The sequence below is a fragment of the Pleuronectes platessa genome, chromosome 1, assembly GCF_947347685.1.
Source record: "Pleuronectes platessa chromosome 1, fPlePla1.1, whole genome shotgun sequence".
Lineage (NCBI taxonomy): Eukaryota > Metazoa > Chordata > Actinopteri > Pleuronectiformes > Pleuronectidae > Pleuronectes > Pleuronectes platessa.
Window position 1 is genome coordinate 7,324,656 of NC_070626.1, and position 144,179 is coordinate 7,468,834.

Consider the following 144,179-nt stretch of genomic DNA (forward strand, 5'->3'; position numbering starts at 1 on the left):
CTGTTTTTTGCTCTTATGTTTTTACCCTTTTGGTCCCTGTTTTTTCGAAATAAAGTTTTTGCATCATTGATCTGCAATTGAGTCCTTAACCTGAGAAAGCCTAACACATCGGACATTACACAGCGTTTGTACTTGGGACCTGCCAGGAAAAGTCTGTTTTAATGTCTAGTTCAACTGATGCCAGCATCTGACTTTACATACAAAGCTACTCTGGTTTATGTCTCGAAGTCTCAGGTTTGCACTAAATGTGTGAAAGCAGCTTTAGACTGGAATGGCAGTCAGCAGAGTGCACATCTTCACCAAGGCCCAACAGTCCTCTTTAATCCAATCAAGCTGCACTAAATTTCACACACTCACAAATATCAGTTTCCTAAATATGTAGTATTTTTTTTCTCATTTTGAACAATTAATCCCTGGGTGAATGGTTAAACTGGATAAGCAACAACATTTACTGGGTTCTGCCCTGACCTATACATCATCCCTCCACCAAGTTCCATGGAAATCTGCTCAGTTGTTTTAGTCTAACCTCGCTTGCAAACAAAGCAACAAGGGAAGGGGTGAAAACAGAACCTTTCAGCAAAGGTATTAAAAAAAAGACCAACGATGACTATTGATCAGGAACAGTCTATTCTCCTGCTAACATGAACTTTGTTTCTCTAAGCACCTGGGTTGTACCACGGGTCATGATGAGCTGTCACAGATGACCTATGGGCTTAATTTTTACAGAAGCAGCTTTCAGTACTAGCAGTGTGCACAACAGGGATCAATGCAGCTGGGGTCAAAGTTCAACAAATTTGAACTTCCAGTGCGCCCATTTAGGTCATGCTCTTATTGTGGCTAACAAAATGAAGCCTCCAACAGTAGAACCATTTCTGTGATTCTGTCTTAAATCTTGAATTGTTTTTTAAATGACATGTGGACTGCCTATTACTCTTGTTTGAATTCAGTCGGCGTCACGTAATTGTCAAAGAAAGAAAAAAGGCCTTTTTTTTTTATTTGCTTTTCCTTACAGTCAAAACCTTCTCTCTATGGAAGGGTTGGCCTACATAGCAAACTGCACCCATCTGTCACATAAGTAAGTTAAACTGAAAGCAAAAGGCAGTTCTGAGGAGCTCTCTGGCAAAGAGCGTTGCACAAACAGACACTACAAACAGTTTGGAGTGACACTGCCGGTCTAAGTCATTCTGGCCTCGCCATAGTTCTTCCATCGATTTTTGTCTTTTCTTCTTTCAGATGCTACTTTAACAATGACACATGGTTTATATAGGACTTTAGGAGGCATTAAACACATTGGATTCTGAATACAATTTAAATGATGCTGAAGAGCACACTTCTACACACTTAGTTAATGAGCCAGTGTCTAGTTATTAGTTCCTAGTATCTGTGCATTACTGTACATGCTGACCACTAGCGAATCCTTCCCGATTACCTCAGAATCTGCTGCTCAATGGCACACAACCAATAACTAATCATTACTTGCTTATTATGTACAGATTAGTTACTTTTCTGTGTTCCCTCCAGTAGAGTGCTGCATCATACCGAGCCGTACGGGGGAACGCATCATTACCTCATGATTTCTCTTATTTCCATTACTTACAGTGTTTTTTTTGCCTCCCCCAAAAGGAGTGCCACCAGCTCTCATTCTTTGTGAACTTATTTGCTTTGTTTTGAAGTGTTGCCAACAAAATACAAACATGAAAATGATAAATGATCATGTCTCAAAATATTGTTCCGTTATTAAACAATCTACTAGAAAACAGGATTTTTCATGGCAACTGTGAGAGTCTTCAAGCTCAGTGAGCGATCAGGAGTAACATGCTGGTTTGACATTTCATAATCTAATTAAGGTCTATTATGACAAACCCAAGGCTCCTTGTCTCAGCTTTGTCGGATGAATGACAGAAACAAAACAAGTTTGAAAGCAAAATATTGGTGGATTCTTATGAAAGCAATTTGAAAATGAAGACTGATTAAAACATGATTGTCGGCTACAAGTGGAACATTCATGTGCGGTAATTGTGATTTAGCCTAAGTAAAATACAGAGGTACACACACTGAACTTGTCTGTCTTTGACACACTGTGGTAAACACTGCACTTCCTACTACTTTACTATAATGAGATAAAATGCCATGTAGACAATAAACAAATTCCATACCCAATTTCTTTTTTGAAGAATTAGGTACAGATTGCCCTGAATGTGAAATGAATAACAGTTGGTTACTCTGTGTTGTAGTTTGTCAAATTCAAAATGGTGCCATTCAATTCTGAACAGACATTTCTATTCAATACGTTTTCAGACTTTCTGCCCTTTCTAGGCATTCCATCTGCAGCAGCTGAAGTATTTCTCCACTTCGTTGAGTATTCGCTTTAAGTGCATATTCAATCAATCACATTAATAACAATAACAAGAATAACTCATTTTAAAAGAGTGCTTTAACTTTCCAACTTAAGGTACAAAGTGCTGCAGAATAGAAAACCATCGGTTAAAATACAGATAACAATAATAATATAAAATATAAAAGACCTGAAAAACCTGGCACCTGAAGTAAAGTCAAGGATATGCCTTTTGACAGCATGTGGTGTGTTATATTTAAGTTTATTATTCCAGAGTTTGTCCAAGGCATCCTCTCACTTTCCCCACTCACTACCCCTAAACTCAGTTTGAGGATTCCACCCTTGGTCACATCAGCCATAAGGGACAAACAACTTTTAATAATGTAAATTCCCTTTTACCAGATTTCCAGATAAATTGATGAATGCAAAAAGGTGAGACCACAAGTGACTGATTCTTTTAGGGGGTCGTGGATCAGCGGAAACAAATCCAGCAGATGCGGAGCAGCATTGGCATTTATTCAGATCCAGTTTCGAGTTGACTGTTAGTTGTTATGTCCCGGGCAAGTAGCAAACAGTGTTTTTTTGGGGCCGAAAAAAACAGTTGCCTTCAGCCGCTGACAGCCATGCTGCGAGAGTGGAGAGAGTGGCCCAAAACAAAAATACTAGGAAAAATAAAACGAAAGTTGGGCCGCAGTAAAACCAAAACACTGAGTTAAGACAAGATAAAAATAAGGAGAGGGCTGACGGGGAGCTGCAAAGATGAGACATACATGTGGGTCTGTCATTAAAAGTGACCCCTGTCACACTGCATGTAGTGATCTGATCCATTATTAATATAGACCGACTGATAAGAAAGAAGTCTCTAACAGCAGCATGTGTGTTTTCTTGTAAACCCATGAGGGTTGGGCAAACCGTGTGCAGGACATGAAAATATGGTTTTCACATAGATAGATAGATACTTGATCCCGAGGGAAATTTAGGAATAGCAACCGTATCACAGTGTAGCCTTAAATGTAACATTGGTTATTTAAGGACTTTGGGACATTTTCGAGCATACACAGACACTGGAATACAATTTTAAAAAGGACATAATACGATCTGGGTAAAACGCCTCATCTACTCAGGATGCTTTCTTTGAGAAGAAAATGAAAAGAGGAATCCCAGGATGCCGTGACGTGACTGTTAAGTAACCAGCTGTAATAACGTCAAACAGAGCGGTGTCAAATAAAGATTATCCACACACACAGTCCCATGCATCTGCTCATGAGCCGGGCTCTGTCGTCCAGCAGGGTGAAGCTTCCTTCATCCAGTGTGCAGCTGTGAAGGGGCCAGCCGGCTCAGGAAACTGATTTAGGTTCCAGACGTCATCTGGCTAAAGCCGAGACAGCGGTGCACCGTGGAAACGACGGGACAGTTATGGTGCAATTCTGCCAGCTGTGCTGTCCACAAACAGAGGTGCTAATTAATGCTAACTGCAAGATGGGGGTCAATTACACACTTCGTGGTGCGTGATTAGGGCCATCGAGTTAGTGAGCATTGCATCAAAACAACAGTTATCATCTCTGCTGAAATCTCAGCACACGAACACACTGGTCCTGAATTAAAAGGTGTAATAGGATTGATTTTCTCTCCTTTCCTCTTCCTTCCACACAAAGCGATTGTAATGTTTTCTCCAGGGGAAGGCCGGAGGTGTAACTCAAAACCAATAATTTAACAATTACTTGCATTTGTGCACAGGTTTCTGGCTTTAAAAACGTACTTTCCTGCCCGCACTTGTTTGGAATAATAACTTTACACCCACTACAATGCCAGAACAATAAAGTTGCTACGAGCTTCCACCTCCACCCACCTGCATTTCCACCTGCTCAGCAGCTGTGGGTGCCGGAACAAACAAAGACTAAGTAAACAGATACATTGTGTTTTTTTTACTAACTGTGTCTGTTGGATTTGTGATTTGTTTTCTCCTCTACATTACTAAAACATGTCTCTATTGTCATTTTAATTACAGGTCATGTGCTGAGAAAACAGGCCACAAATAAAAGTGAAGCTCTTACTGGATGTCAAAGTTTTGGAAACTACCATTGGAAACATTGTCCCTCATGTCAACACAACTCTGAAAACTGCTTGCCGAATGAGTTCCACTGACAGCTGGGACCATATGGTGTTTACGGGGTTTGGCGGTTCGGTGACCAATGGTGCAAACACAAGACTGGTTAGACCATTACACTGATTCTCTTTCTGCACAGAATATGGGCCCCTGGAATTCTATGTGTATAACAAACTTTGAGAGGGTGAGCCTTTAATCTAGGATGATTTTCATTATCTTTTGTTTAGGCCAGTCCAGTTATTCCACCACGTACATATTCACCTGATCGCACTGTTTACTTTGATTTTCTTTTGTAGTGATGTTGTGGAACGTTTCTCGCAGCAACCTCAGAAGATCAAAGTGGACTAAATTAGACATGTAAACAGTGTTTGATGGAACTTAATTATAAAAAAGTTACCGTTAAGGTTATCCCGCCTGAATAAGTTCAATCATAATGAGGGAATAAATTCATATAATAAAGAAATTGGTTTGTTTGTGAATTCTCTCGGGACTTTGTTATCGAGAGAAAAGGTAAGAAAACCATTTGTCTCAGAGAAAATTTCACGGTGCCTTATTTTTAATACAGGGTGGAGAGGCTAATGAAGTAGCTTGAATTAATACAAAGTCTTACTGAACAATGCTGTAAATTAGATTAAAGATATATAATTAATTATAGTCATTATTGGGTTCCAGATTCGTGGTTTGACCTTCATATGGTGAGATGTTTATTTGTTGTGCTATATTTTCCTTCTGGGCAAAAAAAGAGACCCCTAATTCACCATGTTTCAGGTAGATAGTGTTGAATTAGTTAGTACAAAGTTTGGGAGCATTCACAATCACAGATCAGGACTATAAAGGGACTGTTCACACAAACCACAGAAATGTATATGAGTGTGTATGTAAATGCAGAAAATTCCAACATTGAGATATAAAAAAAACGATGAATGAGGTAAAAAAAATAAACTACGTGCTTCTACCACGAGGGAGATCTTTCTTCTTTGTTTTAAGACTTAGTTGATTTCATTTGATTTCAGCATCCTCCAGTTAAGCTTTAAGGTTTGCACATTTCTTGCTCACCAGTACTTTCTGTGGTCTCAAATAAAAATAAAAAAATCAAGCCAAAGAAAAACAAATGATATGTCCAATTGAAATGTAATTTCGAAATGTAAAATCAAAATATCCATTATACTCTTTAAGGATCTGGCTATTAAAACAGATAACAACAGGGAGTTTGGTAAATTATACTCAGTAACTGCCACATGGCCTATGGAAGAGATTTGCGTTGACTCATTTTGCAAATGTAATTTTTCAATACTTTCACAAACATAAATTAAATTCACTATGTCCAAAAATAAATTTGAAGACATGGATCTGGAGCTGGATTCTGCTACTCTAGTAAACATATAAATAATTCATTATTAACTTAAATTGAATTGTGTCCTCATGTGGAAATCTAGTTTTACAAGCCGTATTACTTATGTTGATGCTGTTCTTACATGGTGCATATTAGAAATGAGTGTTTAATCAAATTACCGGTAACTAATTGGCGCACAGCAAACCTGGGGCCCGGTAGAATTCCACCTTCAGGCAAAATATAATTAATCTGCCAAGCCGTATGCTGTGTGTTTGATAGGCACTTGAAGGGGTCCAGATACACAATACAAAGGGAGGAGGAGGAACATGGAGTCAGCTGGGATCCACAGCTCATTTCTGCTGCAGGGTCCCCTAAAGGGGTTAATGTAGCCGCGAGAACAATACAATGTTAAATCTGAAAAAAAAGAAGAAATATTATTGGGTGGGACAGTTTCAACCCATGATATAAATATCTCAAAATCCAGAGGAGAAATAAGCTTTCTCAATTTGTATGCACCAAAGTTTGTTTGTAATTGGGGGCATCTCTGCCAGGCAACAGTAATTACAGTTTCTCCACCAGGAGAGCCAGAGCCACAGGCCTGCCTTCTGAAATCTGGCACATATCAGCAGGCAACAACAAGTGCAGGGTTGTCACCCAAGGGACACTTCCATTACGTGACAAAAGTGAGAAGATAATTTGATTTACTGTTTAGTTAGGCAACCTCTGTCAGACCTGCAGACATACACAGCGGGGGGGGGGGGGGGGGGGAGCATGGAGATTGACTACAAATGAGCCGCTGACCTCCCGGGGTCGCACATTCCAGAAAAACAATTTGTGCTAACATTTAGCGGGAGCTATCGGTGGGTAAAATGTGTTCCGTGGCTGATTTTTGACTAATGGATCAGGTACATACAGATAGCAGCTACCAGGTTTAACATCACTTCTAATCCCAGAGGGCAAATGCATCTGAAACACTAACAGCACGTTTGGAAAAAGGTGGATGCAAGTTGCAATGTGGAATCAGGTGATAAGATTTCTGATATTTCTGATTTCTGACTTTAAATGTGTTTCATGTTTGTGACTACTATATTAATCAACAAGAACATTATCCCTGTGTGTGTGCGCACTACAGGCGCTATATATAGACATAGTATTTTATGTCTTTGACTTCACTGAGCCACAGTTAGTAATTGATTCGATCAAAAGCTTTTATTTGTGAAAAACCTCAATATCAGATAACTTGCACAAAAGTCTAATCTTCCAGATTAACAAAGAGGAGATTGTCAAAGAGGAATAAAGATAGGAATAAGGATTAGAGGCAAGAAAATGGGAAATTGAACGATATCTTATCTTTGCTAATAAAATAAAAAACAATCACGGATTTGTGTGATTGCAACACAACATCACAATTTACATCCCAGACTAAAACAGTTACGGATTTTTCTTGCAAAATTAGTTTCTCCATGGGTACATAGTTTCTGTGCCACTAGAATAACTAACTACGATTTAATACACAAGCATACTTTTTCCCTCTGATAAAACACAGATTATGATGATGATGATGATGATGATGAAGAAAGTGATTCATTGTGACCCTTTTTTACTAATATATATATATATAGGACTTCAATGCTCCTATCAGTGTGACAGCGTCGATTATATCCTCCTAAAAGTTTTGTTTGTCCCAACTTCATGATGTGAGACTCACACGGCTCACTGTTAAGATAATATATTAATATATACTCTCAGCAAGCAACAGAAACTTTAAGAGATGAAATGTCGCCTTTCAATATCTGAGACATTTTCAAGCCAAGGAGGAGCTGCTGGAAAGGGAACTTGATAAGCATGTGACATTTTTTTTCTTCAAGTTGATGCATTTCCTTATCTAGTCGCTGCTTTTCAGGTGCACTGTAAAGGTATAATAAATAGAATTTTGAGTGGGTTAAACCTCCATTTTCTTTCCACAGCATCAAGGAAGACAGAGGAAACTGACTGAAATAGTATTCAAGGAGTGCGGGGTGAGAATATGCTCAGTGACTAAGTGAAGAACAGTCTGGGTGATATAACGGTACAGGGTGGCTGTTGTCTTTATCACACTGTTTTATGACACATAAATCTGCCAGATGTATTCAGAGAGATTCAGATCTGCCGTCCTGCTGTTCTGAGGACCGCTACAGTTGTGCTCCCTCCTCTTCGACTCTCTTGTCGAGTATTTTTCTGTGATGATCAAGGAGTTTTTCTTTTTTGCTGTGCATTGTTGCACCTCACTCTTGTGGTGTATTCACTTTCAGTCAAACTGCTGTCGGAGAAGCCATTGAACTTCACAATAAACAGAACTGTATTTGAGGGTGCACTGCTGGTATCTCTTTCAGACATGGTACTCTTGGGGCAATTTACAGAAGAACAGGATTTCCATGAAGCTGGGGGACTCGAGCCAGATTTAAAAAGGAGCGGTTCAAATCTGAGTTACAAAAGCCGAGGCTGGAGTTTGGTACCTACAGGTCCACATCAACCCAAACGCAACCAATAACTTATTTTGTTGGATCCTCCATGACGTAACAAACTCCTGAGTCTTTCGGACTCTATACACAGACTTTCTATAATAAATGCAGGATCAAATACCTGAGCTCAGATAACACTGATGACATATTGTACCTCTGACATCATCTAGGTACATTTCTAAAGCTATTTAATGAAAGCAGGCGTGCAGCGGGTGAGTATTTCTTTTTTTGATCTGGAGAAGCCAGATATGAAAGAGATTACGTAGTATTTTTAACATCTCAATCAGCTTCTTCTCCTTCTTCTTCTCTTGGTTTATCGCAAACAACAAGATGCATAATTCAGCTTCTATGACGCCTTGTCAGCTGCAAGGATTTATTTTATTGTGAAAGCCTGCGACGCCACCTTTGACCCCTTCATCTCAACGCAAATAAAGCTGGAGCATTCAAATGAATCACATAAAGAAAGAAGTAGCCAGTGATTAATATGTTTTCAGTGGTTTGTCTGCTTGTAAAACGTGCCACAGTGTATTAGCATTTGATAGCCGCAAGCTAATTATAACGTGGCAGAGGAAAAAAAGAATGAAAGCTGCAGGAGCACAGGTGCTGCGACAATTCACAGGAACATAGGCTATAACCTATTTGATGATTGAGTGTGTCTGTAGCATGTGTGTTTAATCATGGGTGACAGGTCAGGTGGCGTGTCATATGTTAACGGGTCTGGATTTGACTTGAAGGTAATGGTAATATATTGGGCTGGGTCCAGTACAGAGCTTACGGCTGTGGGCGGGTGCGGTTAAGTAAAAAGGAACCCGTTCAGTGGATTGGTCCTTTAACAACATAATTTTATAATTTTATCTGCAATTTGTGTTTTTATTGACACCACAGTTGAATAAGAAACCACAACCATTCACAAATATTTATAAAAATATATTTCACAAAGTAGGAAACAATACAGGGTATCTTAGATTACAGTACAGGGAGTAAATAATTGAACATACACATTTATAGCATTAAAGCACAGTAGAAAATATGATCTGCATGTAGGACTATTCCATATATATTGTTTAGTCTACCGAGAACTGCCATATAACTGTATCAGTACAAACTGAGTATGCACGCAGCTGTAGTGCCATTGAGATTCTCATTATGTGCAAGAGCTAACGTGCAGAGACAAAATCTACCACCTCATTGAAAGCTAATGACGTTAGCAGTAACTCTATGTACAGTACAAGTCTTTTTTATCTGATATCATACAGTGTAAGCACAATATGCACATGGTCGGGACTCGTATCTTCATTGTTCTTGGGCTGATGCAACCTTTTCTAAATGTGATGTTAGGAGGGAGTCACATACTACAAGTAGCAAGTATCGATTTGACTATTGTGCTCAGACGGTCACTGGCTGTACCCCAAAATATGTTATGAGACATATTTTACACAGAATTAGCACGTTATCAGAAAGGTCCCATCTCCTGCAGTCCCAATTAATTCGATCATGTGCATTGTTACAGTAACGTAGAGCTCTTGTTGCCTGCTTACATCTAGTCTATGTCATCAACTGCAGTAAATTCATGATAAGGTTTGGCTGTTATGAAATAGTGGTCTAATGGTTGAAAAACAGCTTAATGTGAAATCATCTAAACACACTCACTTGAAATTGTCAGCACAGAAAAAAATGATTTAAGAACAAATATACAAAAACTCAACAGTAATGAAGAATCAACACGTCTCTTGTCAAAAAACAGTAGATTACAATTGTATTTAATGTTGCTTCTGTAAAAAGAAGGCCTCAGAGTTTCTACATTTCTCTTTTTTGTCTTCATTTCAGTCTTTAATAGGCTAATAACACTTGCGACCCACACCTGAAGCATGTAAATACAAAGGGTTGTATAAAGCGAGCCTCTCCGGGCTTTATAAATGTGGCCACCAGAGAACATATCAAATGATAACAAATTCACCTTAAAGCCAATACTGGTTTGTCTTTTTTTCAAATCATACGTACATTCATTATTGTAATGTAGACCATATATTGCTTTTTCTTCATCGTTTTGTTTCTGGTCACCGGTCAGTGGTGCGGCCTCGGCAGCCAGACATAAAACAAAGGGTCCCTCTGCAGCTTCTGCAGTCCAGCGTGCAGTCCATGGTGAATGGAGTGTAGTGTCCACTCAAGCTTCAGAGAACCCAATAATACCCATTATTTCCTTTGATTGGGCAACAGCAAAACCAGGGTTCTTCTGCTACTGGCAGTCACAGAATGACTAATACCCAAAATACTGCTAGACACTCCACAACGGAATCTAAGTAACACCCCACAAGAATCATGGATCTCCTAATAAAGACATTGCTTGGCTCAACAATTACAATGCGCTTGATGTAGTGGATGACGACTGCTATACCTCACTCTAATAAGATTACAAAAAGGTGGCTTCCCTTGATATTAACTTTTTTTGATTTTTTTGTCTTTTTAAACACTTGTTTCTAAAAGCCAGCAAATCCCCTAGCGTTTAATAGACAAGTATGTGGACAGAAAAAGGAAATCTCAAAGGTCTTTTTTTTTCTAACAAACCAAAGGTCAGGTCTCGCGGTCACTCTCGCCCACTGAGTAGAGCTCCCCAAGTCTTCTGAAGCGTGGACCCCACTCTCTAAGATAGTCATAGTTCTGGTCCGAGTCTGATGATGCCGTCTCCAGTGAGCTGAGGGAGCCAGCAATGGATCCACGGCCCTCGTATCCATAGATCTGAATGGAGTCATATGGCGGTGCTGTGGCGTCATTATCTGCCTCGTGGAGCCGCACGTTGATGAATTCGTCCACATCCACGCCGTTGGGGCCTGAGTGCTGTCCGGCTCGGGGCATGAACTGCAGGTCGGGCTTGATGTCCTTGCGTGGCAAGTAACCGTTGATGCCGTCTGGGTTCTGCAGTGTGGCGATGTCGAAGGCCTCCGTGTCCTCCTCGCCGCCTCCTTCGTCGTCGTAACGGATGATATTCTCTCTCACATCCTCATCATCCTTGATAATCAAAGGTTCATTCTTGTGTCTCCTCAAGGTGACAAATAGTACTACTATTACTGTGAGAAAGAAAGACAGAAAAAGGGAAGACACAAAGACGGAAACAAAGACAAAAAGAAGAAGTCCAGGTCAAGCTGTGGATTGTCAGTCAGTACAAATATATGAAGGTCATCATCCAGATTTGTAAATGGTATAATTCTGAAACAAAAATATACCTCACCTAACAGCAGTATGATGCAGGCCAGGATGGCAATGAGAGCTCCCATACTAAGGCCGATGGGTAAGACGTAGGCCTCCACGTTGCAAGACTGCACAATGCCGTCCTTGCTGCACCCACAGACCCGAATGGTCAGGGTGTTGGTGCTGCTCATTGGTGGATTCCCATTGTCTGTCACAATGATTGGCAGGAAGTACACCTCCTGTTTTTGTCGTCGGAAAGTGTCATGCTTGGCTAGAACACTGATTGAATTGTCTGTTGGAGAGAGGTAAAGACAGAGATGGACTTTGGTGAGAATGCGGTTGAAAGCCATTCATATTCATGGTGGCAGCACACTGAAGTCCCATATGTTAAATTGTGTTAAGATCAGTCCAGGGTGAGGGTAAACTCATTTCACATCAATCGTCACTGAGCGTTTTTAGCATTCTCGTATAGTGGTTGGATTTCAGCCACCTTCCCTTTTCTTGACAGTCCAATTTGGAAATTCTGAAGAAAGGCAAGTCCGATTTTGCGCTGCCTTTTGAAAGCCGGAGGAATGGAAGACCATGGAAGGCGACACTGACTTAGGAGATGGCACATGTCGACCCAGAAAGGTGCCAGCTGCTCTTTGATGGCACTTCTGTGAAACTGTCTGCTCATTAGCCGGCTCTCCCTACCCTGCTCAAATTATCAAACACTTGCATTCCCATAAGATTCTACTCCTGCTGATCTTATGGAAAATGTACAAGACTTCTGATAGTCTAACCTTTGCCTCACAGCAGGAGGTTACAATGTCATGAAGGGAGGAACATGGATCTGCTGATATATACGCTGTGGAGAGACAGGCTATGTTGAAACTGGCCGAGTTCACAGAGCAAACTCAGTAGAATGCCTCATGATAAAAAGTTTGCTTTGCACAATCTGTAATTGATGGGAACATATGCTCAGATTTATTTTCTCACGAGTGCTGCCACAAAGTGGTGCGCTTTGCTTTGCGAGTACCAATGTGTCCCATTTCATTTGGACCTCTCAGTAGTGCAAGTATCAATGACAGTAAAGCGTCACGGCTTGTCCTCAAATAAGGGTCTTCTTCTCTTTTTCTGGCAACTATTGATAACAAAAAAAAAATAGAATTAAACATTTCTTGCTACAGCTAGAAAACTGTTATGTCGATAACCTTCAAACAAATGAACTCACTCGAGTCTCTAGACTGCTTTTTTATTATCTTTTATATATTAGGGCACATTAACAGTGTTTCATCTAGTGACTGATGGGTTCTGATGAAAACACTGTGTACATTGAAATATTAATTCTCACCATGAGAAAAGAAAAGGCTCATTTGAATAAGCCTTGTGCTATGAATAATGCAAAATGTGGGAGGCTCCAAATGACAGGAGTGACAGCAGAAGTGACACTAACAGTCTGACAACTTTCCGAACTTCAGGAGTCCCTCAAGATTGTGAGTGACTACACACAGTTCATTTATAAATGCCAAACAAGTAGGACTTAAACGCCACTTATTAACATAATACCAATGGATTGGAAGAAGCATACAAATGCTCACTATTGTGAAGGTGAATTTTAATCAATTCCTGCCTACCAATGGATGAATATTACAACCTCTTACCACACTAAGTGTTTCTGATTTCTTTACACCACTCAGTGAGTGCATGTGGTAACATCTGCAGCTTTATTGTGCAAGTTCAAATTGAAGTGGTGCAGTTTTCCATGTGAATGCCAAACATAAACATGAATAATTGCTCTCATGTGTTCTTATTTTTCAACCACTCAAACTGCTTAAGAGTATGTGCTGATGCCATACTAGATATTCAGTGAGAAACTTTTCCATTCTAAAAGTTTTCCTTTTTGCAGTCAAAAATAATTAGAAATCCTAATTTGCCTTCCAACCCTCTGACCAGGAAGGCTGGGGTACTTTACAATTTTTTCTTTTGCGACACTAACACAATTAAAGCAAAGCTATGGAAAACGTAACAGAAAAAAAGACTATACCAATTAAAATGTTATTTGAGTTATAGTGATATTTGCAGGATGTGTATGGCACCAAACTTTTGGTTCAAAGACTGATTTACAGCACGGACACGAATGTGGTGCCTTCACGAAACTAAGAAATGTCTCTCTTCTGTCTTTTGGTGCCAATCACAAGCCTATGTGCTGTAAAAGAGACAAAAATAATCCACTTCTCCTTCAAAATGAGTCATATTAGCTTTTACCACACAGCAGCCACTGTTGCCACAAGTAACAATTACAGGAAAATGCTAAAGGCTGGAAAATGTTGCTACATTAGCATTAGTAGGGACGAGTCATTGTCACTGACTCAGTAATGTCAGTCACAGAGGACAGATTGGCTCTCAAGGATTTTCAGGTTTTCATGAAACTTGGTGGAAGAATGTGGTATTGGTCAGGCAAGAAACCATTACATCTGGTTGTGGACCCTGAGCAGGAGTGGGCCCTAGGAATTTGTAGTTTTTTTTAAGTTGTCACTGTTTCCCAAAGGACTAACTGTTGAAGAAAAAAAATCTGCCACATTTAGGAGATAATTTATAGTTGAGTGTGTAGCTTGATTAAAATGTAAAGATTCTGTTTGGCCTATGCATAGGTTTTCTCTCTAGTGAGTGCAAATCATGTCACTAATGAGTTCATTTTTCAATTTATACAAGGGAAGTTGTTTCATTTCTGGCACACTGTTAGCACTGACAATGGAATACTCTCCTGAATGCGTACACACCAGACTCCTCAATATCTTGTGCTAAAGCTGGTCAGAATCTCAGAAAATGCCCCCCCCCCCCGAGGGCAACCCCCTAACCTCTTCATTGTGCGATCCCTACAATTAGATTGATCATCGCCAAACAACGGCAGCACACAGAGGTTCACAGGCACCTGCCGCTCTTCAATGAAGTGTCTCCCACAGCTGCCCGTTCAGATAGAAATAGACACTGAAGTGCTGGGGGGTATGGTACGATGGGCTTCTATCCTCTGTTTGGAATTAGCGCTAAGTGGTTATTGGTGGTATGTAATATACAGAGCTGAACCACAACACATCATTACTTTGGTTTCAGGCAAGTGAAAATACGAGGTTTTGTTCAAACTAATGCAGAGCTGCGCTACGGCCTACTAGTGAATTTGTTTGTCTGTAACCTCATTTTAGGAAACTATTAAATGGCCTTTAACAAAGGGCAGGGTTCAGGAACCTTCTTGTATTTCCAGGGTGATCCAGCAAATCTGAGCATGTTATGTCATTACAGCGTTTCATTTTTGACTCAAGATTTTCTGAAAAGGTTTTTGTATGTTACAGGAAATAGATATTTTTCCTATAATCATCGCTTTATGTCTCAGATGGGGTTTCAGTATACCTAGCCAAGGCTATTCTTTGCATTCCCTGCAGTTATTACACCTCTCCTCCTACTCGCTAATGTACCTATATATAAAGGTTTTTGGTTTTTGTCTAAAGACACGTAGTCAAGTTGATGACCTGATTTTTAAGGACTCCTTCCTCCTCCTGCAGTAAGTTAGCCTGCAGGCTCTGTGTCGAAACAGAAGGCCAGTACCATATGAAGACTTCTTGCCTTGAGCTGAAAACATTACACAACGTCATGATGAACACACAGCCTGTTTCAAAGCATTGTATGGAGAGGGTTGCAGGAGAATAGGAATTGGATGAACACAAGAGGGAAACGGCAAGTAAACCGATGAGAGTATTTAGTAGATAAATTTAGTACCATCTGCCATGCTGCAACAGCTCGTAGGAAGTCATCCTACATTGAGCTGCAAGACTACCAGGAGAAGCCATTTGGATCCCATTCATTTAGTTTCCCTCAAAACGCACTGGGGAGTAAAAAGAAGCCGGTGTCCAGACAATTTCACATCTGCTAATTGTGAGCTACACTGATCCACCAGATTTCATCTCCAGTACGGCTAACATGCCGCGGGTTAGAGATTGGACTGGAAAGCCATTTGAGAAATTTAGAGAAACTTCAGTCATTCTGCCACAAAAGAGCTGCTGCTGCTCCGTGTTCCTTGTTTCTTTTGTCTCCCACCTTGGTTGTTTTTGATGGTGAAGTTGGGGTTGTTGAGCATCTCCGGGACGAGACGGTAGTCAAAGTAATGGCCTTGTATCGGGTCGTCTTTGTCCACTGCGCTGACAGTCTGGATCACCTGTGTTGAAAACAGAGAGACCAGGAGATTTACAGAGGAGGATTCAGAGCCATTAGAGGAGGCAGCCTATTCATTACTTTGTTTTTGCCACCCAGGATTGCCTCAGTGTAATACTGGGCTGGATCACACCCGATGAAATATATGCCCTATTCATTCCTGGAGTTTGAGATTATTATCAATGAGGTCCTGTCTAGTCTGGCACACTTTCCAGCTCCTGGCTCTATCTGTTAATCTGTCATCATAGGTCTTATCGGGCCGTATGTCTTTATGATTGATTGGAAATTAGAATTCAGGCCCTGCAGGACAGTTTCTCTTTTTTCAGCTCCTCCTTTTTTCCCCTCCACCTTTCAATAAAGCTCCCTATTGTACGTACGCAGGTCCCCTGAATGAGGTCGATTGATGAGAAGGAGAATGCTAAGTACTTATCCAGGAATTTTGGCTAAGGGAAGTATTGTGCCATCTGGAGGAAGACATGAAAGACAGTCTTGAATTATGATCCACTCTGATCAATCCTGACTGCTCTCATTCCCCCTTTGCTCTGCGCACACTGTGTCAGGGGAGGACTGTTGCAGGGAAACAGGACCGCACTCCCACCTCTGTAGTTTCCCAGTGAAATAAATAGGCTATAATTCACTGTGGCCAATCATTAGAGGGGAGGAAAGAGAGCAAAAGAAAGGAAGAGAGAGAGAGCAGAGGAGAGTGATAGATCACTTACCTGTCCGGGTTTTCCATTTTCACACAGAAAGGCCTCGTATTCAGTGGCAAATTCAGGGGCATTGTCGTTTATGTCCATAACTCTGATGGCAACAATTGCCCTTGATATCTGACTGTGATTTCCTATAGATAGATAGATAGATAGATAGATAGATAGATAGATAGATAGATGAGGCAAAAAAGACAAAGATAAAAAGACAGTGAGCAAAACATATAACTGGGAGAAAAGTATACAAATAAAAACAAGGTTACACACGAACTCCCAGGTAAACTCTGTGACCTAGTTTTAATTTCCTTTATTTTCCATCTTTATTTCTCCCTTCATTTCCTGAGCTGATGGGAGGACAGATGATAAGCCACATCAATCTACGTTTCAGCTGGTATCAGCGATGCAAAACAGGATCCGAGTCAACCGAAAAGAAGAGGAGGGAGAGAGAGAAAAAAAAATCCATTCAAAGTGCCTTTTGAAAATCCCCTGTACACTGCGATGTTTAAAACATGAGGGTTAAAACATGCATATGAATGAGTCATTGGTAACTGAAGTTTAAAAAAGACAATAAAAGGCTATTTAGTTAGATTAGATTAGTTGATTGGAATTATTCATCGGGGGTAATTGACAGTCCCTTTCGAGAGTCCACATAAACTGCTGTATTTATTAATCAGAGGTGCCAGATGCCAACTTTTAAAGCAATTATCAATTAATGTGGACACAACAAGGCTGAGTCACTACGCTGGTAAGGTTTTATGTAGGGCCATGCAGACACATTATAAGACTTTATATGACATGTGATGACCGTAAACACATTGTTTTGATGTTCTGGACATAAACCTATGATCTCCTAAGGAGGGAGGCTCTCAGATGGAAAACAGGCGATATTTAATCAAATTAATCTGAATGGCCATAGGGTTTAAAACTGGTTTGAAAACTAAACAGTGTTAATATGGTCATCATAAAAAACAATTTCCTATAATCAATTGAAAAGTTGTTTGAAGGCCTCATATTTATCTAAGATATCCTAAAATAAAAGCGGAGGGAGAAGAGAAGAGCAAATGGATGCCAGTGTATCTGCTTGACAATGCCATATAACTGTATTTCTCTTACAAGCAAATAGTCATGTTCTATTTTTCTCCATTTGAATAAAAACAACACAGGCAGACAAGATGTCCCGGGAAACAGAAGACCTCCAGCGGACCTGGCGACGGGTTGAAGAAGAGGTAAGCAGTGAGGGGAGTGGAAATTGACAGTCTGATAGACAGCGTGGATGGATTAGGGCAGAGGGAGAGCGCGAGACCGAGTCCAACCCTCTGCAAAAGTGACTTTTCCCCCAGCAGCAGCAGACAGGGAATAGAATCTGATTAGTCAGATGTCAACTGATGCGAGGCGGCAGAACGCATCCCCCGTTTGGGTGGCAAATGGCATCGGGACAGAGCTGGGGAACACATCTATTCCTCTTCACGCCAGAGAAGACACCGGCTTCCCCTCCCCGCTTGGGAAGAAAAGCAAAACTGCCATATTTATTTTGGCAAATTCCTATTAGGTGTTCCCGGAGACGCCACTATCTCCAGCCACAGTTACTTTGCCAGGAGGCATGGAAACGCATTTTAAATGTACGGGTGCAAGACATGACGAGGCATCCGGCTTATCAAACGAGACGCGTTCAATTCCTCCAACGGGCAGCTACGATGGCGGGATTTGTCTGCGCTGCACGGCCAACAAATACTGTTTGGGCGTCCATTTGTGCTGACAATTAATCTGTGTTTCCTACGATTAAGGAAGGAAAGGCATTGATATAGGATGAGACAGAGAGATAAGGAGAGAGAGAGATAGAGCGGAAAAGGACAGTGGCAAGAGAAGTTACAAGCTGTGTAAATTCCTATTCCAGTAGCCTTAAGGGGTACATTAAGCTTTATCACGACATACAGCCCCCCCGAAACAATCTGTATGCAAATAAAGCCTTACATATGGTCTGAGCGGTTGTATGTGGTGGCTGGGGCTCTGCCGGCAAGATTTTCTACGTAGTCAGTGAGTTTTGCGGGTTCGCAGATGTTCTTTAATCTGTAATGGATGCTGGCATTGGGGCAATCCACTCCGGAGCATGTCTTTAAAGCTGTTTATTTGATACGTCTTAATGTTCTTGCACTTCCACAAATTGACTACTGAGCTGTTTAATTCAATCAAAACTCAGCAAATTAACGTATTTAATGCCTCCGTGGACTCAAATGCTAATTGTTTGTGCCACACTCTTGGAGCGATTAAAAAGGGGGCTGGTTTACAAAGCGCCGCACTCAACAGAGGATTGTGTGCAGCAGGTCAGTGATTCCTTTGACTGAGCCAAACCACGGAGTAGCTCAGAGGAAGAGGATATCGCTCCGTTTCCTCCTGCAGCTCTCGATTTTTTAAAACATGCGTGCCAACGAATGTCGGCCGCGCGCTGATTTCCAAAATAGGACATTACAATTCATGAGGAACCATGTGCGCAGCAGGGTGGGAGAGCAGCTTTAGTCTGAGGTTACTTACTGACTTCTGTGGCGGTTACTGTGATGTTGTGCCACATGTCTGTCTCTCGGTCCAGCGGCTTGGCCAGCGTGATCTTCCCGTCGTCCACGTTGATGTTAAACTGGCGCTCCAGGTCCGTGTGCCGATCGATGAAGTATCTGCAAAGACAACAGATCAACTGAAATTTGAGCCAAAACTCGTTCCCGCGAAGCATCTTTAGTCGGACCCTCGGGGGCTAACAGGCCCACATCCATCAGGAAGAACCTATAGATTAGTGCAGATTTAAAGAGTGGGAAATCAATGATTATCATCTGAGGAACAACAGGCTTCACATGAGCAGCAGGGGGCATTAGAGCCCGATTAGGTCCAAGAAGCCCCCCCCCCTCCCCCCGTCTCAATCATATTGACGTCCCCTTCCTGCAAAAAAAAAGACCACTCGAACATGTCATGTCAGGGTGAGAGATGGGGTGTTGTTAACCCTGTTTGGGCTCTGTCAACACTCAATGGCTCCCAGAGGCTTTGCATTAATGAGTTAGGACAGCATTGTGTGGAATGGGTGTGTATGTGTGTGTGTGTGTTCATGTGCCTGTGTGTGTGCGTGCGGGTGAATGTAATGGAAATGATTCAGTGACTGTCATGTGTGACCTTGCATAACAGGAGACAAAATTATTGTTATCTTTTTGCATTTTATATGTACTTGTCAATAAGGCAGCTCATGTTTGAAATGATTAAAACAGTTTCAAAGTCAAATAAAAAAAAAAAATACATCTTCTCTTGATTCTATTTCTGTGCGACCCTGCCTGTGACACACGGATTCTTTTTTATTACATGTTTTTGGAGACTTGTACGGTCTTGAAAATATGGTGGCAAGACATAAAACTACCCTGTAAGAAACTCCAGCAGCGGGCATGAAATTGGAATGCACATAAAAGGGAATTTTCCGATGCAACTCGAAGCTGTGAAATCGCTCTTTCATGTTGCAGCACGCGCAGCGCCAATTCTTGGGACGAGCCCACACAAAAACGGACTAAAAAAAGAAATCTGTCATTACGGGTCACCTTTGGTTTCACACATTTCATTAGCCTTTATGTGCGGCTGTCACAAACATCCTACTCGACCAAAACACAAGGACGCTGTGATTCACGTGAGCTAATTACACCCGTGTGGCGCACGAGTGTTTCCGTACCTCCAGGACAAACTGTCCCTGTTCCTCTCTCTCTCCATCGCGCTCGGTCTGGCTCGCTTTCACATCCTCCCTCACAATCTCTCCCCCTCTTACTCACTAACAGAAACTTTTCTTTTTTCTTCTCCGTCCAGCTGGGTCTCAGGCTTCTACCCAATTCAATCACCCCATCCATTTTATTCCTTCTTTTTTTGTCAGACCAGACCCTGCTCCCCGCACGCAGACATCCCTCAGCCACCAGGCGCCCTGCTCACCCTGTCTCCCTTCCCTCCTAACTCTGGGTCGCGCACCAACTCGCAGTGGAACCGCTCATCCCTATCAGTGCCGACCTGTTGGCAGACGCCCTGGAGTATTTATATTAGAGAAAGAAGAGAGAGACAGGGAGGACGGAAAGCCATACAGAGAGGTGAAGAGGGAGAATAGAGAAAGAGCAACAGAAAAAGACAAAGTCACAACAACAACAATTGATAGGAAGGCGAGTGCTGCTTGGTGGGGAATGAAATAAATAAACCGCTGGCCCAGATTCCAATTGTTGGGGAGATGTACCGAGCCGTGACATTTCCATTTTTGAGATGAAATGGTGTAAAATCCTCTAGACGCCGGGCTGGGAGAGGTCCACGAGGACCCTCCCCCCCCTCCTTTCTCTTTCTCTCCTGCCCTGCAGACGCAGAGCACTTTCAAGACAGGCAGACAGCAGCAAACCACCTGGGAGCAGCCTCTCTCCTGCAGACAGAGTGGATCCCAGTCAGACTCTGACAGCCTCACGTGGAAGCGGGAGACAGACCCTGAAATGTTCTGCCACCTGTCACTCAAACTGACAACGCGATGTGAAAAGAATTAAAAGCAAATAAAAAAAAAATGATATCCAGCACTGTGTACGTGCACAGCGTTTCCTGAGTGTGATGTGTGCAAATGCGTGCGTGTGTCCGTGTGTGTGCGTGTCTGTACTTTTCACGAGCCTTTAAACGGCATTGGACTGACCTCGAGTCTAACAGTTAAACATCACGTAGACTCTGTTTGTGCCAAATATTTCACAGCAGAGTACCTCTGATGCAACTGGCATCTAGGAACAGTCTGCCTCCATAAATAACAAACATAATATGCTGCCCAGAGTGCGTCAGTGTGACATAAAGTCTTCCGTGCATAAAAAAAACTAAAGTATAGGCTGTAATCAGGGAGATTGCTCTTCTGTTTTTATTCTTTCATTTATGATTCTATGTGACATTGCATTGATGTGGTGTCTGAGCACTGCCTTTGACACAGATGACTTGTCACTCAAACCGTGACCAGGAAATCTTCTCTGTTGGAGTATTGGTGCTCTTTGGTGGCTATCGAAGGTTTTCTCATCACATTGGGTATTGAGAGGTTTTCTCCACTTTCTCACACAATCCATCAAACACCAGAAGTTATGGGGCGTGAGCTGCCGCCCCAATGAGGCTACACGCCGGTGCAGCGGCCCAGTTTCGATTCCGACCGGCGGCCCGGTGCTGCATGTTGTCCCCAACTCTCTCTGCCACCCTTTCGCCGCTGGCTCTCTCAAGATATAATCCAAAAGCCCCCAAAAAAGATGTAGTTATAGAAGTTATAGCCGCCATTGCTGTTGCTTCTGGCACATGCTTATCACACAAAGCAACAGTGAGCTTGTATGATGACTCCATTCAACATGTACACAGATATCTTTGTTTTCCTCACTTAAAACGCTGGTTGCTTGTTGACCAGATGGCCAAACGCAGAGGAAAACATTGGTTGATTTTTTTAATTATAATTAAATACAATTTTAAATGATCACATGATGAACCAATCATGAGCACAACGACACAGTGACAATCCATAACCATAAGCACTACCAAGGAAACCCTGAATTAACAGACATGCTTATATCTGGTCAGATTGATTAATATCAGGAAGAGACAACGGCTTCTAATTTGCTTAAAGGAGGCACGAGTGTGATTGCTAACACGTTTAGCATCAGTTTAAACTCCAGCTGTATGATCTGTATTCAAGGTATAAAAAACAAAGGTAACTTTATAAATTTATAAACCTCATTGGATGACTGGTATCATGTTTAGTAAGAAACTGCCGAATTAGAGGCCAGTGTCAATATGAGTTTCCAGAAACATAAGATACAATATTTGCATTAATAACCCTTCATGTTTTTCTGTTAAAACCACATGAGCAAATGAAATGCATTACAGTTCCCTACGATTCAGGTTAAATGCATCATGGGACATGTATTTTGTTTGGATCTTTCGGGCTGTCTGCGCTCACAAAAGTTTCAGAAATTGCGGTTCTGACATCGTCTGACAACCTGAGTGAGGTAAGTGACATTGAAGCGAGTACAGCTGGAGCAGCTACCGGGATCAAAACAATGAAAACGACTCAGATTCAGACGAGCGTCAACGCGCCCGCTGAGCCGCTCGCCCAGGCCCAGGCTGAGAGACGTGTGTGAGGAGGAAGGTTCTGCTGAGTAAGAGCCAGTATCACTGCAAGAGAGAGGTAGAGACTGACCTGATGCAACACTGTTACACGATCACTAAATTGTTTATTTCTCAGCCTTTGATGTTGCTCTACGTTTCGGACTTTAGGACCCAAAATGGATCCAGGACAAAGGCTTATAGATCCCATGAAGAAAAACTAAATATTCTCAGGTTTACAGTTGTTCTGGTCAACAGGTAGACAGGATGACAGAAAATCCAAACCTTAAAAGACGAAAGAACAGGGAGCTAAACAGAAGCATGAGGTCAAACTGAGGAGAAGAACTGACAAAAAAGGACCAGGAGCAGAGAGACCAGATACACAAGGGAGACAGATGTAATTGGACATGGGTGAAACCTATCAGTACGAGGGCAGACGATCGAAAAGCAGAAAAACTAGACTAAGACAGCAAGTTCAACAACGGACAGATACACAAGGTAAGTATGATCAAGAGGCTGCCGATCACACCAGAAGCTGATAGTTACGGGAAAACATCTAAACAACAAAAGATGTTTGTTTAATACAAATTTAAATGAACTCATATTTTAGGAGGTTGTGTATCAGTAGCAGACAAGAGTTGATTAAAAAACTTGGATTGTATAGTACACACTAGGGATGCTGTAAGTCAGTCAGAGTTGGGGATGCTGAGATATAGTATATATAGAATATTCACTTATTACTAATAATTTCAATGACCAACATTTTATATCAGATATCATTTTTAAGGCCCTTTTTACCGACAATTACCAACAAAAATCCACGATCCTTTCAGTTCAAGTCATCTACGTCACATTTGTGCATCAAATAGGTTCCACAAAAAATCGAATAGTATACAAAATAAAAATTGGTTGATGTTAGGCATGTAGAGAGTTTTTAAAAATGATTTTTGAAAACCCTTTTACCCTCGCAGCCCCCTCAGCTAATGAGTAGATTCAGTGGAAGCAGATTAACAAAACTCCTGAGCGTATTAAATTGATTAGAGGTGTGTTTCACGGCTTGTAAATTTCTATTTCCATTAGTGAAAAAATATAATTTTTTCCTTTTTCTTCCTTTAAACATTACATTTAAAATTGTGGAAAAATGCGGAAAAAATAAAGTCAGTAGTGCTCTCTGGTGGTGAAATTCTAAAATAAATATAAAATAAACGTTTTTCGTACATTTGTATTTGTGTCTATCATATGTGCTTTCATATTTAAACATTGCACAATATCAACCAAATGTATTGCTCAGGCTCCAAAGTACGAACCATTGATTGAACTGCTGTTGCAGTCGTTCCGCATGTGTGTGACAGCGGGTGCTGGGTTTTGTGTCCGTTACAGTTAAATGTGTGCGTCTGAATGACTGAGTGCCTGTGCAAGCTCGGGAAAGAAGAGGTGAAAAGCTCAAGAACAAGTGGGGGTTTTTTTACACAGAGAACAAAATGCCTGTGTGACATTGCTACTTGTTATTAGGTCAGTGATTCCTCTGGGAGCATCACTGATGTAGAACTAATTTTTGCCGTCCCCTGAATGCTGACCAGTGGTGGTTTAAAGATACTTTTTATTCAAGTTGAATCTCAGGCCTTTTTTTATCAGGGCGGGGATTTTCCTTGAGAGTTCGAAGTAACAATAAGATTATCAAAAGACAAAAATCTGCACGGCGGAATATGGGCCCCCGTGCCTCCCTGACATTAAATTTCCATTCATCCCAAAGCCATCGCTTTTACATGAGTGCTTGTATTACCATGTGCAGTATGTTAGCTGTCAGCTGTGCTAAAACAACATGAGAAAGCCTTGCAGAAAGAAACAAGCTTTACAGAATTCTATTACATCCCCACAGATCCAAACAATAAAAAAGAAACGAAGAAGGAAAGAGAACAAAAACAAAGCCGTAAACACAAAAAAAAATTTAATTCTGGCACTGCTTGTCAAATTATCAATATTTTGGAATAAAGAATAGAGCCGCAGCTATTCCATGAAATCCAGCCTGTTCGTGCCAGACAGCTCCAGTGACTGCCAGATGTCACATTGCTTTTTATTTGTGATCAGTCAGGTAGAAAACGACAGAGCACAGGCTCCAGAGAGAAGCAATACTGACGGAGTAATTCATGGAGTGCACCTGAAATGTTGTTGGTTGGATGCATTAAGTACAGCTAAGGGGCTGTTTGTCTCCAGAGTGCAGAGGACACGGGAGCCCACCAGAGCATTCGCCCCGAGTGGTTTTTTCAACTCAGACTGGTTTGGTCTGGTCCGGCTGGAGGGGCTGATTGAGATGGGAGAGCGATTCTAATCAGAGCGCCCAACTTGAGAGCTTGTCCAGATGGTGATCAGCTCACAGTGATGCTGCTATTACTGCCACCACTCCTTCACTTTCGATCTATTCTGCAGCTTGCTTTATGGCAGGCCCTTCTCCCTCCAATTTTTTAAGCACCAAGTAGAAGATAAAAGAGAGAAGGAAAAAAAAGCTGAGAAAAAGGACAGAAGGGAGGGAAGACGACAATTGCCGGATGATTAGTTTAATTTTCACCTACTACAAGTGTAAAGACCAGCAGCCTGCATGTGCTGCTACTGCTGTTTCCTTGACAAACCTTTAAAAAATATATAAAGGCCTATCACTGATGAAGTTAACAGTTTCACAGCCAGAAGGTTTATTTTCAATAGTACAGCAGTGTTTATGTATTTAGAGCAGCAGCAATAAGATGGTCATCTAAAAGCACAAAACAAACATTTCCAAATGATTACAAAATCCTGTAATTCTTTCCTATAATTTTGAATAAAAATGTATTTGCAGCTTCTCCAGTTGGAAGATTTGACAAGCTTTTAATTTTTTGTACAATATGTATCACATATTGGTGGTTGACTGAATTTTAAATAAAACATTTTTAGCTTGAAAGAAAATAAAAAACTGTGTTGCCTCAGCTAAAGAATTCTTACCTAAGTCCAACTGTAGCAATATCAAGCTTACTTCATTTGAAAATAATTTTTTCTAGCCATACTGGACTTTTCTTTTTAAGTTAAAAAAAGTGTCGTTGAACAGTGCGTCAGGTCGAACAAATGAAAACAACTTTCACTCTGGGGAAATTGTGAGTTTCACAATTTTTTGATGGTTTATAGAACAAATTATTCATAGAATACTCAAAAAAAACAAAACAAGATTGTTCAATAATGCATTTAATTGTTAGTTCCCTGTGTGTTCAACAAACTAAGTTTGTAAAGTATAAATATTTGGTTTATTGACTGGCAGAGTTTAAACTAGATTCTCCATTATTTACTACATTCTTGTGTGCTTGTAAGAGGCCTTATTGAGGCTGCAGCCTTCTGCTGGCCAGTATATGTGCAGGATTAAAATCTTCCAGACTGTAATCATTTTATCACCCGAGAGCTCAGAGTTAAAGCCCGGCCCCAAGTAAAAATCAAACAGTCTTTTGGTGAGGGTGATGCATCATATTAAGCCCTTCATGACAATAGTTTGTTTCATCTCATCCCCCCACAAAGAACACACTTGACATCTGTGATAGATCACGCTCATTTTGAAGATTAGCAAGGGGGGGGGGATTGAGGGTCTGGTAAAAATAAAAAGAGAAAATCACAAAGATAAAACAATTTGTTGTGACAATATACAAACTGGCAAGTACAAGTCTGGTTGTGTGTGTTATCTCTAGGCAGTTATTTTGTCTGACGATCAGCAGTTTTCACTGGAGCTGGCAGTTTGCTAAAGCAACATTCTATTAGTTACTTCTTTTCATTCATTGTCTTTCTCTTGGAGAATGCAATTGAAAGTTTGAGAATGCAGCTTCATTTAAAAAAAACGCAACAGCTCTTTAGCACATTTAGAAAAAAAGTCTCTATTCTGTTTCTGCAGTGAATTCATTCAGGGCCTGACAGTCGCGCAAAGCCCCTGAGCTCCAATTCATTCTGAAAATAACAACCCCTCCAAAAAAATTATAAAATTGGTGATTAAAAGCATAATGAACACTGAGTGTTAAGTGAATGACCTCAGGAAAAAATTGTAATAAAAGGAATGGAGAGAATAAGACTGTCACAAAAAGAAAAATAACTTGGTGCATTGAACCACCTATGACTCAGTTTGCTCTGTAACAAGCTCAGAACATTTAACAAGTGCCAGGATATGGCAGGATGTTGATATCTGGACAGTTTCCTAGCAGAGAGTGTGTGCGGAGAACATGTCAGCAGGAGGCTGCCGTCTGTATTCACACTCATTCATTATTTAGTCGCATTTTTTTGTCAATAATGATGCACTGAAGGAGGATAACAAGAACGAACACAAACATAACAGCTAATACTGCACATTCAGAAGAATACATGCTATTTTGAGATGATCAAATTTAATGATGCACTTGGAGTTAACAAAAGTTATTTTCTAAAAGTGGTTACGTTCGCTTTGTCTCTAAAACACTTGCATCGACAAACACGGGAGCGCGGGGACATGATATAAGAATAGAGAGGGGGCAGAAGATGTCATATGTGAAATAGATGAAACATTTCTCTCTTTAATGGGGGCGGGACATTGTGCAACCTCGGGGCTGAATTCCTCCTGGCAATCTCATCACTAAACATGAGGATGCCACCAGAAAAAGAAATTTAAAAAAAAGAAAAATAGCGTAAAGCGAACCAGCCCTGCTCTACAGCATCGGCCAATCTGTGAAACCCGGCCCGCTCTCTGCTCGCCATGCAATTACACACAACCTGTTGAGTGTTGTCCCGGGAATGCGGTCAGCAAGTCGCTGGAGAATTAATGAAATGCCAAGATGGAGGGAGAGAAATTGCCTGTATAACCTATCCTCAAGGTGCCCTTGTGGTATTTCCGAGAATGAGTCACACAAGAGGAGAAAACAGCAGGGCCGGTGACACAGTGCAGGAGAAAGTTGTGCTGCCTTCAACTCATAATCTTTTGTCTTTTTTTCCCCTCCCTTTTGTACATCTGTGGAAATAAGAGCACTCATGGAGTCACTTCCTCACTGCCAAAGACACAAAGCACAGTCTCCAAAGGTCACGGGTGGGCACGAAGGGATTTAATTGCATGCCTCAGTGTCGAACCTTTTATTATAACAACTCATTATAGACTGAAAAGACTAATTTGTTAACCTATTCTCTCCATCACTTCTTAGAGTTACACTAAAGAGCTTCTTTCCCCATCTCAAGTTCTGCATTGCTCTGGTCAATGAATAGCAAATGGTTAATGAGGAGAGTGGAGTGTTTCTCAGAAGCCTCGCGGGTAATGACGTTCACACAGCGTTCATACCTGACGAGGCTCCCCGGGCCGTCCGGGTCCCTGGCGGTCACTGTGCCTATGACCGTGTTGATGGGGGCATTCTCATTCACCTCCAGTAGGTATATTGGTTTGGAGAAGACTGGAGGCTCGTCGGAGTCTTCCACCACGATCTTCACCGTCGCGGTGTCTTTGAAGGGGCCGCTGCTGCCGCTGCTGGGCTCTGTCTGCATGTTGCCGGCCTCCACTCGGAGTGTGTACGCCCTCTTGGTCTCGTAGTCTAAAGGCTGCGTGTGGGGACAAACACAGGAACGACACATCACACACATGTAATATTCCGAGAAGATCGTCAGTATGTACAGATCAAACACATGAGCAGCTCATAAACTATGATGCTTTGTTATAGATTACAGGGTCACTCCACAGATTTTACACAACATTTTCATGACATTTTAGCGGATCCTGTCACCATAATAACCTTAAATCAGCTTGAGAGACGACAAAAGGAAGAAAGAAGAAGAAATCCTGTGATCTTCCCTAGCTATTTGAGAGATCTGGGTGATCACCAGACAGGAAGGATGTAAGGAAAGACACTTTCAAGTTTCATTCAAGTAAGATCTGGTTATTTTGAAGTTTGACCCTCTCTATGGGGCCACAGGTAGGGAAGGATCTTGGTCTCTTTCTGCTTTGATGGAAAAGATTCTCAGGCTGGTCCACCATTATATAACCAACATAAATAAAGTGGGAAAAGTTATGAGATTATTCATTTCTATAAACAGTTTCTTTGTGTGAATATGCAAAGTCTGGAGGATAATGACAAAAACGTTTCTGGCCCGGAAGCCGTTGGGTTACTGTTTTAGTTTGACCAATCACGTTTGATCAGGCTTTGGTTGCTCGCAGGTAATTAGACTGTGTGGACTGGGACACAACTACTACTGGCTTTTTGATATAGTAACAAGCCAAAATGGGACCTGGACCCAAAACACCAACAAAGACTATCGCTGTTTGTTGTTTGTGTAGAGAGACGTTTGATACAACGTTGTTGGACGGTAAACAGTGTACGGAACAAACAGAGTCTCGGCCTGGATACCTGCTGTCTACATCGGAGGCCCCGAAACAACAAGGCCGATGCACACCATCAAACACACAGTGGACAGGTGCGTGGGAGTCAAAGAACATGGTGGTGAGAGAAGAGGAAACCTGCACACTGTCCTGTTCTTGCAAAAAAACGTTATTAAGTGTCCAGCGTTTCAGTCCACCTTTGGTTTACCTGATGAAGGTCCACAGGGCCAAAAAGCTTTACACTTAATAACTTTTTTTTGAAAGTACAGAACAGGGTGAGGGTTTCCTTTTCTCGGAGGCCCCAACATATTGACAGTTGCCACCACAGACCTATTTGTCAGCAGATGATAGGTGATAGATTGTAAGATCACAGTAAGACAATGCTTTGGGACTACACTGTACGTCTGGTATTGTTTCTGAAAATGCTTCTATATACTTTTTTTTATGAAACAGCTAACGGAGTAGTTTTTACAACTAAATAAGACTTTACGTGGTACCAAATTATTATCTTTCAAAAATCCTGCCAAGCTAATAGTTTAAAGACTGTAAAAGGAAACACACTGGGTTTTCATCTTAGGAGACGGAGTTTGTGAAAGACTGTGATCACGTCACGTCAAACAGAAATTATTTGATCATCATTGTGATTTTTTAGTCAATTGATCATGATAATTGTAATCGTCAGAGCCGCGCACCCTGAAAATATTTTCCAGCCTTTATCGGCATGAAAGAACACAAATCTCCCTGCTAATGCTCTCAGTGACAGCAGATTATCAGAGCTTTCACACTGCTATCACAACCAGCCCGCATAAAATAAATGAGAACAGGTACTTATTCAAGACGATAAAAAGAAGGTGTAATTTCCCCCAAAGAGGAGTAAAAACATTTGGTGCCGTGCATGTGGCTGTGTGACTGACAGATCTGTTTAATCCCTGTTTTCACTCGCTATACACTCGTATTTCCTTTTAAAGATGGCTCGTCATTAATATTTAAGAGAAAGGAGAGCCACAATTTTACTCTCTTGGCATCTCCGAGGACGCCCCAGACTGTCACAATTTCATTCTGTATCACCTCTGGTCGCTCTCATACTACAAGAATAATGGGATCACAGTCACTTCCACACTCCATAACCAGGATTTATAGGGAAATCAAAAGTGGGCCTTGCCGCTTGAGTGGATGGGGAGCTGGCTCGGGGAAAGAGAAAGGACTAAGAGGAGGGAGATGAACAGAACAAGAAATGTATTGAGTTAGTCAAAGAGGGCCAGAGCAGGAGGAGTTGTCCCAGAGGTCCAGCGCTGAGAGCTCTGGGACCAGCCGGGGCGGGTGGGTGGAGGGGCGTCCGGGGTCCGGCTGTAGGACCGTATCGGCAGCCGGAGGGGGCGGGAGCTGGAGAGACGACCCAGGGCTCTGACTTGCACACTCCCACACTCCTGGCATCAGGACACGAGTAGACGGACCTAAGCCCCTGAAGCCTCTCCAAGCCCCACTCCTCCACGCTCCGAGAAGCTATTGGGAACACTTTCATTATTAACCTCCCCCCTTCATCTCCTCCTCCCCCTCCTGCTCACTCCTGACACCCAACCCGCCTTCCAATCCTTCCTCTCCTCGCTCTCTCTCTCTCTCTCTCTTTCTCTGATTGCGCTGTGCCGTCTGTGCTGAGAAAGTACAGAGTGTGGCCGGACCTCGAGCCAATGGATTACACCTCAATTCAGAGGGTGGCGGAGAGTAAGAGGCTGTAGAAGTGAGTTGCTGGAAAACCGAGACAACTAACTCCCTATTAATGAATAAAATGTATAAGCAATTTGCTATCTTTTTCTTTCTTCCTTTCTTTCTTCCTCCTGTGCATTCATAGTTCCTTCCTTCCTTCCTTCCTTCTTTCCTTTCTCCTGTCTGTCCAACCGTCTTTCCTTCCTACCTTCCTCCTGTCTGTCCAACCTTTTTGTTCCTTCTCCTCCTCCTTCCTTTCTTCATTAGTAGCTTGCACTTATGGTAAAAGATTGGAATGATCTCCACATTTAATTCATGTGGGAACACAGCCTCACATTGCTCTGCGTTTCACTTGTCAAAATCCTCCACTGTTGTTCCGACTTGACAGCATGCAGAAACAACTCATTATATTTGTTTCCAGTGTCCTAACAGAGAGCTGACAGGGGAGGGGGGGGGGGGGGGGACTCACTGTTACTGGCATATTTAATAATACCAAATCCACTTAAATGCTTTGAGGGAAACACTTTGGCAAACAGCTTCTTTGATGGGCCCAGTTAAGTTTGATTAAAAATAATTCTCAATATCAATTAGAAAACCAAATGAAGCATCTACAGCAGGCGCCCGAACGCTGTGTGTTATCCTCGCCGTGGAATCTGAATGCAAGTCATATTTTTGACCCGTTCGAATGATTAATTCAATAAACGCACACACTGCTTTGAATGAGTAATCCAGAGAGAGTCACTTTGATTGGTATTAGTATGCATGGTTGTGCGGCATTGTTGATTGTTAAGAGACTCGAAAGTGTAAAAGACAAAGTGATAGAGCCGTCTTTCTGGAGTCAAGGTTACACAGCCGGTTTACATTCTTGTATCTTCCCTGAGACCACTAGGCTGTACTGAATGAGGTTGGACCTCTAAACAGACACAACATACTTAGACTCCGCGACAAAAGGACATGCTTACACATGCTAACCTCTGCCCCCTCAAACATACACACAAATACACAACCCCACTGTGTCATTCTTCTGTCCCTCTCAGGCGTTAGCATCAAATCAGTATGTACACAGGCCATTTAGAGACTTCAAAGTTTTGTGTTGGCTGCAGGGGTGAAAGCTCAGCATCCCACTAACATCCCTCGACAGGCCTGGGGGCTGGCAGATAAAAAGCTTAAACCCAAACAGCAAAGAATCTCTGCCCCGGTTAGCGCCTCTCCAGGCTCCGTCAGATCAATATGTTTTAACCTTGCCGGGAAAGGATCTTGTAATAATTTGAATTCCGCGTCAGATGGCAGTTTATAGACACGTACAGCTGTTAACAGGGACGGGGCGTGTTGGAGAAAGAGGCTCTGGCTCGTTTCTTCTGTCACCTTGGTTGTTGGATAAGAACGCTGCCGATTCCGAACAAAGAGGAAAGGCACAACGAGCTGCTGCTTTCAATTTGTCTAAACTTGAGACGCTGCAGTTTAGAAGGATGTGAAAACACTCGCTGTGCAAATGTCTTGTTACTTTCCGCAAACATTATCATCTCTCTTTAGTCTGCCATGTAGGCAATCATCGCAGGGCCACCGAGAGAAAGTAGAGCAGACACTGGGGCGATGGGGGGGCTCTCGGCGGGACATGGAAGGGGGATGTTGCCTAAAAGACTAACACGTTTGACATTTGCTTTGTCAACAGCTCGAGGTTTTATGACTTTGTGTCGAGTTTGTTTTCCAGCGCTGGTGTTTTCTTCAGTGGCAGTGAACTGCAGTCCCGGCAGATTGCCTGCGCTCTTATCCATTCCACCTCCCACACAGTTCATTGTTCATACTTTGACAAAGTCACACAACTTGTCCTTGGGGTAATGTCGTTTTACATCACCACACAATGGCGTTCCAATAGCTGCTCTCTCCAGACACTGAGCCAACCATGACTCAAGATATGCGACTGCCATCCATCAATAATCTGTATGATTCAATAAATGCAAACCTAGTAGAGCTTCTACTAGGTAGAGGATGCTTCTAGATTTATACACAAGACATACATATATAACTTTTTTTAATAAACTGCAGTCATCACTTTCTAACAATACTAGCAATAGTAACAATAAATATGACAATTTGCGAATACATAATTTTTTAAAAATAAAGTAATGCACTATTTTTTAAAAATAAATTATTTGCTCAAAGATTTAGAGCTAACAGTAAACAAAGAATGACTGAAATGTGCACCTGCATGCATGGTGGACATGTAATTGGCGTAAACTGTGGCACCTTCATGGCCCCTGATTTGAAAATGCTCTAGATCCACCACTGGACCTGGCATAACCAGTGTGTCATAGCCTCTGTCACACTTTGAAATTCATCTGACGATTACAACGCTGCTAATTCCAACACTTGTTTCACCAACATCACATTGTATCATGTCATTACGTGCTAATGTGTTTGCCTCGAGGTAAAAACAAAAAAATGAGGCTTCATGACGGGAATGTTTGCCTCAGGACGGGGTTTACCTGGGAATATCTTGATTAAAAAATGTTTATGTGTTTTGTCTGTTTTTTATCGGCACAACGAATGCCAGTGTACCCTTGAGCAAGGCAATTATCTAGCAACAGCTCTGATGAAGTTTTGTTCACAGCAAAAAACTCCAGAACAAATATAGGAATGGCCCATCTGCTGTTATGTGTTTGTGTGTGTGTGTGAGTGGGTCAGCAAAGCAGAATTTAGAATGAGGGCTGAACGCATTTACAATATGTATGTCTGCCTTGAGCTAGGGAAGCTTCAGCTAATCAGGAGCATTATGTGAAAATAAGAGTGGGTTGTACGAAAACAACCACTCTGCAATTCTTATCTTTCACATGGGATCTGTCAGATTTGTTTAAAAGTCTGCAAAGTGGAAGTCCAGCTAGAATAAACTCCATAGTGTCACAAGGGAATTTAAATTGAATATGACAATTTTTTCTGTCGTATTTTTTTTAAATGGACAAAAATAGGTTTTCAGGAATATTTACAGTAAAAAGCAAACGTTCCTTTAGCGACCAAGCCACTGCGGGGGTGGGCTTTTAAGTGAAGCCTTCTCCCAAATTCTAAGGCACAGGATTTCACTAGAAGTGCTTCAGAAGATGTGGGCAGAGAAGTTTGGGCCTTTGGAGAGCAGGCACATTAGTAGACCATATTTGCTTATATTTTAAAGTCATGAGCTGTGGCTTCTTGATGTAGCTGCAACGACTCTTTAAGTACGTTTCTGGAAAACTATGGTGAATGCACCTCGCAGCTCCTGCACCCTATAACCCATAGGCCTTGTCTGTCAGTGACTTACAAAGAGAGAGCTTGAAGAGCCGCCTCCCAATGAGTGTCCCGGTCTTACCTTTTTCAATCGGAGAATCCCTTCTTGAGTCTGCGCGTCCGTTACAATCTCAAACGTGCCTTGCTCGTCTCCCTCGATGATGCTGTATGTTGACTTGGCGTTCTCACCGATGTCCCTATCGTTTGCCTTCACCTTGCCTCCCATCTTTCCTAGCGGTAGGTTTTCCGGGATCGTAAACTCATACAGACCTGGGGAGAAAGAGACAGAGCTCTTTGGTTTCCATAAATGTTGATCAAATTAGACTGAAAGCATATTACAGTACTGCATCATCATCAGACATTACAACATTTAGAGGAATTAGTTTCCGAGGAGCCTGTTTGATGAAGTTTACTGAATAACATTTATTTTTCCCAATAATGACCAATCAGAGGTTGAGTCATTTAGAGCAGCAGTAATTTGTTTATGCTCATAATTGGATTGGGGATGTTTGAGGTCCTGAAGTTACTTACTTTTGGAAAACTTTGGTGGATTGTCGTTGATGTCCATTAGCGTGATGGTGACTGTGGTAGTTCCCGACAAGCCCCCCATGTGACCCCCCATGTCCTTGGCCTGGATGACCACCAGGTATTCCTCTCTCATCTCGCGATCCATCTCATGGAGAGCAATCTTTATGGTTCCTAGAGGTGGGAACAGTTCATTACACGTTAATGCAATTATACACATGACTGATATACTCTGCACATCATTTTAATGATGCACATGCGAGTATGCACAAGCACGCACGAGAAAAAAGCGAGGCATACAGTAACCTTGACGCCCACCTTCTCCCCGGGTTACTACATGCATTATTTCAGACCATGACTTCACAAAACAAGGACTCCATACCAAGCAGAGATAAAGAATTCTCCGCAGGTTCGTTCTGTGAGGAAGCACCGTCTGTGTGAGCATAGCAAGGTGGTCATGACTGAGCTGGTTCCGGCACTGAGAATCAGCTGTGTTTGTTTTCAAATGCGTTGTTTCGCTGTCTGCAGTCATTTGTATTCTGATTGAGTGTGAATTATGCTGTCTGTCTTGTATAATCTTGAATATTGTATGCAGAATGGACCTTATTGACTCTGCCACAACGCTGGATATAAAAAGGGCTCAGCACCGGCATATAGGGATAATCCACTCAGGAAACAGAGGCCTGCAGGATCATCAAATGAATATAAAACCCCTCATAAAAGCCAGGCTTTGGCATTACACCCTGCCTTGGTCCTGAGCTGCCTCAGACAATGAGAATATGTTTGGCTATGATGAAAAACATGTGAGCGGATAGGACGCTGTCTGTTACTGCCTTTCCTATAGATTTTTCCTTTGAGATGTGGCACAATTACAGGTTTTGTTTTGCTTTCACACGCACCACTGATGATGTGACAACCGAAAAAATGTAAAAGGAAGGAAGGTGGATATTTCAGTCAAAATAATGACCTTACGTCGGTGCAGGACAGTATTGTAGGAGGTAGAAGCAATAACCTTTGTGTTCAGATTTTTTTATAAATATGTATCTTATCCAAAACAACACGCTTTTTTATTTATGTTTCACCAGGCTCCAGGCATTTATTTCCTCCATCATAAGAATTGTATGTTGTTATTATCTTCAGTCCCTATAAGAGTTGATCACATTGCAGCCATAGACCAGAGCTCCCAGAACCAGAAGCATGTGAACAAATATGTAAATATTTAATGTTTTATATGTTGCCAAAAACAGCTATTTATTGACATACATAATGTACAATCCATAAGTACTTTTTGGGGGAAGGTATACTATTATATGGACTTTTCATTTTTTGTCAGCTGTTTATTCATGCTGCCAATCTTATGTTCTATCACCTCACAAAATATGTTCCATGGATTCACATCTGGTGACTGGGGAGGTCACCGAACTCACAGGTGTGTTCATGTTCGGATGATATATTGTGGCTATAAATTGATGCCCGTGGTCAGCTACGCCATTCAGGGAAGCTGTGACAGTTAAGCAATGATTGATAGGTGTTCAGGGCCCGAAGTGTGCCAGGAAAACACTCCCCACACCAACACACTTCCACCACGTGGATGGAGTGTTGACATAAGGCAACCATCGGAAGCCGCTGCAGAAAACCAGTATCATTAGACCTGGCTGGGTTTTTCAGTCTTTGATTTTCCAGTGTTGGTGATACTCTATCCGTTGCAGCCTCAGATGTCTGCTCTGCTCTTGTAGTTTCCCACACCCCAAGGCTCAACTGGATGATGATTCTCTGCTCATCACAGTTATAAAGAGTAGTTATCTGAGTTCCTGGATCCTTTCTGTCAGCTTGAGCTCGACCAGCAATTCGCCTCTGACCTGTCAACAAGACGTTTCAGTCCACAGAACTGCTGCCCTACTGGCTGTGTTTTATCTTCACAACATTCTGACTAAACTCTAGGGACTGTTGTGTGTGAGAAAATCCCAGGAGATCAGCAGCTTCACATATACTCAAACCAGCCTGTCTGGCTGGAACATTCCCAGTCCTGATGTTGAAGTTGAACTTTAACCAGAGCTTCTGACCTGTAATCTTTACGATTGTGCTGCCACGTGATTTTCAGATTGAATAATTGCATGAATACACAAGTGTACAGATGTTCCTAAAAAAGTGATCTGAACATCCCCTGTATTACAGCTGCACTCTGTGACACCAACAAAATAATTTATTTTTCTGTAGTGGACTAATTGGAATGTCATTGGTCTGAAATACATTTTTAGCACATGTCATACATTTCTGAATAATTATCTATTATCATGGTGGTTGACTGTTTCCAGCCGTCCAACCAGAACATTGGTCTATTTTCAGTTTAATTATCCAAGACATAGACAGGCTAAAAGGCATGTGCTTTAACTACATGCCAGAAGCCCAGAGAGGTTTAATTAAGCAGCTCTTGGAGAAAGAACACCTCACAGTAAAATACCTATTCTTTGAGCACTGTTGTAAATGTTACAGGACCAGTGTATAGGGATTAGTGGCCACTAGTGGTGATGTTGCAGATTGAAACCAACTTGATACCTCTCCACCCCCCCTGCCTTTTTGATGGTAGGGAGAATATTAAGAGGATTTGCTTTAAAAAAAAGAAAACCCTTTTCATGATCAACAAAAAGCATGATTATTTATATATTATATTAAATTTCTGCCCGTAAATACCAATACAAATACAGATTCCTCAAAAATTTGATTATGTTGGTTTTATTCGATTTCAGTGCAGGTAAAACTCTTTTAGCAGCACTCAATTGTTCTATTTGTACACAGGACACAAAAAGAAAGTCTGAAGGATAAAGTGGGAGACAGCATCAGAAGTAGAGAGTATTCAGTGCAAAACAATGCCCAGTTACATAAAGAGCTACCTTCCTATTCATATTTCTGCTCTGCTCACAGGAATCCTGCTGTGCAGAAGCAATGTTTAGACTCGACATATTATATTTTGCCACTAGTGGAAGCAGTAAATACTAATCGTGGGTCTGATTTAACCGAGGTAAGCTTACCTCCCTTCCACTCACACAAACAAATGAGTCCATAAATAAAATGAACAACAAAAACAAGTCACACAAACACACACACACACACACACACACACACGCGCGCAACATCCTTCAGTTATCCTCCTAGAAGCAGCGCTCTCATCTCTGTTGATCATCGTTAATTATTCAAATTAATTCCTAATCACTGAAAAGGGAGGATAGACAAACACTAATTTCCATAGAAATTTGCCTCGATTTTTTTACTCACCGGCCATTAACCAAGTGATGAATTGGGCCATGATGTTTATTTATTTGTCGAATGCTTTTCATTTTCCAATGTGGCGTTGTAAGTGTCAAACGCATTCTAATGGTTGTTTTCCCCTTACCTTTTATTTTTCATTAACATTCATTAAAACATCTGGCTCACTTGAATGAGCCATCTGCATGTGCTCGGCGAACACACAGAGCATGAATGCTAATCCTTAAACTGTCCGTTCAGCTCGTCTTCCACCGACATGCTCCTGCTGCAGATGCTCCAGGTTCGCGGCGACTACAGAGGCGATGGCGAGCGACAAATTCCACGTGTTGAACCGAGTGCTCATCCTAATTATGTACATAAATTTGACGACTGCCTTTCTTCCAGCTTGTTTATTGTGTGCTGTTTTCCAAACTGTGAGCAGCCGATTTCCATCTCATTCCTTATTAATGTAATTTCACTATTATTTAATCATATTGCTTACAGACACATGTTAAAAAGTCAGCTGGAAAAGCAATTAAAGATCCAATCTGGGATCTGTTTGGAGATAACTTTATGCATGATGACGCTGCTGAGGAGTTTGCCTCGTGAAAGAAGGAAGTAATTATTATTATTTTTGAATTCATAACCCGGTGGTGTTACACAGCAGCGTGTCAGTACCGGCCCCATTTATGCATTCAGGACGACCAGTGATGAAAACACACAGTGAAGCAAAGCTCAGCTCATATGGGTCCTATAATTCCTTAGTTTCAATAATGAATACCGTGCAGCCCATTATTGAATCACGGTGATATTGAGTATATCACTGACGATCAGATGACCTAGTTAAACCAGGGCAAACATAATGGAGGAGCCATTGTATTTGTCTCGATGCATTCCAGTGATAGAGGCATATATTCTTTCCTCAGCCCACCTGCATGAGCATGTGCCGCCTGTACTTCCAGTTGTGAAAGGCTAAATGTGCGTATGAGCCTCATTCAGCTCTATCCGCACTAGATCATTATAAAGGCCAAGGTGGTTCTATCATGCAGATTTTAATAACCTGTGTGTAATATTCTTTGTATGAAATTATTTCCATTCATGGTGTCCTTAACTGTTGTCTGATTAAACCTGGTAAAGATCTCTGTGAGGCCTTATTAAAAGTACAGCCTGCCACTAAGACACGAAAACACACTTATGCCTCATTGCCTGTTTTCTTACCACATTGTTGCATTATTTCATATTTTCCTTAAAGCTACAAACGTTGAGTTTTAACTATAGTGCCCCAAGTAACACACATTTTCTGTGTGTGTGTGTGTGTACTGTTTATGTTTTGAAACTCAGAGTTAGTGTGCAGCTGTAGAGGAACGGGGTAGAGAGGGGAGCGAGCCTGCGAGCCCGACTTAACAGCAGCATCATGCAGCGATAATCTAAAAGCATTTCAAAAAACAGATGGGCTGAGTTACCTGAAGTCCTGTTGTTGTTGTTACACAACTTTTCAAGCCCTAACCAACACTGTCAGCTCCCTTTTAGCGTGCATTTTGTAAAGCTGTCCCCCCCACAGGCTCGCTGAAATGGTGGGGAGGTTACATAATAGCGTCTGCATATACATAACAGTTAACTACACTCATTAACATAGTTGCCATGTGGTCTTCTGATAAGTGCTTTGTTTTCTTCTTTTTACTACAAACCCCTTTTTTGTCTTTTCGGAAATTTATACGCATTTTAAAACCTAATGCACCACAACAGAGAGAGATTACCTCAGGTGGGCCAGCAGGTGGGGAAGCTGTTGCATTTCTACCTGCTGGAGTCTGTGCAACTTGTAGCACCTGCAGGCGGCTAACAGGCACATTAAGGAGCCACCCTCTCGCTGGCTGATGTCACCTCAGCCTCTGTCTTTCATTGAAATCTACTGTCCGGACTGCCTTCTTCAGCTGCCAAGACTCAGACACCATTAGAAATTCATACAATCTGAACCATGCATATTGATGATATTTTAATGAATTATAAAGAATTTGTTTTAAAAAGATCCTTTAAGCAGGAGGACTGTTCAGCGTGAGTGCCAGCGGGATACGGTTTCCTGTAGCCATACAGCGGAATGTTCATGTATATTCATGTAATCAGGATGTCGATGGCTTGTTGATGTTTCAGCTCGTGTTTAGATGTCACAGTTTACCAGGTAGCCCCCCGACTTCAGAGCCAAAGAAGCAGACCTGATTTCCTCGTAGATCAAACCTTGCGTCTTGGAAATTATGTTTATATAGTTCTAAATTACCTCGCCAGTTAGAGCGCGGTGGCAACATAATCGATGTCTGGATTATGTTCACAGGCAACATCATTTTTGAAGGAATGATGGCTCGCATTGATTATCAGCAACAGAGTAGCCAGGAAGTGGCTGGGGTGGATGACAGGCAAACAAAGCCCTCCTCTCGCCCCCTTTCACACGACCTGTGCGACTGCCTTTATTACGCTCCACTATTCTGTGTTAAAGGTACACACACCTATTAGGTGCATTGTTTCTTTTTTTGCAGAGAGCCGCCGTTGTCACACCTGCTTGTCAGAAAGGCAGAGATGCCTCTGATTCTGGAGCACCACCATGCTATCTGAAATCACACACTGTGGCGGCAATATGTCGGCTGGTATTGCAGGGCTTGCAATAATTAACCAGGTGATGAATTGGGACGTGATGCTTATTTATTCATTAAATGCGTTTCATTTCCAATGTGGAGTTCTAATCATTCCGCACTGCTCAGAGTGGCCACAGCTGCAATCCAAACATCCAGGTCCTGAAAGCTAAAAACAGGCTTCAGAGGTGAGGTCAGAGCTCACACTACAAATTTACATCAACGTATAATAAGTCAGACACCTAAGGTAATGTTATTCGTGACTGTCATTTCGATGTACTTACCTCGAGTCTTGGTCAGACCCTGATAGCCCACTACTTGACCTGAGGTGACCTTGTAAGCTCATTTATGTCAGTCGAGGCAGGTAATATAAAAGGACAATGTTTAAATACTAAAAGGTTCTGGCCTAATGGGCTTGGCCCCTGTCTGGAAGAAAAAGACTATTGAAATAATCCTTAGATCTAATCACTGTCTCACTGTAAAGCCAATTTCTTCCCTTTTCTTCCCATTATGGGCGTGGCGTCCATTGATTACATTTTGTAATACATTATGTTCTCCATTGGTTAGAAACAGACAAAGCATTCGCACACTGTATTAATAGCTCTCATTAAATTTAATGAAGCAAAGTTTCGATCTCGCAGAGATCTTCTTCAGGCTTTGTCAGGCAAACAATGACTAACAGCACAAAGAGCTCTGTTGGACAGTCTGCCCCACAGAGGTGTCGTCCTTTTGTGTCTCCTTTTTCAAAAGTCATACAGGATTATATTGGCCCCCTCTATTGTTGAGTGCAAATGTCTAAAACACCAAACCACTGTACTTACCCAAATTAGCGTCTACAGAGAAATATGGTTGCCCCTCTAATATACTGTAGACCAGTCTAGCGCTGTTTCCATACACTGGATCGTCGGCATCTGTGGCTGTTACCCGGGTAACTGTGGTACCTGTGGAACAGAGAGAGACAAAGTTATTAACTGTGACGCCATAGGAAGTCATCTATTCTCCGCTGGGGACTTAGATGAGACTATATGTGCTTTTGATTTGTTCAAAGTCCAGTCTCATCTGTGCCATACTTTGTTGTGCTGCTCTAAATAAGAGCAGTGTACAGTGAGTTTCATGTGCAGTCTTTTATTTTTTAAACCAAGGGGCTGTATGAACAATCCTAATGATGGAGAGAGCATGCAGCTGCCGCTTGTGCACTATTGTGCATCAGACTCTTGCTTTGATGGAACAAATCTTAAACATCCCCCCCCCCCCCCCCCCTTATAATCAAAATAATAAAACAGGGCTGAACTGGTACAGCTGGTTCAATCATAAAATATGAATGTGCATAAAGAATTTGAATCTGTGTACTATTTTAAACTCAATATGTATACGTGATAAAACATTTCACAATAACCAACAATTTCCCATGATAAATGATTGCAACTAGCCCATCCCAAAGATTGCAGCCATTCTATTTTTGAAACGAGAGCCACTGATTATTTATTACCGTCGTCAGTGAGTAAATGAGCTTGGCACAGGTGGAGGCTGTGTGAAATAAAACCTAATCTTTTCACTGCCCCTCTCCTTCCCTTATGGAAATAAAATCCTACTCCTTTCCCCTTCTGCAAAATACAAACCACACAACCCCTCTCTCTATAATAACTTTTTGCAGTGTTGAACCCAAACGAAAAAAAGTAACCCATTTAACGTTTCAGTCTTCTTGAGCCGAACAACATGATATTAAACCCGGCATGTGGAGCTGGTAATGTGCCCTCCTTTGCACTTGATTCTTCTCCCGATGGTGTGTGTGTACAGTTCTGTCGTCAAAGTGTCAATTACTTGTGGCAAATGTGACATGACTTCAGATGGAATATGTTATAACGGGCGTCTGGCCTAACTGAGCAAACCAGTCATGTCAGCGCTGATTAGTCATCTAGCCTCTCGTAATGCTAACCTCTGCTGGGTACATTAGCTTGTGTGCAAATCAACATGACAGTGATGGATGTGGCACACACTTATTATAACACAGCAGCAACCGGAACCGTATCTCCTAATGGCCAAATTATCCTTTTACAAGATCTCCACCGCCACTGGTGTTCGATAGGTAAAGAATGTGACTGTGCACAGCAGCAGGTGTATTGTTGCACCTGAAAACCCTGTAAAAGGCCACAAGGTATTCAAACTAACAATTTAGCTGCTTCCAGACCTGCACTGAACCTCCTGAGGGGCTGTCTGAGAGAACAAAAGCATCCGAGTGAGAGCCTCAGGACTTTCTCCGGAGTTTCTCCTGCCAGCCCCCCAGTCAAACTCCAGATATGACCAGATTCGAAAGATGCAAAGATGAAAAAAATCTAAACAAAAATTAAACAATTATTTGAGCAGAATTGATACATTACATTCGGCCTCTGCCTGCTGCTCAGCCCCTCGTCTGAAGACTGAGCGGAGAATCTCCTGCTGAGTTGTTCACATGTGAAAGGAAACCTCCAGAGAAAGTCCAGACCCCAAACTTACGGACATTTATCTCTTAACACCGCTTATGTCTCTGAGCCCCACACATCAAGACAAAAAGAAAACACCTTTTGCCTGAGTTGAGAGATTTGTCCAATTAAAAGTGTAGCTATGTTAATGTAGGCGTTGGTACAAGTATCTAAAAAATGCAAATTTAATATCACCACTCCTTTAACACCAGAGCAATCAGCCATTACTCCCACAGCAACAATACTGTATGTAGCAGCCACGAGGCTTTTTATTGAAGCAGCTCTATGAGGTTTGCAGGAAATGTATGCAGGGACCTTAATCAATATACTAAGTCTCAAACGCTCAAGGCAAATCAGAAAATAGATTAGTGTCAGTTCAATCCGCCATTGACGGCTCCATTACAAGGTATCAGGGAAAAACTGAATATAAAGTGACTATTAACTAATTAAACGTATCCCTTTTAGTTCACAGTGACCCGGCTTCTCATCTGTCTCAGTGTGAGGGAGCCTGTGTCAGGGGGAGAGGGGGGGGGGGAAGACGGCGAGAAAAGATGCTGACACGCTGACAGTGAGCAACGCGCGAGCAGGAGGCTACAGATGGTATGGTAATTGTTTCAGGGAAAGATGTTTAGAGGTGTTCTGACAACAAAGGGAGATGTCCCTCGTCGCAGACGGCGCAGGTCCTGCCACAGGCATCAAAGTCTGTCCACCGCAGAGTGCAAAAAAAAACAATAATAAAGGCTTGTAGTACCAAGTACCAAGCGCAAGTTTTGGCTGTGACACTGTGATTCAGAGGTTCCAGTCATGAATTAAAACATGAAAATAAAAAATGCAGCGCCAGATGTGACAGAAACACAGTCCCTGCAAAGCACCCAGTACTTACAGTGTGTAACCCACAAATCAGACATCTGTATTCTGTTGGCATATCGGCTTTCGCCGGCTCTACAAGCACGGAGACAACCCCCGGCTGACCGGCTGACGAATGTGGAGCACAATGATGACTAAAGATACATCTAACCCACAAGGAATTCAAAACAAATTCAGGGAATACATATTTTATTAAAAAAAAAAAGAGAGAAAGAACATTTCAGCTCAGTGTAACCACCGCAAAACACAGAGGGCCTTTCACAAACAGGACTTCACCGAAGATGTTTTTTCCGATCCGCACTGTGTGTTTGAACTTGTCTCCCTCTTTATGCCGTCAGCTACATGTGTCCACCGCTGATTAATAGTCACCACTGTGTCTGTGGTCCTGTAACAGCAACACAAAGCAAAAGCCACCTTTACTCTCCAACCGGAGGAGGAGTTTCACTGTTGCAACCCAATTATTTCACAGGGAAAGAGCCTCAAGTGCTCCTCTGAGACAGGGGTGTTCTAGTAATTCATACTCTTATGATGACCTATGCTGTTATGTTGCCAGAGCTTACCTTGTAAATTTCCTACCGCTTGTAACAGCCCATGCCTGCTGCAGTGTTTGGATCACAGCAAATCAATGAGCTCTTTTTGTTCCTGCGTTTCTGCAGTCTCTCAGCAAAAAAAAAGGGGACATTATAATTTGATGTCAGCTGCTGATGGACCTGGAATATTTTCTGCTTTAATCCAATGAAGTCACTCGTAATTTACATGTGAGTCAGTTCAGTGACTGTACAGGCCATAGGCTGCATGGGGTTTGTTGAAAATATAACATCGACTCACCAGATGCTGGTATATAACACCTGTGGCGACCGTTCATAGCTCTGCCCTGACAAAATGTCAGTACATGAAAACTTCTCAGAAATGTGTTAAATAAGTAAATAGAATGTCCAATAAATCGTCTGAAAGAGTGGAAAGAAATGTAATTATATGACTTTTATCCTACAGATGTGTACTTAATCCAAATTGGTGTACTCATGCAGAAATGCTGGAAAGCAAATTATACCCTGCCATAGGTGTTTGCCAATTGTCAAATGAATAAAATGAGAGACAGCTAAGGAAATTGCTCCTCTTTTTTTTCTGAGATACAGAGCCTTATCTTTCTTAAAGTTAAATTACTACCACTACATAGGGAGAAGGCAGCCATCTACGCATCCCTAATTGTGAAAAGTACCTTCGTACTTCTAAAAGGTGTCGGACTATTGCAAACGGGCCTTTATAAATTCAGTTAAACTATGGATTGGTGTGGGGGTAGTGGAGGGTAGCAAAAAAAAAATCTTCATAAAAACAGTTGAACCAGTGAAGCATGAAATGGCTCCCTCTTTCTCTCCCTCCCACAGGGGTAAAATGCTCCTCACCATCCATGATAAAAAAAAATGAGGGATTAGGAAAGCCAGTGTTTTGGTCCTGTTTCAAGATTAGTTCATCCTTCCCCTTGATAATGCACCGAAATTCCAGGGACACTGCAGAAATGGAAGCAGCTGTAGGGCCATAAGCTCAATTGTAGGAGGAATATTGTCTCTGGCTTTTATTTGAAGCCTGTAGCATTGTGGCAGTTACAATAATAGCATCACAACACCTATAAACTTCCAGGGATAGAAAAAGCTGAATGGCTCTTTCATAACAAAAGCTGCGCATGGAGGAATTAGCCATGTAAAAAGCCCACAATGGGACATATCTTCACATGAAATGCCCATGTAGTCCTGTGCGCTCTCCGGCTTTGGCAGCATACCTGGAAAGTATTACTGACGGCCTGTTCCTTGTCAACCCTGTTAGAGATGTAGAAGTACAGTCAGTGCAATCATGCTATTTCCAGACTAAATGGATTCGTCTCACTTGCCCAGACACTGAGCGATTGCATGTATCCTTCTCCTGGGAGAAGGACTCCCCCTCTGTTGGTTTGGGCAGTAACCCACAGGGTGACACGCATCAAGCATGTATGAAAATACGGCCTGCTTTTACGCTTGTCTTCCCACACTAAATGTAATCTCATTAATCACGTCCGGAAGTTCACAGGATTTAATACCATGCCGATAATTCAAACACACATCATTTTCAAAGGTGCCATTACTGTATATGGGGCACTTACATCAAATTTACAGCTGTAGTCTCTTGGTTGAAGGGCCTGTGGCTACTGATCGGGCCCCCGGAATAAAGACATGGGGGTCTAGCTTTCTGTTTTTATCAGGTGACACAAACAATAGGCCACACACTTCCTATTTACTCTGTACAATGGCTCAGTGATAGGAAATCAATAGGAATCTCCGCTGAACCAGAGAGGGGATAAATCGGGGGATGCAGCCCAATGTGACACACCACGGCTGCGGAAGGACATTGCAGCTTATTTCTGTGACACACAAACCCCGCCACACAGCTTCATCTGCGTATAGCCTGCTTATTTCCAGAGACGTATTGCAAGGATAATGAAACACTGGAAGGTCATAAAGATGTAGGTTTGAGCCGGAGCGAGATGCTCATATGCAGACACTTAATGTTCACTGCAGGGTGGCAGGGAGAGGAAATTAATTTGGAAAATTAAATCCCACACCAGTCCACAGCTTTATCTACAGCCAGATATTTTTGGAGGACTTGTCGGGAGGAAATCTCCACCATTAAAAATGCAACGTTTTATTTGACAAACATGAGCAAGATAAAATGTGTAAATGTAAAAAAATGCTAGATGTTAAATCCAGCTGGTGGCATCAAAAAAATTCTGCAGGATGATAAAGAGAGAATGAGGAGCACTGTGTTTTCTTGGCAAATTAACACCGCTGCTTAGGAGTTAGGAATTAGGAGAATCAAAAATAAAAGATGAAACAAAACCTCATACGACCGCGGAATGCAAAACACTGCATGCACACGACTATTAGAAAGTCCTCATTATAACATTGACACACAAAATTATTTTTATTTTCTAGTTTATCCGACAAAACTATGAGCTCCCCTGTCACGCAGATGCATCCCCCACCCGCCCTATTGCCCGGAATTCACCCTTAGCATGCTTAGCACACGTCAGCAAACTGCACCACAGGGAGGTCCTCCCAGCTCAAGCACCATCATACCTATAATCACTCAAAAAGACTGTGTCATTACAGTTCATTTACTATCGCTGGGATGCTACACTGTCTACAATATCCCCACGTCCGACATGCGAGGCAGCTGTGTAACATCTCAGCTCTGCTCAGCTCAGACCAGCTCAGAAGCGTGAAGGGTATAAGACAGGGGGCATTCATATGTATGCGGGCGCTCAGCCATAGAGAAGGGATATAACCGAGGCATGGGGAGAGCTGTGGGTTGCATCAGGCGTGGGGCTAACAGTGCCCCGCTGTGAGCCCTACCCGGGTAAAACAATACTGTTTATGTCTGACTGGCTTTACACTGCAGGGGTTGAAAGAGAGAGGCAGGAACGCTGGGATAAATAGAGAGAGGGGGGCAGAGGGGTAGAGATGCAGGAGTGTGCATAACAGCGCAGAATTGTGGGTGGTTTGTTTCTACTGTAGGGTAAGCACAAAGCAGATATTAGATAAAACAAAGTTTTTCTTGGAAGAAAAAAAGGGGAAAAAGTGGATCTCACACACACACACAACACACACACGCACACACACACACACACACGCACACACACATACACACCCCGTCTGGTAGCCTACAGCTATTAGTCAACAGCGGGTGAGCGCAGCTAAGGAAGTAAAATGTTGTTGTCTCAGAAGAAGTGTAGCTCTTTCTGATCATTTCTGTAAGAAATAAATGATTAAATTTGCTTTTATAAAATGCCAGCTTGTTACATACCGACTACTTGGTGGTTAAAATTTGCACACTGCTATAAAAGCTACCATAACGTCAATGTTTTGTGTCACTCCTTTCCCCCTCAGCAGATTCCAAGCTGTGACCTCTGGATACCTGGCCAGCAGAAAGCATCAGAGAGACATACTCATCCACTAGCTAGTGCACACTCTGTAGCGTTTACAGACTTAAGAGGCAGGCGTTCATTTCAGGGGACTGTGGAGACCAAAACAGAGCTAAAATGAGAGGGACCAGATTCAATTCACTAGATTAATTGAGGCACTACTGCAAAATGAATGCTAATGGTGGCTCCATGTCTACTGGACGTGTAAATTGGCAACAACTTGCTAACAAGTTTTGCCACACCAAGGTTGTCACGTAGCAAACTGTTATTGTACTGTTAAGAGCTCGCTGCTCTGCCCTACGTGGTCAGAGTAATCACTTCATTCCAATTGAAAAGTAAAGACGCAAGTCACAAAATAAAAAAAAATCTGTTCAGCTTCATTTGAACAATCGATGAATCCTTCAATCCTCCTTTGTTAAAGTCTTGTCACTACCACGACAAAAAGCTTGACACCAAACAAGTAAAGGATGTTTGTGAGCTTGCTCAGCACGTAAGTTCTAAAATCACAGTCATGATGCACCGTGCACTGCGTCTAATGCTAAGTTCATGCTGTGGCAGAATTGGTATTTTTCACATAGTTTGTGTCTCTCCTCACCGTCTCTGATGCGTTGGCCATACATGGCTCATTTCTAAATCTGTTTCTATGTACACTGTCTGAAATGCAAGAAGACTGCTGAGCCCCTCATTACCATTCTAATGTTTCCCCTTAGGTAAAGTTGACAATGTATTTGGAAAAATCTTCAGCGGGGATGTTTTCACCCCCCATCTGCTGTTAGTGGTAAGCTGATTACTATGAACAAAAATAGACTTTTTGACTTTGGAGTGACATGATTCAAAGGGAAAAGAGAGTCTATTATTCAGAAATTGCAAACCTCGGAATACATTCATTGGCCAGCTAGACAAGTGTTCGACGAATCCATGTAATAAATTATGTATTCTGCATTCTGACTGTCTCTCTGTCTGTCGGTCACAGAACAATTTTTTCTGGTCTTGTACTTTTCTTTCAACAGCACATTGCAAACTAATTCAATAAAGTCGAGCATTGTGAAATTGTATAATGCGTCCCGTGACAGTTTAAAGGAGTCCAGCAGTCACCTGGCCACTGTTCAACACCATCATACTTTCTAGGTCAGAAAGACGGCGTGCCAAACCCTTTTTTCTAAAATGGCTGTTCTATGGGGCTGGACTGTCCCCTGATAGCGCCATTGCGGTGACAGGAAAGTGATTATGTATTGATCATGATCACATAGACACTGGTGTAGCTCTCTCTCCTGTCTGTGGGCAGAGAGGATAATAGCTCATGATCAGACAGGGAGACTGACAGCACATCTCTCCAGGCAGTGCCGCCAGCACTATTTTGGGCCTTTTTTTTTTTACCACCTATTTGATTGAAATGCATGTTCACACACGGGGTACAATACAAGAATTAAGATTAGCACTACATTCGTGTTGTCGAATACAAAGTGCATTGCTGTGCTGTAGTGTGGCAGGCCAAAGCTCTTGATAACACAGAAACGGTTGTAACGAGGTGGGGAAACAAGCGTGTCGAGGCATCCTTTCATCCATCCATCCCCGTCCGTCTTCTCTCTCAGAGGAGAAGATGACACACTTGGAGGACCGCCAGTTGATTTTCCTACAGTAGTCAAAGCCAGTTTTAGATTCCAGTGCTGCAGATGGGCATTTATGGCAACACTGCAGATGGGCATTAAGGGAAACCCTTAAACAAATAAGCATGCTCGTAAGCAACTGGCACGCGGGAACCTTTTGTAATTTGCCAGCGCAGTCTCAAACCTCCCACCCCTTCATTTGTCAACGTTTACACGAAACGCTCATGATCTACAGCTCGGGCACTGACTGAAAGTGGAGGCCCTCACGCAGGCCCTCCTGTATGATGATGTTTTATGTTTATATCAGGAAGATGTTAGTATTTCAGATTACAGGGGGGCCACTGTAAATAATTGCACGGCAGGGAAAAACATGGTCTCCCTCCGCCCATCAGTCTTCACAACAGAACTAATGCATACTCGTGCTAAACTGCATGTTTCATCTGGTCTGCAGCTGAGGAACAGGGCAAATGAATGAGAAACACCCAGCGGAGGGCAAAAAGAGATGAGGAAATATGTGTTTATATCAGGCCGTAACACACTTTTCAAAATTAGACTTACAACACAGGCCAGAGGAGGTCTTACAGAAGGGAAAAAAAATATATATCTTCGAGATGAGATATGGTTGTCAGCATCCAAGAAATTGTTCCCCAGAGCCACAGATGGATAAGGGATGCTGCGCTTTTGAAGAGCAAGGGGACCATCACACACAGCCACTTACATTGTCATTGTTGTACTACAATTACTAGTATTTCATTAGACAGAGAGGAAGCCGTCACAGAGAAACAGGGGACAGTGTGTGTGTCTGTCTATAATTGTGTGTCTACAATACGTGTGTGTGTGTGTGTGTGTGAGCGTGGGTGTGTACGCGAGGGTACATGACATCCGTTTTTTTGAAGAGTCGGCTACTGAGTCTGCTGCCTTGACAAGTCGTTTACAGGAACGGCAGGAACAAAATAATTAAGAGGGTCCTTTGTTCCCCACTGATGGCCGTGACATATGCCACCATTTTAAAGGGTTGTGTCATTGATTCACTTTAATTAGTTCATAGGAAATGTGTGCAACAAGCAGATAGAGTTCAGGACTGGAAGCCGAGGATGGAAAATTGGGCACTTCACATGTTTAATTGCTCCCAAGGCATTTACAATGGCAAGGTAATAACAAAGAATCAGGCAAAGTATATTTTCTAATGAACAACTTCATCAGGGCTAAATGAAGAAAATGGAGCCTAATTTGAGAACTCTGCCACAGGAGCAAGGGTGTTTAATGTGAATTATACATCCTCCATTAAAAAAAAAAAAGGCAAAAAAAGAAGTTTCAGCATAATGCAAAACTCTGGTAGGAAATGAACTTGCGGTTCATATTTACTACATCAGCACGCGCTCATGAGAGTGGAAACCAGAGATCAAAGTTATTAGTTAATACCAGAAATGAATTACTTATGTATACACTTGAGCCAAAATGCCCGTAACGAGGCGTGCAGCCCAATACTGTTCCAGCCGAGCCGCTCGGTGGCCAAGAGCAGAAAACCCCCAGTGTGTGTGTTTACTCGTTTCTGTGTGTGTGTGTTTGTGTGAATGCAGAGCCACTGTGCATGCTACCACAGGCGGTATGAAAGGAAACAAAACAGGATTACGGCCATGCCAAGCATCGAGAGGAAACCCATTACAAAATGAACAATGTGTTATGATAGATTGGATCCAGTAATACCATATGCTTTTGCTGGAGTTACATTTTTTTCATTAGAAAACACACAGAGAACAAAGTCTATGTTGAGGTTAATCTGACAGAATCATGACAGAGAAAAACACCATGGAAAGATACTAGTGGAGAAAATTCCCAACATAAAAGTACATATGTATATCAAGACTGGAATTAGAAAGTTTCATGTTCTGCCTGCTTAAAGATTCCTGCTCTGACATAAACTGCTCTTCTTGCCTCCTGGTCTCAGGAGAGTGGTTCCTCAGCAAGAGGAAGGAAGAACACTGTCAGCCTACAGTGCAACAGGAAGTAAAGCGCATTCATTTAAAAAAAATAAAGTTGATATTGGCTTGTAATAATCTTTAAAGACCCAGAGAACTGATTTTCTCACTCAGTATACTACTCTAATTGATGGGATCAAAGATGAACACCTCAACCTCAGGAGATGATGACCCATCCCTCCTCTGCCTCTGATTGGCCTACTTGGATATTTTTCATTATTCTTAATCATGGGAGTTCTCCAAATCCATAGATTGGTTCAGAATTTTATTTTATTTTTTAAATATACATCTTTCCCAAACTATAAATACAAAATTATAATGCAATATATATTTTGTTATTGTTTTACTTAACAAATGATATAGGTAGTAGGTATTCTCCCACTTATAGGAAAAATAGAGCAGTAAAGGTAATATTTGTCAGTGTTAGACTTAATAACTGAAGTCTTTTTTTAAATCAAACATTCTAACTTGAATTGTTGCATCATTTATTTCATATATACTAAGAAAAATAACTTAAATGTACTAAATCACTACTACAATGAAGTTAAAGTTCAAGTTTATTGGTCAATGTAGTCAACAGTAAAGTGGAAGGTGTTGGACGAGAAATCACAGGTCAGCTCAGCAGTGCAATAAGAGCAATAAATACATTTTAATAAAATAGAGTAAAAAAGTCAAATACAATACTATAACACTTAGAAGATGCAAGTGAAAAACCAAAGTGAACAAACAAAGGATAATCTCTGATCTGACTTGTCTTACAAAGGCAGATCTATGTCCACAGCTCTGTGTCCGTGCTGCAGAATGGTCCGGCTACAAACATCATTCTGCTGAGTTTGCACAAGGTGGATGCGGACACTGTCACTATATCTGCTAATTCCCTTCAAATGAAAGACAGAAAACCCTGTCGGCTGTATGAGAGCACAATCGAGTTCTTGCTATTTTCAGCGTGTAGGTTGCAGCCCGGAGGTGGTTGGTGTTTCCTGTAGAGTATTTTGAAAATGGAAAGAGGCCAAAGGTGGAAAGAAGGAGAACACCATGAGGCACAGTGGCAGGCTTATACCTGCAGCCTACATCCGCTGAGTCAGCCTTCCTTCAGAGTAACATGACCTGTATGTGACTGCAATTTGACTAAAAATAAAAATAACGCATGACAGAAGGACTAAATTCAAACTTACATTTGTGAAACATTCATCTTGTTTATAATATTAGGTTGATTTCGAAATACACTAAGGAGTTCTACAAAATAAGCTCTTACCAAAGCTCTGTATTTTTTTTTTGTTGTTGTTGGGAACCAGCACGATCAAATGTGTCCACATTCTGGATGGCCTCTCAGCAGTGACTCCACCAGACTGGTGCAGCGCAAAAAAATGTTGTCGGCCAATTACATATTTTTCTATTCTTGCAGCCTGCAGAAGTGCAATAAAACCTCAAGCCTCTCAATGACAGTGGTAGCACACAGCCTGTGGCCCACAGCTCCAGCAATTGGCCCATCTAAAAGAACGTGTGACAGAGGTCCTTCACCTCCCACACAACTGCATTAAGATGCTGAACTCCACTGAATCCAGCCATACTGCAGGTTTTAGCGACGAGCACCTCCTAAGTAATACACTCTGTCATCTGACAGGCTTCCTGGAGTGAGAAGGGTTAAAGCCTTTTTTTTTGCTTCCCCCAGAGGAATGCTGAAACGTAGTACGTCTACGTGACTGGTGACTTAATGTCTCCGTCAGCCGGCGAGAGCGCTGCTATGCTGCCGCCTGACAAGCAATCCATCACGGAGAACACACAGACAGAAAGCGGCATGCCGCCACATAAAGTGTCCGCGCGGCAGACATGCCAACACACACATGCACCTGTACCCGTGATGGAGATAGACACACACTCCTCCTCTTGTTAACGTGAAACCACTCATAAAACACAGGAAGACAGACAGAACGCACTCCAGATTTGGAGCAAACACCTAACACAGCCTTAAACTCTCCGAGTGGGCGGCCAGCACGGAAAAAAAGAGAGGGGGAGTGACAGGAGAGAACGACAGAAATAGTGGAGTGTGGATTTACTCCCCTAGTAATCCCAAGGTTTGTTTACACCAGAAGTGAGGTGAAATTTTAAAGGGCTATCTCTGCAGCGTGCTGGAGAGCACATTCACCCAATTACACAGCAGCCCCCAGTGTGACATAGTAAACCTGCTGTAGGATTGACTGTGTTTGTGTTTGTCTGGCGCCTTCGTGTGTGTTGGTGTTTGTGTGTGTGTGTGTCTTTGTGTGTGGACACCAGACTGTGACTGTGGTAAAACCACAGACTGGCTAAATCCATACTGCAGTGTCGAGAGCTGCCAGTGTTCCCATCCACAAACAGCCAGAGCAGAAGAAGCCTGTGTAATGCCACAAATCAACCCGCTGCATGACAGCAGGACAGGAGGGTGAAGCACAGGGAGTAACCGAACCCGAATGAGGTATCAGTCTTCAATAAAATACATTAAACAAAACAATTCAATTTAAAGTAATGCCTGAACAAGAAAGAAAAAAAAGAAAAAGATTACAAACTAAATTACAAGCAAGGTAATAAATTCTGATGACAAAATAAAGGCGGTGGCAGCATGGCAGACGAGTTTTTTTTTTTTTTTTTTTACTTCTCTTTCATTGTATCAGACAACTGAGGCGTGGCTGCAACTGTACAAGCCAGGCGAGGGCTTTAGTTAATGGGGACAGACATCAAGAGGAGCGCCTGGGCTGTATAGGAGATTTGATCCTTTCGTCTTATCAGCTTCTTTTTCAAATGACCTTGCTGTGCAGACTTTTATGCCTCTCCCCTTTATTCTCTGCTGGTGATTGGATGGACCTCTCTAGTCTCAAATCTCTGCCACCTTGATGAATGTGTTCCACCCCCATTTATGTTGCACTGACCAATCCCCTCCACTGCCAGCTACAGAACGCCACATGAATCTTGCGGCTGTAGCCACTTGAAGCTGTACTCACACACATGCACACACGCAGCACATAAAGACCCTTCTTTTGTCTCTCATTATGTCCCATTTTCTCTTGCTTTTAACTTAAGCCTACATGGTCTTTTGTGGGAGCCAGAGGTAACTTTAAAAAGTGTTATTATCTGTTTAATGGGATGCAATCGCTGCTTTTAATTTTCGGAATGAGTGCCAGGTGCCTGCAGGGTCTAAATATCTGTGGTTGGAACCTCAGACAATTAATAATGCACACGTGGAGGGATGAGAGTACAGAGGATCCTGTTCATGCTGCTCGATGCTCTAAAACCACCTCAAGCACCAGGAGGGTGCGTGGCCTCCAATACACAAATCCCACATTCGCATTGACTTTTGGCAGCAGAGTTACAGAGAGAAAAAGTTCTCGCTGTATTTTTTTCTCAAGCCAGAGTAAGTGGGAATGAATAGCGATACAGAGATGCAGAACAGCAAAGAGGAATGACTGCAAAGCAGGAAAAGTGTATCAGAGAAGGCACTACAACACTACATTAAATATCTATAACTCTCCTCTTGAATAATTAACCGCCGAGCCGTGGCCGTGTACTGACGAATGTGTGTGAGAAAGCATCCTGGCATCTTAGCAGATATGAGTAAGCATTTGCCAAGTTGGAAGTGCGAACTGGAGCCCTCCTCATTTTGCCTGCAATAGGGATGATGCAGAGCAGACCTCCCACTCACCAGCGTGACTTCTAACCATCGTCACTGGTTGCTAATATAACACACACACACACACACACACACACACAGACTTTCACAGGAAAAGTTTGATTACTTCCATAAACAATGTAAGAACTTTTCAAACGTCCTATTTGAGGAATCCCAGACAATATCTCAAAAAAAGGACCTCCTTTCAACATGTTGTAAGGTTTAGCAGCATTGCATAGAGAAGTCCACTGAATGATCCCAGATCAGTGTGTCAATAAAATATGAGGGTAGATATGCAATCAGTGACTAAGTGTATGACTGGGTGAGTTTCAGTAGATCCATCTCCAGCTGGATGTGATGTGTGTGTAGTGAGAACACTCGTCCTCCTGGTGTATAACCCTCAGGAGCTGCCACGCGTCCTTCTCACCTCTCACAATAAAAAACAAACATGGGTCAGACATGGAACCAGTGTCCTCAAACCCAGAGAGGCGGATGATCTGACATGATGAAAAAAAAAGAAGAAGCAGGAAGTGAACATGCTTATGACATTGGAGTGTCAGCTTTCACACAATCCAAGAGAGAAGGACAAGACAAGGTTAAATAACTGTGCATTTCTTCAAAACCATGAAATAAAGCGTAAAAACGGAATTGATCAGAAATTATACACATCATGATCAGTAGACTTTTCTCTCTCTCTCTTTCTCTCTCTCTCTCTCTTTCTCTCTCGCTCTCTCTCTCTCTCGCTCTCTCGCTCTCTGCCACACACAGACATGCTTTTCTGAAGTGATTGACAGTGATATCCCTCCTTCGCTGAATTACAAATATTCAGTTAGCCTATCCATCTAATATGACTAAAAGTAATAATTTAAACTGAAAATTGGTTCCCTTCAAGGCAGTGGATGATAACTGGAGATAAGTTGCAATTTGTGTGTGTCAGGGCTGTTCTCACCCATATTGCACGCCTACCCGTCGGTTGATAAAAGAGCTGACAGCCCTTTGTTCCTCTGCACTTTTGGCATCTCAAATAAATCTAAAACTCTTTCTTTGAATTGGCTTTTCTTTCGTTTTCCTTCTTTGCAAATTCATCTCGTCTGGGTCTTTGTCCTTGAAAATTATCTTGCACCTGCACACCAAGCTTATTTCACCCGTATTAAAAACATATTTTTGTAAACTGGTATTCTTGCAATGTTTCTGTTGCGACGATGGGCCAGAAGGCAGCATCCACAGGTCAGTCCTCAGCAAAAATCCTCTTTGATCTAAAAAATCTGCTGCATCGACCCTGGAGTGACATCACCAGGTCAGGTGATCCGCCTCATAAACCGACCATCTTTGCTTGGCAATGGCTGTGTCCCAGGGAGAGAAAGACCATGAGGGCATCAGTGTGGGTCCAACTTAAACGGGTCAACTCAGTGTCAGGAAACTATCCTTCTGCTGATTGTGATAAGAGTTGATGTTGGATTATGATTTTGAAAATAAGGGATCAGTTAATTTTTTCTTCTAATGTCAATTTTATCCATTTACGTCTTTGTTTGTTTGTTTTAAAATAAGTGCAAACTCCCGATCCAAGTGTGGTATATGACACTTTTGCTGTCAGCACCTAACAACCTAATAACTATGTGTCCAGGAACATACATACTTTTAATGGATGCGACTGTGTGTTCCGCAATTAATTGTATATGTGAAGACTGTTTTTCACGTCATCATCACGGTAGATGATAAAACAGTCTCAAAGTGTGCTATTTATTGGGGAACACCGAATTACATACACGCAACCCACCTGCTCAAAAAGTGAATACTCTACGTCTGTGGTGACTTGTAAATTGTATAAAGCAATAACAAGCTCAAGGCCATAGTTTACTGTTTAGTGCCGGTGTGCTGGGGTCACGGGCTGAAGGCCAGCTGTTGTACATCACTGTTAGTATACTACATCTGTGTTTCTGATATTGTTGCAGTTGAGGGCTTATGTGAAAAAAAATACATGTATCTACACATAACCAGGAAAATGAACACCTAATAAGTCAAAAAACATTAAAGATGTATGGCCCTTTAGGTTGTTTTGCTCTGTGTCAACTCAAAGTCATCCACTGTCCACTGTGTCATCAGAAGGGCACCTATTATAGGGTCTAACTCCAAGCTGGGGTCAGTGCACTCACAGTATAACATACTGATAGGAACGAAGGCTAATCATGAAGCAGGGCATTAAGAAGTACAGTATGGTCTGAATGGGAACATTAGCTGAATGTACATTTATCGTTCTGAGGAGTCAGTGTGAACAGCTCTATAATGCCGTCTGTGGCTATGGAGGAGTTTCCTGACGCCTGAGAAAATCTCGGCCTACAGGCCACAGTTGTATTTTCTTTGACCAAGAGCCTTCATTAGGCCGAGTGTGGGGTTCAAGAGAGAGGTGTTAACCAGGCAAGAAAATGGAACAGATAATCCAGGAGATCTTTCTTTAGGTGATGAACCAAATTAGGGACTACAATCATGACACCCTGCATTGATTTGTACCACTATGTGTCTTCTTTGACTTTGCTCCTCATTTGGCTGCAGAAGCTTCTTTTTTTATAAATGAAAACAATTTACCACAGAAGCGTGAACGTCTAAGTTTGAAATTATTCTTTTAGTTTGTACCAACTGTCTCTACTGCCGCCAGTGACTGCTCAGGAATGAGCAGATTTAAATTCAAAGCAAACAGATAACAAAACCTTTAGCAGCCATTTCAACCCACTATAAAACCAGTCATGGTTACTATCTATGAAAGAGCAAGGTGACATCTTTGAATTGGGCTTTGGACTGTTGGTGGGACAAGAAAAGCAAAGAAAGGCAGCATGTATTCACAACTGACAGGCTGGAACTATAGTGTATGTTTGGTATTTTTGCCCTGAAAAATAAAAAAATGTTTAATCGATATCTTATTATTTGGTTATTAATCATATTTAACTTGAAATCAATCAGTCTGGTTCAATCTGAATCTACCTACTAATTCCATAAAAGTCTCTCTGTCTGTTTATGTGGAACACATATCTCATTAACCGCTCATCTAATCAGCTTCACACTTGGCAAGACTATTGTAAATGACCTGGAGGAAGGAATGTAGTGCAGAATCTGGGGGAGGGTCAGTGTGCCTTTAGTCTGATGATCGAGTTGAACATGTCTTCTTCTAGGTCCTCATTCGAACCACAGCAGCGGATTGCAACGTAAAGACTGCGGCCAATTATATCTGTCACCGCCAGATTGTTTACATGATTTCATGATTTTCAGTTCATCATATCGGACTGACACAACATTTACTGGTGCCGATCTCTGTCATTGGCAACACCAATCACAACTTCCTTTCCTCATTAGCATGTTGTCTTCAGAGTAAAAGCACATCGCCGTTTTGCTGCTGTAAAGCTTTGTGTCGAGCTGAGTTGGTAATAGGTGTCACTTGCTCAACAGCTGAAATAGCCGACATGCAATATATGAAAAACTGTTTACTAAATCATTCAAAGTTATATATAACAAAAAACTATGGTTCAGCAAATTAAGTTTCATTTTAGGTAAAAACATTGACGGTAAAATCTTCATTGCAGATTCACCAGGTAGGATGAACCCAAAGTTTTCTCACTTTACTTTGCACCACTGACTGTTTATAAAAAACCTCTACACACAATGTTCTGCACACAGACAATAAAGTGGTGACAGTTTATTGTAACAGCCACTGCACTAGTTAATTTAAATAATACTTTGTTGTCCATATGCGTCTATCCTACGTCACTCACTAACTCATCAATCTGCCCACCAGTGGCCATTAGAGGACACTGCAGCGTCTCTAGTGTCTTCGCTGTGGGAGCGGATCAGTTCCTCTCTGCCATTGCAGCTACGTTGAGGTGAGGATGAAGCGTCCTTGTTTTCAACCCGATTAACTGACCTTGATACAATGATTAGCTGCGTCTGACAGCATGACAGCACAAAATGAGACTCAACATGCATTTCAAAGCTGTAAAAACTTAATTAAACAGAGATGTAACCTGGGATATCTCTGGTATTGAATTTATTAATTCCAGCACTGCAGCTATTAATGTTTAAAAACTGCGTTCAGCCATATTGCTTTAATTTCCAACTTGAGCTTCCCCCATGTCTCATGTACCACTGTTGACCCTGTTACATTAAATCAGTTTAATTCATCAACTCAGCGGTACACAGAGGGTGGCCTCAGCTTTCACATCATTCTCCTCATCTCTGCATACAAACCGACAGCTTGCACACATGCTCTATAACACAAATACACACACACTCTCACTCCTCCTTGTTTACCTTCCTTTTCATGAACTTTGTTTGTTATTTACCTCCTTCCTTAAAATTTTTCTTCTCTTTCTAGTTCATGGGCACGGAAAAAAAGAAAAAGAAACAACACCGCGGCCGCAGAAATCCGGGGATGTTTTTTTTTCTTCCTAAGACTAATTGAGAGTCTTTTGCTATTCATTGGGGCAAGGGAGCGAGGGCAGCAAGGGAGGCAATCTTATGCAGATCACATTGAAGGGCTTCATTACCTACGAGCCAGCTACTTTTTTGTTCTCCCTCAAGGGAAGAGTGAGAGAGAGCATTAGCTTAGCAACAGCGAGAGAGCGATGGCGAGAAAAGGAAAGGGGGAGCGAGGGAGGGAGAAGTACAGAGAGGGAGAAAAAAGTGTGTACAAGAGGGAAAGTGGGAGAGAGAGAGGGAAAGAGAGAGAGAGAGTGACAAAGAGTGCGTCTCTGTGGACTACACAGGGGAGCAGGGACAAATTACTCCTGAACAACAGCAACTTTAAAGTGGCAAGGTGGCTGTATATGCTAACATGTTGGATATATGTGCTGTAGTACATATGTGCACTCATATCCACTTTTGCATGTGTGTTCATGAGCTATGCATTCATTCACATATACATGTGTACGTATATCTGCCTGCAATAAAGCCTCAGGAGGCTTTAAAGGGCTTATATTACTGTATCTAGACCCATGACTGATGATATTACATACATAATTCAGAGGTACATTGGATAATAAATAACATATGATGAATAAGTCATACACATTTGTGTGTGTGTGATGATGAACTGACTGTTTGGTTGTGCGTGTTTGATGCGATTTTGTGTTTTCTCTCCTCAAACAAAATGTATTTTTGGGGAATACCTGTGTTACCATTTTTATTCCAATGCGGGCGATGTAATGCCTGAGTGTGGAACAAAGAGAAGTTGAATTACCAGTGATTTTCTTCTATCAGCAGCTGCTAGAGCCACGAGCAGGGAAGAAGAATGGATGCACACAAAGAAAAAGGAGTCGCTGGGTTAGTGACATGTGACGAGTATCATAGACACAAACAGAGGTGAATAAAAAAAGAAAGCCTATAACACCCACAAACACAGGAACCTACACAGATGCACAAGTGCAGATGCTGTAGCCAAATGAGGTGGGATAGATCGGAGGAGCAGGTTATTTACAGAGAAACTCCAGCATGTCAGTTAAATCCTTTCAGCCTCGGAGGCCTGTCCTATCCCCATTTAGCAAGGCCACAGCAAAGGGCAGGTTGGCATGTGCGCTTTCTGGCAGTTAGACAGGCCTAAGAGAGTCAGAGCCTTGGCCAGGTTCACTGCACTGACCCCCTCTGACCCCCGCTCAGCCTGTGAGCCACCCACCACCATCACCACAGCCCCGGTCTGCCACGTCCCTGCCCAACCCAGGAGCCTGGTCGTCAGATGTGCCCCAGCCCGGCACTGGCCCAGCTACAGCCCAGCTGCCCACTATGTTAAAGGGCCAAGGGCCCCCTGCCACTCGGTCCATCTGCCAAGCTCCAGACCAGAGTCTAGGATCAGAGAAGAGAGAGCCACAAACACCAGACACTCACGCTTTTAGCTCTCTGCTCAAAGCTCAACAGAGAAATGCAAGATAAAAGATGCACTATAAATGTGCTTCTTCCACTCATGTGGGTTGCTGTGACCCTGAAATACTGCCAGGGTTTAGACAAACTAAACTGCATTAAATGCATTCACACTCAGTCTTTCCAGAATATGTTCAAGATTTAATACCGAGATCAGCAAAGTACAATCATATTTTTAGGTTTATCTAGGAAAGGGATTTTTATAGAACATCTGGCCCAAGTGGAGCATGAAATGCTCTCAAAATAGCTCAACTTCTCTGTATTGATCTGAAAAATGGTGAAAGTAAGAGAAGAGTAATACAAATCAGCAAAAGATGGATGGATGGATTAATATATGGATAGATAGATAGATAGATAGATAGATAGATAGATAGATAGATAGATAGATAGATAGATAGACATAGAGACACACACAGAGGGTTTCATGCTTTGATGAAACACACAGTCGTACTTAACAATGTTATCCTTCATGAAGGATTATAAAACTATGCAGATATTAAGTCACCAGCGATCACAGTGAGCTTTCTGCTGTTTGAATGTTAGAAGCATGAGACGATCAGCTCTGATACAGGTCTGCGTCGCGCTCATTTCCATACGTCCCCCTTTGATCAAGTCTGCTCATTTATCGTCCAAATCTGTGATGACAAGCCTTTACTTATTTTCCCAGCTGCCGGTGGTGATGAGAGTGTAATCAGAAACATCATTAAGGCCCCACATAGACGACGGAGCCTGTTAGTCCTGTTACCCACACCCATAATAACTCTGAAAATGCAAATCAGCTCCAGGTAATCTATTAATGTCACTTCAGTTTTATGTCTGCACTCCAATTTAGCCGATCTTGACACATTTGGCGAGGATCCGCGTATCCGTACAGGTACTCATTCTGGTCGGGTTTCAGAGAGCACGGCCCTCGCGAAGGGGAGACGGGCCATCTGTCTACACGCCTGTTTATTAATCGCCCCGATAATGAAGCTCACTCACAGCCCAACGCTCCAGGGGCATCTCTCGCACGAGTTTAATCCGCCACAACAACTTTCAGCAAGTTGGTTTCGCAGCGTTGCAATTATTGTCATTTGCAACCCCACCTCCCCCAGTGCACGGAGGAGGGACTAGCGACCTGCTCCTAATTACCTGAGGCGTCACTTCAAGACTTTGTTATTTCCAACTACATCACAACCCCCTTGTTAGCTGCAGAAGGGTAGCAGAGCATTCCAGCATATGGTCGACGAACATAAGGTGTAAATCTCTCAGCCTGTAGTGGCCTTAAAGTCCAAGACCCCAATAACGTGGAAACAGGATCCATGAATCCTGTGAGATCTGTGCAATTAATGCAAATGAATTACAATTTAATTCTTGGCTAGGACTGCACAAACAAGCCACATACTAGCTTTTAAGAGGTACATCAAATATTCACTTTATTAAGAGGGTTGATAATGATTTGGCTTTTTATCCTTCAATTAAAAGAGGGATCATATGCTCCTGTATCTGCCCTGAAGATTAGAATTGGAAGAAATTAAACAACCTCTGGATTCGAAGACATTGAAAAAAATACTGCATATTATTAAAGATGCACAAATTAAAATGCATTACTTTTTGTATTATAATAAAATGTTACGAACCAGTATTTTAAACAATTCTAAATGTATGAGCTGCAGTTAGCTAATTGTGTTTTCTTGCATAAAGACGAATACAGACCATAGAGTGAAAATGTATGTGTATATTTATATATATATACATATTATATCTATATATAATATATATATATATATTATTGCTAACATATTCACCAGATAGCCAAAGCATCATAATTGAATATGTTAGTGGATGGGACATGGGCCAAACCAAATTTTTTAAGTGCATGTTAAATAAATGTTTCATTTAAGGTCATTCTTATCACAATGATAAATGTCAAAGCTCTCATTATTTAAGGATGTTTGGTTTTAATTTGTTATTTGATGAGTGAAAAGACAGGATTGACGGTTGAGACATGTGATTGGTCCGCGAGACCAGATACCGTTGCAGTGTTCCCCAATTGATACATTGCAGACTCTGGTTCCAAATGCAAAAGATGGCAGCGTGCAAACAGGATATTTTGGTTTCATTTGTGAAGATGGGTTGTCCTTCTTTATGTAGAGTCTATGATTCACAAAAGTAATCTAAATTGTGTGTTAGATTGTTCCACTGCCCACGTGAACGTGCCAAAACTCTATCGGCTTAAAAAAAAACATATTCTAAAAGTGAACATTTGCTGGATGGATCTTTTTTACCCCTTGACCAGAGCACGACAGAAATACCAATTCAAACAGAGCAGCCACAAATCTTAAGCCTTACACCGGATCATTACAGTAATAAGATCACATTCTGGGCCTCTCTCCTGCAGCACAGCCACCACCTCTGCTCTCCACTTCCTCTCATCGCTGCACTGTACTTTGAGAGATGATCCACTAAACAATCAAAGCGGTGGTCACCTTCATTTTCATCCATTTGGGGCAATGAAAGTCAGAGAAAAGTCAGAGAAAGCCACACGTCTTATCCGACTGGCCCTTTTAAAGGAGGAACAAAAGGTCTTTCTCCTTCATTTCCCATTAACCTCTATGCTCCTCCGCACACAGGAAACGTGGTGACCTCAGCGGCCCATGTCACATATCTCATCCGGCTGTAGGGACCGTTTCCTATGGGGGATGGGGACATTCAATGAGGGGGGGGGTTTCTATCTAGCCGTAGTCCTTGACAGATAAAACGTGGGTGTTGATATTGTCCCTGGTCTCACTGATACCAGGCGGATACATGCTTGATAAGTACGGAGCTGCTAAGACATTGATGAAGTCTGGAGTGGAACTGACAAGCTCTGTAAGGGGATAACATCGTCAGGAGAACCAGCCTGTTACGGTGCGGATTAGATTTTTTGATTATTCGATGCAGGTGGGTTCTCGCCGAGCAGGAATACATCAGCATACTCAGCCCTGTCTGAACTCAATACCAGATGTAATGCAGCATTTCATAGCATGTGCCATAATTACATTTTAATGCTTCCCCGTTCCTCGCCGCTGTGGAGATTTGCTCATACGCAGGCAACTTCAACAACATCCGTTTATTTTACGCTCCCTTTCCTCTGGACTTTATTAGTTATCCACTGCTCAGCACACTTCCGCTAATCCACTGAGTCCTGAGCACATTCTCATTTCAGCGCGATAAAGATGAAACACCACTGTAAAGGAACCCGTGATTTATGAATACGAGGAGAGAGACACGAATGACTTACTGTGGGTTTGGCCAGAGCCTCTTATTCTCCCCATAATTCCACAGCACAAGAGGGAAGCTAGTTGCTAAAAGAAAAGCCTTTCAACCAAACAACTGAGCATTCGTGAATGTTTAATTAATCAGTAGTGACAAAAGGGAACAACAGTCAACAAAGAGATTTTGATTTCCATTTCTTATGCAGTATTCCCACTGGCAAATCACAGACTGCTGTCAGCTACCACTTCCCTGTCTAGCCCATCACTGTGGCTGTCCCTGCACTGCACAGACGAAACCCTTCGGAGAGCTAAAGTACATTCCAACCGAATCCACATCTATGAGCTGCAAGGATCAAGCAACAGAGCTCCGACACCAAGAGTTCACTGTCATTCTGTGTTTACATGGATAGTTTTGCATTGTGTTTTGTATCTTTTTGCTCGCACCCGCAGCCGCCGCCAATAACAACCAGCGACATCGATCATGACAATCTGAGGCAAGTCGCTGTTACGTCGAGGAGCTGAATCGGAGGGTGCATCCCACAGATGGGATTTAGGGAACAGATTCCATTACGTAGCTAGCACCATCTGCCCTAGCATGTTTTGTCAGCTTCGTGACAGGTAACAAGAGGAAGCTCAATGAGGAAACACAATAACAAGTGCTTGTCGCCCAACAACAGACCCTGGTACCCTCGCTCAACTCCTCCAATGTCAAAACGGCATAAAGACACTCTTTGATCTCCTTCCCGCTACTGATGGAAACATTTTCTACAAGACTCCTGCTGCTCTGGGGTCAGTGCCAGTGTAAAAAAAAATAAACAGTGTACTGATCCCCTTGCAGGCCTCTGCCTATTCTACATGAGCTAGACGTTTGAATTGTGTGATCAACACACACTGGTCATTTAAATACATGGATGCGATATGAATGTGAATATATGAATACATTAGCATACAGTGAAACAGAAAGTGTTTGCAGTGGTTTGTGTAGCAGTCTGTAGGAGCTTGTAGAGCGATAGCTCGCGGCAATTAGCATCAGTCGGTGTCATCAAGCTCAGTGACAGGGTGGTGCTAACAATTTGTGTTGTGAATGCAAACCTTTTATGTGCTTTTATTTGGCTTCTTCCGCTTCCTCAATAATTATACTAAAAATACTCTAACTAAAGACTTGGCATGCCCATGTTTATACAGTGAGGTACATTAAGCTGCGTGAGGCTTAATTCATTCTTCAGCGTCACAGCTACACGCCATAGTTGTGTGTAGGTGTGCGTGAGTCATGCTGCAATTACACAGCAGCAACGCTAGTGGCTGTAGAGTTTCTATGCTGGTGTTGAGTGTCTTCTTGCTTCAGGTCCACTTATTTACAAATTCTCTGGCGTCTCTGTCAGAACAATAGAGAATGTTACTAAGTGGATCGTGGTGAAGTTGGAGATGAAAGATGTTCAAGAGCAATTACTTTTTCTTAAAGAACTGCAACGAAGAACAGTCATTTCTGTACATTTGTCAACTCAATTAAAAAATGGCGGCGAGTCTGCCTGAAGCGTGATGCTACCAAGCGGACCAATCACAGCTCTTGCCGTCTGCGTCGCCGCAATGTGTAGTTATGTTTTTGGGGAGGTGCATGTCAGGGTACAGCATAGAGCTCTGGGTAGGGCAGCTTCGACACAGCAACATGAAATTCGGCTTTGGGAAGAATAAATGTTCAACGCCCAATTGTATATTCTTTATACTAAATAAGGTAGTCGACAGTGGTTTCTATTGCTAGTCCCAATGGTCTACAGATTTTGCCATCAATAAAATATTACAGTCTGGGCCTTCTAAACTCTCCATGAATAATACTTGATCCTAGTCATCGCACTGCACTCATGAAAATGTAAAGAATGCAATAAAAAAAACATATTCCCCAATGGTCTACATCATAAGGCAGCATAACCCTTGACCCATACAAAGAGGAAAATAGCATTTTGTTGTGCTTGCCAGAAGTGCCAGTGTTGTATCTACATATGCTGATGTTGCTGTAGCATGTCTGAAATGTGCTCATTCTGCTTTTTTCACCCCCTGCACAACTCGAGTTGTGTGTGAAGAGCAGTAGGAGCATTTCCTGCTCGCCGGGTGTTGTGAGTATTTTTATCTTACAACACACAGATTGTGTGGCTCGTGTTGTGCATGTTGTCAGTTAGACATCTTTGTGTTTGTAGTGGATGTAACATTTGCATCGCGCGGCCGTGCTAAGCGCGTGCTGACTCGAAGTTGCAGCACTGAGCTATGGGTGAAGTTCCAGTGATTTGATTGGATTTATCATTCGTGTATTTTCATTTGCGGAGACACTCGTAGCGGGCCGGCTTGTAAATAGGCGTGCTCATTTCCTGTCATTCTTATTCACTCATTATTTTTATGCAGTAGCCCATTATAGATCTGCCGTCTCAGGAATCTCACACACTGATGAGCGCTGCGTGCGGCGTGGACCAGAATTTAAGCTTGTCTATTGTGACTCACCAACAGCAGACATTTCCGGAATGGCAGCTCTGTACGGGCCTTCGATGAACTGAGGGGGATTGTCATTTATGTCCTGGACTTTGATAATGAACTCGGACGGTGGCTCCAAGGGCTCGTCTGTATCGGCATTAACAACCTGGGCGGTCAGTGTGTACTCGGCCTTCTCCTCGCGGTCCAGCCTCTTCATGGCGTGGATGTCGCCGGTTAACTCGTTGATGGCAAAGATGGTGCCTGCGCCCTCGCCCGCCAGGACATACTTGATGTTCTTGCCGCCCACATCCAAGTCTGTGTGTAGCTGCAATGGAGAGACAAAGTAACAGAATTAAGTTTAAAGGTGCAGCAGAGTCAGTTTGATTCCACTGTGTAAACAGAAAAAAAAAAAGAGGGTGGGGGGGATGTAATTAATGCAACTTGATAAGCTCAGCACATTCTGGAAGCTCTCGCCGTGTAAATGCAGATATACATTTGCAATATGACTGCAATGTGTTGTTTTTTGCTGCTGTGCGCTGTGGCAACTAGTGTAGCAGGGATACTAAACGTGCCTCGACATAGCCTACACTTTGCTAAATGAGGCCCGGTGGGGACAATAACTTTATAAGTAGCACAGGAAATGGACCTTAGCCTACATTGTTCCTTGTTTTACGTCGCAAATACATCATAGAAAACACACAATGTGGGGGGATATTGCTCCCTACAGTCGGAAATTCACAGAACCAAGATGCTAGACGTGTACTGAATGTGCATTCCACAACACGGCAGGAAAAGAGAAGTATCAGAATCCATGAAAAATTAAAGAGGAATCTGTGAGCACAGTGGTTCATGCTCACGAATAACTAGCCCCACAGTTACTGGACTAAACTGCATGTTCCTCATTATTTTTGTAATTACAGTTCCATTAGTTCACTAAAGCTGCATTACGTGCTAGGCTGACTGGCTGGCTCCCACTCGCCACATGGGCTGAGTATAACTAATGAGTCTTACAATGCTACACGAGGCCGAGGAAACATCTGTGGACAAAAGAACGGGCAAAAACCTTCTGCCGTTTCAAGCTTAAGAGGTAAATTGGAAGGGCAGGAGATACAATGGTGCGAAAGAAAGAGGTCATAGAACAAAAGAAGCACCAGGGCTCCGCGATGTGAAGCTGAGGACCTTGCTTTCTATTTACATGAACAGAGAGAGAGAGAGCACTTCTTTCACTGTAAGTCACCTTTCATATAAGCCTCTTGATCCCCAAGGTGAGTGACTTTCAGAGCAGAGGAGAGAGGCACCGAGCACAGCAAGCAGAACATTTACAGATCCAACGATGTGCAGTGTAGCTGTGACACAGCTGGCAGCCGTCCTCTCCTCAGCTCCGATTTTTGTTAATATACGCGGCTCTCATAAACACACACACACACACGCATGCAGGCACACGCACACACGGCCGAGGCATTCATCAAAACATCTGTATTCAGCAGCTTTAATTTCATTTCCTGCCTCAGTCTTTCAGCAGCGATTCCTGTGGGAGCGTGGCAAGGGTGCAGAGTGGCAAGGTAAAAATCTGTCGGTGAAAATCCCGACCTCTAAACCCCCCGCAATGTTTTTATAAGCCGCCTTTTATGCATATACCGTCTCTGAGGTGTTGTTTGCAGACACTGACAAAGCACATTCACTTAAATTGTCACACCTTGCACTTTTGTTTTCCTAATTGTGCCATCATTTCACATGAATGATGCAGCTCATTAACACAAATGCCTCGCAACATCCTGCACACTGAGAAACTCTTTAAATGAGCTCAAATTAATGATGGTCTGTCATTGAGTTTTTTTTTTATCCTATGTTGTGACTTCTTGTGTGTGGCGGTGTGCCCGCGGCTCGGCATTACAGTACATGACAGCATGGGGCTGGTTTCCCTCTAAGAGTTCCGACTTGACAACTTCAGCTTGCATATTGGTTTTGGTTGCACCATATATCACGCAGGGAATATTTTAGCGAGGCAGCTACAATTTAATCCTGGTGTGCTTGGCACTGACACGCCACTACTTCACTTGACTCTAACGCTGTCAGGGGAGGTCACGCTACAAAGCCAAAGTCTTAAAACGTGTCAAAACAGGTATGAACATCTTTATTCTGGATCTTTGGCTCAAGGTCAGAATGAACTGACAGGAGTGTTTAAACACCTGCACTTCCATGGCAACGAGCAAACTAAACATGCAGATGAGGAGTTTGCATTACAATCAAAAGCTTCAGGGAAAAGTCGGCCTTATGTTGCGGACTGTTTTCAAGGTCAGTAGAGAACATCGTGCACATTTATGTTGATGTAGTTACATAAGCATATACATGCGAATGAATAAGTGTGTGCATTTCAAAATTAAATGTTAAATGTCACCTTGAATTAAAATAATTTAGTTAATTTTGGTCTGACTATGAGTATAAATCAGTATATTAATATATATATATATATATAAATATATTAATTGGGTTGTACTATTGCCTGGTAGGGTCTCAGCTAGACTGTGTCGCCCTCTATTAACCCATCACTAAATTTAATTCTGTTTGTAAAATATATGTTCAGTCCGACTCAATATGCTTTAAAGCTTGCTAACAGCTTCATAATGGAGTACAGATACAAATGAAGACTAATGCACACGAAAATAAATGGTAAAAGTGAACCAACAAAAAACGCTAAAATATATGACAAACCCTAAAAATAAAAAAGTACAGCAGCTTAGAAAGAAAGAAAAAAGCCTGCTTCGCCGGGACTGAGGGTTCATTCAAGTCCGTCAAAGCGACCAGACCATGTAATGCCTTATAAATTAGTAATTTCACCACTCCTCACGACCACACCAGAGGCCTCCTGCAACTTCTCAGTATAGGCTTGATTTTGTCCCTTATACCCTGCGCCATAGATCACTACGCACAGAGCAGCAATAGATCATCTGGGCACAGAGCAGCATGCTACTTTATAATGCTTAATTTATGTAAAGTTAGGATGTAAAGTCATGAAATCAAGTGTTGAAACTGTAACATTTAACTGCAAGGATAAACACAGGGGGAGGAAGAGCTGCCTGCGACGGACAGTGACAGTAAGCTGGTGCATTATTTCTGTCTTATATTTTCCATGGAAAGAATCAAGACTTCATCACTGTACATACAATTAAAATAGCTGTTATCATTAGGGCTGCACTATTAAAAACAGAACCCACACTAGGAAACTGCACAAAGGACTCTGTCACTGTGTCTGGAATTTTACAGGCATTGTGGACCGCTCTAACATTTCTTATTATAATTAAGTAAGTACATTGCATAGCTGTCTGGGTATAAGCCACGGAGCATTCTAGCTGACACCTTAACAAAAACTGTAGGTGGATGAATACACCTTCCTGCTGCAAAAAATAAAAAAAATAAAAGGAAAATTGGCACACTGTGTGCTTTCTTTTCAAAACGAAAAGTCAAACATTCAATCATCACTTTGCTGGAAAGTGGCACTTTAAGTCCACATTCCAGGAAAGTTAAGGTGAGTCGACTGTAACCAGCTGCAGCTCCCAACACCGATGTCTCCCCTAAATGCCCTGGTCACCCACTTCTTAGACAGCCCGTGCACTGGAGCACACACACAGTCATCACAGAGTACAATTACTGACGGGAGCGGGGGGGTTAAAGGAAGTCTGTCACAGGTCCCTGTCATTAGCTAAGTTGCCTGGGCAACTAAAACATCACCGACAATCAGTGACATTGACAGTGACATTCAGGAAACGGGCCCATAATGGATAACAACATAGTGTGCTCGTGATGATTATGTGCTACAATGCAGAGTGGAGCCACAAAACATCAATAGAGTATTTTGAGCAGAGTGAAGGCTCTTTAGACCCAGGGGTCATTGCACAGCCAGTTCTGTTTTGTCCTGACTGGTGGAGAGAGCGACACCTGGAAAATAATTGAAATGTTGCCCATGTTGTGCAGTTTCATTCTAGTTGTGACCAATGTTAAGAGTGATTGCATTATTTCATGAATGCAGACAGAGGCTATCATAAAGAAGTAATAAAACCATCAGTGAGTGCAGTGTGTGTGTGTGTGTGTGTGTATATATATATAAATATATATATACACACAGACTCAAGGAAAGTTATTATGACTTAGTCGCTGCGCTCTGCCTGTTGAAAAGAAAAAACATCCATATATTTTGAGGCTGCAGCTCAGGAGGATGAGGAGAGCCTTGGCAGACTGAAGAAATGATCCCATGGCAGTACTTTGCAGTGCTCCCTGCTCGGTGCCAGTCCTGTTGTGTGCATGCCCCCGCTCACATGGACGTTTACACACTCGCACGCACCTCTACTTGTCAGCTACAACGCCCAATCAGGGGCTGCATGGGACTGCCTATCCTGTCAGCGGAGGAGGAAATGTGTCAGTCCCCACTGAAGAACAGCTTTTATGGCAATCACTCGAACAATCACCGTGTCCTAATGAGGAAGGTTCCATAAATTCCACTCCCCACCACCACCACCACCACCATTGCCATCACCAGAACCACCACATCGAACCTGGGTTCCACATGGTTAATGTAGCCCTACAGAAGGGAACTAATGATTATGCTCCTTGTCAGGGTAAATGTTGGATAGGACATGTTCTCCTCCTATGTATGTACTGGAGGAGGCAAGGGAGACGGAAGCGGGAGCGAGGGGGAGGACATGTTGTCACTGTGATGCAGCTTGTCAGCTCCTGTCTTCTAGAACAGACTGCACAGAGTACGTCGGACTGCCCTCTCCCCAAATCGGCCTCAGATAGCCCTTGATAGGGGTCAGAGATGACTTCTCTCCAGAGATCACTAATCTTAGGAAAACTCAGTTAGTGATGAAGTGATATATTCTCTATTTGATTCACGGCACCAGTACTACAGCGTGAAAAGACACTATTGCAAGTGCTGCCTTCAAAATTCAACTTCAGAACAAAAGTGCTGTCAGCAAAATGTACTGAAGCCATCACATGTAATACTCGTCCTGCAGAGTAATGGCCTCTGTGACTCATGTGTTATTACATGTGACATTACAAGTTTGTTAACGCTGATGCAACAACGTGTAAGCTGCTTTGTCTGGATAATGATGACTTTTTCTTAAAAGTAACAAGCACCCGTGAGAATAACGGTGTGGAGTAAAGAGTGCAGTGTTCCCCTCTGAAATGCAGGGGTAAGAGTACAAGGATATACAAGTGCAAGTAGTTATTTAAAATACTTGAATATGTAGTTGCTTTCCAACATTGTTATTTATAATAAGACAGTGTGTAAAACTAGATGACATTTACTGTAGCGAATTATGTAGAGTGGCAGAGACATACTGTAGAGCAGCATGAAAATGTGCTGTAAAATGCATCACTGTGTGGACTCTAAATGTCATGTTTAGCACTATCCCGATGTGGCGGATATGACAGGTTTGTTTAACCTAGGTTGCATGACCAGACCAGACTGGGAGGGAAATGTCTTGTTAACCATTAAATATGCAGCAGGCTGCGTGTTGTTATGTAAAATGTATGGGGACCCCTAGGCCGCACGCTGCATGGAATGGTTTACACAGCACCCTTTGGAACAGCCAGATGTTGACCTTCTTCTTCTCTGTTCGGTCCCTTTATTATGGCTCGGCTCCTCATCTGGTCAGTGTGACCCAGTCTCACAGTGAGCCCCTAAAAAAAGTCATTTAAGAGGGCTTCATTTCGCAATGAGGGATCAACAAGGGCTAATTCATTGCCAAAACTGATAAAATTAGAGCAACCATTTTTTCTCTCTTTCCATCTGTACACCCTCAGGCAACCGCAGCCTAAATAGTTACTCTAGATAGATTCAAACATGTCTACGAATGAAGAGTGGCTTCCTCCCGTTCGCTGGATTTCGACTCTGTTAATTACACCTACATGAATAATCTGTAATTCTAAATATTGCAATAACATTTTGAATGTACGGAACAGATGGTGCGATGCATGATATATGATACTCTTAGCTATTCTTGGGAACATTTTCCCTGCAGTCTGTCTCATGGCGCGTAGCATTTTATCAAATTGGACCGAAAAGTTCCCTTCTGGTGCGAGCCACAACAGACCTTACTGGAGGAAGCCATATAATGAACGTCCATGTCGCTGTTAAAAAAAGAAATTCATTCAGAAATAGTGTAGCCTTAATTTTTCATCACACAAATAAGGCCAATTGTAAAGGTGTTAGCGTAATGCTGATGTAGCCCTAAGATTAATTAATCTTTACTTCTCTCGTGAGCTAATATAGATTTTTCTCAACTCAGTTAAAATAATACTTCTCCTGCAGCTTCCACGTAAGAATAAAATCCACGGGGATTCGTGGGCATACGCTGCAATGGAACAATAATCAATACAGCTGTCCTGTGAGGTCAGACCCAGTATTCATGGAGGCCAAAAAAGGGAGAAAGAGAGCCTTGCATGTTTTCCTCTTCATTTATTGTCAGTGCAGATCCTGGGAGAGAGATGGTGTCATGACCCACATACAAGCCAAGGTGATGGTTTGTAATTGGAGCCAGCGCCACTTGGAAAAGGCACCGTAATTACAATCAGCACCGAGACTCCCAGCATTGTGCCTCCTCCACACGGCTTCTGCGAACCGAATCATCAGCAGGCTTTTGCCTTCTGCTTCCATTCGGTTTTATTTTCTCCTTGGACAATCGCAAATTAATGAGACAAACAACAAACGAGACAATTTGCACTGGATTTGTGTGCTATCTGCACCAAGGTCAATCAGGGCTAATGTGCGCGCTGTCCATCCCTGCACTTTGAGCAATGGCACACGTGCTGCATTCACAGCCACCGGCGCGTTATTGCTTGTGGAGAATCAGTCAAAGCAGCTACCTTTGGTAGATATACAAGAGGGCAACACAATTAGATTTAGCCACCCATGAAAAGCCCTTTGTTTGTGGGTGTGGATGCACAGGAGGACGCATTTTAATCACGGGAGGATTCAGTGTCCCTGCAGAGAGAGAATAGGAAAGTAGGAAAATAAAACATAGAGGCTTTCAGCTACATCAGCTCTCACTTCGAGAATGAACTATTGTATGCAAGCTACCTCCAGTATAGATTTTCACCACATGCCCATTACAGCCTGTTGTAAGAACGAGAGAGCATTACATATTCAGTCTGTTCATTGTCGGGTGCCCGATACAGCCCTCAACTCCAAAAAGCAAAGGTAGATTAAAAGAAACGAACAAACATGACTTCTGAGTGGATGGGCCCGATTCACGGCAGCTCTGCATGTATCCTGTGAAGAGCTCCAGAATTAAGCCTCTCCGAGAACAATCTTCGATGGGAGGAAAAACAAACAAACAAATAGGAAAGAGGGAAATAAACGTCCCAAACAGTAAAGACAGAGAGCCGTGAACGAGTGTAAATGATCTCAGCCACGGGGGCTGTGGTGCGCACGCTGCGTGTTAAATAGAGGGAGATTTTTTTGCATTAACCTCGACTACTGTCATTACCCTACCTGTGGGCCCCGGACTCATCGGTATACACAGCGTGCCGGGGGCGGGTGGGTGCGGAGGGGCACAAAACAAAACAAGCTTAATCAAGGAGCACAACAGTTTTCTCTTTCTTCTGTGCGGCTGACCTAATCAAATCAAGGAATGAGATTGATTTCACGAGGTGCAGATGGATCCCGTAGTAAGTCTAATTCACTGTGCCAGCCCTCCACTATGATGTGTATTTTCTCGGTCCAGATGGTGCTCGGGTTTGTAATTCATATTTCAACATTTTACTCTCCCCCCCCCCCCCCCCCCCCCTTCTCTGCTCTGCCCCCTCCCTTCCTCACGCACTCTTTATTTCACTCGCTCGGTATGCTGGTGGTTTTACCAGTGTGAGCGTTGATGTGAGTATTAACACAAACTGTGGCTGTCAAACATGTGACCCTGTGATCTTGTTAAATGTCACAAACAGCACATGCCGACGGGTAAGTTTCATGGTCAAAGTGTTGGAGCTCATGTGTGGGAAAGTAAAGCAGGAAACGGGGGTTGGAGCTACTGTGGGAAGTGTTTGCTAGAACATTTGAAAGTAGCACTACTGGAAGAAGAACTCAGATTCTTTACTTTATTAAAGAAGTTTACAAAAAATATAAATATGTACAGGGTACCCCAACTCTGTCAATGAGTCAGGGGTTTGTTAATGTGCAGATGTACTAATGTAAAACTTTTATATATCATAATTAGTCATATAAGATTTGATTTTGACATATTATGCGGTTGGTGTTGCAATTATTGAAGTCAAGTGGACAGTTCAGAGAAATCTGTTGAAACACAACAGATTTAAACACGATTTAAAAAGCAAATTTTGAATCATTCAAATATTCCATTACAAGTAAACGTTAAATTTGAAATTTATTCTTCGAGATAAAGAAGTATCATCAGCTAAATATAAGGTACTCAGGACAGCCCTGTACCTTGTAGCTTTGCTTTTATCCCTGTCAAACAGTGAGAAACACCAGAGACAGTTCATGTGAAATCATCTACATTTGTTCCCATATGCAGGAGCACAGATTAACATCCCCTGTGAACTTTTGATAAAGTCAACTTTAATTACAGTCATTAAAACAATTCTTAGCAATCCCCGCAGGGGATTGAAAATAACATTCCGATTTTCTTTGACTTCCTATAGGTTTCAAGAGGTGTTTCATACCAAGAATATATAGACATGCACACAATTTTCCATAATTGGAAGACATGCCGTGTTGGAGCCATTATTTGGGGCCTATTCCTGCATACTAATGCAGATGTGCTCCACAGTGCCTGTTCGAGCTGTCAAAGTCATTGTCCTCTACCTGAGGAGCCCTGCAAATTAGCCAGATTCAATGCCAAGTGCCACTGCTGGAGAGGCATGCATTGTTGCTGTTGAAAAGTGCAGGTGTACAGCAAGTTTTTCTGTACTGAGACTTGAATAATGGACTCTGGCAGCTTTGGCTAAACGCCTTTGTGTGCTTTATAGCAATTCTCCACTTTAGGTCTTTTTTCAGGTTGGGACTGCAGGCTATAGCACTATTATACTAAAGGGTAATGTTCAATTCATTTCGATCACTCAGATTTGTAAGTTTGATTGCCATGACATCTAGAGCCAGATTGATATGCAGGGGATTGACATAAAAAACAAACAAACAAACAAGACCTTGACCTGTATGTTTGATAGCAGCTCTGATCTCATCTGCAGCAGGATTAGCAGCTTGTAGCAGCGTCTGCTCTGACTCCGAGCGGCTTCGCATGTACAGTATCTGCCTCAGTGTTTCCACATTTAAAGCCAGCTCATTCCTCTCAACAGCTTTTAATAGGCAGGTATTGGAAAACCGTTTTTTCTCGGGCCTAAGAACAAAAGTCAGTATAAATGAGGGCTTCATTGGCTATATTAATAATCATCTGTGCCTTCTCCTTTGAGAGGCCTGTGATATCGAGTATCATTAGACATGCAAATAACAGCTCCATTTTCCCCGTCCCTGGGATTAGGAAGGAAAGAGAGAAAAATGAAGAAGAGGCATGGCTGTGGCAGAAACAATTAAGTCGTCCTCTTCGCGGAAGCATTTGGCAGCCGGCTTCAGACTGGTAAGGGGGGGGGGGGGGGGGGGGGTCCTTTTGGCGAGGCAGCGACGTCAACACGCTTGTCTGAGCGAATGTGCAATTGCCGCCGAGCATCGCTTTAAGATGTCAGATCACCTTGGAGTGGACGGCTGCTACAAGCACAAGCACTCTTTCTGTGTGTCATGATGCCACTATACGTGTTTCACACTCTGTCTCTGGAACACAGGCCCGGAGATGGAGGGTGAGGCGCGGGGGGGGGGGGGGGGGGGGTGGAGGCAGGAGGGAGAACAAAGGAACAAGGAGCAGGCAAAAAGTAGACAAGGGAGAGGAGAGAGTCGTCTCTGTTGTCTCGCGCGGCGGACAGCGATGACATGCTCCTTTTATCCCTTCCCTCAACCCACATGGACGACCATGGAGTGCATTACCATGTCACTTAGAGACCAGCTCCCCCCAGTCTCCCTCTGCCACATTAGACAAATATCCCGGGCCTCCCTCACTTACATAATCGCATCCTTTGGCTGAAAAAGGCTCGACTTTTACAGCCCGTTGCACCACTCCGATTGCACAAAAAGCAAGAGGTGATCAGAAGTGATGGAGCATCAGAAGTGATATCAAAGCCGTCATGAAGTGCCACACTGGAGACGGAGTACAACCAAATATTTTCATACACTGAAGTTAAAGTCATTTACTTCCCCCCTCGGTGCCTGGAAAGGGGGGAGTGGGCCTGGAAATTGCCTCTCATAACCCATTTCCCTGATTCCCTTGTTACCTTCACCTCATCTCAGAGTTACCTGCATCTTCACACTCCTTTCACATCACATAACAAAGATACCAGAGCCGGGGAAAAAAATCAATCTTTGTCTGTTAAAAGGTTAGCTAAAGAAAAAAAAGTAAGCAGGTTAGGTCTAGAGGGTATTAGAGCTGTAAGATGCAACGACGGAATTAAAGTGGCCTTTTTAAGACCAATAAAAACAGGTAGTCTCTCCGTCAGCCTATAAAAGAGGGAGGAGAAAAAGAAATCACTAAACATGTCAAATCTCCAAATCTCACTTAAGATGAAAGCATGTGGCCTGCTGAGCTCAGTCCATCAACCTGGAGACAAAGACACATTCTAAGTCAGAAAGAGACAAGAAGTCCAAAGTGACTCCCTGAGATGCTCACGTCTCGTCGTATCTTTCTCTTTCGCTCCCTTTCCCTCTTTATCACTCTGTTCCTCCTCTCCTGCTCTCGCTCCGTGTTTTTCTGGAATCGCCCGTCAGTAATGTCAACAGAGATTTCACGGCACAGTGCCGGTGCATCAGCCGGGCTCACATTTCCCCTACCTGTGATTTACATCAGAGGAGCGGCTCATGGGGATTTTCCATGCCGCCGAATCGGAGAGGAGCGGCTGTGGGAGTTATGACGGTGGTGAAGGGGATGATGGGTGCGCGGGGCGGAGGGGGTGGTGGAGCCAGTACCCTGGGGCTTGACAGAATAAGGCACTCTAACAATGGTGCTGCGGACCACCCGGCTGAGAGATGCTTTTACTGCAAAGAGAAGCTGCATGACTGCATTCAGGTACTGCTCCGTAAATGTCAGCATGCTCCCGACACAGCACACAGGTCGGAGTGGGTGCCACCACAGTTTGGAAGAAAAGGACACGCGTGTGCAGGGCAGCTGTCATGATTACATGTCTCACAGACATTTAAATTGACATGTGTAATGTTTTTGAAAGCCTGGCAGATTTTAATGTTGTTGTTTATTTTTCGAATTCATGTTGTGCGTAAACAAACACCACCTTAAGCAACATGTCGGGTCAGAAATCAAATATTTTATGCTTATCAGCACAGACTTGAAGGGCTTGTCTTATACAAATGTAACAATTTAATAAATTATATTCTGTACATTTGGTAAAACAACTATAAGGTATGTCTTTACTATTGTTTTTGCTTCTTTCTCTGCAATAACGACAGATAATAAAAATAGTGGCATCTATTGCACTTCTGAGCAGGATCTCTGACATGTGGCTCTCTCTGAGGTTTCTATCTTTTTTCCCTTGTTTATGTTTTTTTGGGGGGGGTTGTTTTTCTTTACTCTTGTCAAGGATTAAGGGCAGAGGACGTCACACATTATTACACCCTATGAGACAAATTGTGATTTGTGAATATGGCAGTACAAATAATATTTGATTGATTGATAGAAAGGCAAAATATAGAGGGTGACATAATGCCAGATCCACTTTTTTATGAAATAACCCCAAAGAAACTATTTTCCCTTTTCACAGGGAATCTAGAAAAATACATCTAAATCTGAGTCTCTCCACTTGATGCTAAATTACTCCTGAAACAACTACAACGCAAATTCCCCCACCCTCCAGACAAGGGGTGAAGTTGCTCTTCAAGTAGAACATACACTCTGTTGTATACTGTATGCTGAATATAAATATCTATATTAAGAGCAATTTGTACAAAAGATCATGTTCTGGAAAACTCAGCGTAGAGAGAAGGAGAAAACACGCAAAACAAAATGTGCCATGTAATACACAAGTTAATTGTGGTTTTAAATGCAGTAATTTGTAAATTCTGTATTTCTAAAGATGCAGTAAATTGGTGTAAGGATGTGTTGAGAATACTAACTAGAGGCAGCGAGTCACAGACAGTCATCCGCTCCTAACGGGAGTTAAGTGTCTGTAGTAGTGTCAGACCTGCTGTGCCTTTGTCTGTGCTGAGTTGATTAAGATGAATAGCATTGCTCTTTATGCATTTCGAGCTGGATGGAAATCAGAACCATAATGAAAACATGAGCCTGATCAAAGATACGTGCAGTCATGTTCATCCATGCAGATGGTGTCGGTTGGATTCACTCAGGTTTGTAAATATCTATCTCTGAGTTTTGGGACAGATTGAAATTGTGTTTGTGATAAACACTGAAATGAAAACAATTGCACACAAACAAAAAAAGAATCAAGAGCAAAATCTATTTCAGGAAACAATACTCCACTTATTTTTGAATAATCCTCAGAAAGTTCAGATATAAAACATCACTAAGATCATAACAGAAAACATTTTAACTCATAATTTAATCAACAGCTCCACATAGAAATGATGATATAGTTTGAGACCTTCATGCCTTCATGAAAAACAGTTTAATATCTATATATTTTTACTCTAAACTAATGTCTGCCTCTTATGTGATATGTATCCCATATGTCCGTCCCCTGCATTATGTTATTTTTTTCATTGCACAAAATAATTGCTTATTTGCACAACTTGCTGCTCACAGCATACCGAGCCAGTTGACTTGTGTACTTGCTCTCATGGTGTTGGTGATTAGTGTTTTACTGAATATTCTCCTATACTTTCTATACAGTCTATGGTACGGTCAGAATTATCAACCACTAATGAACCACAGTGTTTTTTTTCCGTTTACATGTCCATTCGTTTTTGTTGTCCTCTTACCTATACCTGTATGCCTATTTCTATTTAAGTACTTACAGCAATATTAAACCATAGTCACATTTATTTTATGTGTTCACACACATGTTGAATCCCAACTTGTGGGTTTTGCCTGTGCAGCCAACAGGGGAGGACACGGTTAAGTGAGAATGTGTGGCGATGTTTGTCATGTCCGGTAATAACAAGTCAGGACGCAGCGTGGGTTTGACATCAGTCTCTCACAATGAGACCTGAGAGTCAGCAGACGTTTGAAGGAAGTCAGCGTTACTACAACCACTCATTTCTGGAAAGACACAGTGGAGCTTGCTAGGAAGGCAGTCAGTATTGTGTGTGTGTAGGTGTATGTGTGTGTGTGTGTGTGTGTCTGTGTGTGAATTAATGTGTGCATACTTGCTGTCTTTTGTGTATATGACAAGATATGTGCTTGCTAAAATTGGTGGAAGAAGCAGGCTGCATTGTCCATAGGTTTGTGTGTGTTTGTGTGTGTGTGTGTGTGTGTGTGTGTGTTTGTGTGAATGAATATGTGCATACTTGCTGTCTTGTGTGTATATGACAAGATATGTGTGTGCATCCTTGCTTACTAAAATTGGTGGAAGACTATGCACTGTGCATAGGTTTGTATGTGTGCGTGTGTGTGTGTGTGTGTGTGTGTGTGTGTGTGTGTGTGTGTATGTTTGTCTGTGCTGACTAGTAGATGGATGCTGGCTGTCACACCTGCCTGACTTTGTTCCTGCCAGATGCGGTGGGGTCACAGGGAAAGCGCCCAAATACTCATCAATCTCAACCATTGTCCAACATTCTTTCGGCTGCAGAAACAGCTTCCAATATCCATTTAGCCGCTCCAGATGCTGGCAAAACTGCTTACAGCCACAGAAACGGGGTGGCCAGACCTATTGACCTGCACTGCTGGTACGGGTGGATGAAAAAAAAAAACACTGTACGTCACAGGACCAGGAATAATGTGAGACAGAGCTTGTGACAGATTAAAACGTTTAAGTTTGTGTTTGCTCCATAGGGTCGTCGGCGTCATTAGGCTGGCAGTGAAAGCGAAATTGAATTTGGTGGCATCCCCAGAGGGAGCTGTCGAGTGTGATGCTGCGAGCAAGTCAAGGTGTACTCCGCCGCAGCCTCACGTCTTTTCATTTAATAACGTGGAAGCCAAATGGAGGAGCTTTGGAGTCACATTGGAGGGTGAGGAGGAGGGAGAAGGACACAGGTATGAAACCAAAACCATCAGCACGTCATTGCCGACCAGCTCCAGCTGAATTCCTGAAGGATACAAAGTTTGGCCGCACATCCAAGAGCCAGGTAACGTGCGCCGCTCCGGTCACTTTGCCTTTGTGAACACACCAGACTCAACTGCATTTGAAATACACTCCTGGCCTCATACAAGTGTCACAAAGAGAAGCCAGAAAAGTAATTTCCATCATTCTGGCTCGTACCGAGCTTTTGCAGCTCCCTCGACAGGGAGAAAGCACTTGAGTAGCCAATCCGCTAATGGGAGGGAGAGAAAGGAAGATAGAGTGTAAACCTGTCAAATAAATGTCTTCCTGCTGGGGTCTTGCTTTGTATCGCAAAAAAATAAGGTTATTTGATGAGTTTGGGGTGATTGATATATTTATGGAAGAATATGTAGTATTGGACTCAGAAGAAATGTCTGATGATGCTCCGGGGTAAAGACAAGCCAGTGTAATGACTGTGAGTGACGCTGTGGGTCACACAGTCGTTCTCCAGAAAGATGTTTTCCTGCCGCAGCACATCGTTTCTTTAACATGGCGTTGCAATGTGCTAAAAGTAAAAGTGTGAAAATCCAGCTCCCTCACACTCTCCCCCTCACTCTGTCTCAGCCACATCTCCTTCGGTGTCTTTTCTACATTTTCACCCCTCAGCCTTTTTTCCTGCATTTTCTTTAATTCCCCCTGTCCTCTTCTGGGCCTCCTGAGGGTACGGAATAATGTACACAAAAATAACAAACAGGAAACGGGAGGAGCGTCGGTGTTGTTTACGGGAGGGAAGTGTGAAAAAAGAAAGAGAGTATAGGGGAAAGAAGATATAGAAAAGGGAAGAAATAATCACAGCGTGCGCTTCCATCCCTGCACCCATTTTAATTGCAAAGAAATCAGAAAGCTGTGAGAATTGCCCTCAGTATGCAGATGCACTTTGATGCTGTCACTCACACGGCATGGGGCTTTTGGTTAGGCCTTGTCGGGTGCACTTGAGGCTCATGACCACACTTGGGGACCAGGAGCCATTAAAATCCAGAGCATCTCTAGCCCTCCCTCGGCTTCTCTTCGTCTCTTTGCCACCCTCCCTCTCACAACTAGGTAACCCACGGTGAGAGACTTGATTCTGAAGGTAACGCGGCTTACGACGACTGCTAGTAATGAGGAAAGGGGGGGGGAGTGTCAGAGATGAAGATTGGTTTTACTAAATATAAAATTCATGCACATAGCGAAGGAAACCAGCATGACTTCCTCTCTCAAGTAACAGTCCATGTCGTAAATGCTTAAATGCATTTACACAAGACAGCAGCAGATCTAGAATTTTTTTTAAATCAGGGGCCATAAAGGGGCCACAACTTACACAGAGGGTTTAATTTTATGTCCAACATCCATACAGAATATCGGATTCAGTAAGGTGGCCGTTCCTTATTAACTGTTACCGCTGTAGTTTTGAGTGAAGCCACACATGATTGCATATATTTGGAAAATTGTTCCCAGATTAAGCACATTGTGTTCTTTACAATACCACTGATAGACCAGGAGCACTTAATACACCAATCAGATGGAAACAAATAAATCAGAAGATAGAATTAGGAAAAAAAAAATTATATAATATATATAATATAATATGTAGATTAGTAAAATGTATGATAACAAAATACGTTAAAATAATAACCAAAAAATACGTGTTTTTTATAAATATACTGATAAAAGGTCAGTGTCTGAAATCTGTAGTGAGTGTGCATGGCCAATCTATATTCTATGGAGGGGCAGCCAGGCTTTCTCTTCAACGTGATTACTGCCAATCAGATTATAGCTGCACATCAAATAAAGGCAAAAACATATAATGTAAAAACCTCTTCAATAGATAAAATTGCTCTAATGGAATTCACCTCAGTGCATAGTAGTGTAACATGAAGGTCCGATGTGGGGGTGGTTGGATCACTCTTAATGAGAGGAAAGAACAGCATGTAGACGGATAACTTAAGCCCCACTTTACTTTTCTCCATCAACCTCATCAACCCACTTCCTGCTTCTGGCTCTCATGTGCTGCTCCTCGCTCTCCCTCCTCACCCGGACGTTTCAGGCCTCTCGTTGGCAACAATAGGTGCTAAGCTGTTGCAACAGGTCAAAAACATGTTTGTGTGAGCGGACGTTTAAGGAAGCGACATGTCTAAAGATACAGCATCCATGTGCGACAGACAGGCAAGGAACCACGGACAGAGTGACACTCGCAGAAGAGGATGACACTTCCACTCTGCCGCCCACTCCTCAGCGCGACCACACTTCTTTCTGTGCCTCGCCCGGGGACATCTTCCATGCACGCTGGGTGTCACAGCAGACGGATGACTAGCTGCAGTAGCACCAAGCCATTTCCCCTTCTCACACTAAACTGTTACACCCCCCCCCCCCCCCCCCCCCCCCCCCCCTCCTCCACGTCTTCATGGCCTGCTGGGCCTTACTGCCTCTTGGCCGGAGATTCTCGATCACAAGCACATCCATTTACGCACGCACACGCAAGTACAAACATTAATGCCTTCCTCGTTCTCTGTGTGATTTACACTCAGCAGGAAACTGTGGAGCCCGTCACAATCATCCAACGAGGCGACTCCGGGAGCTAAAGTGAGTAACTCCACCAGATTGGATCAACACTAGTGGCAAAGGTCACAGAATCAGATCTTACTATTACTTGAAGCTGTCACAATTGCATTGGACTTTTAGCTGTAAGGGTTCATTGCCCCGGAATGTTGTCGATAACATCCCTTTGTGCTCGGACCAAGCCTCTGGGATCCATGGATGTTGCAACACCGGATGTGACCCCTAATCACACGACCACAAGCAAAACTGAATAAAGTCACTATGTGTAAATGAGAGACAAAAAAAACAACCAATAAATTACAGCTATTTGCTGTACTGACTCAAAATGGATCCTACTCAGTGCTTCTGTCGGGGTCTAGGCCTCCTTGTAGGTGCTGTGGTCTCTGTCTGTTACAAAAGGGGCACCACACTCTTAACAGGACCTGCATGGTGGCTAGCAGCTAGTTAGCATGGCAAGACTCGTTGGTATACCTGTGACATGCTTTGTGTAGCACATAGACAGTAAAACAGTAGTTGGAGCTGCTGAGTTTCTGGTTTAACAGGTGAGCAGGTTGCTTTTGTTCTTCTTGAAGATGTGGTAAAGAGGTGAAAATGAGTGCGTCGTGTTTGCATCGCAGATCTGAGCCGGAGCCATCTCCATTCGTAAAGCAGGGAGGGCCAACTGTTTCATAGGGAAGGACTTAAACTGCACAGAACCAGCTACAGAAACAAAGAGCAGGATGCCATTTCTCTACTACATCTTTACATTGGCTGATATGTAATATTTAAACTTGCAAGGCCTTTAAATGAGGACAGAATGTTATTTTCAGTTGCCAAAAATCTTTAAACTCTGACAACACCCAGTTTGGTTTACAAACGGAACGCTCTTGACCCCACATGACTGCTGCAACAGTTTATAAAACATAAATGAGAGATGTTGAGTGCAACAAAAACACATCCAGTCCTGTGTGCACTCACACCCTTGAGCTGTGTTGCCCGAGCGGCTTCTACTACCAGTAATTATTGGGACAGTTGCAACCACGGCAAGGGAATTATCATAAGCAGCCTTTTGCTGCTTTCTCTGCTTTCCAATGATTGGAGAAGAAACTGGGGAAGAAATAAATAAAAAAAATGCATAAAACAAATGCTACCCCCAAGACGGAACACAACAAATGGAATATTCAAGTGAGGGATTGAAATATCTCGCCCAAATAGTTCAAGATTTGCCACTGAGAAAAACAATGCACTTTCACTAGTGAAAATTTGCTCCCTGCTTTTGAGGTTTCTGAAATTAAGCCTGTGGCAAAACATTACAGCAGTGGAAATTAAGGCTCTACAGGAGCTATGGATTATCAATTATTCCTATCAATGCTCATGTATTACAGTTCATTTGCAGACTGCATTATGCCTCTGGTAAAATCTCCTCTGTCTCACCTTTAAATCGCTCATAAATCTCAGTGTCCCTCCTTCTACCCGTGTCATTGCAGAGCACCGCACTTTTTCAATTTCTGGAGTGAGAAAAGGACAGGGGGTAAAAAGCCTCTTCCAGTATTACATCTTTTCTACTTTATTACCAGTCTTCTGGGAAAATGGGGGCAGCTTTGCAGGCTGGCTATCTGTTTACATTTTCTTTACAAGACTATATTGGAATTATAATTGTGTTCTATGGCGCCTTCTTTTGGTGCCTTGCTCTGTTTAAAGGTCCTGTGGACCTGGGGAGATGAAGAAAAATGGGACCCTTTTGAGGGATTCGATTACTGAGAAAGAAAATGCAGCTGCACACAGGCCGTTTTTTTTTTTCTCCCTTTTTCTGCCTTCCTCCAGGTGCCAATCTCTCGGGATGCTCGATATTAGAGCCGGAATGGTGCTGACGCAGACACGCCGGCATCAGCGTGCGGGGAAACAATTTCTTAAGGTGGAATCAGACAATAGAAAATACAGCTATGAGATGAAACGTTAAAAATGTGTATTTGTGTTCAAGGTTAGTGGAGGTCAAAGTGTTGAAGTGTGCCATGGTTCGGGTTGTTTTGATGTGGCCTTAGAGCTGAAATAGTGCTGTGCTGATAACTGGCCTTAAGAAAACAGTTTAATGCATTTACATAGCTTTTGAAACCAGCCTTTGATTTATAATTCAACAGAGGGAATCTGGTTGAGACAAACTGCACACGGGTGTGCTGTGACTAAAACATGATGTCCATCTAAATAAACTGTGAAAACCACATCTTATCTTTCCACTTCTACTTCTACTGAAAGAGCAGTTTCTGATTATTTAAACAAACTGAGAAATTGACTTAATAACTCATTTTGACACAATGTGACATGCAGTTTACAGAAACATGGCATAAATATTCCATCACAATATGGATAATTGTTGATATTCCTGCAGCTCAGCTACATTGCATAGAGCGGCGGAGTGAGACAGTGAATTTGTATCCTTAATAATGTTTGGAATTAATTAAAATGCAAAGCGACGAGCCCAGAGTGCAACCACAGGTGGTGGCGAAGAGAGCGCAGTGAGAACAGGCGTGATGAGCGCAGCCCCCAACAACTCATGTCCATTTAGCTGATGATTTCTAATTTTATTATTGTTATTCATATGACTCTTTGCCTCCACTTCAATGGGATGACTTTGCCATTTTATGCAACAATTTCCTGTGTAATATCCCTCTGTCAATAAGTAATTACTTGCTTGGCAAATTGCTGTGCAAAATGTTCATCGAAGGGGAGAAGATCCATATCAATTGTTAATTTGCATAATGCAAATGAATCCACAGAGAGGGGGAAAAATGCCGTGGCTGACAGTTGGTTACCAGCGCGGCTGCTGGAAAAGCACAAGTGTCTTTTATTACTGCAGATCAGCACAGAGGTCTACAGCTTTTAGCTGCTGGGAGCAGGGAAATAAAGTGAAGCCTGAGACTGATGCAACATCTTTTTTTTTTCTCTATTCAGCTGGCAGAAGAAAAAAAAATGCTACCAATATTTGACAAGTGAAGCAGAGGTTTGTGAGCAGTTGTCCATTTGCTGCGGCTCAGGCATTAGCCGAGGATGAGCTCCCTGCCACTCCATTAGGCTTCCCCCCTGATAGAGTAACACCATTCTACCCCCCTGTTTACTTACTATGCAGGATCCGGCCCCTTCTATTTGCTTCCAATCAACTGATAAGACGAAAGGCCTTTTCTAAAGCCCCTGGAGGATGAAAACCAAACACCTAATGGTCATTAGAAGCAATTAGGTTCCGTAACTGGCACACCCCACTCTGCTTGCGCTGCGTTGGCTGCTTGGGTGCCGGTGGATCAGATGTGAACACAGGGGACCCGGAATGTACTTCTGTGTCTCAGGATAAACTTTCACGAGCTGAGAATGTCCAGGGCTCCCGTTTAACGATGAATGAGTTCAGTTTCCTGTCTGATTGCCTGGTGATTGGGATGAGGGTTTTTTGTGCCACTAGGTTTTTTATTTTTTATTTTCTTCTGTATTGAAAGAATTGTTACAGGGCCTCAATTGCTCCATGGCTCAAAACTCCCCTCTATTCTCCTCCACTCTGAAAGCATCATTAACACAATACTCTGACTTTACTGTAATTGTCGCGTTGTCAAAGGCATCTTGAGGACACGCGGAGCTACAGTGGAAGTCTATGCATGCAGCAGCACCTCCCAATTAGCTAACTCAGCTCCTTTGCGACGGGATTCAGGAGACTTGTGATTTTTATGCAAAACCACAGAGATCAAACAGCTTCTGCCCTAATCCCCCGAGTCAAACCTGGGGAGTGTGATCCTTATCGACAAACGCCGAGCCCGTGCAGAGCACCGTCCAATTACGTATTCACTGAGACCTTTTTGACATCCATTCTCCCTCCGCACGAGTGATGCAACAAAGGCAGGAATCCCGCTCTGATTTTTGCATTGTAAATGTTAGCACACATATTGTGTGTGGAAGTCCTGCTCGAGACATCTGATGTGAATACTAATACAGAGCACCGAGGTACCTCAGCTCAGTTAAATCCCTCCATCCTAATTTCATCTATGTGTTGGACTGGATATGATCCATTTATGAATCCCGAGAGATCATTTCTAAGAAGTGGATGAATAACTGGATAAGAAATGGGATATCATGGATATTATAACTATTGTCGAGCTAAACCGACATATAAATAGAAGCAACATCACGCACTCAATCCATTTTCTTTATCAGATGTATGTGAGCAGCTGCATGAGGAGTGTCTGTAGGATTCAGCTGTATAAAAAAGGACAAGAGAAGAGCATCACTCACACTTAAACATGCTCAGACACACACACACACACACACACACACACACACACACACACACACACACACACACACACACACAGCACTCCGTTGCGACGAGGAAGGCCATTGTCAGAAAACTAATAAAGAGGCAGAGGGCTGCTGTGGTGTGGTAATTACATATCCCAGAATATCAGCATGGCATTTATAAAAAACGCCGGGCATCAACAAAGAAGAAGAAGGTTATCAGGACAGATACAATGTTAGCACATATTATGTGCACACACATGCACAGCGACAGAGAGGCACATGCACATGTGTATGCACAGGTACACAGTCGCACCAAAAAGATAATGTCGTGTTTTCTTATCTGGCCACTCACTGAGAAACATAGACAACGTGTGTTTGCGCTTGGAGGTGCATCTGTGTTTATGTGGCCGAGCGCTACTGTGTGCGGAGCGAGACACTGATAAACATGCCCCATCTTGGCAAGTAGTGATCCAAGCGGGCGCCGGCTTCTGTAAACACTCAGAGCGCGGCACAGATTGAGATGCAGGGAATCCAGGACCTGTGTGTCTGCCTCCATCCAGATGGAGGCTACATTGGCTTTGGGACTGGCCCAGGTCGTCCCCCCCCCGATGACAAACCAACCAAAGATCTGAGGAGCCATTAAAATATCGCTGCCTCACCGCAGCTGCTCATCCTCGTCCTCATCAGCTATTAGCGACAGCGCGGCGTCCCGATGTAGATAAAGAGCAGAAAAGCAACATAAAAGGCACCGTGCCATTTGGCAGAGTGTTCCTCTTCTTCGAGGCAAAGAGTTTCATCTCCTGAGACTCCGAGGGGGTTTCCCTCCTAGATACAGCTCCCTGGGTTTTTCTTATCTGTGAAATTTAAAGTATCTTTACTCTTCTTATTTTCACCGCTCTGTTTCTAAAGAGAATTTCCTCAAAGGATAATATTGTTGACAACTTCTTTTTTTGTTTTTTTTGTTCAACGCGTTACTGAAATGGCATTCTTAAATGCGTTGACTTAAGAGTGACTAACACATAAAGCATTTATTATTATTTTCAATGTTACTCACTTGTTATGTAAAAAAAAAAGGGATTAAGAAATATCCCAATAAAACATTTAGAAATAAATGAAGCACACTCATATGCCCGTGTCTGCTCTGGTTTCTGCCCACAGGCAGCTTAGGTGAACTGGAAAACTCTAACTTGCCCATGTGAATGTGTTGCCTGTATGTGTGTTGAAAGGTGTGTCCTGCCTCTTGGGCCACTCAGTGCAGTCCAAACCCCCTGTGACCCTGATAAGGATTACAATAATCATTCTACAAAAATTAATTTTTTTATTGCTATTGAAAAGCCTTGGAGTTATACAAATTTCCTTTTTTTTCCAAGCAGTCAGAATATCTTGTTATATTTTATTCACTCCCCTACAATGACAGTGACCTTTCCATCAATGATAGTAGCTAGTAATTGCTAATTCAATTTCATTGGTGCCAGTGACTCAGCAGGTGTTCATTTACCATCGTCCAGTTGGACTCTCTGCTCAAATGCAGCAAAGCAATTCACAATTCAGTGTGTTTTAATATTGCTAAGGTACTGACAGAGAATATGATGTTTTTCCAGAGCTAATGGTAAGGGTTCCCTCCAAATGATCAGTTTCCTGCTGCCACGGGACGTTGGGGCTTCGATGCAATTTCGAAAAATATGTCGAAAAATGTCTTTTATACTGAAAGAAAATAATTTTTGAAGAGAGTAATTCTCTGAAGTCTTAAGCAATCGACCGACACAACGTTACTACACGTTGATAACAAAGGGTTCACTCTCCTCCAACATTACACCAGTCCAGCCTTTCATCAAACTCATCTGTGATAATGTTACACTAACTGGATGCTCTATTATTCATAACAGGGAAAAGTTGTTGTGATCCTTGAAGCTCTGCATTTAGTTAAAAAACAATAAAGAAGAGCGGGTGTTAGTAGAGATTTGTTAATATTTCATCAGATAGACCATTGCTGCATGTCCAATCCACAAGCACAACAACAGGCGGCTAGGATAAAGGCAATTATCTAGACTTCAATAACAGACGGCTTCTAGCCCCTAAAAGCTTTTCACATGTTTCTGGCATCCTCCACTCAGCGTCCCTGAACACCTCATTTTGTTGCCATCGAGAGAGGAGAGAGCAGCTGAGAGCGGCAGCGTAACACGCCGTGTCCCTCGCCGTGCACGTGGCGCGCATACACCGCCGATTCTTTGAGAACAATTTCAACATCCTGCACGCTCGGCCCTGATTCCCATTAAGCATTCATAATTCATCTGGATTTTATATTATAACGTTGTGAATTTTTCATGCCTCCACCCCCCCCCCCCCCCCCCCCTCTCCCCTCCACATCCCACCCTCTTTTTGATCCGACAGGGAGGAAAAAAAAGAATTAATCAAACATTGGAGGGGTAAAGAAAGAAAAATCTAAAGTGTCACTTTCACACACACACACACATACACACACAAAAGCTTGTTACATCCCGGGTGTTTCTTGAAGCCAGTTCATTTGTAAGGCTCAGGCTGGATGTTTCACATGCGTCGTGGAGAGACAAACACGAGGGTGAGGCGCTATTAGAGGAATACAGGTGTTCATACATAGAGTGTACATAAGGTCGAAGTATGAAGTAGAGGGTGTGTGTGTGTGTGTGTGTGTGTGTTACCCATTTTTAGCCCCCTTCTCCTCCCTTGGCTATTATTTCAGCAATCTTTTCATTCTTCCAGCAGAAGGGATCATTAAACCAAAATAATTCATTTGTGAGAAAGGTCAAGTCCACAGTCTGCTGGCACCCAGATACCAGAGTTAGGAGTGGTTGCATTGAGGGAGAAGAAAAACACTGGATGGAGCCATTGATTCTTCCTGGTATTTTTTTTTCCTCTGTCAACCAAGTGATTGAGGTGAGCAGCCCGCTGCCTTTGGCTCAGCAGTGATGATAATCATCATCTTTAAAACCTGTTATAGGTGAAGACACTGATCTCCAAGTAAATGTCACATCAACTGTTTACTGAAGCAGCTTTGTTGTTATTATGTTATTTGAGGCGGGTGAAGAATGAAGGGAGGACGTAGAGAAGGAGTGAGGAGGGAAAGTAAGGAGGCGGGGGAAGAGGATTGAGGACTGTCATCTTTTAAGTGCCAGAAATAGGCACTCGCTCCAAAACTCCCTCCCCATTGTCTCCCTGGCTCCAGCCCACATGTGCTCTTTGCCTAACCATGAAGCCAAATGCACATCCAGCCGCACAATAACAACATCCATTCTTAACAAGATTACTACGCCGGTCCCAGTTTGGCTGATGGGACGTGTATGGGAGCAGAGGCGCAGGGATAAGCTGCCTTCAGCCGCCTGCAGCATTTCACATATACACTGGGCTCTATCTATAGGAGAGGAGCTGCCTGGGGAGAGGAGCCAAGCATCGAGCCCAAAAGACACACTGGCACAGGGAGCAGGAATCCTCCGCTGCTGCTGCTGCTGTGGCTTATGCCTGCACCCACTATGTCAGAGGCAAGGGCCAATTAGCAGGTTTCAGATAATCATAATCTTTTGATTTGAATAATCTGATTTAAATAACTGTAACCTCATTTGCTGCTACTGATGCTTGGCCGGCGTCTTTGACTGGAAAACACAGACCAGATTTCAAGTAAACAGAATGTCCAACATCCGGCTCTTTAATGTTGACTTAATTTAGTCGTCTGTCACTGCCTGTTTAAAATATGATTATACACGAGTCAGTGTTTTGTCTGAGAAATAAACAATCATTTGAATGTCAGCGCAGCACAAAAGCCGAGAGGTTTAAGCCTGTTAAATTGCAAATGCGTCTCCTTCTGCTTTGAAAAATATATAATCCAAACTAAGAAAAAGAAAAACATTATTTTCAAAAGAAACCCGAGTAAATTAGCCCAAGCTGGCACGAGCCAAGCTTTTCAGGCGAACTGCTTTAATTCCTATAAATTAGTTAGAGCAAAGTTCAAGGCAGAGGGCCAGATGATTTAGCCTGCTAAGCGCTCCACCTCCGCACATCCAGCCCAGGCCAAGCCCGGTGAGCCAGGGAGCGTGAGGGGAGGCAGAAGGGAAGGGAAGGGCACGGCACTAAAAGGGAGGAGGGGGGGGGGGGGGCAGTTTGACTTAATGAGAGGTGTGGGGCGGGGGGGGCTTTCGCCGGATTTGCACTCTAGGACTTTGACACTGTTGACTGACAATCACTGACATGGGACAGAGGTAATCGTGGCGTCGCGGTCCGAGGTGAAACCACAAAAGGGCCATTTGCTATGAATTAGCCCTGATGCAGAAGCTCGGGCAGAGTGGGCCCCCGCGTGAGCGACTCACTGTACAACATGGATTTAATGATTCGGGGCCGCAGATGTGAGTGATGGCAGGGAGCTTGTTATTTTGCTCAGGGACTCTGAAGCCGTGTGAATGGATGTGCTTTCCTGTTAAATTATTATTGCAGCTGATGCATGTACACAGGAGAGTTTCCAGGGATGGCGGACGAGACGCGTGCCTCCTTATGATACACTGAACTGAAACATGATTGCTTCTCCCTTATGAAAATACACACAGAGAGAGTCTGTGATTTAGTGCGCGGCAGTCGGGGGGGCGCATGTGAGAGGGAATGACGGGACATTGTGAGCTGCGTGTTCGGCTGTTTATACGCGTGGGTGTGTTTAAAAAGACATAAAGGGGCGAAGCAGAATGAGGGATATTTGAAAAAATGACACATGTGCCAATCGTGAAATGTGAGTGCTCACTGTGGTACCTCTACAAAATGATCACTGTCAGCCTGGATGAAAAAAAAACAACTAAATTACTCTGCAATAACAGTTAAGATACGAGCAATGCTGGAAAAGTAATAATGTCAGTGAGGTGCTCACCTGTAAATTTGAAAATACCACAGATTTCAGACTGCAATTTCTGCTTAAAACCCACATACAGCAGTTTAGGGAGAAACCTTTCATAAATCTGGCCGCGCTGACAGCCCTGCAAATGTTTGCAAAGATACACCAGCTATAAAGCTTCGTGGACACACTGTATTTACTGTTGCCCACACAGCCCTCGTGTCTAAATATGCTCCATCCAAGCCTGTGTCTGCTCATCTCATCCCTGGTCTGCTACACTCCAGAATGGACTGTGCTGCTATGACACACACATGCACACACACGTAACGCAGCTTGTTAATAGGAAACAGGACGACAACACAAAGCCGTAGACGACCTGTCAAGCTATTCGAGGGCAGCACTAATGTGATCTCACAGCTCTATCAGAGCCACCGCTGGGCCCAGTGTTTTATTACAGACCGGGAGGGACAGACACAGGGAGAGATTGGAAAGGAAGAGGGAGACTGTGACCATGGCCCATTGATATACCGCCCCTGCCGGCATTAGTGATATACTGTACAGGTGAGCCATGCATGGGGAAAGAGAGGTGCGCAGGAACGGAGGGGAGAAGAAGCGAAGGACGGAGGAGTGTTAGCGGGGTTTTTTTCTAAATTACACAAGCGGAGGGAATGGAGATCTAAGGCCTGAGAGACGGAGGAGCTGCTGCGAGGCTGCAGCTCAATATGGATCTTTGTGGTGCTGCCTGAAGAGAGATTACAGAGCTGTATTCCAGGAGCTGCTGTGGGTGTGAGAACCCAGATGGAATGAAATTGAATCCAGCAAACATTGACAGGGCCTTCTTTTCCGGAATTGAATGACAGCTTTTGCTTCAACCCACTCACTAATGCATGGGAACCTGTGTCTAATGTGAGCTATATTTGAGAATTTATTATATCCCAGCCAATGCGTGTAATTTTTGTGTCATAATGACTATCAATCACTAGCAATAATTCAGCTAATATTCTCGTTAACTCCCCCTCCTCATCCATCAATCAAAGGCCAAGTCTTATACCCACTCAATAGCTACAGTATGTATTCAGATTAAGGTGGGGGGGGGGGGGGCTACACTGGCACGACTCAGTTAAGGGGGGGCAGACCTCTGATCTGTTGTAAACCAGCAACAGTAGGTCGCTCTGGCAGGATGTGGGAGTCTCTGGCTGCCCTGGCAGCTGCATTCAGGGCTCAATCCTGCTTAGATGTGCCTCGCTGCCTCGCACCACCAAAGCCAAACACTTGGAGAAATTTTAACAATGTCGTCGTACCACACCCGGTCGGCCCCCGGAGCCAAGCTTACTCTGGCTCAAGAGTCACTCTCTCCATAATCGCCCCCATCATAGAGCGAGAGAGAGTAAGAGAGGCGGAGGTGAGGGGGACAGAGAAAGGCAATCCAGCTGAGCAGAAGCAGCTCTCACATCAGTATTTATAGACTGATGTTCCACATCTTGTTCTCACAGTCCAAAGTGCAGAAAGCAACAAAAGCAGCAAAGAGGACTAAAGTGAATTTGGAAAACTCTCCCAGATAAAACGGGTTTATTCAGGTCCACGTCAGGGTGGTAAACTGAGCCAAAACACAAAGAAACTCCAACCTTAAATTATATTACAGTGAGCCCTTTTTTTCAGCTAAATGTAGCTCTGAAAGGGAAAGCGAGAGAGAATGATTGAACCATTTGAGACAAGTCAAACACTATCATGTGTGTGTGTGTGTGTGTGTGTGTTATGGAAACCACCTCTGCTTGTAGCAAAAAGCTCTGCATTCTTACATTACACCCGCGATCTGATCCTGCATTGGTCATTCTTGTTTGGAATCCTGTCTAACAGCTTGTTTGGAAGAACAAAGCTTGTCCTTCCTTCTCCTCACATACACAAAGTTATTATTTCCCTTTTTATTCCAACAGATATGTCCATTGTCTTTGCTGAATCAATAATCAAAGCCTTTTTTCTTTCCCTGTCGCTGTCAGTCCTTTGCAATCTTGCAGTTCAGCCAGAATCGATGAATAATAATGGTCGATTATCAATTCTCTTTGTGGGGGAAAAAACCCATGATGCTGTGGCAGATAAAAGTGTTGGACAATGGGATGAGGGACCAGTGAATTTATGCCATCTGCACTACAATTCAGCAGACCTGAATCCATCATTATTACACACCATATACTAAATGATGGTGAGAAAGTAAAAGGAGCCTGGGAATGTTACGTCCGAGGTTGTGAGAAAATTCCAGCGCTAACTGCCATCAATCCGGCTACAAAGAAAACACATTCTGCTTTCTCTTTGGCGCACATACAGCAATTTGTTCACTGTTTGTCTTTTGTTCTAAGGCACTGTTTTGCCTTTAATGGCCTAATTTAAATGAGTTGCTTCTTTGTATGTTTAAATAATTGAAATAGCTTTGACCGAAGCGGCAAACTTTTGGGCTAACGCTGCAGAACGTCCGGATTGGACAGAAACGAAGAGAAGTCTTAGGACGAGGTTACAACCTAGAATTACCCAACTCTCATTTCATTTGAAAACCGGCGGCTATAGTGGCAAATCAAGAGCTGCTTTGCCTAAAATTACCCCCTCTTATCCTTCCAGTGGTCTACGTGAGAGTCATTACTCGTCGAAGTGGTATCTCCCACTCGTTGTCAACAATGAGCAAACGTACATCACCTAAATTAGTCGGTTCAGGGCCTATCTACCGTCACACACCAATTGCCTATTCCTGCTCCTAATGACAGGTTATTTCTGAACCGTCCCTGGCTCGTGATGAGTAATCCTCAAAATCCCTTCCAACACCGTGTTCGTTTTAAGCTACAGCCGAGCAACAAGCTTTCACAGCTGTCTCCCCGGCTTCACTTTAACAGGTACTGCACGCCTGCCTCCCCGGGACTGACGGGGGGGGGGCTGACGAACGCTAACGCTCAGTGAATCACAATGTCACGAAAACGACGCGCTGAACAGGAACAGTGAAAGGGAAGGGTGCTGTCACGCCTTGTGGCCGTCCTTCTCACTCTTCCCCACCTCCGTCTTCCCTCGCCCCCCCCCCCCTTGCTTTCCTGCGTTTATGCTAATGGGGTGCTGGGAAAGAACACAGCAAACAGCACGTCGTTGAAAATCGATGGCACAATCTCTCTCTGTCCCTCTCACAAACACTGTCTCACTGACTCACTCTCAGTCCCAGTGTTGGCGTAGTTGAGGGGGAGCCCGGTCACCGACGAAGATTGGGGATGCTAGTATAATTAAACCTCAGAGTGCACCAGCAATAAAAAAAGCTATAGCATGGAAAGAGTCCAACCTTGGCCTGGACTTCTTTGATAATCAGCTCACAACCACAGATAGATGCAGCCTCACACAGCGTAGGAAAATTGTGCAAAATAAAAAAAAAAAAAAACACAGAGGCCTGTCTGACCCATTTGAATCGCACCTCCCACCCATTTGATTCATTTTTTAATTAAGTGTGAGAAACTCGGAGAAAACGGAAGCAAATTAGACAGAGGAACTGGGAGGGGGTGAGATTTATTCTCTTGAACCATTACAAGTTCCCATCTGGGTTAACATAGGACTTATCTTAGCTCTGCCAGGCATACTCATGAGCACTTAACCTTGCAATGAACGCAACCCATCATCATAGCCTCACAAACGGCGAGCCGCGTTCTTCTTCACCCGCAGGAGCCCCCCTATCCTGCGCCCAATCCCTTGTATGGTCCTTCAACAGGAAGATGCTTGGACCTCAAGTTTGCAGCAAAACGTTAACTAAGACCTTCAGAGAATTGATCCTTCTTGTCTGAAAACAGCTTCATTTTGTGCAACCAATTCTCTGTCGACAGTCTGTAGAACCATTCACACTCCGGCACACAGCACAGCACAGTGCGTGTGAGCTTGTGTTTACGAAATCAAAACTCTGTCATGAACGTGCTCTTGGTCTTTGACTGTTGCCTCACACTTGTGTGGTTTCCATTTGTGTATTTTTTACACTTTTTTAGGAAATATTTTGAGGTTAAATGTTTATAAATGCACAACATGTTGCCAGGTGATCTGTCTCATCTTTGATGCTCATTGTCTCACAGCTAAAATCTAACCTTCAAATACCAATCTCCCGTCCGGTCACAGAGGCCCCGGTGAGTGTTTGTATGTTTCAGCTTCTGAAGACACTGTCGAATCCAGAAGAGGCTGCCTAATTGACTCGCCTGCAAAATTAATGCATCACTTAACAGCATTTCTGTGTTTGTATGGTATTTAGATAACACAGGTGGAAATCCCGCACGGTGGCAAATGTTTAATTGATGCAGCCATATGACAATGTTTGAGATAGAGTCAGGACAAACAGGAAAATAAAAAACAAGAGGAAGTGAAGTGAAAAATATTTACTTGGACTATAAGTTTTTTTTTTTTTTTGCAACCAAGCCGTTATGCTTTAGTGCCATTTCTGAGGGCTTGAAAAGAAAATATATATATATATATATATATTTAATTAATCATGGTGGCAATATGTCACAAACAAGAAATGCATACCCACCAATTATCAAATGTTAGGCACCAAAACATTGTTTGCAAAAGCTATGACTGAACAAGATCAAATATTGTGCTTGATGGCCTGCATTCCTGCCCGTGCCAGAGTGGCTGGGTGATATTCTAGGGGAGGGAAGTGAACGTGGCTGCCAGGCTGACTCTCCCCAGGTGAGTCCCAGCAATGAGCTTTGAACAAGCTGCTTTGGCCGGGCTGGCCAGAAGCCGTTCCCTCCCCTGAAACCTGCCTGACACTTCCACACAGGCCCGGGAGCAGGTGGCCCTCAGCTGCAGGAGTAGCCCACAGTTCTGTTTGTTTCAGATTGTAATGGAGAACCAGAGCTAAAGCAGCTGTCTTTGCACAATTCCTGTGTTATGCCTTTTCAGTAAAAAAACGGATGCAGGGGAAAGAACGGGAAATTAAAAAAAAGTGGGTAAGGGCATTTGTTGTCAAGTGTTTTGTGTGGCAGAGAGTGAACAAAAAACCACACAACAACCATATGTTAGACTGCTAAACAAATTGTGAGATTATTTAACATCTAGGAGAAGAAAAAACATTTCCCCACTGTTATTTGATGGGAGTTTAATTATTTCCAAAAGCATTTTGTGATACCCCCTCTCAACCACACACACACACACACAGCCTCCTCCCCTTGCCTCCCCCTCCCTTGTCCCCGTATCTTTGCTTCCCCTTGACAACCAAAACCCTCCCGCTGCCCATGGGAAGAAAACGGGCAAAAAAAGGAGGGAGCATTCAAATGGCCGAATTAATGTTTCCACACGATAAGCGAGCTTAATATAATGCCGACAATCACAGCACTCACCCTGCCAACTAGAATTGGATCTGGTCCAGAAAATTCCTCCAGCACAAACATTTGATTCCAAACCCATCCTCTCTTGGCGCGGCTCAGTAATCTTTGTCCTTCGCCAAGACCGCTCGCCACTGCTGCGGACCCACCAGTTTGTATACTTTTGGACTGGCCTACGATAGGAGTCGTAGACACACGGGGAGCACAAGTAATCCACACCAGCAGCAAGGACATCCACAGATCCATGAGCAGCTCCTCAGACCGCTTTGGCATCCTGTCGTCGGGGTGTTTTGTATTTGTTTGTTTAACGAGACTCTTCTGTCTCTGCGTCTAGTTTCCCCCACTCTCTTCAGATCAACAGCTCCTTAGGTAACAAGAAAAGGTTACTTGTGTCCTCTTTCAACGGCGGAGCTTGCATTCATGGTGTGATAAAGGTCACTTGCATGGTATGCCTCCATAGCGATTGGTGAAGGGCTGAGGCACTCAGCACAGCATCCATTTGGCGTTATTCCGAGAGGGAGACCTATGAGGGAGCAATCACAGTTTGTTAGCTGTCTTTTCATTCCGTGAGGGGTTGTCAGTAGGTGGAGATGAAAGGGGTAGGAGGGAATAAGCGACAGGGGTCAAATAAACATTTGAAAAAATCAAACGAAACAAGACAGAGTGATAGACAGAAGAACAATTCTGCTTCTAGGGCAAGAAAACAGATAAAAGGGGATTACAAAAATAACAAGACACCAATTCTTGTTATAGGACAAGAAGTCAAGATGTCACTTCATCATCATGAGTGATCTCTCTGAAGCAGCCGTGACCCTTTATTCCGATCTGCTTTTCATATTATCCTGCTACAATTGAACCACAAATGGGCATGTCTGCACTCTGAGGCTATTCAGCCCACAACATTAGATTGCCTTGCTTTAATCTGTTGTTCTGGGGATAATCCTGGAAAGATTGTAAGCAATTACATCTTCAGTATGATTAATGTTTTCACATAACATTATGGGTGAAATATCCTTTTACGATCAGACGTCTAAGACGTCTGATCGTGCATGCAATAATGTCAGCTCCAAACCGAGAGACTGTTTGCAGGTGAGCTCTACAAAGTCAACAGCGCTGCAGCTCACGGAGACAGTAATCCACACGGTTGCGAATAAATGTGAAGGTGTTCACCGGCATGTTTAATCACTGAATCAAATATGTAATATTACATTGAACAACTGTTTTCTGTGAAGCACTGATATACCCCAAAAAAAACGGAAAATAACCAAATTAAATATAACAAAGTGAACCTAATGTAAAGGTTGCCCTTCACTCGAAAGTAGTTTTAGCCAAACATCCCTCTCACCAGCTCAGTGGCTACAGTGTTCCGAACTCTGATGTGCATTGTTCACCAGAATGCAAAAACCAAAGGCAAAAAAGCACAGACACAAAGACTTGGCTTTGAGTTGTCCCCAGATAAAAACTGATGCAGGTGGACATGCCTTCACAGCACCGAATGGTTTGCTCTCAGCACATGTGTCAGTGTTAGTTTTGATAACTTTTCACCACACACAGTATGTCACTGTGTGTGGTGTGGGGTAAAGCAGGGATCCAGCAGCGCAATTCCAACGACAATAAGCTGCAACGTATTCCACCTGAAGGCAGCTGCAACATCACAAAGTGCGGAGAGATCCGAGGTTCTGTGACAATCTCCAGCTATAGACACCGACCTGGAGACTGAGGGATTAATAATAATAATAGTAATAATATATATTAATTTAGGGGAAACGAACGAGAGGAAAATCTAGACTTGTTAAAATACAAAATAACAGCACTGACATGAAACAGTAATTTCCCCTCGTATATTTTATTTCATCTTTTATTATCAAGTCTCAGGGCGTGCGTAAGCAAACCGGTTTCAGCACCACGGGGTAGAGGACAGTTCCCCGCCGGAAAGCAGCCCGGGCTGGCGGCTCTGCAGAGAACAGCGCAGCGGCAGCGGAGGAGCTCTCCAAGGTAGAAACTACACAGAGGGACAATGCGTTTTTGAATAAAGAAGTAAAACCACATATTAATCCATGAAGTTTGAAGCTGCCTCTTGTCTATTTACACGTCTGAAATAGTCCGCAGCCCACACCGCCAGTGACCAAATGTGTCCTCTCTGTGAAGTTTTTTTTTTCGGACTCTCCGAGGAGACAGTGTGTCCAGTCAGTCCGTTTAAGTGCATGGGACGTGGGGCTGGAGCGCACACGCGTAAAATATAACCGTACTGTATCCTCCGCTTTGTGTATTTATTTATGTATATCTGTGCGCAAAACACCGCCGGACAAAGCCAAGTGAAATGTGAATAAAGGAGGCAGCCTAAGTTGCGGAGCTGTCTGTAGACTTGCTCCGTGTCACCTCGCTCCTGCAAACGCGCCGGGAAAGACTGACTTTAGCCCCGCGATGGGGAAACAGGGACAGGTCCTGTTCAACCTCTGCACAAAAACACCCATGCGGAGCACTGATACCTGTTAGGTATTGCATTATGGCGGGCTATACTTACTCGTGAGACTTGCATCCTTCTCCGCAGCTGCATCATTTCACCATTTTCCCCTCCCTTCAAAATACGCAAAAAAAAGAAAAGTCTACGGGTTTCATTCGTGACGGTGCTGGCAGAAAGGAGAAAAATGCCAAAATTGAGAGGGAGGAGGCTAGAAATCCTTCCTGCGGGTTGTCAAGGCGGAGTGACAGTGTCTGTGGGCTTGTAGTTGTAAGAGCTCCGACAGGCTTGCTGGCTGACTGGAAAAGTGAGGAGGAGATGGAGGAGAGATGAGCGGCGGCGAAGAGAGCCTCCCCTCCGCGCGTTCATTGGGTTGATGAGGAGCCGGTTCAACAGGCGCACAAATGAATGCGCGCTCTCCGCTCCGCACCGGCACGGACGCGCAAAGGTTATTGTCTCACATTGCTGTCCGGCTGTAGAAGATATTAGAGAGCAGGTTAAATATTCCAATCCGGGTTTTTTCCCTCTCACATTCTAACTCTGCTCTCCTCTCTTTATTGAGGCATTAGTTGGCCCTGCACTTCTCTTTATTAGTTATTAGTGAAATGAAAGAGCAGACCGGGCGCGCTGAGGCTGCTCGTTTACACTGTCATTTGATAGGGATAAGCAAGGAACAGAAGGACACGCACACATACACGCACGCGCACACTCTTCTCCCCCTGCTGCCAAAATGGAAAGTAAAACACTGTTCTACACAGTCAGCCTCACTTCCTCTCTTTACCTGCATTTCCACTGCCTGTTCAATCGCTCAGGTGATTTGTATTCTTGATACATGAATGCACACCGGAAGGAACTGTGCGACAAAAAAACGACAAGGAGTGGAGAAAGAGTTACACAGGTCTTATTAAATTAATTAAATTGTTTATGTGTGAGCGTGCGTGTGGGTGTGCGTGTGTGAGTGCAGACAGAGCAGCATGAGTGACAGCAGACGGGGTTACCCATGGAGAGAGCCCTCTAGTGTTTGTGTGGCTACTTGGCAGCAGCAGACAGCCAGGCAGGCCTTTGGGGGCGAGCAGCAGCCGTTATTAGTGCATGTCTAGTGCATCCCCCTCCCCTCCCTCCCTCTCTCTCTCACACACACACACAAACACACACTTATCTCTCTTTAACTACGACAATGTCTTCATGAAACTCATTACGCTCGTCCTCACCAGTCCTTTGTTTTCATGCTGACGTCAGACGCAATCCACCCCAGCCCAACGTGTGTGCACTGATAACACTTGGTAAAAAGATTACTTTCAGACCTACACTGAACTCCGGATAATCTCCTGACATTCTCCGGAGGGTCTGTGTGTGAAAACTCAAAAGTTAGAGTGAGAGGCCCTTCAACTTGCTCCAGAGTTTCTCTTGCGAGGGAGACGAGTGGAAATGATGCCGTTTCTTGCACGTGACGGATGCAAAAGTGAAAAATCAAAAAGAATTCAAACATCTGAAGATAAAAAAAAAGAAATGCCATAGATGTAGAAAACGGCAAAGAAGAGTTCAGTAGAGCTTTTAGAGATAACGGCCATTACAAGTGTCAATGTGCTCTGAACAAAAACACATGCAGCGGAATTAATAGATTTCAGTTTTGTCGTGAATGTGAATGAAAACTCTGGAGAAAGCCGGGAGCCAATTGTGTGGACATCCTCCCGCGTTCAGGTCTGACAACAGCTAAAGAGTTGGTCTGAGAGCATGTTGTCAACTTTCCCACTTTAACACAATCAAATTGTTTCTCTTAATGCTGTTGCCTGGTGGAGGCCTTTTGACCCAAGCGCCAGAGATCCCAATTAGCAAAGACGTCAACTCTACCATTATTTATTTCTGTACCATTTAATTTTACTCCCACTTAGGCTTTGATGTTGCAGCTGCGTTTCAGGAGGGAATTCTCCAATCATCTTTCTTAAAAGCTCCTGCTGCATAATACATTAGCCTGTAAATGTTGAGCTGTGTGTCTCGTGCTCCAAATGAAGATCTCACTGACAGACCTTCTGAGCGTATCGGGGGATGTATCGATTGACTTAAAAATGTAAAGTCCTTGCTCAGTCCCTAAAGTGAATAAACAGAAAAAGAAAAGAAAAAGCACATGACAGTAACTGGAGCTCTAGCTAAAGCATGATAATTCTTGACATATATATTTTATGATATGTGATATATTATTCTCACACTGTCACACACATGCACAGTCTAACACAACACAGTTAAAGTGTCAAGCTCTAAAGCAAAGCCAAAATTCACGCTTAATACAAGAATATATACTCTAATAAAAATGTGTCCAGCGCCAAAGATATTCATGTCTCTCTTTTAAAGGTAGGATAAAAGCTCCATTTGACATCAGGTGAATCTGTAACTATCTAATCATTCAAAATCTCCGTCTGTGAGCCGAGTTTTGTGCAAATGAGAGGGTTTCAGCTTTAACTTAGTGATTAATTCCATTGACATGGCCCCTGCCACTGATCAAAATATCAGATGGCTTTGTAAAAGGCAAAGTAAGTGAAGGGGAAATGGTCTTTAGAACCCAAGCATCCTCAATCGATCATTAGTTACTGCTTTGTCAGTGGTATTAATCACAGAGATGGAGCAGCGTGCGCCGCAGACCTCCACGTCTGAAGCTCCACACGACGAGGCCCCACCGCAGGGACTGTTACTGTGTCGAGGTTTCGTGGTTTGATTTCAATTTTTTTTGCATGTTCTTTGTTGGTTGTCTGTTCATGGTTCATTTGAACCCCAAGCTTGCCCACACTTGGTGATTTTCACACCAGGATAATTCTCAGTAGCATCTAGGGGCCTGTTACATTAGGTTAGGGAGAGGCAGTGGACTAGTGGCAGAAAGTTGGACTATGGGCTCAAAATCCGACAGTGGTCTCAATGGAAAACACCTGGATCTGTTCCCCACTGTCTAAGTGCCTACCCCACCCCACTGTCTAAGTGCCCCTGAGCAAGGCACCTTACTCCCCCAAACCCTGCTCCCCGGGCACCGTGCATGGATGGCCACTGCTCTGTGTGTCCTCCTGTGTTCACCAAATGGGTCAAAGGCAGAGAACAAATTTCCCCCCATTTGCATGTCGTGTGTGTGCATGTGTGTGGGACCAATAAATGTATCTTCTTCTTCTACACCCTCAAAGGCCCGTTAATGTTAATAACCCCACTGCCGCCACCACCCCCGCACCCTAATTTTGCCAAGTTTCCGACTCAACACTCATCTTGATGAGCAGTCTACCTTGAGGCAGCGTCGCAGCCGGAGGTTGGGATGCAGCGTCCGTGAAGTGTGTTTCTAGCTTAATGCTCCTTCTTTACTTTGCCTTACTTGTCCTTCATCGCTGTCATTGCTGGTGAGCCCCCGCTCCCACCCCCACCCCCGCTGTGTGACCGCTAGCCTCGTCTTTGCAGGTACAATTGGCACATGGCTGGCCGAGCTCATCCCTGCTCGCACATTATGTGCTGCAGGATATTTAATACTCTCGGCCCGCAACGACATCAAATGGCATCAGGATCATTTCTGATTCTCAGCTGAGAAAAAATGTTAAGTCAGTTGTTGTCATTGTTTCCAATTCAGAAACTTTATTAAGTGAGTCACAGGCTTATCTTCCGATAAGCTTAAATAATTCATTCACAGTCTTTATGCACTTTTTTTAAGAAAAGAAGTGGTAGCACATCTGACTAAGTCAAACTATGCAGTGTCTCATTACCCCCGTGTCATATTACAGCATCTTATTACCAGTGTTAACCAACGGCTGCACCAGCTTCCTGTCAAACTTAGATCACTCTGTTCTCCACTCAATAGATTCACTTGATTAAAATGTATTCAAATGCTTCCATTGCTTTTGTAACTCTGAGAGACTTTATGACCCCTGTTTTATACCTGAATTGGAGCTGAACCCTGACAATTGTTTTCATTATCCATTAATTATCTGTCTGTCTGAAAGATCTCAAACATAAACAAAGCTTTACTTATTCATTCTCTCTGGAGGACAGATGGAAGCATGGTAAAGTTTAAACCTGCACAAACCTCATGAGTCATGGCTTGTTTTGGAAGGCAAAAAAAAATGTTGTTATACTCCATTGCAGTGTTGTTTTGTTATTGAAGCATGAACATTGTGTGCACACAATTGTGTACACATAGAGACCAAAACTGTGTAATATCAGTATCAGGCCCATCTGGTGTAATTTCTTTGCTGAGAACAAAAACAAAAAAATCTCTCCCTGCAGCTTTAGAAGAAAATGGGACCACTGGGACCAATGCTACATGGATCCCCCACGTGATCAAGCGATTGAAACTACAGTAATTTCCCTCCAGTCTCAAACATGACTTACTAATGTTTGGGCCATTGCTACATTCATTAGGGCAAAATAAATGAAATATCAATGCGTTTCGATGCATTTTAGGTGTATGGTGGTGGTGGTGGTTGTGGTAAAAGCACAATGGTCTAAAATCCCCAGTGTGTTCATCCTCTTCTTATCCGTCCTCCTTGTCACCTATACTCCCGTTGTCTCTGTCAATAAAACATTAAAATGACATATCTGTAAAAGCACTCTATAAAATATGCCTGTGGCTGGTGGACATGAAAGACTCAGAAATGCTCATTGTTCTTCATTGCCAAGTGCTGTGCTCTCCATTTGACAGTATAATGTTAACAGCACAATTGAGTATCCAGGCTGGTTCCTTCGGTTCGGCTCCTTCAAAACCACCGCCGCTGATTTTCAGGCAGGTTTTCAAAAAATATTTATCTGAGCTGCTGTGAAAGGTTTAAATGTCAAAATATGCAAATCACTTCTGACCTCTTCTGAATCATAAAACACAGCATAAAATTAAACTTAAATTTGAGTCTAGCATGAGAGAAAGCTGGGGAAAAAATTATTATCCTGCTTTAACATTTCCTGTTCAGAGGATGTGCACTCGCACACACACACACTCACACACACCCACACACACACACACGCTTTAGGATGCTGAGACATTTTGTGTGACGTCTGTGTTGGAGCGGGCTGAGGTATAAGTGCAGCATGTGGCACATTAGCATTCCTTAAAGTCACACTTTAATTGGTTGCAGATTAAAGTTAATTGATTTAGCTGATAGTTTTTAAGCTCCTGAAGATAATTAAGTGGAGTGTTGAGAATTCTGATATGTTGACATTTTGAGAATGAACAACCTGTAACGTGCGGGTACAACATAACATTAACTAACATCTTAATCATGCAAATTGAAAAACACGGCAGATTTAATTATCACCGGCCGAATCATTGGTCCTCATTAATTACATTTGGCTTATTTATTCACATTCGCATATCTATTCCACTTACTTCCCAATTATGCAGGACAGTCCTCAGACCCCTGCTGGTGTAACAAACAGTGATTCCATTCCTGCTTCATTAAGGGATGCATGTAATAAGACACTGAGAGAACAAAGTATCCAGATTGAACAGCGGCAGCAGCAACAATTCAGAGCATCAGAAGTTATTATTAGACCGTATTAATGCTCGTATTTTTATACATAGTAGGAGCGATGGAATGTGTGGTGAGAAGGTTTAACTCTCATCTCATAAGTGAATTAAATAACCCCCACCCACCCATAATTCATATAAAAAGATGATTATCTGCTTTGCTAAACAGCTAACGGACTCTGCCAGTGGTGGTTGGTTCTATAAAGTCTGTTCTATACAGTACTGAGAGAAACACAGTTAGTGAACTTCAGACAACAAGGTGGATCAGCAGATGTGGAATTAGGCATCTGAAGCATTAATTACCTGAACCAATTAGTGAGCAATATTCACATTACATTTGTTTCTTTATATAGTCACAGAAAACAGTTTCTGGAAACTAAAGATTGTATCAACTATGCCTGTAGTGCGTGTGTGTGTGTGTGTGTGTGTGTGTGTGTGTGAACATACGTAGGAGTATAGGGCCACCTAAAGGGAAATAAATCTGAGATCTTAAGAATAAAGTCATAATATTACCTGAGAGAAATTGCAATTTTATGAGAACTTACTAATTATATTAAATGGTAAATTGTTTTGTATTTATATAGCGCTTTTCTAGTCTGATGATGAACCCTCAAAGCACTTTATATTACACAACAAAGTCCTAATATTAAAATAATAAACCACTAATTTGACTAGAATCAAGTTGTAAAATGATACAAATAGAGCCATAATATTAGGCTATGTGTCAGTTTAGGACAAAGGAGTAAAATCTGAAAAATCTGTCGCCTGTGTGAAAGTGAGGAATGAGAAACATCTTGTCAAGTTAAAGTAACAAAAAAATGAATCTCTTGGCCCACCAGTAGCATATTGTCATATGTATCAGGAGTTTATTCCGAAGAAAGAACCATATAAACTAGAGGGAAATGCCTCTTTAGTGGAGGAGGGGAGTTTGTTGACTGAGGGATTGTTGTTAGTGTTCAAAGAGGTTTCATAGTTCCTCAATAAACAATGAGTTTAATAATCAAGATTTGAATCCAGACGCAGTGGAACTCTGACAAGCACTCCTTCTCCTTGCTGCTTATTTCCTCCTTCATGTTCATGGTGTTGTTTGTGTTCCGCCGTAATATCATTATCACCAACTTTAGGCTCAGTACTCAACACTAGTACGAAAGCAGCAAATCAAAGTTAAATGAGGTGAAGACTGCGAGTAATGCTGAAAGCCACTTCTGCTTCTGATACTTCTTCTATTGTTTAGTGCTGTCTGGTTCAGACTAAACTCTGAGTTCGACCGTCTGAACCAAACAAGGTCCGTGTGATAGCCAGCTGAAAATCCAGACACAAACTTTATACGAGTAAAATTACTATATTGACTTTGCACCAAATAGGAAATTTGCCTCCACGGCCATTAATTAAAACCGCAAAGTGTGAACTTTGAGAGAAAGGAAACAAAAAGGATTTACATGAGTTAATTTTAAGCGTTAATAACTGGCATTCTCACAATCTTCAGTTTATAGTTAAGCATGCTGGTATTTGTGAATAGCACTAAAAGCTAAATAGAGATCAGATTGATGGGAATGTGATTGGTTTTTGAAGAAGTGGACAAAGCTATTTTGTTAATGTGAGTAATTTCTTGGCAGTTCATGAAGCAGTTGAGCCTTTTCAGTTTGGAGCAAAGCAGAACAGTCCAGCTGAGTGGATGACATCACCAATCTGAGAGCTTCTAGCATAGATACAGATACTGACCCATTGTTAAAAAGTCTAATGGATTGAACTGTTGTAGCCAGTGGGATGATGGGCAGCCAATCAGGTGGGCGGAGAGCAGGTGGAAAAGGTGAATCAGATGGATCACCACAAAACCACTACATTTTGCGCTGATCAAACTAAATTAATAGATCCAGGAATTTTATTTCACTTTCACGCAGAATTTATTCAATGACAGTAGCAGAGTTGCACACACACACACACACACACACACACACAGATTCTGAGTGACAGGTAGACAGACTAACGAGTGAAAGACAAGTTCTCGCGTTAGGGAGAAAACGGCACTGCATACAACTCCTGGGTACAACTGCAGCTGAAACTCTGAGGTCTCACTGTCTGCGTGGATGGTAACAACTTAATGAACGATGGAGCGGGGGAGCACACTGCACATAACTCCTGCACACAAATATACAATGCAGCAATTGATCGAAATGTTAGACGTGATAAACACAACGTTTATTCACCTTTAACGGTTTATTCAATTTAACTCCCCAACTACAACAGACCATTACGTTTCCACCAACAGACAAACACCCTGCATGCGTGACCTGTGGTCAAAGCATAGGGTCAAAGAAGACGACTCATTTACCGTAAAGTACATGTTAACACAAAACACCTAGTTTGAAAACCATGAGGAAAACCATGAGGAAACAAGAACATAGTGGGATGCCACAGTCAATGTAGTTAATGAAGAGAGCTGCTTTGACAGTAGATGTTTGGTAACACTGTTCATTCAGCCCAGTACATTACATTCAGGATTTCAAGTTCTGAATCCAGCCAGTAACTGTCATATGAAATTGACAGCACCATTGATTTGATGACTAGCGTTACGTTTTTAAGGCAGTTATTTATGGCAACTTTAAAGGGTAGTTCCCCCCAAAATGGTAATTCACTCAGTATACCGATGGAGGGGTGGGTGAAGTGTTTGAGTCCACAAAACCCCTTTTGGATAGAAGCTGTATTGCAGCCAAATCCAATGTTGAAGTGGATTGTGACTACTTCTTCAGGTCGGTTGTCGTCTGCATTAACATTTTGATCACAGGTCACATTTAGGCTAAAAAAAAAGTTGTAAATGGCGCAGTTTCGAGTCAAATTTGAATCTCTGGGATTGCGGACACTTGGATGACACCACAGGAGCAGTATGGAGGCATGTTGTGTTTTTTTCCGTTTTTTTTTTCCGTCTGATAGGTCACCATTCACTTCAATTGGATTGGATTTGGCAGCAAGGCTGTTTACCCCCTGAGACTCCAGAACTGTTTTGTGGACTCAAACATGTCACGCAATCCTCCATGGGCACAGCTGTGAGAGGATAATAAGTGATTATTAATTTTTATCTATCCTTTTAACACGAAAGTGAAAGTCACATCAGAGCTGCATGTGAACCAGCTCTATTCATTAACACGAGCCTGTCTCTCCATCTCTGTCGGCTGGCAGGTGTGATGCTTTATGAGCATGGGCATTTAATAGCAAAACTGAATATGGCGAAAGAGAAGACTTTTGACATTAATGTGCGAGGGGGGGTACAGATGTAGACCAGTGCTCACAGAAGAGCTCTGAGATTAAATGAAGACAGACATCGATAGACATTGATGGTTGTAATGAATAGACAGAGTGCTGCAGTAATGACACTTTACCTTTAATAGTGCTCATTATGAGGGTTAGCCACTTGGTTAACGAGGATGAGCTCTGCCATTTTTCGTCAGCCCACAGACAGAGGGAGGGTCCTGTGAATTTCCTTTCTGATGAGAGGTGAAGATAAATGATGGATGCTGCAGGGCTCTCATCGATGCGAGCAGGGCGGGTCTGAGTAAAGTTTTACATTTGTTTGAGCCAACATTAAATTGTACCTTATAAATAGTTTGAATTTATATTGAGGGCAACAAATGGCAACTTTACGTATTATGAATTGATTATAAATAACCAGCAATTATATCTCCAAAGACACACTCTTCCGGACTGGACAAAATATTGGAGTTAAAAATGTCCTGATTGTTGTTATGAGGACATCAGCTTTATTATTGAAAAAGCACTGCTGTGAGTGTGTGCGTGGAAAAGGGTCCAAAGAAGAATGTCTTTGTTTTCTCCATAAAATTTCCAAAACATAGATCGACAGTGTTCCATACTTTTAGGTTAAGAAACTATAATTTCACAGTTGTGTCTCAATCCCGGTCACAACCACAGCAATTATTACAAAAATGTAGCATAACACACATGTGAAGACACATTACATGCAAAGTGTCTGTTGTTATTTCATAACAACACATCAAATCGTCCAATGTGAAAAAAATGGGTTTCTCATGATGATGAACACATCAGCGAGCTTATAATTCATTGCTTGGCTGTTTAGTCCACGATTGTACTGTTTTGATGCAAAATATTGTTTTCCAGAGCAGCAGGCGGCTGCTCTACAGTAAAAAGTCTCTAAAGCCCCACTGTGCAGCACCTGCAAAGCACAAAGCAACAGACAGACAAACTCAGCAACTTGCTTGTCAAAGAGCCCGGTTTTCCCTCAGGAGTTGGTAGAGATTAAAAAACAGGGACAAAAGTCAGAGACTGTCGGACTTCAGGTGACCAGGTGAAAGATGTCACTGCTCCATGAATGTGTGAACTGTTGATGCAACTAAAAAGACTCACAACTTGTTTATGTTGTCCCCGGGTGGCTAAACAAGATATTGCAGGTTTTCCCATGATCAATGAGTAACTGTGATGTTGACATATTTTTGTTTCTGGGTCACTTCTTGTGGAGCCACGTGTTCTTCTAACATTTACACTCAATACAGAGGGCCTCAACTCTCCAGATTCAAAGAGGCCTTTAAGACTGTGACTTGTACTTTGATGCAGACACAGGCTGTTAAACAGCAGGTTAATGTCACTGTATACACACACTATATATAATCTGGTGAAAATGCTTTGATTCATATATCTATATGTCTCTTGTGGATACTTGGCAGTACACCCGGCATTTGAAGACGAACTTGAAATGGCTTGCAGCTTGGCAACTATGGGACTACCTAATTCCTTTTTTTCTTGCACCAAGACAAGATCTCAGAGGGATTTCCAGTTTCTAATTAATAATTGGTGTATGTGGCTGACACTATGTGAAGTCATTAGAAAACACCCCCTCATCCACAGAAACGTAGGAGAGAACGGAGGCGACTAGCAATCCTGCGGGGACCGTACAGCCACACCAAAAGTGTTTTGTTCAGGAAATTTAATTGCATCATCTACAGACTTGTCCCTATGAGTAATACAAAATAATGACTCTGTTCTAACATGAAATTAAAAAAAAATTCTCTCACCAAGCTGGAATCTTAATGAAAAAATATTAACGCAAACAACCTAAGTCCTGATGTTCTCGGTGCCCCTCCTCATTGTTTGATGATAAATTGCCACTTGTCCCGACTCTCAATCAAATCCCCTCTGTGTCTGGGTTCCATATCTTTTAGCTTTGACAGTCCAAAAAGCCTTCTCCCTTGGTGCTGCATACAGTCTCCTTTGTTCTCTCTAAAATTAACCAAAACAGACAGCCAAGTGCGAAGTACTGTTTGATGACAAACACTGGGAAATACTGTGAAATAGTGTATCATGACAATTTAGCAGACGATGCAGTTTGCAACACTTTTCAGATCATGTCTGACAAATAATCTTAAAAATAAGATGTAAAAGAAGAACAAAGGGACGTGGATATCAAAGACGGCGTGTGGAGAATAGCAAAAACAAAAGAAAAGTACTTCAGGACAGGAGCATATGGAAGGGGCTTGAGGAGAATGGAAAGTACCAGGACAAACACATCCAGGCTATTGATTTATTGGAGGGTATAGTCTTAGAGACGGGTGCAAGATTGATCAAAAGGAAGGTTATCCTTACTCACAGAGGAAAGCTGTTTGCCATTATCCATCACTGGAAACTCAAAATGGCTCAAAGGATCCTTGACATTCCCAAACACTGCAGAGCCGGTAGCTGTCCAGGTTAGGAGATTCTCTGTGTGAGAGGGGATTGTTTTCGACTCCACAAAGACTGAGAGTTTGTACAATGTCCTTCATGGAACCAAACCCAAGGCTGGAGTCTTTTTAGCATTATAGTATAAGTTAAAAGGAGGTTTATTCTTTTCTTGCCAGTAAATTCAGTGATATCCTAGATACACAGTGTATCAAGGCTCTAGCTATCTACCTGCAAATCCTCTTTTTGATCAGCTTTGTTGAGATGAGTGAAAGGGCAAAAAAAGTTCTCGCAATACCTTTTTTAATATCAGGTGGTATCAATGGATATTCTAATACTAGCACAAATGGAAAAGGGAACGAGTCTTGGAACCAGGTGACCTTTGTAGAAGATTAAATTGGTGCTTTACAGAAAAAGGTGATTTCAAAAGGCTGTACCTATTGCTCTGAAGCAGAAAGTCCTACAACATCAGGATGCACTGCACACAGTGCCTGCCAGGCTGTCCCAGGGCCACTGCTGTTATGGCTGCTTTCCATCGGGCTTCTGCTCTTTTGTGGGGAGTTCATGGCACACAGCTTTGTTTGGGAGACAATGATACAAAAGGGGGTCAAACACCGAAATCTTCTATTCCTTTAGGACAAAGAACCTGGACCCTGTAGTGTGCAATACCCCAAAACAGAATGCTGAATATCTCCAGGAGTAGCAGTGTCAGTGGTGCTGCTCTGTGCCAGTAAATTCAGTGTATCATTTGTATTCAGAGCTGGTACAATAATACATCCATGAGGAAAACGAGTCAAGTATACCAAAGCTAAAGATAACTGATGTACAATATGTATGTCTCTGAAGGCTCTCGACACAATAAAGTTATGGTTTCCTCCAGCTGCACCTTCTACTACCACACTCCTGCATCTCTGTCACAAAAAAATCATGTTTCTTTATAACTAAGCTACAAAAGCAAATCACTCTAATCTCATCAAATGAGAATCTGAATTATATACATTATTTGGCAAGTTACAAATATATTGACGCTGAATGTATTTTACACAGCATATATGTATTTACAATGACATATGATGGTGGCCATAGGAGACAGGCCTGCTGGTTCCTGGAACATGCACAGGAGAAAACAGCCCTTTCCATTCAGCACCACATATCAAACAAAAACTAAAATACTGTGTGAGAGTGTTGTGAATAAGACAAACAGGAAGTAAGTTTGATGAAACAGTACAAAGGGTGAGTCTTTTAAAGTTCATGTTTAGTGGTGGAAAAGAGAAAAACTGATTTCTTGCTCTGATATGACAAATAAAGACACTTGTCCTTGTGAACAAATATATAGATTGGCTTTGTTTTTTGTTTTGTGTAGAGAAATATATTTTATGGTGTACAAAGCTTGCATCTGGTTCATCCTCATTGGAATCATCAACTTCATCCCAAAAGTCAATAAATAAAAATGAAATTGAGCACAACAAAGTTTGTTACGGCACAGCAACTTTAATTTTGTTCCCATCAGTATGCACCTGCCACACAGACCTCCCACCAGAAATCATTTGCTGCTACAGAGCGAGCCACACCGGCTGTAGTCTCTCTCTCTCTCTCTCTCTATCTCTCTCTCTCCTAGCTGCTGCTGTCACGAAGCAGTAGCGGCTGCTTCTTCCTCTCTACGCTGTTGGGTCAAATTCGGCAACTCTATATTCCGCCTCCAGCAGCACCGCATATGTGATTCCAACATTACACCAGGAACCTGGATTTCTTTCAAATAGGTCGGTACTTTTATTTATTTTAGCATCGGCTCCTCCATCCACAGAGGCTGGAAACCTGGTGTTGTGGTTCTTCTTACTCAGTGGAATCGGCAGCTCCATCCTCAAAATAAGTAAATAAATAAGGGAGCAGCTGAGCACAGTGAAGTTTGATGCAGCGAGGCGATGTCAGCTCTGTCCGCGCGAGTGTGCCACACATCGCACCAGTCATCACTGAGCACTGGTATGTGCAGCAGAGCGAGCGTGGTACGAGCGTGGTACGTGTCATATCTGATTCACTGCTCTGCATTTGTTGACACAAGACAGTTATAGTTTCAACATTTTATCATGAAACTACTTCTCTGTTAATAGTATTGATTCATTTCCTTCTATAAACGAGAAGGGTGAAGGTCCAACGGTCCTCTTTGATTCAATCATCCGCACCATATTTCCACACAAAGTATCAGTCTCCTGGATAAAATAGAAAAATACAAATTCATGCATAAATGTATATTTGGTCTGAAAAATCTATGAAATTACTTTAGCAATGTAAAAGGAAGTGAAATAAAATCCGGTTCTGCCACCAAGTTTTGGGAAAATCCATTTGGTTTTTGCATAATCCTGTTGACAATCACACGACAATCACAAACAGGTATCAAATAGACAGTTGTGAAAAAATTCACCTCCATGGCAGAGTTTTAACAACAGAAACATCTCCGGGGCGTGTAGGTGAGGGGTGGGGCAGCAGGAGGCAGGACATATCGTTTGAAGTCCTCTGCATAGATCCCATACATTTGTTCAACCCCAGCATCGGCCCTCATCACTAAAAGCTCTCATCTTGACGTCTTTCCGAGGTGATCTTTTTTTGCTATTTTTAGCTATTCAGGAGATTAACAGGATGTCTGAGAGTAGTTTGACCGTCAGGGACCGAGCAATACGCAGTACAAATGTATTTTGAAATTCTTAACAAAAGTCACAAATAACAAGTCCAATATTCAACTCCTGACAGATCCTGCTCTTTAGCTGCTCCCTGCTCTGCCGTACTCACCAGCAAATCACTTTGGCAGACTAAGCTCTCTCATTTGATCCATTATTAATATAAAAATATTGGTGATAGCAGCTTTAAGCAGCATTGTCTGTGTTTGGAAGTGGCTGGTTCCTTTTATGGGTAAACAGCATCATAAATATCTAAAGTGGTGCCACATCACTGATGTCTTATCACCTCATTTATCCACAAGGGTTTTATACTTTTAAGGAGAAACAAAAACAATAGCATGCAGTGTTTTTTGCTCACTACACCAACCCTGCCTTGCCCGTTGTGAATAATGAACTGTCTGTTCCTACAAGGTTGTTCTGCAATATTGGTTGGAGTACATTTTTTATTGTATTCAAAGTTTGTGTTGTTTAGTATTCTATGATGTTTGTTGTCTACTGAATTATTTTGGACTGAAATAGGTTAATGCCAAAAAACACCAAATACCTGCAATTATGATCTCGAGTTTTAAATTGCCTATATTAGCCTTTTCAGGATTTTCTCTTTCCTTTAAGGTGTCACATGTGTCCATGCAAAATTTCAGTCTATGAAATTCAATGGCGAAGGGAATCCCATAGAAAACACTGCTCCTGAAGAACACAAAATGCACAAGCTTTTACCATGATAGAGAAATTACCCATTCATTATGTTTAATTAAGTTAAGAGCCCGACGAGGTACAATTTAAACATTGTGAAACGTCCTGCCCCAGTCTGGTTTGTGAAGGTGGTTCAGGTCATCCTGACTTTCAGCATCACACTCGCACACACTCACCCTCTGTTACCATGGCTACACCTGTGTTTACAGCTGATCAGGAAGCCCCTGGGGGAGGGGCATGACATTTCGGACACATGCTCTAAGTGGTTGACTAAACACAAAGGAGTCGGCCAGATGACCAATCAGAGCAGACAGGGCTTTTTGGAGGCAGGCCAAAAAGCCAAAATGGAGCTTTTCTGACAGAGGGTGAACAGTGGGGCTGCAGCAGTGAACAGCACTGAACCAAAAATGTGTATTTTGAACATTAGAGAATGTAAAACTATTCAAGCAGACCCCGAAATAAAGATAATGAAACTGTAAATTAATAAAATATTACCACTTTCAAGTCCACCCATGAATTCTGAAATTAAGTTATTTTGTAGAGGTTACATAACACCAAGCGAGAAATATGTGATGCATGTGCTGTATTCTACACTTTGACCCAAACTGTGAGAACAAGTAAAGCAGGAAACCAACCAAACAATCCTTTAGTGCTGTGATGCTCACAGGGCTTTGTGCACTTACACTATATCCTGAATCGGCTCAGACTGCTCTGGGAAGTTATGGCCTGTTGAGCATCTATTAATTTGCATCTGCACTCATGTTGACAAGAATCACCAGCAGGTTTACTGCCCTGATTGTTTCATCTGTTGGGGCAGGGGAGTAAAATGAGACACGATTAATTCCTGTGAACCAAAATCCACCCTGTCCATTAATCTTGTAATTGTAACAGAACACAGCCGCGGAGGCAGCTTGTCAAGTGGGAGAATGTGAAGTGAAGGAGACTCAGCCGTGCCACAGACTGACTGAACACATCGCTGATCCTCCTAAACATGCTGCAGTTCATCACTTGTGTTTTCAAAGTTTTATGACACTGAATATCAGATTCAATATATGGACAAACCACAATTTGCACACACCACATCTATTCTGCAAATACGTACACATACTTTCATAAAGCAATGCCTACAAGTGATTAATACTTTAACCACCAGTTATAACTTTATTGTTATGTCTATAAAACCTACTATAATGTCATTTGTAATGACTGTATTCTCTTTAGTTGATTTAAAGTTAATTACTTCAAACTAGGAAGATCTGTCTGGGGGCCAAATTAAGTGCTTTAGCTAATTTGGTCTAAGTTGGACATGTATTGATCAACTGTATATACAAAGATGAATGATATGTCAGTTATGCAAAAGTGAAGCCAAAGCACCTCGATTGACCTCTGGTGGCTTTCAGCTGTATAGGTTATTAACCCATTTAAGTGGATGTGACATGGTCTAAATTGAAAATTCAAACTATGTCATTTACTTTTATTTAAATTTGAGCTAGTTCTTTCCACACTGATGTATGTCTAAATGTTTGAGTTAGTACTTTATGGTAGAATAAAAACAGGGTAAAACTTAACAATGACTCCCGATTGGTCTACCTTGTTTATCCTCGGGGCCTCACTACCACAGCTCCACCCCCCGTGGCTGCAGTACAGACTCTGACTCCAAAAGGCGCCAGTGCAAGATGGCAAAGGTCATGAGAACAAGCTGTGGCTAGGTTTAAGGGTTAGGGTTAGGGTCTAAAGTATGGGAGTATTTTAGAACCACAATGTAAGTTCTGCACACTTGAAACATCATGTCACAGAATCATCAAGATTACCATCTCCAGGAGCTTGTTCCTAAGTAACTAATAGTCCTGCACTGCTGCTTATATGATGATTTCCTTAGTTTACTTGAACAGTGGATGTATGTATGCCAAGAACATGGACTCAACTCTTGATACTTGACGTAAATAGTTTCAGTGTCAAGCGTGAAGTCTCTTTGAGCATTTCACAAGAAAACAGCAGCTAGTGAAACCACAGTCCAAGCAAACGCCTCATTCCAAACAGGCATGTTTACAAAGGGCACTGTAATATTGCTATGGATCCGAGACATCACTAGCTTGCTGCTGCATAATTAAATACATTTACCTTTTAATAGAGCAAAGAAAAGGTAATTATTACACCATAACCTACCTACTCAGGCCAGATAAACCGTACATAAACACGTAATTAGATTATTCCACTTGAACAAATTAATGTTTCTCCTGGAGATATGTTCGGGTTCAAAGTAACTGATAAATTAATAGTTAAAAATAAGTACCTTTTTTTTTTTAAGCAGCCAATGCTAAAGATTGTTTTCAAATAAAGTTCTACAGAACTAAAATAAATGAGTTGATTGTTATTTTTAGTATTGATAAATTGTGTCTTATTGTTATCAGGTTTGGTTAATTAGTTCAACCTGTGTCATTATTGTGCAACGGTTTATACAGTGCAGTTGATGAACAATAGATATGATGCTGTCACTGCCGTATTTGTCAGTGCCATCCACAAGCGTCTCAAAACTGTCAATTGTAAGAAAGGATCTCGGAAAAACAAACCAAAACTGAGTACATATTTTATGAAAGTATTTTGCTTTCTCTTTGAAGTATAATTATCAGCTGCATTCTAAAGTCCTAGTCTGAGATCAAACTCATATTTCATCACCTGTTAGTATAGAAACTGCAAATATAAAATACCAGTGGGACTATACACAACGAGTGTGTAAAATGTCATATATGTGTGATATGTACTCCATGAGGCTGATGAAGATAAATCACTTCTAAATAACAGCTGAAAATGAACACAATTTTTGTGAGTCATATGCTTTGAAATGAACAATTTCTTCAGGAAACAGCAGCGCTAAAGAAAACCGTGTCCTCTGTGGATCACCCCGAGGAGCTGGAACGTGGCTTTGACAAAGGACACACTGTTGTCGAGTCTTTCAAATGTAATTTTCTGATGCTTTGAGCACCGCAAACAACACTCAAGTCCCCTACCTTGTTTTGCAGCCGAGGCATACATCTCACAGACAAAAATCTCAGTGCACAAAAGCAAAATTATCTGCATGGGTAGATACCACAATGGGGAGGTGATGAATTATGTTGTTTTTCGAATTTGAGTGAAGTGACCCCTGAAAGAGACAGTGTTGTCACGAAAAATCCGAGGCCTCATTTATAACCGCTGCCGGGCGGACAAAGCGGGGCCTGAAAGACGCAAACGCCACCAAACATTCAAAAGCTGGGAATCTATAAAAAACAGAACCTGACGGCACCTGTACGTGACACATGCAGACAATTGTTCATGAAACAGGGGAAGTTAGTGGTGCAGGTGGTGAGGTGATAGTTTGAAGCATGATTGTGGAAATTAAATATTATTTTAATTATTAGATGCATCAATATCAATCAATCAAATCAATCAAATTGTATTTGTATAGCCCATATTCACAAATTACAATTCATCTCATAGGGCTTTAACAGGGTGTGACATCCTCTGTCCTTAACCCTCAGCAAGAGTAAGGAAAAACTACTAAAAACCCTTTTAACAGGGTAAAAATACGTAGAAACCTCAGAGAGAGCCACATGTGAGGGATCCCTCTCCCAGGACGGACAGAAGTGCAATAGATGCCACGTGTAGGAAAACATCTTCAGGATTTAAGTTTTTAGCAGCATTTGATGAGGGTAGACATCCCGAAGGACAACCCCAACATGACATGCCAAGCAGTCCCGTTGCAATCACAGTCCATGGTCAGCAACCAGCAGGACCACGATCCACCATCCAGACCAGATGCCACTCCAGTCCTCAGTCACCGTCCACCCAGTGTTGCCAACTCCTCAGTAAGGAAAGTAGCTATTGGCTGTCCTAAAAGTCGCTAGATGTCGCTAAATGACGTCATTGCCGAATTTGCATAATGTAATGGTCACTATAGGATGTACAGAAAGTGAGAAAAAAACACCCTAAATATGTTTAGAACTTAAAATAAGCTTTCTTCTTCACTTCACAAAAAAATTATTCTGTTTTTCTGGGATGATTATCTCGGAAATTCCGAGACAAATGCCCAAAAAAATTAAAGTGAATGCAACACTCTTCCGTATTCTTCTGTTGATTCTTTTTTTTTTTATCTTGCCATTGAAAAAGGTCATAACTTCATAACTTTTATGCTGTATCTAGACCCACGTACATAAATCGATTTGTCCTGTATTGTTAAATGTTAGAATATCAAATTTAATCAAAAGGCTGTTATTTGGGGTGGAACTTCTAGCGCTACATCCAATACTCCACTTTTATCCGGGCTTGGGACCGGCAAAATGATCCAAAAGAGATAATCTGGCATAGCAAGTTATTTATTTTTTTCTTCTTAAATTTTGGTTTAGTTTTCAGGGCCCTGAAAGGGTTCAGTTTCACCACGTTCCACACGGGAGATGTGGACTCTGCATCAGCGGTGGCTTTGCGCATGCGCGATTCATTTGCAGTGTGGAGTCCTTGGTCTCCTCTCTGCTCTGACTGCAGCACTCCTGCGGGCTACTAGGAAACTGACCGCCTGTTAGTGCGTTGGGACGGCGGAGGGGCTCACGGCAGCACCCGCTGCTCGTTGAGGACAGTAACTGCAGAACAATACGTGATTTCACGTCAGTCTCCAAAACACCAGAAAGTCTCCAATATTACCAGAAAAAGTCGCTAGATTTGTCGCTAGTAGCTTTTAACAAAAAAAGTAGCCATGAGGGTTTGGAAAGTCGCCAGATTTAGCGACAAAGTCGCTAAGTTGGCAACACTGCGTCCACCGCCGCCCACCACGACCCACCAGGAGCCACCGCCGCGGTCCTATGATGATCATAGTAATGCCTCTCACACAATTTCACCAAATATCGCATTCAAACCATCATACACATTATAGTCTCGTATCATATATCTCATATGGTTACAGCATTATAACACAAAGCCATGCGTTTGATTTCTTTATTTTCATCATTATTTTTGAACCAGTCTTTGAATGGTTCTACTTATACTACCTGTGTATTCTGTATATGATTAAATGATATGTCCTCTGCACCCTGAATCTCCTATCAAAGCAGAGCGCCAGGTGTTTCCCAGAGAGTGTGATTTGTCATCTGCTGGGTTGCGCTGGTGTGTAGGCCGCTATATCATAGGAAAAGTCCCCCAGTTTCCACCGCAGGCGCTTGTGTCACGCTCATCACGTTTGACAGCTGTTCAAACTTCAGCGCATCTGCTTATTTGGAGGCAAAAGTCTGCTGCTATCATTAGCACACTCACAACATTGCCACATTGCCCCTTTTTGCATCTGTTCTCAGAAGTAAACTGTAACTGATGGTATTATCTAAAGCCGTGATTCAATAATCTTGGCTAATCCTGTGGGACTTCTTAGAACTGGATGTTGTAGGACTGCACACTTGCTGTGCTCTTGGAAAAGTAAGGAGCCTTAGAGTCAAGAGTGGAAATTATGGTGTGCAGGATAAAACTGTGTTTTGGGATTAGGGATATTTCATTTGGAGAATTAATGAACATAGACGGCAGAAACGGAGGAAACTTTTTTTATGCTTGCATAAAGACGAACACAATATCAAAACTATGAACGATTGGGACTGAAATAGCTGCTTTATCAGGAAAACTTAAAGATTATTCCCATTAAACACAAAGAGCAGCATTTGCAGTGTGACGGCGATTTGAATGCATGCTTGTTTAGGGGATGCGCTAGATTGGACAGCTCTATTGTGTTTGGAAGGGGGCTAAGTTTAGACCGAAGGAGTACTAAGGTCATAAGAAGCTTTGGGGTGAAAATAAAACACACACGCACACACACACACACTCCACCTCCTACCCTCCATCCCTTATTCCTTCACACTTTGCTGCAAACCCTGCCATTTCAGAGATTTATAAATAGTATTAAGCCTGTTCTTGGCTCACTCGTCGTTACGGGCCGCTCAGTTTGAGTGGCGGTTGTCACAGACAATTTCTATCATACTTTTATAGAAAAAGGCCGTTCACTAAGGAGTACAAAATTCCCTTTGAGGAGGCAAAGTCTCGGTTGAAAGAAATTTGCGCGAATGCAGATCTATTTTGGCAAGTAATTGTAGTAAAAGGCATAAATATTCCAGCGTTGCCAAAGGTCTGCAAATGTTTCTGGATGATTGTGAGTGTTAGGACTACGATAAGTACGGTTTCATAACCAGCAGCAATGCTAAACTCCTTTATATCACTTTACATCTCATGATTTATGCATCTGCTGCTGGTTACTCCCACAAGCATGCAGAGAAAAAAAAGTTTCCTGGATTATATAAGCTAACCTATGGCATGCGGCATTTATACATCATCAACTGCAAGTTTGTCTAGTTTTCTAGTCTTTTCCTGTTTTTCCTGTTCACATGTTATTCTGATGCGCAGCCAGCAGGAGAGAGTGGAATCAAGGCACAGTGATGTATTAATCAAACACTGTGGCGAGACACGTCGTGTGCCTAATTGCGACGGAGGTATTACAAATCCTAGACAATGCTGTAATGTATATTTTAGTGTTCAGTCGGAAGAGCTTAGGCAGTGGCTCAATGCACAATCTGTCAGGCATCCGGGAATAGCATCAGAAAAAGGCAAATCCCGTTTCGACTCGGAACTGGGAGAAACAAATGATGTAATTGTCAGAAAATGTCTCGGGTCTGAAGCTTTGGGTTGCGGAGAAGTTCTCCATTCATTCTGACAGAGAAGTAATATGAATACACATACTGCAATAACTAAGAAATAGCCCCGACTCTGAGGGACTGTGCTCAGTACGTGGAGCCCTTTGCCCCCTGGTCCATGAGATGCCCTAGGATCGAACACATACTCTGAAGAGATCACTCTGCTTCGCTGCTTCTCAACTCTTTCTGCCTCCAAGCTTCAGAAACAACACACACGGTTGTTTCACTGCTTACATCAACACCTCACACTTACTGTAAATGCAACATCTAAGAGGGTTTGACATGATCACACTTGAGATCTTTTAAGCAGCGAGGTGCACCCTTACATTTACCTGCTTCTGGCAGTTTGGAGGATGTTACTGATGTTCTCACAGCAGAAGATGGTCCAAGTCTGGATCCACTCCCCAGTGGAAAAGAACACAGCCGCAGTCTTTATCTTCTTTATTGTCAAATTGAGTGAAAACAGATGAGGGCCTTACCACTTAGGAATAAGAGAAACGTTGAACAAGTTTTTATGCTCCACCAAGAGATAACATGATGAAGAAAAATTAGGTTTGGTTACTGATTCAAAAAATAATGCCAAAATGTCGTCTTCTTTCCTACAGTAGATGCATGTCCCCAACCAGACATTTGCTAAACTAAGCCCCTTGCCTGGTACACTTCCTAACATACATTGTGTTTACAATAGAGCAATGGTAGACTAACCAATCAGCACGTGTGTTCCTTTGTGAACAGATATCTTAACAAAAGCAGTTTCAGGTAGATTCTAGATAACTAGTTAAGATATCCTTTCTCCTTAAGGCCATGACTGAAATGACTCTTTAATAAATTGTCCACATCTGCCATTTGTCTTAAAGTTGAGTGTGTGCATGTGTCTGCTATACAGTGCCCTTACAAAATCCCATGATGGAGTCATGTCAGTGGTATTCACCATGTTTTCTGCTAACAATCCCAAAATGCAACACACTACATTATATGGTTGTAGAAATTACCACGGGATGCCTACACCTTTCTGAGGTGAGGACGCAAAATGATTGATGATTATTAAGGTTCTGAAATCTCACTCCGACTGTGTGAACACAACAAAACCAGGGAAATACAAAAAACTAAAATAATGACGAGTCAAACATATTCAGCTGCAACAGGAGAGAAGAAAACAGAGAAAAATGAAAAGAAAAAACTCCCACCAACCCCTTGGATTCTGAATCACCGCTCTCCCCCAATTCAAATCACTTGCTCTTTGGTAAAAGGACCCAGCCCTGCAAGGAGCGGGGGTGGTGATACCCCTAATGAAGATGAATATTCAGCGGCTTTAGAACAGCTCCTGGAAGGCTGCCAGGCCCGCACTTGCTGTTCCAGTCAAATTGGTGGCACGGCGAGGGGGTGGAGGGAAAGGGCCCGACACACTGGCTAAAGTGGGGAAGATGGGTGGTGGGGAAGGGGCAGAGGAGATGACTCGGGTGGCAGATAAGACAGGCAAAGCATATTTGCTTGTGTGCTCCTGTGGCAAATGAGGAGAAAGTGATGCAGACAACATCGAAACATGCATGCTCATAAGCAAAGTCCAGTGTCAGAGAGGTAAGTCTGTTGTTGAAAACAGATGCAGTAATGCAAAGGAGGGACTCTGAAATCTTCCTATGTATACATATTTATTAAATAAATGTAATAACCTGATTTATTGGCTTTATTATAAGACTAGCTAATAGAAATATAGGAAGAGTCAGACTAATAAAGACTAAGAGATAACACAATGCCATAAGAAATATATTGTAGTTCTGACAAAGGACTTATGCCTCTCTAAAGAAAGACACAATTCTTTTTCAGAAACTTGTGTGTCCTTCTTTTATACTTCCACTGATGCGTGCCATGTTGTCTAACCAGAAGGTAAAGGAAATGCTGAACAAGTCACACAGAGGAAATCAATTGTGAGAACAGGAGGAAACAATAATTTACTCTCCGAAACAATCAGACCACTAGAGTTCTACAAGCAAACCCAGCTTCTTCATGTAATCGGTTCCAGACTAGATATACTTCTGACCACTGTGTTCATCTGGAAGGAAAGGGAATCAGTTGACAATCAGGCATTAATGACTGACAAAAAAATGTTGGTTTTTTTTATAGAGCTCCAGCATTTTAGAAATGTCATGTTACTACAGCAGGAAGTTTAGTTATGTGTGTACTGCGTAGTCATAGCAGAAACTCATGTGTTATGACAGCAAGTTGATTAAAAAATAGGAGAAGGTAGCTGTGGTTTTTCCAGTGCTTTCTCCCTCTCTCGCCCACAAAAATCTTTACTTCTCTGACTGTTCATCAATCATTTTTAGGCTCATCATATTACTGATGACCATGTTCTGCAGCAAACCCCGTGTAGGAAGACACAGACGACAGCAGCAGCAGCCCAGCACATGCCTGCGAATTCCAGAAAACCAGCCGTCATGCACAGGCGAGCTGAGAGTCACCCCTGATCTCCGAGGTCTGGCAACTCATTCGCGCTTGTCATATCGTCTGGTCGATTCGACGCTTCATGGCAGAGGCCGAAACGACTCTCAGGGTCATCGGGAAATGTTCTGCTGCTCCAGACGGGCTGTTGGCCACTAGATGTGACAGTGATAGTGACACCGTTAAACAAGGTACTACATCTGTGAAACAAATGTGACAGATCCGTTTTTTTCTATTCTAACAATAACTGCTTTGTAGGTAAACTCCAGTGCTCTGTGGGTGATCATTGTTTGAGTAGGCAACTATGTTGGAATGTGCTCCGTAACCATGACTCCCCCAACAGCGAAATGAACAGCAACAGGATGCTGGATCAATCAACCTGTGTGTAGGACACGTGGACAATAGGACAATATGTGTTTCTGAGACTTGAGAGGAGCACACTTGGGTCCTTTTCCGGCCTCTGCCATTTACTCATGATACATCACTCTGCATAAGCTTAAAGCACAGAAGCGTGATTTCAGCTCGTGACTTTCTTAGAATTCACACTGGATGAAAAACTCGAAGATTAGCTGAGTTTCACTAAATATAAATATAAAAGTAAAAAAATTATTACATATCAAAATGTTCTAATATGTCTGTACCTATTCACACTTGTGTTTTTACACTATAATCACTCTATAGAAACCTTCTTTATAAGCCCTTAAAAGATATACAAAATTATCAGCTTTCAAATGTGCCATATGCAGTGAAAAAACGTTTAATATTAATAGTTGTATTAATTATTTTGAAGGTTCAGGTTGTCTCCATATTTTTTCCCTTTGCTCTCTGTTTTTGAAAACACTCTCTGACCTTTGTTGGTGCCCACAGACCTTATTTAACTGCAGCCAGCAGCCTCGCTTTAGAGGGAACCAACTTGTGAATAATTAAGAGACGGTGAGGAATATATCTTTATCAGTTTCTGTAAAGAGACATAATTGCAGAGAGAAAATAGTTATCCAAAAAAAATGTAAATGATGATCCTCACATATGTGAGTAAATGTTGATAATGCCGCGCTGGAGAGCAGCTCCACGCCGTGTGCTGTCACAGTTCAGGGTACCTTTGGCCGCGGCTGCAAGCTCCCTCCTATTGCCAGGTGGAGAGGGGAGATGGAGAGCGCCGCCGGCGATTAGCAGCGCTGACTATTGGGAGTGAAAAGAGAAGGAATGTGGGGCAGCTTTGCCACCCGTTTGAAGTAGAGACAGCTTGTTTGTGAAGTGGAGGCCGGGTGCTTGGCTTTCAAGTCCTGCTCTATGTGACCTAGGGAGACCTCAACTTCATAAACCATATTGACTATATAGTCTAAAAAAAAAAACACTGACACAATCTATTCCAGCACTTATGTGCCTGGACGCCTGGAGCTTTATGAAGTGAGATGAATGACAGAGCGCTGGGAGCTTCAAGGCCGGCCCCTCGACACGACTTACTAACGGACAGACATTAAAATGTTCCCACGCATTGGCTCATTACCTGAGTAAAAAATAAGAAGTGTTTCAGCGAAATGATGTGACAGTTAATTTCAGGCTGCATAACAACACCAGCGCTGCGACATTTTGCTCACAAACTGTATTGTCACACTCCATCAGTACTTACCCCATGATCCTGTAAACGATTGTGTGATTAAACGCGAATTAAAAGTAAAACCATGAAATTGCGAGTCCTCCCACCGCCACTTCCTCTAAAGTTGAAATCTTGTGCTCTTAACGGGAGTTTTTTGACACAACTGCTGATCCAGCTCTCAGGGATGAGGGCTTGAGAGACTCAGACGTTTTTTTGTCGCCTCTGCATTTCTTGGGAGGGAATTGGCAGATTATTTGGTCAACCTCGATCAGTTCCACCACAGCTTAGGGGGACACATGCCCGCTGACTAATATTGCCCAGAAATCCATCAAAGTCAGAGGGCTTGTCCCCCTTTTAAAACCTGTGTGTTCCAATCAAGTGCTCAGCGAGTCAAAGCCGCCGCAAACAGAGGCCATATTCCGCCGGCAAGTGACACTGGCAGATCCCGATGAAAATAAATTATGCTGCCTCTGAGCATGGAAGTACCTACTGTAATGTTATGTGAGACGACAGTTCACGCTAATCTTCAAAGCCCTCCTATAACGTGATGCGGCTTCCTCTACTGGTTTAACATCCTCAAAATAAAAAGTTAAGTTGCTTTTCTCAAGAGTTTTGGTGTCGACACTAAAATGTCCCTCCCTGTCATGGAGTTTGCCCGTTATACATCGTAGGTTGTGTGAGTATGCGGTTATTCATCCTGCATTTCTAGAAGAGTGGATGCAATTGGGGAAAATATTATAAACACAGAGAGCCATTGTGTAGTTGTAGAGTCACTCCCAAAATAAAATTAAAATAAAATAACAATTTAAACAAAATACAGAAAAACTTCCATCAGCTAACAAAGACCAGTTCTTCCAGATGATTGGTCGGAGGCATTAGACAAGGCTGATGATGTCAAAAACCCACCTTGTTTGTAAAGTTGTGTCAAACTATTGAAGTCCACTCATGCAGACAAAAAGAGAAAAGAGTGTTTTGTCAATTTAAAAAATACAAAATTACAATTGGAAACGAAATGAAAGCTGAAATTTATCTTCAACACAAAAAATAAATCAAAGCACAATGTAATTTTCATGAGACTCCTTCCAGATGTTCATTGCACATCACACATGTTTCATATACATTCATATTCCAAATTTGATTTGTTTTGTTGTTTTTTAAGCAGTAATTTGGTATGTAGGGCATCAATCGTTCCTCTCTTCAAAGGTTTCTCTGCAGTTGTCTTAATCACAGTAAACATTCTTAGTAGTATTGTTACAATACGGTGCACATAACTGAAAGAAGATGCTTAAATACAAGTGAGGCACATATCAGTATAATGATTGAAGGATGAATTGTTTATAAGTAGTTCCTGAATAACGCAGAATGAAAAGATATCACAGTGTATCAGTGAATCATTCCGTGGTAATTATTGGTGAAAAAGTTAATTCACTGATATGTACTGGGACTAATCAGAAACTATAATCAATCAATCATAAGCTGGTTCTGGGTTCATTTCTCACTTGTTCCTTTACAACTCCTCACAGTTCTGCTGACAGGGTGTTTTCTCCTACCTGTGGACTACTCTCAGTTGCTTTGAGCTTTGTATTGATGCAGAATGGTGACCATCAGCTGCACAGTTGTATACTGTCTGCTTTCAGTCGACCTCATTCATCCACAGGAACAACACTACATATTTAAAGCCTGTCTATAATTGCTATGCATTATGGATTTGGGACACAGCTTAAGTAAACATACACAACGACCTAACAGTGTTGTGTATAAATATTTAACATCATAGGATGATTTCAAGCCTCTAGGTAATGTGATGAAACTTCCTGTTGAATCAGACTGAACCAAAACAATATTCAATGGACACTAACATAATAATCAAACCTACAAGAATGCACATACTTCCTATTTTTGAATATGTGTCTTGTAATAAAAGAAGAATGGTTTAGATTTGCCTGTACAAGTTTACAGTATACTGGGCAGCATGGTGGTGCAGTGGTTGTAGCGCTGTCGCCTCCAGACAAGAAGGTTACCCTTCTTTGCTGTTTGCCTTATTGTCTGCCCTTTTCCACCCAGATGGTTCAAGATCCAGTTCGCAGCCAGTGCCTTTCTCAAACCAGTTCTTTGTGTTGCAATGTCAGAGAACTCTGTCGACTAGAAACAGTTGTTCGCCTCTGGCACACGAGAAAAAGAAGAACTTCTTGCATCACCGGCTCGGGGCAGGATTAATATACCATAACAAAAAAACAGAGCTTGTTTCATGTGTAGTCTGCAAAGAAGATCGAATTGCTTTTAAATAAAACTGTAAAAAGATGCAGTAGACAGCCACTGTTGATGTTGTAGTTGAAGTCAGTGTGGGAAGGAAATCAGAGATGTTTATGGTGATGTATACATTGATGTAAGTAGCTTTATGGTGACTCTATAGCCCATGGAAAAAGGAAACTGGTTCTTAAAAGGTTCCCAAGCTGAACCAACTCAAAACCAGCTTCTGTGTCTGTGTAGGTTTTCCCTTGGTACTCCGGCTTCCCCCACAGTCAAAAGACAAAAACAAGCTGGGTTTATTAGAGACTCTAGCATAACCATAAGTGACCTGTCCAGGATGTATCCTGCCTCTCGCCCAATGTCAGCTGGGATTGGCTCCAGTCCCCTGCAAGCCTCGAAGGATAAGTGGTATAGATACATTGAAAAGGTTTACTGGTTTTCTATGACCTTTTATTTGACAAAGCCTTTAGTTAAACAAAGAGCATACATTTTACTTTTTTTAGATTTAAGTTATAATAGAAAGGTTTGTATTGCAGGTTGACAAATACATTTAAAATAGAATTGAGGATTCAAGTTTAACTTCACTATGTGTTATATATATATATATATATATATATATATATACGTGCCTTTCGGATATGTTAGCTATTCTCTTATTACCTCCAGCAAGTGTCAACGCACTGCTTTGCTCAGCAGGATGCCAGAGCGCACAGGCGTCAAGGCAAGGACACACATATTTTCAATCTTTTTACACAGTAATTCAGCACAGGTCCCACGGGTTAGCCTTCTGCTCGTTTGTTAATGACAAGGATTTCAGGTAAGCATCGATTTCCTGTGGCACTAATTACGAGTAGACTCATCAAAAGATTTACAACCTGTGTTAACTTTGCAATTTGTTGTTTTTTTCTCTCTTTCTCTTTTCATTTCCCTTTGATCGTGGTTTGGCCTTTCTCCTGACGAGGCGAGCGCTCATACGTCTATGCAGAGAGTGACCATGGAGAATAACGAGGATATGATGATACCCCACCCTCTCTGGTCATCCATCTCAAGTCAAAAACAGCCACAATACAGCTTTGCTAAATACAAAAGCTGACAGCCAAATGTAGTTTAGGCTTTTTATATGTTTCAAACAGCAACCAGGTGTTTATTTTTGCCTTGAGGCTAGGTTTGGTTATTACCTTAGTACATTTTAATAAAAGTAAATAGAGAGAAAAGAATCAGTTTTACCCCCAAACAGTCCTGCACCCAAGGGGTAGTAGTGTTACAGATGTAATATGAGCGAGAGATAATGATGGAAGACTCTTGGCTCCAATTCCAACTAAGCTGACTAAACTAGGAGGTATTTGAGCAGATGTTTCACATCCATTTAAAAGTGCAATCTGTATTAAAAGCCCAGTGCTTCTTATTCCAAGCAGCAATATTGATCCACCCAACTGTGTGTGTGTGTGTGTGCCTGGTGCCAGGTCAAATATCCTTTCCTGGTGCCTGCTGATGTCCACAGTTGTTGCCTGATCTCACTCTCAAGGTGATGTGCTATAGTGTACTTGCATAACCTTAAAGGTACCATACTGTACAAAGTGAAAGCAGGTTGTTTACGTATGTGTTAACATATGTGTTATTATGATGTCACAACGACAGTCAAGGACCTCAAACATGCCACCAGACCTACCATCCAAAGCTGCAGGGTTTGGTTTCCCATGTGTTTACCTGAAATCAGTTATATTATTATTCAAGCTCTTATTAGTGTTTGGATGAACCTTAGCATAGAGCTAAAACTTCCTGCGAGAGCGCGCTTGCAGTAAAAAACGACACCGTATATTTGATCTCCTATGTGTGTGACATTTGGGTGAACTTACTGTTTGAGCAAATGCTTCTTATATCAAAAATAATGTACTATTTTTATTATGATTAATATGTTTGTCGTTCTTATTGATTAAAATAACAGTGGGGGGATTCAAGATACTCTTCACACAAACTATACACAAAATATACACAAGCTAATGGTTAATAGTTATAGCTATATTTTCTAAGCTGGGTGCATTAATTGAGTTTGCTGTCTTTGGTCTACTGTTAACTTGGATATAATTAACAGGTCACACATCGAGGATGTGCTTCACACAGCCCACAACTTGTTTTCCAAATAGACTGTGAGGGCTGAACCAAAATCAAATAAGCTGGTTTACCCTGAATTTTCTATTTGTGTCACCAGTTTGTGCCACTCTTACCATTCCATCAATAGCAATTTCGAGCGGTTGCACTTCCAGTAGCTCAGCCACTAGCCAGTGAGGTTGATCGCTTCACCTCCAAGGAACCACAGAGAATCCTGGGATAGGTTTGCCAGAGAAGGATCCCACCCTTAGATCATTCGTCACTCAGGAATGGAAGCAGGCATTTTTTCAGCCACATTTAAAGCAGCCTACAGCCTAAACATGCTGCTGTGTCAAATGCAGCCTTTGAAGGATGCGGTCACGGAATGGAGATACAGCTATAGAATACGTACATGCATGAAAGAAGCAAACACACCATATCTTTGAGCATCTGAGAGTTCCTCACTCGCCTGCTGTATTCACCCAATGTTGTTAATAACAGTAAGAACATGAAGGACCAACATCGTGGAAGTAGACCTCCCAAATGGTGGTAAGGCTCAGACGTTTTTTGAAATTTTGAATCCTAAATCAATATGACTTTTTGAAGCGGCTGAGGTTTGTAGGGTCTGTTTCGAGCAAAATATGACCCATAATTATATTTTTATAATTAAAGAGTAAAACGGAAGACATGGCATTGTTTCAATATAAAGAGAAAATACTAAAAAATGGATTATGCTTTAATCATATGTAATTAAAAATAATAATAATTATAGGCATGTAAATGTCAATATCATGAATGTAAATAATACAGTAGTTCAGCCAGTGTTGCATAGGCCTGCTTTCAATGTATTAATATTCTGCCAGCTTATTCTTTCACACATATTGGATCCTACAAAAAAAAAATTCTCTGCAGCTACAAATTGATATACTTGTTTTTTATACATAATGTTTTCAAGAGTCGTCTTTTACCGAAAATTACTTTTTCATCACGGATTCCATGACATCCTTCACAAGAACCATCACTCAGCCAAAAACAAAACATTCTCAGTGACTTGCCACTTTTTCTGCAGTCCGTATGATGAACTGTTGAACATGATGAACACACCATTTGTCCCATTATAACGGCAGGCTTTCTCTTTCTCAAAATCGTGCTCTGCTAGTGGGCAACACTTGGAAATGTTTGAAATGAACAGCCTGCAACAATATCAAGTATTAGCAGTCAACTCAACAGAAAGCTAATGAACCATGGCAACCAGCTTGTGGGGTGTAGCAAGAGAGAGCAGTCGCCTCAAAAGCCCTTCATCGGCAGCTTGAGCACGCTTAAGTGAATAAACTATATCCTCAGGCTGGTGGAATACAGACATAATGCATTGACATGTATACAACTCAGAGTGAGAGATGCAGCGGACAGTGTTGCATAAAGAGAACAGACCTCACACATCACAAAGATTCCACACGGATGACTGTGGAAATGAATCACATTGACTTCTATACTCTGACTTTGCTGTGTGTAGGAGTAGTTTCATGTTTGGGGAGGTTATTGTACAGAACAAGAACAGTGAGCAACATAATGTAGATATTTTGTTTAAATGAACATAACAGCACTGATTGATTGAGAACATGTAATTCAACTTTGGCTGCAGGTGAGTTAAATGTGGGACGATTTCAACCCCTTTGGTTCAGTTTGGTTAATTATATTGCTTATTCGCTGTATAAATATTTTCAATTAATTTCTATTGTAAATGTAAAACTACAAATAGTCACACATATTACATGAAGGTACTTTACAGAGTAAGGTTGAGGCTTTACAATATTGTCGAGAGAAACCAAGCAGTTTCAGTTATGAGCAAATACTTGGCGACAGAGGCAGAGCTGCCAACTCTCACGCTTCCGCCGTGTGACACACGCTTTTGCATGTTTTCACACGCACTCACGCCACACATCCAATTTCTCACGCCAAAAAAAACCTGGATCTTTGAAGTGAAGCGCATGACTAAATCTATTTTAACTTGTTGACGAGACGAGACGAAAATGTTGGTGGTTGACTAAGTCACGATAATTTTTTAAAACATCATCGTATCAGGCCGTCATGAAGTACCAGGAGCGGGCGAGTGTGTGTGTGTGTGTGTGTGTGTGTGTGTGTGCCCCAGATAGCGCACCGGTCCCGAGGCTCCGCCCCCCGCCCCGCGCACTCGCTCAGAGACACAAGACCAGAGCTCCTTCACGTGAAGGAGCTGGTCACTGACTCACCGGCTGCTCAGTGGAAACAGTGAAAACACAGAGTTTCTCTGGTCTCAGCTGATCAGAGCTCAGCTTCTTGATCAGAGCAGAAGCTGCAGTTGGTTTCTACCGAGCTGCAGTTTCTGTGTCCGCCTCCAGCCTGACCTGCTCTCACTTTTCGTTTAAATATTTCGCCAACTAAAATATATATTTTTAAGCTATTAGGCTGCAGCTATATGTTTTTATTTATTTAAAAATAGGGTACTTCTTATTTCATACATTTTCCACAAATACAGGGAGGACTCAAATAACCCTACAAAGGTCTGTGTTTAATTTATTTCAAAGTAGGCCGACACTTGCCTGTGTATTTTCTTCTCTTCATAAGCGTTTGGTTTTTCCTTTGTTGTAACAGGTAAAAATATCAATCAAATGTCAACAGTTTTCTTTATTGTTGTTCGATAATTTCATAAATGCAACAAACCATAGTTTAGTATAGAATAACTTTATATAAAACTTTAATAGCTTTGTTATCAAATATGTTTTGCGGCTCCAGACAAATTTTATTTTGGGGAAGAGGGTCCATTGTGTTGCTTAAAAAGGCTACTGTTTAAGCACTTTATTTGTTGCACTTTTTTGTCTGATGGAAAGTGTGGTGGGAGGCGAACATAAATCATTAACTGCTCTTAAGAATACAATTATTTAAAATATAGGTTAGGTTTCAGTTCAGAATTAGTTAAAAACCATTGTAATCAAAATGTCAATCAACCTACCTTGGTCAAATCTTAAACAAAGGTCTATTAATTAGGCTATATTGTGGTCATTGAGGCACAACAATAGTTTTCTGGTTGAATGTTCAGCTCAAGGCTAGAAGGCCCTACAAGTCATGATCAGAGGAACATGAATCAGAAGAAGTTCAGTTATTGCACATCTTTAGCATACCACCCACGAATCCACTAGAATGCAGGAAACAACATCTACTTAAACCAACATTTCCTGGGGGTGGACCTTCAGCTATGTCTTTGCGTCACAGAATGTAACCAATGTTGTCCATCTCCAGTCGGCCGCTCCTATCAACGACTTCGGGCCCCAAAGGCCACCAGAATGCAGCGAACAACATGGATACAACGCCAAATTCCAACAATTCCCTGATATTTGAGCCACCAACGTGTGTGGGTGTGTGCGCGGCAAAATGTTGGTCACCCCCGACAAAATCTCACTCCAAGGTTTTTTGAAAACTTGGCAGCTCTGCAGAGGAGAGAAAATAATATTCTCTTTAACATGAAGACACCTCCAAGAGAACCCGACTCACGATGGACGACTGTCTGCCTGTACTGGTCGGATTAAAAGAGAAGAAAATGGGGAGAGAGAAGGAAAAGCCACGACCAGCTTAACGATAGCAATGGTACCAGTGTGGCGTGCACTCAGGGGTGTGTCCTCTCACCCAGTGGGTTGATGGGTAATGTTAGAGGCTGTAGCTATATATACTTCCCGTATGGGGAACATGTGCCAGTTCTTCCTTGCTACTGAATAAACGACAGTAAACAGTACCTGCGTCTCTGCCTTTCCTTGTCTTGCCACATTGGTGACCCCGTTTTTTTGACATGTTCGAGGTAGAGGAGGATAGTGTCCCTTCCTCATCGGGGGAAGACGTATTTTCTTCCCCGGCGCCCGTGGACCGTGTCTCCACAACGACCATGCCGCCGCAGCTTCCGCGACCGACCAGCTCCGCGGAGCACGTTAAACTGCCGGAGTTTTGGCAGAACGACCCCGCGCCGTGGTTTCTGCACGTCGAGGCTCTTTTCCATCTGCGAGGAGTAACGGCAGACGACTCCAGGTATTTTTTGGTGGTCGCGGCTTTGGACCAGCAATCCACCCGGCGCGTGATGCAGCTCCTGCGAGCCCCGCCGCTGCGCGGAAAGTACGCCGCCCTCAAGCAGCTTCTCCTCCGGCGCTACAGCTTGTCAGCCGCGGAGAGAGCGGACAAGCTACTGTCGCTTCCCGGTTTGGGCGATGGTTCAGCAGTGGACCTGATGGACGAGATGCTGTCGTTGCTGGGCTCCGAGGATGATGGTTTCCTGTTCCCGCACATCTTTCTGCGCCAGCTCCCACTGCAGGTGCGCGCAGCCCTCGCCAACTCTTCTTGTTTGGCGGCCGGCGACTTCCGTGGATTGGCTGAGCAGGCGGACCGGATCCTGCTGACTTCGAGGAATGTCTCCGTGCAGAGTATGGCCGTGGAGTCCTTGCAGCCGACGTTGGAGGACGAGGTTCCGGCATTGACGGCTGCAGTTTCCACCCGCAGACAGCGCGGCCAGCTGTGTTTCTTCCATCAGCGCTTCGGCAGCAAGGCGCGCCGCTGCGTTCCTCAGTGCGCGTTCGAGGCACCGGGAAACGGAAGAGCCGGCGCTCGGTAGCAGCCGTGGGCGCTGGCGAGCAAGAGGAGCTGCTGTTCGTTCATGACTCCATATCAGGTAATCAGTTCCTGGTGGACTCCGGCTCGCAGAAGAGCCTTCTCCCTCCTGCAGCTACGGACCTCTCGGCCTGTGGCAGTGGTCCGCGTCTGACAGCGGCTAACGGTTCGGCTATAGAGACGTTTGGTACCAAGTCTGTGACTGTGTGTTTCAATGGACGCAAATTTCTGTGTGACTTTGTTGTAGCCTCCATTACGGTTCCTATTATCGGAGCAGATTGTCTGTGCACTAATGGGTTGTTAGTGGATGTAGCTAATCGCAGGCTCATTGATGCTGTGTCTTTTTCGTCTTTTCCGTGTCAGACAGGGGGACCCGGGCCGTTAACATACGCTAATTTCGCGGCGTCAAAAGATGTCTTCCAGCGCTTACTGGCGGAATTTCCTTCGCTGACAACGCCCGCATTTTCTGCCGCGGTTACTAAACACGGCGTGGAACATTTCATTCCCACTGCGGGTACGCCCGTTTTCGCACGTTCGCGTCGACTCGACACCGTGAAGTTAGCCACCGCGGAGGAGGAGTTTGCTACCATGGAGCGTTTGGGGATCGTTAGGCAGTCCAACAGCCCGTGGGCTTCGCCGCTCCACATGGTGCCCAAGGCGGACGGGTCTTGGCGGCCGTGCGGTGACTTCCGCCGTTTACATAACATTACGGCCCATGACCGTTATCCCATTCCGCATGTTCAGGATTTTTCGATTCGTCTGGCGGGCATGACAATTTTTTCTAAAATCGATTTGGTGCGAGGTTATCATCAGGTGCCTGTGCGGGCAGAGGACGTGCCCAAGACTGCAGTCATTACACCGTTTGGGCTTTTCGAGTTCCTGCGAATGCCGTTCGGCCTTAAAGGCGCAGTGCAGACGTTTCAGCGCTTGATGGACTCGGTGTTACGTGACCTCACGTTTGTTTTCGTCTATTTGGACGACATCTTGGTGGCCAGCCCGTCGGTTGATGAGCATTTGTCGCACCTTAGGCAGGTTTTCCAGCGCCTTGATGGACATGGTCTCATTGTCAACACAGCCAAGTGCCAGTTTGGGCTGTCTGTCATAGACTTTTTGGGCCATCGCATTTCGTCGCAGGGTGCGGTTCCTTTGCCCTCGAAGGTGCATGCAGTTGCGGATTTTCCCCGTCCGGTCTCGGTCAGGTCGCTACAGGAGTTTTTGGGCATGGTAAACTTTTACAATCGTTTCTTGCCTCGTGCGGCCCAACTCCTGCAACCATTGTATGGTGCTTTGAAGCTTAAGAAAGCCAAGGACCAGGTTGACTGGACCCCTGTGAGGATCCAGGCTTTTGAGGGGGCTAAGGCTGCCCTGGCTAACGCGGCGCTTCTGGCGCACCCCGCGTCTCGGGCGCCCATCGCCCTCACGACCGATGCTTCGGATGTGGCTGTCGGTGCAGTTGTTGAACAGCGTGTTGCGGGTGCGTGGCAGCCCCTTGCATTTTTTAGCCGCGGTTTGCGAGACAGTGAGTGAAAATACAGCGTGTTTGACCGGGAACTGTTAGCGTTGTACCTGGCTACGCGTCATTTCCGTTTCCTGCTGGAAGGCCGCCCTTCACAGCCTATGTTGACCACAAACCATTGACGTTTGCTATGGCGAAGGTGACAGAGCCATGGTCTGCTCGCCAGCAGCGCCATCTAGCGGCGATCTCTGAATTCACAACGGACATCCAACATGTGGCGGGTAAAGCGAACCCGGTGGCAGACTGCCTGTCGCGGGTGCTGGTGTGCCCTGTGCATCTTGGGGTTGATTTTTCAGCACTGGCTGCCGATCAACCTGGGGACCCGGGTATCGTTGCACTGAGAGCTGCGAGTACCGGTCTGGAGCTGGAGGAGGCAGTGGTGCAAAATGGTGGGCCTGCCCTCCTTTGCGACGTCTCCACGGGCCGCCCCCGCCCGGTGGTGCCGGTTGCTTGGCGCCGTCGGGTCTTTGATATGGTGCACTCTCTTTCTCATCCGGGTGTCCGGGCGTCGGTGAAGTTGGTGTCTTCGAAGTTTGTGTGACCTGGCCTTCGCAAAGAGGTCAAAGAGTGGGCGGCCACATGTGTGGCGTGTCAGCGCGCAAAAGTTCACCAGCACACTAGGGCGCCCCTCGAGCCGTTTTTGATTCCGGCCAAGCGTTTTGATCATGTGCATATCGACCTTGTGGGTCCTCTTCCCCCTTCCCAGGGTTTTACACATCTCCTTACCATGGTAGATCGGACCACTAGGTGGCCACAGGCGGTTCCTCTGTCTTCCACGACATCTGCGGACGTGGCACGCGCTTTTCTTTCAGCTTGGGTCTCACGTTTTGGTGCACCGTCTGATATCACCTCTGACAGAGGCCCGCAGTTCATTTCGGATCTCTGGTCGGCGCTAGCAAAGTCTCTGGGCACACAGGTTCACCGTACCACTGCCTACCACCCCCAGGCTAACGGCTTGTGTGAACGTTTTCACCGGTCGCTTAAGGCGTCATCGCGGGCTGCGCTCTCAGACGCGAACTGGTTGGATCGGTTGCCGTGGGTGATGCTCGGGTTGCGCTCGGCTCCTAAGGCTGACCTGGATGCCTCGCCTGCAGAGTTGGTGCTCGGTCAGCCGCTCCGCGTCCCAGGGGAGTTTCTGCCTCGGAGCTCGGCCCCCTTTCCGGTTCCTGTTGCGCGTCCTGCGTCACAGGCCGCTTGTGCACCGGTGCCCGTGCATCATTTTTCTCCTCGGTCTTTCGTGCCAACGGATCTCGCGACCACTCGGTTTGTTTTCGTGCGTCACGATGCTCACCGGTTTCCCCTCCAGCCCCCGTATGACGGCCCGTTTAGAGTGTTAGAGGCGGGTTCTAAAAGTTTCATTCTGGACATGGGCGGGCGCAGGGAGCGCGTTTCGTTAGACAGGCTTAAGCCAGCTCATCTGTTGGCCGGCGAAGAGGTGCTACCGGCCCGGGTTCCCCGTCGTGGTCGCCCCCCTTCTAAGACCACTGGGTTGTTTTCTCCAGTTGTGCCTCCTGATCCTGTGCCTGTTGTAAATGATGTCCCTTCTGCCTGTTCCACCCCTGCGTTTGCGGACGGGGGTCGGCGTAGCCGTTATGGTCGCCTCGTTAAACCCCCTGAGAGGTACTGACTTTTGTCCCATTTTTTTTTTCCCTCTGGGTGTTCGGGGGGGGGCTGTGTGGCGTGCACTCAGGGGTGTGTCCTCTCACCCAGTGGGTTGATGGGTAATGTTAGAGGCTGTAGCTATATATACTTCCCGAATGGGGAACATGTGCCAGTTCTTCCTTGCTACTGAATAAACGACAGTAAACAGTACCTGCGTCTCTGCCTTTCCTTGTCTTGCCACACCAGCACTATAATAGTATTTAATTATGTATTTCTACAAGTCAACTTAATACACCCTGCTAATCAATTCCCATGTTCCAATACAGCCTTGTACAGTTTGTAGTTGTGAAGAACCAGCAATCAAAAATGCAAACTAGTGCATATTAAATTCTAAGACCTAATCCCTCGATGTTATGACAATCAATGAGATCATTTTTATGTAAGTGATGCAAGGTGAGAACCACACTGTGCCTGCTAACTACCAACTGCACTGAGGTGCTGTTATTTAACAATGAGCCAGTGAGCTTAGACTGTAATCACAGTCTTCTGAGCAGGCTGGAGAAACCTCCTACAGACCCCAGGTCGTATACACAAACTGTGAGACAATTCAGAAATAACAAAACAAAAATTCACCTCACAGCAATCTCTTATTTTGACATTAATTTAAAATTATATATTAGAGTCAAAATCGAAAACAGCATCTTTTACAAGACCACGCTAAGAAGCTGGGAAACTGGAAGGAGAAGCTGTGAGGTATGGAAGTTCAGTGCCACTAGCATTGAGTGCAAACAGTGCACATTTTCCACTGAGAACAAAAGTCTGCGGTGACATCTGAACATGAAACAGAAGAAGTAGTTTTTTTTTCAAAACTGTCTCTAACCAACCATTCTACTAAAGACAGAAGCAGAATCTGCAAAACGAACCGTCTTTAGCATCATTACAATCTGACAACAAATGTCAAATGAGAAGCAGTTCCAGCCACATTAGGCATCAAATTGGTTATCGTGACACAAAATCAGCAAGTTTAGATAAGTTCAGTTTTTATGGCTCTTGAAGAACGCAAAGATTATAGAAGCCCTTGATCGAAAAAAGGCTCTCCACTCCTGGTCTAGAGTAAAGCCACGGATGGCTTCCATACTTCTGCAACTCTTTATCTTAGCAGTGAACCTGGATGTAGCTGTTTTTGTAACCCAGTTACATTTTTATTGTTTAGCGACCTCTACTGGCCACGGTAATTGTGGTAGAAGCAAAGGAGGACATCAGGTGCATAAAGAGTCCAAATTATACTTTCAGATTGCATTAGCGTAACATAAATAATGTGCTCAGGACTTCCAGTAAAATGATTACTCTGTGAAGCGCAGGTAATGTTTGAGAGAATTAGCACATGGTGGTGAATGAACGGAACAGAAAATACTTTAATTAACGTGAAACAGCCGCGTCTGGTTGATGCACAGAAATTGTTTTCATCCACTGGTAAAAATATTCCACAGTAAATGCATTTCTTACTCCTGGTAAGGGTGGGTGTGAGGAAACTATTCTTTGTAGGCATCATCACCACATTTTTTAAAAGATATTCAGGCACTCACTCTTCAGACAGATTTGTCTTTGGTAATGAAGAATGACAACCTTAAGAATAATGAGTTTAATATCAGAAGAATGGATAAACAGCTACCATTCTAGAGCAGAGGATAATCCTAGATGTTCCTCTAAATTTGCAGCCTTCTCCTGCATCATCACTGTGGCATTCACACAGCAGTATTAATTAAGTTAAAAATTAGAATTCAGGTCCGAGGACTCTTCACTCTCAAAGTATCTTCTTCCCCAAGTCATGTGCCCTAGCGCTGTTATCCCCAGCTCGTCCTCCACGCAAATCCTGCCCCTGTTTCCCATGCAGGTGTTGGACTTGCGATGTGAATGGCAGCCTGAATGCTAATAGGCTGCTGTAATAAGGTCTTTGAAGTATGCAATACACTGTGGCAGAATCATAATGTGAAAATCCCCCTTTGAATTGCGAGAGTCGGCCCTGCTTGACACTGGCAGGCCCTTGCTCCCTCTCTTTCTTTCTCTCTGTCTCTCTTCTATCCCTTTCTTTCCCATTGCACTGCCTCTGCCCTCCCCCACTCTCTGGCCATCCCCCACCTCCATTTCTCCTTCATGTATTAATATTCTCTTCTGTCAAGAGGACTTGCCTTGCGCTTAGGTAGGCCTTAGATGACAAGCCGAGTTTCCAAATACCAACATGTGGGATGTAGCATTCCGTGGGAAAAAAGTGAGGGAGTGAACCCAACAGGGGGGGGGGGGGGGGGGGATTATTGGTTTCGGATAGCAATAAATAGTAGGGGTTTAGGAGGGGGAAGGATGAGGTCGGGTTCATAGCAGGGGGTCGCTAAGTTGCATTACATTGGTAATGTTCCAGTCAGGGATGCAGTGGTTGCTGTATTTTTTTTTTCTGACCACTTTCATCACTTCCATGTCGAGTAGAACAACTGTCATCATTTCAGCTGTAAATTATGAATCTCTCGAAATTTGAAGCTAGCATGTTGAAATATTTTGTGAATTGTGCTACCACTGGATTCATTGGTATCCTTTCATTTTGTTCATCATGTATGACCTTGAACGGTTTTGAGAGCTGCACTAGAAGACTACATTGTGTGTGATAAGTGAAATTTGGCTTGATCACTGGAGCTGGAACCTAAAGTAGGAAATCATCAAGCTGCTTGATGTCCTGTCTGTGATTCCCTCAACTTCACATTTCCAAAGATATTTCTATAAGCAAGATAACATAACTACCCTGACCCTGAATAGCTCCTAGTTTTGTGAAAAATGTTCAGCTAGTCGCAATAAATAATGTTTCATAGAACATTTTTAACGTTATTTAAAATTCTACAATACAGTGACCTAAAACATGGTCTTTTTCATTAAGGTTGTTTGCAATAAATAGATGTTTGGATGATCTTAAGTTATTAATTAAGATCATCTTGCTCAGTACACTGGACATTAAGAATGACACTCTAGCCATGTTGATCGCCTTGAAAATACAAGTGTGTCTGTGGAACTGTAAAAACATAAGAGATTCGATAACAAGCCATAGTGTCTTGTGATGTATTAAGATTTTTTAATTACAAGCTATGCAAAAGGTCTTTCGGTTGGATATTCTGCTGTGTCATTTAGCAGGAGCTCAAGTACTTCATCGGTCAATTGTCACAGTGCAAGTGAGCAGCTAGTCCAGACCACAGACTGTATGTACAAAAAATGGACAGCGATTTGTCTGGTTCACCTGCTGCTCCTCCAAAAATGGATTCAAAAACAGACAAAGTCTAGGACTCTAAACTGCACTTCACTAGCCAGTGGGCGAAGTCTTGGTGGGTTGGTCCAAACACACCTCGCCACTATATACAGATAAACAGGGAGAGGAAAATTCTTAGGGAAGACTGACATTAGAACTGGAGTAGCAACTGTTTTTTATTGAACAGCCCACCAGCAATTACACGGTGAGAGATAAAACAGTTATGTCTCACTTCATAAACTCCTCATTACAAAGATGAATGCACAGTTTTTTTAGTGGCGCAATAAATACAGAGATGGTCTACAGAGATGTCAAGACAAGTGATGTGATCGGACATTCATGACAAGTGGGCGAGTACATGTATAGCATACACCAAGGAAATGGTGCAGGCTTCAATGCTTGACTGCTACAGTGAGAGGGATCCTGTTGGTTGGGCATATGCTGGGGGGGGGCTTTTACTAGCTTGTCTTGGGTCGACAAGTCCCCTTAAAGGAGGAGGGTCACTGCAAGTCACTACAAAATTGACAATCATTTCTATCCTGATGGGTCTGGTCCCTTCCAGGATGACAGTGGACCCTTCCATAAGACACAAGGACTCACAAATGGTTTGATGAGTAAGAATATGGTGTCAATCATATGCTATGACCTTTGTAGTCAGCACATTTCAAAACGACAGAACACCAATAGAAGGTTTTAGACCGACGGGTTTGACAGCACTCATCAAAACAAATGAGGGAATATCTTTTGAAAAAATGGTGTTCCACCCATAGATTAGAGTTCAGACACTTGTAGAATTGATGCTGCTCTGGTGTCACTGTCCAGAACATGTGTTCAGTTGTTGTAATTGCATAAAATATTTTCCGTTATATGTTCTCCTGCCGCCTATCTCCCTATAATTCTTCCTTCGCCCACTCATCTTTGCTCTTTTCCCATCCACCTCGGCTGTCACTTCATCACTTATGCCATTGTCAGTCATGCTTATAAAGCAGCTGAGTTATGATGTGCTTTTATTTGTCTGGAGCACCACTGAACTTGACCTATGATAAAGCTTTGACAGAGATTGTATTAACGGTGGAGCCACGCTGAATGATGCACAGCCCTACATGAGTCAGGAGGGGAAGCATTTAGTTTGACAAAAGTCAAACTAAATGCTTCCTACGCCTCAGCTGGCCAGTGAAATATCGACCTCATTGACATCATCAGCAAACTAATTACCAGCGTCATCATCACCAGCACATGTCATCCTGTCCGTAGTAGTGGTCTTCATGTCTTTACTTCTCTGCTTTTCTTTTCTACCTCTCCAATTCCCCTTCCTGAGTGCTTTTGTGAATAGTTGACTCACTCCCCTCTCTACATCTCCGATTCATTTTCTTTAAGTTTGTCTCTCTCAAACAGGGGATTCACCCGATCTCGCTGTCTCTGCTCTGCTCTTCTTGCTACCTCTCAGTCATTCTCATTACAAAAGGTGATCACCCATTGAGCTCATCAACCCGGAGTGAACTCCCTTCACCCGCCGACTGATGAGGCCGAGAAGGGGGCTGTCGCCACGCTGACAGCTTCTACTGAGGAGAAATATATTAATGGCTCCGCTTCTGAATAAAATGCTCGCCTCCCGTCCCTCCCACCCTGCTGATAGCCCGCCGCTCTTCGCTGGTATTTCTTAAATGCCAACGTCAGTTGTGAATAGGTCAGGACAACAAGCACTTAAATAAGGCTTTGTCACTGATTAATGAGAGGTGGGGAGGACTGGGAAGGCCTCTGACTGCCTCGCGCAGATAAAACAACAAATGTTTTGTAAATAGCCACGGGTGCTTCTCTCCATCTCTGTCTCCCCCTGTTCTCTCTCTTCCTCTCTCTCTCTCTCTGTTCTTTCCTTCCCCCGGTGGAGGGAACACATCGCCGTCAGAAAACTGACAGCTGCTCTGGGGATCGCAGAAACACATGTTCCCAGCCGCAGGACTGGGGGAAATCCAATCAGATCCCAGCGAGCCTGCAGTGGCTCAATTTGCAAAGCCAACAGGCCTGTTACCAGCATTGTTGTAATGGTATTAACAGGTTGGATGCCAGCCAAGGAGCACTATGGCAGCAACATGCTGATTTTATTGACTACTTATCCATAAAAATGCATCCCTTCTCACTGCATTATACTCCGACGTGGCACAAATCGACTAATCTGAGCAGATTAAAGTCACTTAAAGGAGATTGGAGGTCACCCATGGTTTTATTAAAATACACAAATCTAATCAGAGACAATGTGTAAATTGGCCGGCCAAAAAGGCAAAGATGTTACATGGTGCAAACCAGGGTTACAAAAAAGGGTCATGTATTTTCTTTGGCTATCAGTCAGATGCACTGTCTTCTCAGATAGCCAATCAGACGATTGATTTAACAAACAAATGTTGTGCACTTTACTAATGCATGACATCATGTCTCTGAATGCAACATCTTGGAGGTTTCGAAAAAGAGAGTTTAAGCCATGAACAGAATAAAAGTGCGGTCTGTGTGATCCATCATGTGGAAGTGCTCCCTCGACACAGACCTGACTCTCACACTCTGCTCAGACGCCTTACACTTTCAGCCGTGTAATTTTTTTTTCTTTCTCGGCCAAAGTAATTAAGTCATGGAAATGATTTTCCCTTGAATAGTTGTCAGATCAATTTCTCATTGGAGGTCTTTGTAAACCTGCTTTGGCACCCGCCGCCTGTCAGATCCCAGCCACTGGGCACATCAGGTCTCACCTGAGCAGTTTCAGAGTGTAACTGTAACAGTAAAGCTGGTCTCTAAACAAAGACCGGTCTCCTGTAGGTTTGACGTGACAAGTTAGAAGTGGAAGAAATATGGGGGGCTAGGGAAACTATGTATGGATGTCAACAAAGTATGGGCAGTTCAACGTGATATTCGTAACGTATAGAATTCATAAAGATGTTTGGTTAAAATAAATTGTCCTGCTGTGAGCTATTGTAGAAATCTAATCAATACTATTCCTTCAGTCCTTTCAAACTGTTGCTCGTAGAGTTTCATCGTTTTACAACACTGACTTCAGCTGGATGTGATGAGAAAAATAGAATTCTATGAAAACTGAAATGCTTGTTGATTTGCCAGTAAATCTGAGGTGTTCATCAGGCTTTACAGAACGGAAGATTTGCTTTTACAATGTTGTTTATTGTCATTCAATACCGTGGCTATATCCAATGATAAAATTGAATGTTTGAGCTCATGCAACTAGAACATTGATATTGATCAATCTGCAAAACCACAGCTTGCACATACATTAAAAGCATTTTTAAGCATAAATATGATGAAATTACAAAAAGGACATCATTCTGTAGAGAAAATATCAAAGGGTATGGTTTAATAAATGAAACAGTAGCTGATGGATTGTGACTGCAAACAAACTCCGTTCCCTTGCATGAAAGTCAGAGGGTATACACCCCAGTGTATCACCCAAACTCCACATCCTCACATTACACTGAAAAGAGCGTATTACTAGTTCAATAGCACAGAGCGTTGGCATTGGACATAAATACTGTATGTGTGATTACGCACATGCTGCTTTATGCAACACCCTGCTCTAACACACAGACTGCTGATGTACGTCAG

The 144,179-nt window shown here is 42.8% G+C and overlaps 1 protein-coding gene across 1 annotated transcript; it reads right to left on the bottom strand.

Moving 5' to 3' along the window:
• Positions 1 to 10,847: 10,847 nt before the first annotated feature.
• On the bottom strand, positions 10,848 to 97,763 carry cdh8 (cadherin 8). Its single transcript, XM_053419625.1, has 11 exons — positions 97,506 to 97,763; positions 66,270 to 66,564; positions 40,963 to 41,082; positions 34,284 to 34,451; positions 33,835 to 34,022; positions 27,762 to 28,015; positions 18,884 to 19,020; positions 16,367 to 16,488; positions 15,534 to 15,651; positions 11,503 to 11,754; positions 10,848 to 11,341 (listed from the first exon to the last, which is right to left on the bottom strand). Exons 1-11 carry the CDS (start codon positions 97,761 to 97,763, stop codon positions 10,848 to 10,850), a joined length of 2,406 nt encoding a protein of 801 aa, XP_053275600.1.
• Positions 97,764 to 144,179: the final 46,416 nt, after the last annotated feature.

What these genes read in the sequence shown, in the direction of transcription:
- cdh8 (XM_053419625.1), bottom strand. Translation starts at nt 97,763, where the DNA reads ATGCCAAAGCGGTCTGAGGAGCTGCTCATGGATCTGTGGATGTCCTTG. An exon ending in TCCACCAAAGTTTTCCAAAA is followed by an intron (nt 34,023 to 34,283) that starts GTAAGTAACTTC and finishes CTTTCTCCCCAG; the next exon opens with GTCTGTATGAGTTTACGATC. An exon ending in GGATTCTCCGATTGAAAAAG is followed by an intron (nt 28,016 to 33,834) that starts GTAAGACCGGGA and finishes CCCCACACGCAG; the next exon opens with CCTTTAGACTACGAGACCAA.